This window comes from Lichenostomus cassidix, chromosome 10 (genome assembly GCF_008360975.1).
Source record: "Lichenostomus cassidix isolate B80296 chromosome 10, HeHo_3.0, whole genome shotgun sequence".
NCBI classification, from domain to species: Eukaryota; Metazoa; Chordata; class Aves; order Passeriformes; family Meliphagidae; genus Lichenostomus; species Lichenostomus cassidix.
The window spans coordinates 8,010,027-8,137,205 of NC_139491.1; the positions used below are offsets into that span (position 1 = coordinate 8,010,027).

At 42.7% G+C, this 127,179-nt stretch overlaps 3 protein-coding genes and 1 long non-coding RNA gene across 12 annotated transcripts; 3 read left to right on the top strand and 1 right to left on the bottom strand.

Annotated features, from left to right (window-relative positions):
• Positions 1 to 6,876: 6,876 nt before the first annotated feature.
• ZFAND6 (zinc finger AN1-type containing 6) lies at positions 6,877 to 43,214 on the top strand. Of its 8 annotated transcripts, none has more exons than XM_085070466.1 (8): positions 6,910 to 7,015; positions 8,593 to 8,635; positions 9,718 to 9,815; positions 31,909 to 32,070; positions 32,987 to 33,098; positions 35,209 to 35,309; positions 41,555 to 41,668; positions 42,258 to 43,214. In XM_085070466.1, the coding sequence occupies exons 4-8, from the start codon at positions 31,920 to 31,922 to the stop codon at positions 42,404 to 42,406; spliced, it is 627 nt and encodes a 208-aa protein (XP_084926592.1). In that variant the 5' UTR covers positions 6,910 to 7,015; positions 8,593 to 8,635; positions 9,718 to 9,815; positions 31,909 to 31,919; the 3' UTR covers positions 42,407 to 43,214. The 8 variants fall into 8 exon arrangements, with proteins under 8 accessions (XP_084926590.1, XP_084926588.1, XP_084926592.1 ...); XM_085070463.1 differs by having other exon boundaries at positions 6,911 to 7,015; positions 9,718 to 9,808; positions 31,901 to 32,070; XM_085070464.1 differs by lacking the exon at positions 8,593 to 8,635 and having other exon boundaries at positions 6,877 to 7,015.
• Positions 43,215 to 46,196: 2,982 nt separating this feature from the next.
• On the top strand, positions 46,197 to 62,999 carry FAH (fumarylacetoacetate hydrolase). The gene is made up of 14 exons (XM_085070475.1): positions 46,197 to 46,373; positions 48,611 to 48,721; positions 49,288 to 49,409; positions 50,615 to 50,664; positions 52,153 to 52,243; positions 52,773 to 52,870; positions 53,130 to 53,182; positions 54,577 to 54,676; positions 55,366 to 55,496; positions 56,277 to 56,352; positions 56,925 to 56,971; positions 57,940 to 58,041; positions 59,031 to 59,148; positions 62,780 to 62,999. Exons 1-14 carry the CDS (start codon positions 46,293 to 46,295, stop codon positions 62,857 to 62,859), a joined length of 1,260 nt encoding a protein of 419 aa, XP_084926601.1. The 5' UTR covers positions 46,197 to 46,292; the 3' UTR covers positions 62,860 to 62,999.
• A 6,058-nt stretch (positions 63,000 to 69,057) lies between these two features.
• CTXND1 (cortexin domain containing 1) lies at positions 69,058 to 103,295 on the bottom strand. Of its 2 annotated transcripts, XM_085070471.1 has the most exons (4): positions 102,854 to 103,295; positions 94,560 to 94,748; positions 76,559 to 76,733; positions 69,058 to 72,698 (listed from the first exon to the last, which is right to left on the bottom strand). In XM_085070471.1, exon 4 carries the CDS (start codon positions 72,642 to 72,644, stop codon positions 72,465 to 72,467), a length of 180 nt encoding a protein of 59 aa, XP_084926597.1. In that variant the 5' UTR covers positions 72,645 to 72,698; positions 76,559 to 76,733; positions 94,560 to 94,748; positions 102,854 to 103,295; the 3' UTR covers positions 69,058 to 72,464. The 2 variants fall into 2 exon arrangements, with proteins under 2 accessions (XP_084926597.1, XP_084926595.1); XM_085070469.1 differs by lacking the exon at positions 94,560 to 94,748.
• LOC146432659 (uncharacterized) lies at positions 71,074 to 119,951 on the top strand. The gene is made up of 2 exons (XR_014854270.1): positions 71,074 to 71,353; positions 117,702 to 119,951. It is a non-coding gene; the product is annotated as an uncharacterized LOC146432659 (long non-coding RNA).
• The last annotated feature ends 7,228 nt before the right edge of the window (positions 119,952 to 127,179 follow it).

Sequence of the window (127,179 nt, forward strand, 5' to 3'; positions counted from 1 at the left end):
TGCAGAACTTGTTCTCTATTGTGACAACTCTGATAATTAGCAATTTCCCACAGGAGGGAAAATTTTGCAAGTCTGTAAGATGTCCCCTTTCATTTAGAAGAAGAGAAGTAGAAAAGTAAAGCAGAAGCAGAGAGAAGCAAGCTGGGAGAGAGGTGTGATTTATTGCTCTTCAACTGTAGACCTGTCAGTGATCCAAATCCTCAATCTTGTTCTGTGTGTACTTGTGCTCAAGAAGTCCACTGGGCATTTCCTGCGTGTAACTCAGGTAAGTTGCTAATATGGCTTTTTAATATGTCCTGGGCAGTGCACAAGACATTCAAAGACAAGATAGGGAATCAGGCATCAGACTTTCTTCAGATTAAATTAAATTGAACTGCGTATCAACTGGACCAGATGTGCTTTTACAAAATGTATCAGGGATAGGGTAGGAATGAGGATGGACAGGCCTCTGCTCTTCCCTGATTCTCTGTCACTGTGGTCCTCATATCGGCTAGAGCTGTGCAGGAACTTCTCAAATGTGATACTACCCAAGGGATTTCCATCCATTACAGGAGAAGGGGAACAAGATACCTCTCCCTCTCTGGACCTTCCTTCTCCTTATGTAGAGTGCAGGGAGCATGGCCTGTAATCTGTGTTCACTAGCAATTCCCTGGGAAACTGCCAGCACAGAGGTGGGAGATGGATAGACTCTGTCCCTCCTGAGTGAGCAAAGTACACTGCAGAAAAGCAGAAAGGCAGTGCCCAATTTCTGGCTAGGAAGACTTGGGGATTTCTGTGATTGCTTTCAGTTCCCTGAATGATAGATACTACCCAAAGGCAGCCCAGCTATCAATCTTCTGAAAGGCTTCTTTTCTGAGGGAGGATATCAGGACAGCAGTCAGCCCATGTCAGCTTGATGTCCCCTGCCAAAGTTCATGAGAGAGCTCAAAGCTGATCATGACACAATACTTTGATACTGTGGGACAAAAATGTGTGCTGTAGGTATAGTAAAAGTCTCAGCTTCAAATTTCCTAAAGAAAGCATACAAAATCTCAAATGCATTTTGAGCAACTGGGAAGCTATAGAAATGCCCTGTTTTATAACTTTCTCCAGTAGAACATTTTATTTTTTTAAATCCATCAAAATCTGATGACATTTTGTTAGAGAAGATTAATTGTCTCACTTAAGGAAACACTGATCAAATCTGCTTTGCTGTAAAACTTTTTATCAGCTGCAAATTTCCAGCCATTCAAATATCCAAGACTGCTTTAGAAAAAGACTTCAGGCATTATAATTTTACAAGAAGTGAGTAACTGCTTGGAGAGTTTTGCAAAACAAATGGTTCGCTTCTAAGCAATCAAAGCAATGTTTTAGCTTCCCTAATGAGGTAGTTCCCTCAAGCTGGAGAACACTGACACCAGATACTCCCTCTGTTGTTGCAGCAGATTTCTCTGGCGTTGACAAATAGCCTCTCTGAGCTAGGAAGGTCAGATGGACAGGAACAGAACAAACAGGAGTGCCAAACCCGTAGTAGTCTGGTGCTCCTGGCATTCCTAAGCAGGTGGGGAAACGGATGAACAGACATCTTTGTCATTCGGAACATTTGTATCTAGATTCTTGACAGGCCCTTCAGGCGTATTGTTTGCTTTCTAGATACCAGGATGTGTCCAGGCACTGAGTTTATTCACACAGAACAACCCTCTAAATCCAAGAATCCAGTGACACAGTATGAGCTAAGAGCTCTGCTACATGCAGTGGAGACAACAAAAAGTTGCAAAAGCAAAAATTGGCTCAGAGTGCCTTCAGGGATGCACTAAATTCTGCTGGACTTAAAGGTCCCTGAAGGAGTGCTGCTATTAAAGGATCACCAAGCAGTACTGCCCTGACAATGGGATCTTTGCTTCCCTTATATTTCAAGGACTAGAGCAGAATCAGGTAGGGCCAGCTTTCTTGAGTACATGGAGACTTTTCAGTGGCCAAAGCTCTCCTGTTAGAGAATCTCTGGTCCCTGTGTCCTCACAATTTAGCACCTGGTCGCCAGAGTAGTTGGTAGCCTCTGAGCTTTCTGTACAGTGACCCTTTTGTGGAATGGTTTATGTATATGGTATCTGGCTACTTTAAAGTTACAGAATTTAGGAGTGCAGACTTTAATTCTAACTAGTAGTTAGTACTAAACCCCAGTAGCATATACAAAGCATAGACAGAGGGTTGTATTATGGGCAGGTCTGGGGAGGACAGAGAGGATCGCAGTGAGACTGGGGTTGCTGTGCTGATGACTAGACACGCACAGCGTGAGCCACTCCTGCCCTGAAAGACTTTACTATCTCCACACACAAAGCAGATGCGGGTGAAGAAAATGCACAGAGGTACAAAATAACTTCTTTGCCTAAAGTTACTCATCAGCCGACAATGGCACACTGTTCTCCGGAATACCAGGCCGTGCTCAATGAACTGTTTAACATGGATATTAAAAGCTTAAGAAGGGAGTCGTTAGGGCTTTAAAAGGCCCCAGCCCAGATTTCTAAACAAGGCTATCTAGAAGGAAGCTCCTAGGTTTGTAACCACATGGCAACACAATCTGTCTCATTTTGAAAGATGCTGAGCTGCCCAGTGGCTCTGACTCGAGCAGACCAGCACTGCCCTGGGGAATCCTTTCTCCCTTCACTGCCCCCTGCTCAGGAAAGACTCCGAGCAGTTGGTTTGCTCTCAGCTTGTGCAGCTCCAAGGGCATCCATGAGCTGCTGGCCCTGAAGCTGTGCCATCCTTCTGGGCAGGGCAGCACTGCTCTGGCTCCACTGCCCACTCAGTCGCTTTCGGCATCGCCCGACGTGCCTGCCTTGCATCTCACTTGCCTGTTTTCACAAGTTTCATCCATTAATTCTCAGCCTCTCCCTGTGTTTTACCTGTCATCCTTGGTGATCACTCAGTTTTCCCCAGATGATCTCTTCTGCCATCCTCTGAGAGGAAGAAAAACATTTCATTATTTTTAGGGATGGACTCATGTCTCTGATTGGGGAACCAGTATACAGGAAAAAAAAAGCAGAGTATTAAAGTTTTGAACAATATGAGGCTGTTTTATTCCAACCATTTTCACAACAGGCTTGATGAGTAAGGTTCCAGAATGCCATACATAAATGCCAAGAAATGGGATTTTCATTTCTGCTTTTTTTTTCTTTTTGATGAGAAATAGTCCCTGGGTTGTTTTAGAAAATGAATGCTGAAAGCTGGAAATCCTGATGGTAATTGATGTTTTTTCATTTCCATATGTGCATCTTTCTTGCAAACTATGTAGCATCAGCACAGTAAATATCCTTTATGTAATTTAAAAGTAAAATGCATCACAGAGCATGCTAATAGAGCTTGATGGTAATATCATATAAACAGAAGCATGAGGGAGTCTGAAAAAATCCTGGGCCAATTTCTGCTCTTGGCTAAAATCCTACAACCCCCTTGAAGTCAGTGGCATTGTGGGCTTGCAAATACAAGCAGAATTTGGACTCTAATTCTGCAGATCTCTGAATGTGGGCATTGCAATGGAAAGCTCGCATAGCTGCTCATGAAGGCCACTGCCAAATAACTGCTGGGCCCAATTTCCACTAGGCCTGGGTAGCTGAAACTCCAGCTCATCCTGTTAGGATAAGGCATAGAACAGAGGTCAAAGTATCTGTGGATAAAAAAAAATCCAGCGAGACTCAGAATCAAATAAAATAAAATTTAAGATTTACTCGTTCAAGAGAACCTTGTGCTTATTTCTTTGGATTTTTATAGGCTGTCTCCCAGGAAGCAGGGGCTGATTCTGCTCTCATTAAAGCCTACAGTGCAAATCTCAGCAGTGTCAGGAGCTGCACACTGGGCCCCAAACAACAAGATTAGAACTGAAATGATGTTAGCACTAAACACCAGATCCAAAGCCCACTGAAGTGAAGAAGAGACTTCCCATTTACCAGCTCTGAAGATAAATCTACCTCAAAATGAATACATTACTAAGATTCCTCTAGTGATTTCTAAAGCTTTAGCAAAAGAAATAACAAGCCACTATAGCAGAAGCAAACATAAAAGGAACCAAAGGAAAAGGTCCTCCGTGTTAGCAGATAGATTAAATGGATTTGGGAGAAGGGAGTAAAAATCAGAAGAAACTCCTTTTAGAAAAACTGTGCCCATATTTTCTAAAGAGGTGTATGAATAGATAGTCCTTCAAACCATGAAAATAAGTTCTGCTGGGAAATGAAGATGATGGGAGCATTATTATATGAAAGCAGATCTGAGTAATGCAGGTCAAGGAGAATAACCACTATTCAGTAGTGACATTATAGATGAGGAAGTAATGCTGATTACCATTCACCATTTGGCCATACATCATCAAATCATTGGCATAGCTAGGAAAACTTTCACCTCTCTCCTAGGTGTTTCACCTTGGACTGGGATCCCCTGCCACATTGTTTGGAGCTTCTTTGTCACAGCAAAATCATGCCTTGTAGAATGAAGTTGTTCCATGAAGATGAACATTCCACTGAATATCAGGCTCCCTGTGCTTCAGGCAGTCCTGTGCCTTGCTGAACATTTGTGCACTCTTAAAAATAAAAACTACTTGGATCAACTTAAGGTGGACCAATAGCCTCTATGTCCTTCACTGCAGTGGTGCACATAAAACAGGTTTCTGTTTTCAGCTGCTGGCTCAGAGTCACTTTTGACTTCTTCAGCTGATTTCAGAGCCAAGGATGCCCTTCTTTGAGTGGTTAACACCTTAGTAATTTCTCTGATTATACACTTCCCTCTTAATCCTTATCCTACTTGACTTCAGTAAGGTTTTTTAGCCTATCAGTCCCTAGATCCTCAAATCAGAAAACTGAACACTATTCCTTCAATATTATGCTTTCCATTCACAGTGGAACAACATGTAAATTAAATTTTTAAATGCATCCTTTATTCTACCCCAAGAATAAGCCTGGCCATCTTGTTTGGGAATTTTCTTCCTCAGCGACAGTTTGAATACTGGCTTTTTTTTTTTTTAATGCAAATAGCATAAAACTTTGTATTCCCTATTTTCAAAGAGGTTGTTTGCCTCTTCTGAACTATGGCAGCTTCTGACTGTACCAAACAAGAAGCCCACTTACTCCAGCATTATTGTAACTGAGTTTCCTCATTTCGGCACTTGAGAACTGATGAGCGTCATTCACAACTTGGGTAAGATCACATTTGAACATTCTGCTGCTCCCCCTTGACATCTGATGCCACAACTTAACATTTGTTGCACCATGTGTTGCTGGTCAGTAACTCCTGGCGGGAGGTGTCTGTCTTGTTCACTGTTTGCATTTCCCTTGTATTTACACTGCTGCTCTGCCAGCTGTTGTGCTGGTCACTCACAACTGCAGAACAATCAGTTGGCCTTTTCCTAACCACTGAGGATATTCTGCCTTACTATTCTGCATTTGTATTTCCAACGGTGAGATGAAACTTGACACACAGAAAGCAGTCCGAGAACAACCAGAGAGAGTTTAAGGTTTAAAAAAATCATATTAAAAAAAGATGATCATGGACAGGCTGGAAGGAATGTGATCATCACTCCCCACAGCTCCTTATGATTACTGCCAAGACCATGAAAGCGCTCCAAATAATGTTGTGGTGAATGCTGTGATACCCACATGCAATGCAGGTCATCTTCTGCTCATGCAACCTGGCATTTGGAAAACCTATTGCATCAGCAAAGACAGCCAAGACTGAATAATCTCTACCAAAATAGCTGAAAAGCTATGCTAGCACTTCCATGCTGGTTGCACCAGCATTTTCTAGTGTTGATCCAAGCTCAGATATTCAAAACAAACAAACAAACAAATTACGTTTTCTTCCCATTAAGTGCTTTTCCCAGGTTTATGGATCTACCTTCTCAGCTCACAACATGGGTCATAGCAAGCTCCTGGCAATGGGAAGTGTCTGCTTAGACTTTATCTTTGCTGAAATCTTTTATGTGTCCCCTTGCAATGCTTTCCTCTGCTCAAAAGAAGACATAAAATTTTAAATCTCTTCACAGCTCCCCTAGGAAATCAATAATCCTGATGGGTCCATTCCAGCTCAGTATATTCTGTGATTGTATTAAATGGAAACGTGTTTTACCCATCCTCAACTTCTCTGACTTCATAACTGCACACTTTTCCTTCCCTCCTCCAAAACTCTCTGCAAACTCCGCTCACCTCCTGGCAGCTCCTCTAGCCTTGGCCCTCTCCTCTCCTCTATCCAGATCAAATTCTGCTTTTATTTGGCTTGTTTCATCTCCCTGGAATCCTGTACTCCCTTCCTATCTGCTTCAAGCCATCAAGTCACTCACCATCCTTAAATCTCACCTTTAAAACCTGCCTGCATGGTATGGGCTACAGCCGGCTGTGACAAGTGGGGAGTGTATAAAAAAAAAAAAAAAAGCACATATATATTGGGTGCGAGGTGGAAATGGCGTGCATGTAACGAAGCCGTAGTGGATTGTCTCAGAGCCCCAAAAGGAGAGAAGAAATCACAACCAAGCAGGTGACATTATAGATAACAAGAGACTCCAAGCCCACCGCTGCCTTCCCACAGGGGGCTGTGAGGAACTGACCCCTCAGAGCGCCCTGAGCGCCCCAGGGAGACACCTTCCCCCTCACGGACCTCAAGGGCAGGGGGGCGGCAGCAGGCACATCCACAGGTATTTTACAGCAAAATGCATTTATTTGTGGGGCGGGAGGGCGAGCGCCGCCGTCCCCAGCAGCCGCTGCCCGCTCGCCCTCTCGCCGCCGCGCTCGCCTCAGGTCACCCCTGAGGGCGGGGGGGACACGGGGCGGGCCGCTGTCCCTTTAAATAGCATTCGGTGGTTCATGTCGCCGCCGTCGCTCTGTAATAATTACTCGCGGGCCGTGGCGCCGCCTCCCGCTCCCCGCGGCCTCCCTTCCTGCGCTCCGCCAATCAGCGCCCGCCCGCGTCACTCTGAGGGCAACGAAACACGGAGAAAGGGGAAAAAAAAGTTTGGTGAGGAGCGAGCGGGGCCGGCGGGCGCGGCGGGCCCGGGCAGGTGAGGCGGCGCGGCGGGGCCGGGGCGGCCGGGCCGGGGCTGCGACTGCGGCTCCGCACCGCGGCGGGGCGGGGGGACGGCGGCCGCCCGCCCACCGGCCCCGGGGAGCGGCGGAGGGGCTTTGGGGAGGGTCCCCCCTTCGTACGCCCGACGCCCGCACCCGGGGCCGAGGGGCTGCGGGGCTGCGGCGGGCGCGGGGCCCGCGGCTCTTTCTCTGCCTTTTTTGGTGGTTCCGTCCTCCTCTCCCCACCCCCGGCGGGCGGCTGCGTGCGCAGGAGCCATCCCGGGGCAGAGGTGTTTGTACTCGTGTCCTTGGGTGGAAGGGCGAGGCAGAGCCGGCCCGCCGCCAGCGCTGCGCCGGCCGGGCCCGGCTGCTCGCCCTCCGCACGGACCGGGGGCTTTGGGGACCCGGCTGCACCCGGCTGCACCCGGCGGCGGTGGCCTGTCGGCCCGAGGGTTCCCCGCTCCGGGCTGGGCCCCGCTGCCCCTCGGGTGAGCCCAGTGCAGCGCGTTTGGTCGCTGTGGGGACAGGTGTGCTCGGCAGTCAACGTGCGGTTCGTGTTGTGCCGCTCTTCTGGTTAAACCAAGGGTTAACGCGTACACGGTCCGTCGTACTTTGGCGTTTTGCTTTATGAAAAGTTATTGTTGTTGTTTTGGTGTTCGCCCAGGAGCCCTGTGAGATTTAACCCAACTTGCCTCCTAGGCTTTGCCAGAAGCCTGGAGTGATAGATAAGGGGTGTGAACATCCACTCGTGTTTCCCCAGGATGTTAGGATTGGGTAACCTTAGAAAATAAAAAGGGCGGTTATCTTACTGCTAATAACAACAGCAGGAACGACGAAATACAGAAGCTTCCACCATATGCGCTGATGTAATGTGGAGGCATTCTGCAAAACCGTGGTAGTTACTTCACCCTCTGCATGGACTGACTTCAAGTGCACCGTTGTGTTCTGAAGTCCATTCCCCGAGTGTTTGTCCAGGCTTGTCCTATAATAGGTGTCATTGCATAAGAGTTACAGGGAGCAAAGAGCGTGCCGAGTTTCTTTCACTCTTCTAAGGTTCTGTACTCACATCTTAACTGTGCCAAACTCTGCACTGAAAAGAGAAGGGCACAGCTTGGTAAGCTGCCCTGTGAACTTCAGGGGGAAAAAAAAAAAGAAGAAATTACTCTCTTCTTCCTCCTGCTTACAAGCAAATGGTTTTGTTTGTCTTGTGTCATCTTAAAGAATTTTTTGCACAGAATGCTAATCCTCATCTGAACTGTGGATGATGGTAAGTCAACAATTGAGGAAGTAAATATGTCAGTTGCTTCCTTTGTCTCTTTCTCATCTGTCCTGTACCTTATACAGCTTTACTCTTTGAATTTTGTCTGATTTGTTTTTGTAGTGCTGAGGTACCTATACTTGTTTCTTTATTATCACCTAACTTAGAACAAGGGGACTGGCTCTTTTCTGATCTGTCTTATATTGTTCAGGCCAAAACAAGTGTATATTAGGAGGCTGTTTGCTCCTTATGATGCTGAATAACAAAGTCTCTGACATGTCAGTGGCATAATTCCTTGGGTTTATTACTTTGCAGATAGAGCAGAAGATACTCTTTGCTACTGGAGAAACTGTCTCTTGTATGTATTTCATAGAATACCTCTTAAAATGTTTGTCTAAAAAATCTGTGAATCATGTTAAATTTATTTTAATCTGTTACTATTTTACTCCTTGACTAATCATGAATTTATGGCAAAAATTAACAACATTGTATATGACATAGTATACATACAGGAATGTGATTGAAGAATGTAAGTTTACATTTCAACTTCTTGTTACTTCATGGTCTCAGATGGCACATTCAAAATCTTACACAAATAGCTTGAAAGAGATAGTGGCAAGTTATCAGAGGGAGAGTAGCATTAACAAAACTACTGAAAAGTTGCTATGGTTACAGATAAAGGTAATCCCTGTTTCTGTGAAAGTGTGTCATTTTGTAACAGCTATATTAATCAGTCTGATTTCTGAGAGAATTGGAAGTATAACAAACTTCTAGATCCATTTTCTTGGCAGTTAATTGCTATGCAGCTTTTTATTTAATACTGAATGGGCTATGACTTGTGTTCAAGATATGTGATTTGAGCTACAAAGAGTATTATAGATCACATATAAATGCACTTGGACTATCCTGAATTCAGTGGAAACTGTAGTATACTAATTTTTGCTCCACCCAAGAGATACCTGGTATCAAGGAAACGTCTTTTAAAATGTCTAGATCCTTTTTCAAGGACTTTGACTGAAGCAAGCAATGTAGCCATCTATCACCAGAGGCCTTGGCTGTGCAGCTGTACAAGATACAATTCCATGTTCTGAATTTAAAAAAAAAAAGAAAAAACATCCAACCAAAATACACCCCCCCAAAAAAAAAACCCCAAAGCAAACCCATATGGCAGCTGCTGAGAGATTGAGATCTGTTATGGGTGTCCAGCTTTACGGGCCAGGGACAAATGCTTCTGTTAAGGGCTTATTCCCTATATGGAAAGAGTTAGGATTTAACATGCATGAACTTTAATAATATCTCAGGTCAGCTAAGGTTTGGGTGGTTCGAGATAGCTGCTAAAACGTCCAGGGGAATGTGTCTGTCTGGTGTATCTGTACTGCTGTCCAGACAGCTCAGCAGACCTCTCTGTATTTACCACGTGCACCTCTTTGTTGTTTCCAGATCTGATTATTGCAGTGCAGTAGTACATCTGGGATTGAAAGCAGCAAGAGGAATCTCAAAAGTTCAAGATTACTGAAATCTCATCAGTCTGGTATGTTGTTCTCTTCAAACTCCTGGAATAGCAAGTTGAATTCTTTGTGTGTGAGGGCCTCCTTAGTTACAGCTAAGGATAAGTTTCCTGCTAGGTTTCTAGGATCTTGGCTTTTCATCAGCAATTTCATTCTTGGGAAGTAATGTGCTACTAAGAACTACGAACTGCGTATTGTTGGGTTAGTGTGGAAGATTGTTTTTGGTAGTGGTGTTTGTAGCAGGACAATGAACCCATGCTCTGGGGACCTTCAGTCAACATACACTCTGAACTTGTTATCATCTTGCTTATCCAGCCTGGAAATTCCAGGTACTTTTGCAGACTTTCAAAAAAGTCAGGCTGGAAAGGAGCTATTCCTAGCAGACTTTGCAGAGACTGCATACTGATGTATTGAAAAATGCATAATGTGAAAAGGAATGTTTGTTTTTTCACATAGGGGATTTTTTTCCAACTGCCATTGTGTAGACATGCCCTCATGAAGTTAATGGTTCTTTTAGGTTTGATAAAAAATTTAATAATATCTCAGAGTCATTTCTCAAATGCCAAAATTCTGAAATTCCTATGTTAATGTGCTTTTAAAGTTGATACATTTTCAAAAATACACAGCAAGTTTGAGAACTATTGCTTATAAACAGGATTACAGCATCTGAGGGTGTGAAAGGCATGGGAAGCTAAATATTACTTTGAAAGTTGTCTCTAGTAATAAGAAAAGCTAAAAGTCAGGACTGTAATAACAATAAATAAAAATTCAGCACGTGCTGTAGTGCAGACATAATTGATAACCAGAGGGTAAAGTCCTTCTATCCAATGCTGTTTTAGTGTGTGTATGCAGCAGATCAGTTTCTTTGCCACTTATTAACATGTACAGAATCCAGGAGGTAAAATGGATTCAGGACTGAAAACTGGGTGCAAAATAGTGAAGAAAGCTCTTGTGATTCACACTGATCTGTTGGGAACTGGACACTGAGTAACCATCTCTTCATCTAATCCTTGAACAGCCATCACGTGTAGCTTTTGATCACTACTATTCTTGTCTCTGTTTGAACTGGTGACTTAAAGATGAAAGGCTCTGTTCCTGATCTCTTGAGCTGTCAAGTCTTCCAAACTTGCTGTCTTCTGCACGTGTAAGATTACAGAACAAATGCCCTTTTAGCTGTTCCATGATTGCAATGGTCAAATGAGAGTCAGGTGCTCCCTTACTGTCCTGGTGCAAAGTTGGGTGGCAGCAAACTGATTTTTTTTTTTTTTTTTTTTAATGCTGTGAAAGCTTCCCTGCTTAGTGCTCTTGTAGCTGTAATCTGGTATTTCGTTTTTTCTGCATTGCTACAGATATTGTAAGAGTAACAAAGGCTTAACTTGAGCCTGAACCTTAAAATGTGCTGTGCTATTTTTCCAAAATCTGTGTTTAGAGGGGAAAAATAGATGGCTGTTGTGCAGAAACTGAGGCTAAAAATTAGGCTTTTTAATGTCTGGTTTCACTACATTTCCTTCAGCATGGGATAATGACTTGAATAGCAATTTTTTAATGCATGGATTCCCAACATTTAGATACAGATGTGTTTACCCATGATTTCTAGTTCAGTGACCTAGGATCAACCATGAATCTCGTTTGGATACCCCACCATGATGTGGAGATCTTCACTTTTATGAGGATAGCAAATTACTCCCAGGGCTTTCTTAACATGACAGTTTTGTTGTGTGTGTGAGTGTTTGTTTTGTTTTTAAATGAGATGAGGTAAGCAAATCTGGGAGGCCAGTGCTGAACAGAGGAGAATCTGCTTTGCCATTCCCCTTCTGCTCTGGGTAAGCCACACTCTTGCTTATCTGAGGCTGCCCAAACTTCTGCCACCTCAGAGACTCAAGGCAGGTGGAAGGGGCTGATGAGCACCAGAGCAGGGTTTGGGGACTTGGCCAGACTGCAGGGCTGGGGGGGAAGAGGTGGGGAGGAAAAGGCATGGAACATCTCCCTGACAGTGATAAGAGCTGCTAGTTGCATGCACGATAGAAGCATGAGCTGAAGTGTGGCATGTTTGATGATAAAAATTATTTTTCATTGCCATTACAAGGTGGTGAGACTGCTGTGGTAACATACAGAGGTGGGAACTTTGGAGTTATATGTTTGGATTGGGTTTTTTTCCCCCCTTTCCTTTTGAAAACACCCAAACAACAACGCTGACTTCAGGGTTGTCATGTCTTCTAGCACTTGGCAGTTTGGTTGATATGATTTGTGACTTGTGCTGTTGTTTTTATGGGCCTAAAGTTAATGTGCTCTAAATTGAAGCTTTCCCAGATTGGTTACTGAGATACTTGAAGGACACTTTACTGGTCTGTTTTGTTTGCGTGAACTGTGTTCTTGGTTTTGATTGCTTAGATAAGGGTTGGTCAAAAAAAGTGTCATGCAACTATGAGTTATCCTCAGGGGACCCCAGATCAGCTTCCAGCAGTGCTGGCTCTCACAGGGCAGTGAATTCAGATGCAAGGATTAAGTAAGGTCTGGTTCTTTCAGCTTGTATATTAAATACTATGGGAGAAGTTATATGAATACTGTTAATTCTATTTTTGTAGTTTTTTATGCATACCAACTTAACAACCAATTGCTGCTTTTCAGTCCTACTTGGATTTGTGTCATGATAAGTTGCTCTAAAATAGGTAACACAAAATGTGCTATTTCATCGTTTTAGCAGAAGTTAATGTCTCTCCTGAAGGTGTTTTCTATGCTCTTTTTGGTGTATCACAGCTCAAGGGAGGACTAAGCTGTAAATACTTTCTTGATGTTGTGTGGTATTTGCAGTAAAGCAGTGTGCTAGTCTGCCTTGGGCTTTATTAATCTGTATTAGGGAAGTTAAAAAATCCCCATTTTGTGGTATTGGTAGTGGGTGAGGTAAGGGAAGGGAGGCAGTTTCCTCACTGGGAGAGGAAAGGTGGCAAGAACCAGAAACAAGTTTTTCCTCTCTGCCTTCGCACACGACAAAAACAACCCAAATGTACTTGTGCTGACAAGTGCTTTATCTTCCTCTAGCTTAATATTTTTAGTTATTTTACACTAAACACATGAAAATATTTTATGTAAGGCAACCTTGCTACCCAGATAAGTCTTGTGTAACTATGATGATACTTGTGGGTGCAGGAGGGAACACTGACTGTGTTCTGGCTCTTCCCTATGTTGCTTGTTAGGAATGGGGCAAGGTTTGTCTCGAACCAGGTGTATCTGGACTTGTGAAATATTTATTTAGCCTGGTTTCGTTTTTACTCATCTTTTCACTGGATAGGTGGGTAAGGAACCACATCTGGGTTTGCACGGAGGAAAAAGAAACACTTTTAATCTAAAGGACAGGTTTTTGCGTAGTGCTGAGAGGAAGCCGTGCCGTGAGAAACGCTGTTGTCACAACGTGACCAGAATCTCGCAAATTTGTTCAGTCAAGTGAAGCCTGAATAAGCACAAAAAGTTTCTGGCAGAAGCCGTGGTACCTTGTGGGATGGAGACAGTCACTTCCTGCGGAGCTCCTGCTGACTCATGCTTTAAATGGGTGGAAGTCTTTGGAACCGGCGACCCGATGTATTTTTAGCCGGGGTTACTAATTTATATCGTGTGCTCGGCCTCCCAGGGTAACTCCAGTCACCCTTAAAGCGCGGATGGGCTCCAAACCCACAGCTAATTTTATCCCGTAAGTGGAGCAAGCGGCAGTTGTGTAATTGCCGCGGGAGAAGCGTTCTCAGCCCGCGCGGGGGTTCTCCTCTCTTCCACCCCCGATCCCGGGGCCGGGAGCGAGGTGCCGGCGGGGATGGGCGCCCCGCAGAACCGGGGCTCAGTGCCGGGGCTCAGTCCCGGGGTCCGCCCGCCCGCGGCTCGGGTTTGTCTCGGCGGGAGCGGGGCACGGTCCCTTTAAGAGCGCGCGCCCGGGGTGCCCGAGCCCGCCCAGCCTAACCTGCTAGCGAGGAAAAGTTCTTTGCGTGACGGACAGGCCGCTCCACCAATCAGCGCGCGCAGCCCGGCCGGCGGGGCGGGCCTTCGCCACCTCGGCCAATCGGAGCGCGAGGGCGGGCCGCGTGCCCAGGGTAGGTTGCGCCGAAGTGCAGCTCCAAGTGAAGTTAATCTGGGGTGAAGCGAACAGAAAATTGTGGATATCGTGTTGGTAGGAATTTTGCGGTTCTAATCGCGTCGTGTGGCGTCGTTCCGCCCTCCGGGGCAGCGGAGTTCATGTGCGTGGGGCTTTCCTTCGTCGTTTCGCTTTCTAATGATGGCAGGATATTAACATTTATGCAGGGAAGCAGAACAAAAGGGCTCTTTAGACAGGAAATAAGGTGCTGAGAGGCTCAAACTTGACCGAGTTTCTTTTGTCATCTCTCGGCTTGCGCCGGGTGTTCTGGCGTGGAAGAATCGAGCGGTTCCACGTTATCTTCCGGAGAAATGTTAATTCTAAAATAGCGAGGATAATGCTGCTGTTTTGGAGTTACACAATGTTACAGGAAGAGAGCTCGATTTTAACTCTAACTTCCCTGATTCTGATGAGATTGGAGGTAACTAATTATGACAGCTGCTGTGGGATTATTCAGTGATAGCATTTGCTCCAAGTCGTTTGTCTTAAATTGTCCTTTGTTGTATCACTGAAGGCTGCTGTGCTGTTGTCTGTGTGTTTGTTCTTGATGAGAAGAATGTCTCGCAGGTCTTTAGCATTGAGAACAAAGATATGTAAAAACTATGTAAAACATGGCAATTTTTCTCTATTTTAATCAGTTTTGTAGGGTGTCTGGGTCTGTCAGAGCTCTGATTACAAGCAGGCAGGAAGAATTGTTGCTGCTCTGTGTTGAAGCTATCACCCTACCAGCCAAAGGAAAAAAAAGGGGGGGTGGAGGGATTTTTTTTTTTTCCCCTTTGAAATTGGTCAGAATCTCTTTGGAAACCTGTATTGCCTAACGCTAGCAGGTGTTTTATTTGAGGGAAGATTATTTTCCATTTCTGTACCAGTTATATCACATATGGTATTTTTAGTGACACTTTGTGCATCTGAAAGGGCTTCAGGAACAGGAAAAGTATGAATTGCCATGGGTGGCATGGGATAGGGTGAGAGGGAGGAGAGCAGGAAGTGGTGAGGCAGGAAACAGGGGGGTTCTAATGAGAATGAAGACTTTCTTTTAATTGTCACCCTTTCTCTATTAGGTGAGGCCACATTCAAAACAAGGCTTTCAGATTGGAAAATCTGTATTCTTACTTCCCTAAATATTTCCTGCTTTTTATGAAATCACTTGGGTTGATGTACAGCTGCTCCTGGGAATTGGAAAGAAATACTCATGTCCCTAATACTTGTTGAGTCTAAGAAGTTTGATGGGTTTTGTATGATTAGTCATGGTGATAGAGGAATGGATGTGAAAAATTGAGCAACAGTCTTTCAAATGACCGTGGAAAGCAATTGCTTAGACCTTTACTGAATGTAAACAAGTGTTATTTTGAAAGTATACCTCATTGTTTCAGTTTTATGTTGAGCCATTCTGTTTTCTTCCAAAATGCTGGGTATGGATTGCTTTTATATATATGTCTTGACACGCTGGTGTCTTGCCACGGGCCAGTGGCTTATAGATCTGAATTACTAATTCACTCTTGCTGTCTCTGTCTGTTTATAGCATTTTTAAATGTCCTGGATTGTGTTTAAACCCTGGAAATACTATTTTAGAGTGGGCAGTGACTATATGTGGTCTTTAGTCAAAAGTTGGGATAGGTTTCCTGTATTGGGTTTAAGACCAGGATATGTAAGTGTTTGAATACCTGGATATTAATTTCTTAACTTCCATGTGATGCTAGACCTAAGACTAAGAGCCCAGATCAGGTGTATGAGGCGAGGACAAGAATAATCATAGAGTTGCTGGAATTTCTCTAAACTTGAATATGTACATTAGAATTGCTGAAACTAAAGGAAGCCAACTAAAGTATTTGTGTGCTATTAAATATTACATTTAGCCAAAAGCTGGTTTTGCTTAGAACATGATAAATGCTGAATACATGGTGCAGCTTGGTTCGTATGGCTTGGTCACTAAGCAGCCATGTTTCTTGGGTCCCCCTGCCCCCCCAACTTAGTTAGGAAAGATGTATTATCTGGGACCAATTTCCCTGATTTATTCAACACAGGGGTGAAATGCTCAGCTCTCTCGCCACATGTATACAGTTCTAATGCAGGCTGTTTGTAGAAAGCAAATCTGCCCTAAAGGATAAACATACCACTTTGCTGGCACAGCTGTACAACTTCTGTATTCAGGCTACAGCAAATGTTTCTTGCCTGCATTCAAAGCCGTTGCTGGCAGGACCCGTGTTGTCCCTGCACGACGATTGGTTGTTCCAGCATTTCTTGTTCATAAAACCTTCTCTTGCACATGCTCCATCTGCAGATCTTAAACACTGTGAATGTGTTGTGTGCTGTGGGATTTATGTGTCTGCTTCTTGTGCCAGGATGGAATATACATCTCTGATGTGAATAAGAAATTCTTGAAATCTGCTGTAACCCTGTGTACAAAATGCAGGACCAAATTTCACATCCCCTCTTTATGAGACAAAGGACATCTGTGCCCTGCACTCCACTGGCTTCTGGTGGCACTGCCCAGCGTGAGGTGGGTGGTGACCCTGCACTCTGGTTCTGCTCAGTGCTGCTTGGAGCAAGCTGTGTACCTGCCATGGGTTGATCTCTGTACAATACCCCTGAGCCTTAGGGAGAGCAGCTGTCCACCCTGCAAACAGATGTGAGCTTTGGTTCCACCCCTGGCACATGTTGGGTGCTCTGTGCCCCACGCAGGGCACTCTGCACGCTCCCAGCAGAGTGGGTTCTGTGAGCACTGCAGGCAGAGTCAACTAGGCTGGCTCAAATTGTTCTGAACCAGTGGCTGGAGCCAACCCAACTGGCTCTTATCCCCTTCTCTTCCTCCCCCTGTTTCCCAAGTGGTTTAGTGATCATTTCTGCTAATTGCCCTGTGCCCAAGGCAGAAGGGAGGGGGAAGAACAATAATGTCATCCTAGAGAATGTCAGCAATATCCAAAAAGGGACCACCTGCCCATGGTTTTAGCTGTGAGGTTTGGCTTCCAACCGGTTTTGTTGCAGTTTCTAGGAAAGGGGTGAGCTGAGGAGGTGTGATCAGCACCGGGCTGCTGTTGCAGGGCAGATTGGTGCTGAGGAGCAGCCCTGTCCCACAGATACAAGGGCTCCTCAGGAGATAGTTGTGTGTCGTCCTGTGGTGTGGAGCTCACTCTGGGTGGGGCAGATCATCTGCCCAGTGATGTTTACACCGTAATAAGGTTTTGTGAAAATAAGCAGTTAATTACATATGACCTACAAAGGAATAAAAATAGTTGGGATCTGTTCTTGGTGTAAAATCCATTTAACAGAGGCATGAAACATGTTTGGGATTTTTAAACCTGCTTCGTTTTTTTTCACCCTTAGAAGTATCAGGAACATTAAGTCTTTCTTCCCTGCTCTTGTTGGATCTCTTAGATGTGTCATAAGCTTCTCAGCCCTTAATTGAAGGGGTGGGGTGATATATTTTTAACAGATCCCTTCTTCCAAGTGTGTTTATAGGGCTTTTGAGCTAAACAGAGATTAGCTAAAACAAAGCTTTGACAGTGCAAAAACTGTTTATCCTCAATTATGTTGGGTTTTTTTCTCATTTTCCAGTTGTTGAAAGAAACTGAGGGTTTTTTCATTTGAAAAGTAACTTTTTTTGCTACTAAATTATGCATTAAGAGATAAACTGAGTTAAATCCTAACCTGATCCATCTTCTGCTCCATTTAGATCAACTTAAGACAGTATTTTGAGTATTACTTAGACAAACGAGCACACTCGTTTGAGTATTTCCTAAAAATAGCTCCTTTCTAAGCAGCATTTTTATTAAACCCACAGTTCTTCTTTTAACTTAATGCTTCAGCAATCCTGCAGGAGCTCAGACTGTCTCTGTGCTGAAGACCACCCCTGCTCAGCTGTTCTGCCCTGCCAGGATGTGTTTGTGTCACAGGATTCTAACCTTCAGGATATGGTATTTGTCAGTCTGAAACGTAATAATCCTGTATCTGGAGAACTAAACTATAAACAGTGTGGCTGGCTTGGCAGGCCTTGGCAGCCACCCCAGCAGTCTAACTAGCCCAGGGTTTAAGACAGCACTGCACCAGTGTGTCCTGTAATTCATGATGCTAATGCATCTTTATCTATGTGAAGGATTAGGGAGACAAATATAAACTTAATAATCAAATTGGAATGGGAGCTTAAGAGAGGTATTTCTGAGATGGAAGTGAGGTGGTTTTGGCTCGTTGGAACATTTTGCATTGCAAGTGTTTTTTAAGCAAGGTGGGAACTTTTTACCGTTAGCTTGAACCAGGCAGAAGGCTGGATGGTTTTCATGTGTTAGCTGTGGAATATAATTGCACTGATAAAAGCAGAAGGTTGCATGAGGAAGGCAGGTATTTTTCACTTCAGGTTTTAAATTTTGTTTGGGGCAAGAGAACCACTGATTCTTCAGGCAAAAATGTAGCATTTTGTGCCTAAATTTGACATATTAATGCATTTTATACAAAAAACTATCTCTAGGTTGTTAGAAGAAAACATTCAAGGAGTTGTTAATCATGCTGGTTTCAATGATGAGGCAGCAGGAGAGATGAGACTGCAAAGGAGGATAAAATTTTCTCTACTACCCCCTGTATGAATTTTGTATGAATTTAGCATGTTTCTCTAAAATCATATGTAATCAAGGCCTTGATGCAATGCAATGTTGTCATGTGCCCCAATGTCTTCTGCAACAGGATGACCTTGCATTGGGATCTGCATCATTATCAAGGTAGGGGCAAAAGAAGTGGTTGTGAATGTTAATCTGAGGGGTTTTCCAATCTCATGTTGGTATTATGCTAGTATGACATGCTAGCATGCAAAATATCATGCTAGTATGACATGCTGTTGGATTTTTGGTGTCAAGTCTTTCAACAAAGTGATTTTGTAATCACTATTATTAATTAGAACTAGTTATCAAACAAATGTTGTTCTGTGGGTGAAAAGTGACAGGAAGAGTATTTTAGTGTTTTATGATACCAAAACGTTTAATTACTAACTTGCAAAGAAAGGGGAAAAAAATTGTGGCAACATGGAAGGACTTACCTGAAATGCTTTTTAAGGAAGAGACTTTAGAATTGCTCAGTAGAGTTGTTTTGAATATCAGCATAGTTTCATGGGGTTTGTTTAAAGTATCCTGGGAGAGGAGGAAGGCAGCATAGTAACAATAGGTCAAGGTAAGTGTATTATTATTAGTTACATAACAAACAAATTGTCAGCTGCATGTGACAAGCCGTGCAGGGCCTGAGACTAGTGCTGAGATAAAGGAGTGTTTGATTTGTTACAGAATGGTCTGACAGCTGGGCATGACTTTGCCTTCTTAATAAGTCCAGTCAAACTTGGTGCTTGGAGTGCATTTAAAAGTGGTTTAAAACTTCTGTGCATAGCAGTGGAGTAATTAGCTTTAATTATTTTTATTCCTGTAGTATAACAACAAAAAAAATCTAATTTCACACTCTGATCACTTGGTTGATTTTTGTTGCCTTCCTGCATTTGCTTTTCTCTTACTTGGTGTCTGTGAAACTTTTGGCTGTTGCCTCTGGTCTCTCTTTCTGCAGGAATTATCTCGTTATTCTGCCAAGTCATAATGTGACTGTGACCCATGGTCTTAAGTTCATACCTAGTCATTCTGTATATAAATAAATCCCTGATTAGTTGCTACCTACTTATCCTTCTGTCTTCAACCTCAGATCCCACACTGCACAATCAGAATGCTTGGAACATCAGTGTACTCTGGATAATACCTGTGTCCTTGCTGCAGCTCTGACACCTTAATTTCTCAGACTGTCAAGGCCTGAAATGAAGAATTTATTGAAACTTTTTTGTATGGCCTGGAAGCTTAGCCTGCTGAACTTACACAGGGTGGCATATGCAGTGTAAATCGTGCATTGCTGTGTTGCTGGGTTTCCTTGAGCAGCATCAAGTTAGTTATAAAATGGGACAGTTGGTTTTTGAAACCCGGGGTTATGGGTTAAAATAAGTGGTTTTTTTTTTTTTTTTTTTTTCAGTGTAAAGGGTACATGTATTCTTCTACAGTTGTGTGGGGATTTTTGTCCTCACAAAAAGGGTGTGAGAAAGAAGGGATTTCTGGGAGACAGTGTGAGGGCACTTGGCTTTTTCCCAAGCCACAGTGAGGTTGTGGTACTTGTGGAATCAGTGTAGCTGAAGCTGGTGTGCCTGGGACTGCATCCTTAGGCCAAGCTGAAGGGCCTTGTTCTTGCTGATAGGCCTCCTGGTCCTGACCTGGTAACCATAAGAAAAAGGAAAATATTTAGGTTTTTTTTCCATTGTTTGCTGATAGAAGTCCTGTTGGCTGTAGTTTGTGAATGGAAGGGAATGAGCATTGTGACAGAAGGCCACACTTTGTTGACAGTTGAAGCTCAATATCCTGTGTGCAGATCTTTTTCCCCCTTTTTATCCATTCTGAAATGTGATGCTGCCTTTAATATGCCAAGCAAAATAATTGGAGATCTGGCCTGAAATTTTCTGTGTTTGTCTACTTTTCCTTTATACTGTGAACTTTTCTTTCTCTAGAAAGTGCTGTTACTTTGTCATATGTCAATCTGTTCTCTGGCAGAGTACAATCACTATGGCAGGAGGATAAAAAGAGAAATCGGATCTACTTAAGGAGTTATTGCTCAAAATGCTTCTAAAAATGTAAATTTCTGTTTATGTGGCTTGAGGGAAAAGGGGAAGTCCCATGGCACTACTTAACAGCTTGGCCTTTTTGGTTATAAGTCCCTCCTGTAAAAGCATTTATGGCTTTATTTTTCCATGTAGAATTGTAGAAAAGGACTCTGCAAAGGTAGCATAGTAATAAGTGGGGAGACAGTGGCACCCAGTCATGCTATTTTCAGGCAATTGTGTTCTTAACTTGCTGATCTAAGTGTTCTGGGCAGTGAGTGGGGGAGACATTGTACTAGAAATGTGTGCTCACATAGTGGAATCTTGTCTGGAAACAGGATGAATAGCAGACTTGGTTATCAGGAGGGCAGTTTACAGAGTTGTAACTGGAGTATTAGTAGGTAAAAAGGATGCCCTAGTGATTAAAGCACAGCGTTTGCAATGCAGACTCTTACTCGAAAGCTGTCAGCTCTGGCTTTCTCCTCAGTTGAGAAACTGAAATATGTGCAGTCTGTTCTGTATGGGCTTAGGGAAGAAGTGTAAAAAACTATTTTCTGTTCCATGATGGCAGTGGGGGAAGAAATGCCAGTTGTCCTCAATCAAGTTGCTTCCAGTATTTTTTTAAGCTTTTCTTAAGCAGTGACCTCTCCATCTGAGCAAGTGGTGTACTTTTGGAAACCTTCAGAAAGGAAAGTGTCTCATTGCAAACGTCTGATAATTCCCTAGCCCCTTATCTATTAACTTGACACTTGGATAGTTAAAGCTGACACAAGGCAACTCTTGCTAATTCTCACTCTGACCTCCTTGTGATGTGTGCATTTTTCCTTGGCTTAAGCTGTAAGAGAGGTCATGCCTCAACTTTCAGTCCTGTTACTAACCTGGCGGGTTCACCTTCCTCCTGCAGTGCACTGTTAACTTTGACTCTTCTGGCACAGAGCTGCACCAGTAAACCGGATACAAGAGCCAATCCAAGCTTTTGAAGAATGAAGTCTTCAGGGTAAATCAGTTCCTGTCCCAACAATGCTGTGACAGAGGTATCTTGAGCCCCAAATTACCTGTGTCATGAAGCCATTGCATTAGTTGAATATAAATAGATATTGAATGCATGTGTATAGGTTGCAGTTGGATGCTTACACGTTCCATTGTTTCAGGCAGTGTAAAGTGACAGCTGAGAGGAAACTAAGGAAAAAAGCAAAACTTCAGAGTCTTGGTCTATTCATATCTTCAGTGAAACTTGACAGTACATTGAAGTGATGGATAAATACCAGTTGTCCAACGTGGCAGCTGCTGATCACCTAGGTGATATTTTCCTATGCTTTGTGCAGGGTGATAAGTTTTAGTTTGTAGACATCTACATGCTACATGTAATTTGTTTGGGATCATGTAAGCTGGCTTCCCCAGTGACTGAAATAATAATTAAGGGATAAAAAAAGCAGCAAAAAAGCCCCCTAGAATAGCATTGGGGTTAAAACAAAGTAATACCTTTGAGTCCCTTGACTAAATTTAAGTGTATTGCAAGAGATGAGGAATGCAGCTTTGCCACAGGGAACATTGTACTTACACCTCTTCTGCTGAAAACTTGTCCTTACATACCCTCTTTCTTTGGTCAGGCTTTAGCTTTAGGTTGAGTTCTCCATCAAACCACACTAAGAGTATTGTATAATTTTGCACACTTAAATTAGACATAGTGCATAATTCTAAATAGAACTACACATCATGCATGATAATCACAGTGTTCTTGGAAGTTAAGCTGAATTCAAGATGCCGTAGCCAGAAATGATCGTTTTATTTATTAACACATAGGAACCCTGATATTAGAGCAGGAGCTCCCTTAGCATTAGGCCCACATAGAACTGTGGCATTATGAGCTAATTAAAATTCTGCATAGTGCTGTTTATAAAAACAAATTATAACGTGTTTTGTGCTTACTGTCAGTTCTCAGCAACAGGTGTTTTGTTAACAAGAAGCTGTCTATTTTGGGAACTCGTGTTAAAGCGGCTTTTATCTCTTCTGGGTTTGATATGCTTAAAATAAGTGAAACTTATGCTGTATTGAGAGAAGATTACTTATTCACTGAAGCTCAAAAGAAGCGATTACTGAATCTATATCTATTCTTTCAGTAATTATGAGGGTAATCTTGTAAGTGTTTGAATCCTTCTTACAGATTATTTCTCATCAGTGTGTAAAGTCAAACCTGTTTTAAAATACAGCATCAAAGATAGTTTATGGAGTTGCTCTCCTGCATCCCTTTTGGTCCGGTATTTTAAAGGAATTTAGAGAATTCTAGAATCTCCTGACTGTAATTTTATACAACCTCTGATTTCTGCAATGGCCAGCTTCAACATCTGATACCAAGAAAGCAGAATGCAGCCCTCTCTGGTCTGTTTCAGAGTAGCTTTCGTACCTTTTATAGAGCATTTTAAAAGAAGGCATTTCTGTAATCGGACAGATTTCAAGTAAACCTTAAATTTATGAAGCTGGGTAGAAATATGAAGGGCAACTGAAGGATTCCTGCAGCACCTGAATGCCAAAACACAGGTATGAGATAGCACAAACTCCAGAGGAAAGAAAAGGGCTCCTCAGGCAGTGTCTGTGACTTGTGTGGCTTGACAGTTCAGCAGAGGATGGAAAGTGTGCAGGCTGATGTGGCCAACTGCTGATGTACAATTACTGACATGGTTCGATTTTTCTAATAGGTGCAACTCCTGAATTTTTATTCCTCTTGAGCAGAGATGTCAGAGCAAGCACTCTCTAAAAGGGTGCTCTTTTAAAAGTAGCTGCACATTCTGTCATAAGTGTAACTTCATTTAAGGTTTCTGTGGCAGTCTTGCCTCAGAGACAACTTCCAAAAATGGGCCTGCTTGGCCTGTCTGCCTTCAGTCTTGGGTGATCTGGGGAGGCTAAACTGAGTAAGTACAGCTTCACATTTGGGCGGGGAGAACACTCTTCTCGGGCTTGTGAATGGGCATAGAGTACTTTGGATAGGACAGCATGACCAGTGGGGTGGCTGGCCAGTATCCTCTCTGTCTTCCTCAGATAGTCCTCTTGAACTGGTCTCACTGTGCCTTCCCCAGGGATACCACATCAAAACCAGCTCCCTGAAACACTGCTCTTTTCTCATGTTCACTTTTCTTTGTGTTTAACTCACTTAAAAATCTTTACTTTGTACAGAATAACTACAGTTACTGTGTTGCTCTCAGTGCTTTTAAATGTTTAACTACCTGTCTTTATTGAAGGTCCCTGTCATGGCTTGCTGTAAACAAGTGTGTCCAGCTCCAAGGGTTATTTGATGTTTTTTCTCTTGAACCCAAGAAGTGACTTTTGTGGTGTGTGTGGGTTTTGTTTTGGTGTTTTCACTTGCATTCAGGTTGACCTCTCCAAAAAGGCAGCTTTGTCTGCTTAGATTTTCTGATAGTCATCACTGAAGAGACAGAAACTTAGAACATGCTAGTGGTGCTCATTCTGAAAGCATTTCTGTGCTTCTCTGGATTGGAGTTTGCTGGATGAACTGGGGTTGCCTACAAATGTATTGTGCTACTGGGGAATGAGAGGCTTTTAGGTTTTCTAAATCAGAGGAAAAAATTATGTTCCTTTGAATCTCATGAAGTTTGGATACTGTCTACATGCAAGGGTCTAATTCTACTGGTGCTGCAGTGTTAGTTCAGAACAACTAGGAAGTCCCAATGTACAGGCTTACATGTACAAACAGTGATAATCTTTGGCATTTTGACTTGTATTTTGCTGCTTAGGCTCCAATTGAAATGCATGATAAACAGGAGTGTTGGAGGCTTTATAAGGAGTGCTGCACTAAATCTTTTATATGTCTCAGCAGTTAGCAGATGCTCTGGCATAAAGTAGTGGTCAGTCCTGCAAAAAACCCACAATCACACCAAAGCTCTGTGTTGCAGCTGTCTGGAATTCTAACACTTTCATGAAAATCCTTTTGTCTGTACTCTGTCTCTTCAAAATCCAGAATAAATAAAATGAGTGTTCCTACTAGGTAATAAAATGTACCTCTTACATTGCTTGTTAATTTTTGGGGTTTTTTTAAGAATTAATCTTCAGTAGAGTAGTGAACTTCATGGAACTGGCCCTTTATTTGGTGTGGTGACTATACTAGAAAGCTTGGAAATTAAATAAGAAAGATTTGCTTACACTTCATGTTTTTGTTTGTCTACGTTAAGTGGTCACTGCAAGCAATTAGATGTATTTGCATGAGGTGAATGAGAGTCTGAGGTACCACCACCTCTTTTCCAGCAGTTAATCTTTGGGTCTAGTAATCCGTGCTTTGCAAAGGTTAAGCGTGGTCACAAGCAGTAATTACAGTTCCAAAGTAACATCTATTAATAGTGTATGTAGACAAGCATGGAAAGCTGAGTCCTTATCAGTGATCTCCTTGATACCAGTATAGAATCTGTGCATCTTTGTTCTTGCTTCGTAAGAGTGAAGAGGTTGTAGTGAAATGTTCTCTTGTTCGAGGTGTAACCTTGAGTGCAAGAGCAGTCAGCTGTACTTAGCAATATCCATGCTTTAACACTGGAGGCTTTGTCTGTACCAGGTGTTCCTGGGTTTATGATAGTCTGGCTCAGATTAGTTATGAAAGTTGCTAATGTTCCTTCCCTTTCTAAGTCCTGAACTCTCTCTTTTCTGTCCATCTGCCACTTCTGAGTTTGCACTTTCTCTTGTGTGTGGCTCTTTTCCACTAGTGTGATTTTTTTTTTTTTTTTTTTTTTTGCAGTCTTTCTGACATCTTGAATCTGGGATATAGCTTTCTTAAGAGTCTAAATTTAATTTATATTTTAGTTTTTGTACATAAGGATTTAAACTTGCTAACTACTTAAAACTGGAAGTGAAGAAAAGACTTTTGTAATGCTTTCCATCTTTTTGTAAAGTTTCTGTTAGGAGTGTCTAGTATAGGTACTTGATCTTAGCCTAAAATAAGTCTGTGCATGAAACAAAAATAAAAAGCTGTTCAACAGGAATAGACAGGAATACAGCAGATATTGAATTACTTGTCAAGGTTTTTGTTAAGAGTTAAGAGAATATCTTATGTAAGTGTTTGGTCACTAGTGTGATATTTTGTTTTTGTTATGAAGTCATTATATAAATTCTTCTTCAAATTACAATTTAGAACTTTAGGTTGTTGTGAGCAGGAAGAAAACTGGAGGCTCAGTGGAATGAGTGGGAAGCTTTAAAATGTATGGATTCTCTTGGTGCTGAGGAAGTTGGAACTCCTGTGTTTTGAAAAATGCAGCAGCTGTGTGTTCCGCTGCTACAGGAACAAAGAGGTCGCTGCCCTTACAGATCTGCTTGCATTGCTGGTCCTTAACTATATTCACTTTTTTTAACTCAAAGCATTCTGATGAAACTGGGTCAGAGTGTAACTACACATGTAGCTGTGCTGGTAAATGTGAACCAGCTGCAGTGCTTTATCCAGGGTGAGCTGTAAAATGAAATGACATGTCTGACTGCAACCAGCAAGCTGGGCTGAGCTGTAATGACTGAGGCCCCTATTCAAATCTGCCAGTTCTTCTTGGCTCCACAGCAAGTTGCTGGGACATGATAATGCCTTAAAGCAGCTACAAATGACTGCTCAGTGAATGTAAATTGGAGCCTTTTGGGAGACAGCAATGGAGTAAAAGAAAACAGGGCTGTTCTGTAACTTGCTATTAATTTGTGAATCTAGTGCTTTACACCAGTAGTGTCATGCTTCCAGCAGGACACCTGAGCAGCAAATTCCACTGTGAAGCGGTGTCCTCGATCACAGCCAGTGCTTTGGGAACTTCTGCAGCAAGATTCAACAGAGCTCTGCTCTTGGGCCTTTATTTGCCCTTTGTTTTGAAAGGCCTGTAGAGAAATGCATTTCCTATTTACTGCTTTCTGCACCAGCATGCCTTTTCATACAGTGGTACAGGTGGTGTTGGATATCTGTGCCAGTACATGCTCTAAAGTCAAGTGTATTTTTGCATGCCTGACTTTGTGTCTTGCTTTGTTTGTGCCTGGAATGAAGGTTTGTATGTTTAAACAGCACAAATTACCACTTCTGCAGTTTCTTCCTTGCTTCATTAGCACAAAGAGAAAATGACCATTAGTACTGGTGCTGCTGCAATCAGTGCTGAACTGCTTCATTATAAAGGTGATTATGACATAGGAGGGAATATTTTAATCACTTGTTAAAATTGGATTTATCATTTGAGGTGAGTGTCAGGTAAAACTGTCAATGTGCTGATTTTGACAGTGAAGAGTAGCTCACACTAAGTGCTCTGCTTTCTCTTTGAGAAGCAGTTTCAAAGCTGGCATTGGAATGGTTCAAACTGTGTCTGCTGTGGTGCTGAGGCACAATGCTGTTTGGGTGGTCTCCTCAGCGTTAGCTTTTGGGAGGGATCCTTCCCATACCAGTCACAGATTTTAAGAGTGTTTGCAGAACACAAGACTGTACTGCAGGATGTGAGGATCTGCTTGTTTTCTTTACCACAACTTGAAGTATGATGATAACTGATATTCAGGAGACCTTTTTCTTTGGGGAAGACAGATGAAGAGAAGGCTGGCTTCTGTGCTGGTTTTTTTTTGCCTTGTCTAGAATGGGAGGGAGTGAAAGAGATTATTCTAAACCTTGTGTGTTTAATCCTGCTAAATGCTGCTCTCTCTGATCTTACTGATTAACATTTGAAGCCTATAAAGCTAGGGTATCAGTTATTTGAAACTAGTGGCAAATAAACATTTTAATTAAAAGGAAGAGAAGAAAGGGGGGTGGGGAGGAAGACTGGTATCACAGTGCCCACTCTTCAGGGAAGGGATGTCCACAAGTGTTTTGTTACTCACTTTACAGAGTATTGAAATATGTCTTTCTCCAGAGAGGGTGATGTCCAGAAGACTTGTCTTGCTTTAGTGTTTCCACAGCTTCAGCTCTATACATTTGCCAGGAATGTCCTTTATGTATTTTTGGCTTGGGACAGAGAGGAATTTACTCTGAGGATGTGCTATGGTGAGGGAGGAAAAGTAGGACTTGCAGCAGCAGCAGGAGTAAGAGGGCATTATTTTAAATGCATGAAGTTGTGTACTACAGGAGTAACAGGAACAGGTAGACTTTAGGTACCTTATTTGTAGGAGAAGAGGGATTTAGTGCACAGAAGTGTATGCTGCCATGCTTCTAGTGGCAATAAATATCTTTAAGAAAAGAATTAGAGGTAATTTCAGCTGAAATTTAACAGTTTTTAGCTAATACAAAAAGAGGCTGTTTATTCCATAATCTTCAACGTAGTGGATGTTCTGGGGCTGCCTTGAGAGGAGCTGTTTAAGGCTCTTGCACTTCCCTTGTCTGCTTCCTTCTCATTAGTGCTTGTACAACTGGTTATACAACTATACTGTAACTCAAAGCAGGGAATGTGCTTAAAATATTGTAAAGAGCTCTGTTTTGTTTTTTTTTCCCTTTAAGATGAATCAATTCTGCATTCAGAATAACCTTCAGAATTCATGGCATTACCCTGTGAATGCTGTGCAGGCACAGCTTTGGGGGAACAGGCAGAGCCTGGAGGCATTTCCAGGAGCTTGACAAGCTCCACGTTTATTTTGTGACACCTCAAACTGAGTGGGACATATATGTAGTCATGTTGATCCCAAGACCTTGTCACTTCAGCTATGAAGCTGCTTCAAGTTTCATACTGAAGCCAAACTAGGAGACCATTTTTGAAATTACGGATGGTGTATGCACTTGGGATTTATTTTACAGTAGGTTTGATGCCCCTAAAAAGGGTTGTCCTATTTTTAGCCATGTCACTTCCTGTGCAGTGTATGTCAGTTCTCTGGAGCTGATCTTCTATCAGATCAGCAAGCTCTCCAGTGCACCAGAACAAATATTCATGTTGTTACCATCAGATGGCTGAGCTGATGTGGCTGGAGGCAGGGGTGGAGGTGCAGCGCTGGGCAGAGCTATGGGAGCAGGCTTGCCCCTCTCACAGTCTTTTGGCCTTTACTTCAGCCTTCACCTCGCCTGCTTTATGGGATGTTTGATAGCTCAGTGATACTGTGGGAAATTATGGACAGTTTTGGAACAAAAACCCTCTGAAGCTGAGCCAAGAGCTGGGCTGATGGGAGGTCCTTCCCTCCCCCAAACACATCTGTTCCATGATCTGTTGCTGTTGGTGTTGGCTGCGCTGGGGCAGAGTCCGGCTGCTCTGCTGGCACTGTTGATGCTGCCGAGGCGGTGAGGAGGAGCAGTGCTGTGTCATCCCAGCACTTGCTCTCCTGCAGGACTGCGTGTGCGCAGCAGAGGCATGGCTGAGCTGCAGGGGCAGGAACTGCCAGTACTTGGGTCTATTTCGTTCTTGTTCAATGCCTGGGTTTGGCTAGTGGTTCTCTTAATTCTTTAAGCCTTCTCTGCTGCTGAAACAGGCATTTCCACATGTGTCTGCAGCGAGACCCTCTCTCCTGCCCAAACGGCACACATGTGACAAATGAGCTCAGAAACCAATCTGTGTTGAAGATAATTGGCAGAAGGTGGAGCAGTTTTTTTTTTTTTTTTAAGTTTGGTCACTTCCTTGTTTCATTTTGGTGCATGTGGGCACTGAAAGGAAGGGCAAAGCATAGGAGAAGTTGTTATATTGATTTGGCATTCTGTGGCTTTAACCCCAGCAGTTTACAGGCTGCTAAAACTTGTGTTATCCCACCTGGTCACATGTCCTTCCTCGCATCAATTGCAGAGGCTCTCCTGTGTGTTGTGCTTTCAACTTGTGGTTTTGCATGTGAGCTGATTTAGCTCACTGAGCTGTCAGAAAACTTTGTGTTGTTGATGGTTCATTTTTTTCCTGATGGGTTTCTTCATCAGCTCACGGTGCTAATTGTGTGGGTGAGGGGGATTGTACACAATTTCCCCCTTCAAACCCAACAAGCTGTTGTCTTGGTGCACCTTCTTTCTCATTTGACATCATAACATTGCATCAGTTTGATCCTATCTGTTGTTCATTGTATTTCTCAAATATTAGCAACCAATGAAAGATCTTCCGCTTCCTGTGGCCCATATTGAAACTGTGCAGAAGAATCCCTGGCACTTCCCCTTGGAGACTGAAATGTTCTGGAGCCTCATGCCAGTGGCTTGTGCTTTGACTGGTGACAGGATCCACTGGTTAATGAACTTGGGAACTGGCTTAGCTGGAACTCAGGCCAGCTTTTCTTGTTTTTCGTCTGGGCATCTTTGTGCACCTTTCACAGTTTGTTTATTGAATAGGAGCTGAACTTTTTTTTTTTTTTACATCCAGGTTAGAGATTGTTTTTCCATGTTTGCATTAGTACCTGGTTTCTTCAGCAGTGTTGTGATGGGCAATATTAGCAGTGGCTGGTGCTGTTACTGAGTTCCTGTGTGCTGCTTGAAGCTAATGTTGAACATAAGGGCAATCATGGTACATTCTGAAACTTAGGGTAGGGTTCTTTAATATGCTGCTGCCTAAAGTTAAAAGGGTTAATACTTGTATTGTGACATAGAATCTCTATTAGCTCTTGAAATATTCAGTTGAAAGTGTTTTTAATTAGTCTTTCAATCTTAAACATTCTATGCCAAGAGTGACTTGCATAAGGTTTCAGCTTTAAATTGGTTCTGGTTACCAAAGCACAGAAAACTCGTGTTCATTTGTGCTCCCCTGAAATGGCTTCTCTGAATGTTGGGCGCAGCATAAGAATTAAATTCCACATGCACTACTTGCAGTTTCATTCTGAAAGACTGTCTGGAGAAAGGCAGGAATGAAAGTGCTCTTTCAGCTATGAGTACAGTACTTCAGCAAAAATCAAATTTAGCTGTCGTGTGAGGTCAATGGGGGCTTTGTATGTCGAAAGCAAGTGCTTTTCTACTGGGGTGGGGGAGTGCAGTCAACAGCTGAAATAAGCTTAATTGCAGGTTGAAGCTGAAAAAGATACTATCAGATTTTGGTTGTCTTCCTGCCTGTACATCTTCCTTGTCTTATATTCTGAATACTTCCTCATCCATAGAGTTGCTGTAAGCAGAAGGCTTGACTTGTTTCTGTGTTGCTGTTGGCTTTGCAACCCAGAGGTTTGCTCTTGGTATCAATTTCATATGTTTTGGGGAAATAAAATCAAAGTGGTGTGGATGTGGGTGTGAGAGGAGATGAGGAGATTTCTCTGGAAACAAAATAATGGGAAAGTTGTTTGTGTTTGGCTTCAAATACATCTTATGTAAAAGGAAATCTTTTTTACTGAGGTACTTCTTTCTGTGGTTTAATCTAGTTTTATAACATGGCAATTGGTGAAGCTTTCAAGTATCTTGAAACCTCTTTCTGACTGGAGTTTTTAAATTTTGTTTAAAATGTATACTGATATTACTTGCAAGATTGATTTTTTTTTTTTTTCAGTAATGTTGCTTATCTTTGGCTTGACTTGCAAGAATTAAAATTGTCTATGTTTCAGCTTATTTTTTAATCAGGAAATGGTAGACTTAAGTTGATGTTGAATTATATAATTGATGCCTTGATATATGTAGTTTCTTAGTGAGAAGCTGTTTTTTCTTTCAAAATTGGTAAACAAAAAAGGGCAATTATATTTTGGAGGGGTGTAAAATGGAAAATTATTTTATCTCACCATGTGACATGTCAAAAATGATCTACAAGTTAGACCACTTGATAATAGTTAGGAGCTTCAAAACACTGATGGAAATGGTCTATAAGTATCTGTAAACTTATTTAATACTAGCTGGGGAAAATTATAGAGCTTTTATGAAAACCAAAATTAAGGATGTTAAATAACAAGGTGACTTATATGTCTCTTCCTTCTCGTTTTTAGTATATTTTCCCCTAAAATGTGTAAATAGGAGGTTATGTGTACCTAGTCTAATACTTTTGACTGAAAGGGTGATTTTCTTAGTTTGTGAAAAATCATAATACGGGGTTTGTGGTAAGCAGTTGTGTCATCTTTCACTAATGACGCAGTGACTAAACAGTGACATGAGAATTCATGTGACTGTTGTTAATTATAATTACTATGCAGCAAGTAAGCCTGTGTTATCATGCTTGTCTCTTATTTTACAGTTCTCATGCACAGTATCAGGTGTTGAGGTTTCAGCATAAGTGTCCCCTCCCCCTGCTCCCCTTATCTGACTGCCAGAAGCAGGAATACTTCCAATATTTGCTAAAATTCCTTTTCTTTGTGGGGTATATATAAAAAATAAATTGGTATTGCTGGGAGGTGGGTCATGCAAAGCCTACATATGACTGTATTTGTGTTATTGGGCTGACTTTATAGACTTGTTGGGAAAGGGCACCGAGTTACCCACAAGGCATTTTTTCTGGATGGTCTTTTTGCTGAGCTATAGGAAATTCCAGATTTTCAAATGTCAGTTGTAAAAGAAGGCATTTCTCAGGCCTCTAAATACTGGGTTGTGTGTATCAATTTCAGGTTTATAGAAGAAGGGAAAATGGCTCAAGAAACTAACCGTAGCCAAGTGCCTATGCTTTGTTCCACTGGCTGCGGATTTTACGGGAATCCTCGCACAAATGGCATGTGTTCAGTGTGCTACAAAGAACACCTTCAAAGGCAGAACAGTAATGGTAGAATTAGCCCTCCTGGTAAGTAACATCATTGTGTGTGTGTGAACAGCTCAACCTGATGGGCAGCAGCTTCCTGGCCATGTCCAGGTACTGATTGTTGGAGCATTAGTGCAAACCATTTCATTCCAGCGTTTTACGTTATGGAATGCTCATAATGTAATTGTGCTGCCACTAATCTGCTCAGAGGTGGACTCTCGCTAATACCTTTTGTATTCATTTGAGTGTTTCTGATTTGAAAATAAAAAAATGCAGAAAAAACACTATGCTGACATATTTTTCCTGAAATTACTGACAGTAGAAATAGGATTGAGCTTGGGGAATGTTTGTGAAAAGCATTGAAAGTACAGGTATTTGATCTCTGCAGCCTCATGCTGAAGGATTAACCTGGGAGCACTTGATAGTTTCTCCTTAACTTCAGATAGTTTCTGTTATTTTTGGCCCAGTGCCCTGTGTACTGTCACCTTCTGTACAACTTGACCTTTTAAACTGAGCAATAGCTTCTGTTGAAATCTGGGGATCTAGGTTCTACACCTTCAAAATGCATCTGGAGTTGGCACTGGGATGTTACACTGGTGTTCTCAGAGACTCATCATGGTTTTTTAAACAAAACACAAGCTTCTCATGTCAGAATGCTACAGTTTGTGCTGAGACAGCTGCTTGTACATGCTTTAATTAGCAAAAAATAGCAACTATTTTAAATCTCCAGCTTCAAAATTTTCTGCAGTGTAAATTCTGGGGCCCCGGGGCTGGAATGAGATCAAAATATGGCCAAACGTAATTACTTTTTTGCAAAATTACGTTTCATTCTGGTGTAGGCAGAGATTCAATTACTTTCCTGGTTGGTGTCGTAGGGGTCGAAGAGTAATTGCAATGTGTAACTTCTGTAATCCCAGGAAGTAGCATAACACATTTTCCATGGGTGTGTGTCTTGCAGCAGCCTCTGTCAGTAGTATCACCGAGTCCTTACCGGTCCAGTGCACAGAGGGCAGTGCCCAAGAAACTCAGTCCACTTTAGATTCTACATCGACTCCATCTATGCAGCCAAGGTAAGGTGCTTCAGTCTGCCCTGTGTCTTTACAGAAAAATCTGCATCAAAATCATTAAATGAAGTGTAGTGATCCTGCATGATTCAGTGCTGGAGCCAGGATTAGGGAAAGGTGTAAGATTTCAGTGCTGGTTTTAAAGCATGGGATCTCAGGGTGAATACAAGCAGATCTCTGCGCTTCATCTGGCATTCAAATGGAAATTTGTCTTTAGAATTTAGCCTCAAATAGAAGTTGCCAGCTTCTGTTCTACAGAGATTTGTCTGGCTGCTCTTCTGATTTCACAACTTGCAGTTGTACATTTAGCAAAGGAGGATTCTTTTAATCTTAGAAATTTTTGAGGATTTTGTAAAATGGCAGAGAGCTGTTTACTAGAGCTCTCATAAATAAATGTATGATAATGTGTTAACAAGCCACTTGCTTTGCACAGAGTGGAGAGTACTAGAACAGGGGAAAGATATGAGTCTTGGTACAACTTGTGCTGCTGAACTGATCTCTTATTAAACAAGTAATTTCCATCTGGATTATTCAAGGATACATAATGTCCTCTTGTAAATCACTCAGACTCACTAAGTGTTCTCCATTTGTAAAAGCTAAATATTTGTTTATATTTAGTGGCTTCATTTCAGTTTAGAGTGACACAACCACCCGCAACTTAAATGCTTTGGAAATTTTTTGAGTGAAAAGTGTTAGTGTGTTATATACTATGAAAGCTAACTTGCAATAATACTCATTCCAACTTTTCTTTCAAAAACTGAGTGTAGTAAAACACAGGCTGAGGGTGATTTCATCAGTTACTGCTGACTGATTGTGCTCAGACTGTTTTCTGCTCCCTAGCTTTTTATAGGAGGTGTTATCTCATGCTTGGATCTTGCATATGAACTGAGAGCTAGGTGCCATGCTTGATGCTATATTTAGCCTTTCCATTCTGAGGCTTCCAGCTGGGGTAGAAAATACATATTTTACCCTGAAACGACTCTTCTGGTATGTGTAAAAAAAAAAAGTTCATCCAGGTCAATGCACAGATGTGAACCAATTACAGTGCCTTGCCTTTGTTCTCTCACAACTTCAGTAAAGTCGTGAAAGAATAGAAGTACCTCACTGATCACTGGCTTGATTATTGGCTGCAGGAGAAACGAGTGGATGGTTGTTGCTCTTGGACTTGCACTTCAAAACAATCAGTGTCACTTGCTTGGGGTTTTTTTCCAAAATAGAAAAAAGCAGGAATTGAGCTTCAGTCTCTGGAAATACCTCACTTAGGATACTCTGAGGACAGATATATTAAATTGACAGTGCCTTTTGTAGGTGGCCAGATGTGCAGCTCAAGACCTACATGCAGTTCTTGACAATTAAAATTGTGACTCCAGTGCTCTGGTTTTGCCATGGAGTGCTGGTTCATGGGCTGCTGGGTAATTTCATTTTTGCCTTCAGAGTGAATCCCTAAGTGGAAAGAAAGAAAAAAATGCCAATGAGATAGTGCTACCTCTTGCCTGGGACTTGAGCTCTGTCTTGGTCCATAGGAGAGCTGCTGGATGAGCAGCTTGGCTGGGAGTGACCACTAGTGTTGAGTTGCTCTCAACTGTTCAAGGTGTTCACTGCTGAGTGTTCAGCCATGCTGTGGTTTAGCAGTATGGCTAAAAGGCTGGGAAGTTTGGCCAGCACCACTTTACACTGTGAAAATCCAGGAGGTTCTGTGTGCAGCTGCTGCAGCTTTATTACTGGAAACATTGACATACTGCAATTTTCTCGTTCATATAACCAGAACACTGAAAGTAGCTCCTCTGCAATTATCTTGCTGCCTTATGTTATAAAGATCCTTGCATCTTGAGTGTTGTATTGTTGCTTCTGTGTGGAATGATGGTGTGCCAAACCACCCAAAGTATTTTTCCTTTTTTATAGTGGAACTGTTTTATTGCATTCAATATGAATGCAAAAAAATGTTTACCTTTTGTATCACTTCAGATTGTGGCAGTTTTAATTGGTTATAGAAACGACTTCAGACTGAAAAGTTCTGGCATGCTTTTTCAGCAAGAGGTGACCTAATGTATCTCTTACAGGAAAAGAACGTGGAAATACATCATAAAAACCATAACTTTCTCCTTTTGCCCCTCAGCCCTGTGTCAAGTCAGTCACTTTTAACAGAATCTGTAGCATCATCCCAACCGGATAGTACGGCTGTGGACAAAACAGTACCTGAGACAGAAGAGTTGCAAGGTTGGTGCCTAGATTTGAGACAGAACTTATGAGTAATGTTCTTGAAACTTGAACTGTTAGTACACTCCTGTTGGAGAGATCACTGGTTCTCAAACACAGATACTCTGTGAAATCAGAAGGCAAAATAAGGATAAAGTTTATTTCCTTAAAAGGCAAGTCAAACTGAAACCTTATGTTTAATTGGTAATGTCAGTGTCTGCCACAACAAGTGTAGAAAGTAGAGTTTTAAGTATCTGTTTCTTCTCAGAGTAACCATTTGCAGCACATATCAGAAGTTTATGAGCATATTTGTGATACAGGGTGTTTGACATAGCCATTGCAAGAACAGGGTCAGTATCTTTTATAAACAGGAAACACCTTTCACCTATGAACTGTAGTGGTATAATATTTTGAACTACTGAAATTCACTTTCTCAGGTATAAAATTGCCAAACCACAGGTTATGTTTCCTTGAAGGAAGGTGGCTGAGTGGGTTTTATTAACGATACTGGCCTAAAATCCTTCTTGCTGGTACAATGTAAAGTTTTTGTCCTTTTTTCTTTTTATGTGCAGACTTTCAGAGTTTAAGACTAAAGAAAATTTAATAGTGTTTCTTAGGAAATGCAAAAATGCCAGATAATACAAAGTTTCAGACTTTTAGCCTTTGTAGACATTTTAAAAGGTGTTTAAAGGTAAGTGACTAAGTATTCTGCCTTCTGCTAAGACAGTGGATAGTTATTTTTCTGTTGACTAGTCTAAACATAGAAGTTTGGGTTTTTCAGAGATACAACTTTTAATTCCACTTAAACACTCTAAATACTAGTTCTTTCACTGTACCTTGGGTCTCAAAGTTTTGCTTCTCAGATACTTCTCTAAACCTGACCTATCCCTTTTTGTAGGGTGGAACGTGAGAGTCTTTATTCAGCTACTGTGCTGAGTAAGGCCATCTCCTTGGTTACCTAAACTTGGGAGAAAAGATTTTAATTCTGTTTTTTACTAACATTTGAGGTGTCAATTATTAGAAACATATTTACTCTTGAAAAGATACATGCTAGAGATGTACTCTAATGCCTGCTAGGAAGTTTGTGTTCTGGAGCTGAGAGCTTTTGTCTGAGTTTGACAATGCATCTACTGGCTTTTCACTGGGAGGCAGGGGGAGTGCTTTACTTTAAAATATCTTTTGACTCTTGCACTGTGAGGGGACTTGAGTTTGTGAAAAGACTTTTCTGAGCAAGTTCTCAGAGGCTCATCTTTCTCCTAACCATTTGGATAAATTTGTGCTCCTTTTAATTCTCTACCTCTCAAGTGCATTCTCCTTATGAGAAGATAAGAGGTTTCCCAACTGGGAGCTTTGAATTAAGGGATGTATCTGCATTTTATAGGATGTTTTTCAAGGGTCAGCCTATATCAGGTGTTTAGATTACTCAGCTGTGTCTTGTGTCCTTTTCTTTGTACCCTAGTTTCTAAAGTAAGAACATCACCAGCATGTAGTTGCAGTTCTAAATTACAATCCCTATTTATAACTGTGGCAGGGTCAGCCTTACTTCCTTAAGAGTTCCTTCTGTGTTGTCCCTTAGCTGAAAATCATGGGAAATGAAGTGTTTCCAGTTTTAAAGTATTTTGATTTGAAAAATGTAAGTTTGGAAGGAAAGCAGCTTAGCAAGGATGCTGAGAGAATTTCATTGAATTGCTGTTGCAATAGTGTATCCTAAAGTTTGCTTTTTTTGGAATTTGAATTTTAGGTTGCTGACAGGAATGTAATAAAAATATGAATCAAAGTGGGTTTTTTGTTTTGCCTAAGTTCCTAGCATTTAGAAAAAGATAAAGTCACAGCAATGTGCTAGTTGGTCCCAGAGTGAAGAGTGTCTAATGCTACTTCTGTTGATGTAGGGGAACAAAAGGAGAAATAATGTCAGTATTTATTTTGATAAAATCTTGCCTTGTGGGAATGTCTGTTCTGGCGCAAATTGTTCTATGCTGCTGGTGTGAGTTAATGTGTTGTGTTTAGTTCAGGTCCCCTAACTTGCCATTTAACAAAAATTACCAGGCTACAGCAACATTGAATGAAAGACTGGGTGAATAATTAAGCTTTCTTAGATTACTATTATTACTTTTCTAAACCAGACAGATAAATGGGACTTGACCTGTGTGCAACATGGTCCTTGCTTTTTGCAGTCAAGCTGAAACTACAAAGGGATAAAATTCCCAAAGAGCACTTCAGATTTGTCTTTGTTGGATTTATGCATTGCAGAAGAAATAGAGGAAAACTCTAGAATATCTTAAGTCTAGAGTTTAGAGTTGGTGTTTGTGTGATGATGCATGTGGAGTACTGCAAAAAGCCCAGATGCTCTAAGATATGGACTAATAATAGATTTTTTTTTTTTTAATGTTCATAAATACCATGAACATACCATTAAAGGTGACCTAAAATGAAACTCATTAAGTACAGTCCAGCTTTTCCAGCACCTTTCTTCTATTCTGAGCATCTCTCCAAGTAATTTTAATTAGCTCCTGGGCTATTGTGCCTTTTGCTCAACATGATGGCCTTGTTAAGATTAGCCAGTCAGGGTTCCTCATTTGTTAGCCAGAGGATTAGCAAAGCTGCCTCCAGGCAAGCACTTCACTTCCCTGGGATAAATGAGTTAAAACCATCCAGGTTAGGATTCATGCTTTGTATTTCAGGGAGGTTTGTAAAGGTAAATGGAACTTGTCATGGAAGGCAGGAGCACTTCACCACATACTTTATGGAGCTCCTGCAACTGAAGAACATTGGGCTAAAAGAATAAATCCAACTAACAGGTTTGCTCTCAGCCCCTCTGAGGCTGAGAGCTTCTGAGAAACAAAACAGCTTCTGTGGTTTTCAAGCTTGTTGTGAATTGGAGAGGAGCATGTATTATTAGCATTGCAGACTTCTATCACTTGTCACGAGGTGTGGTTACTATTTGAAAAATCAAAGTGCAAACTAAGATTTGATTAGCTGTCTAAAATGTATGTGGCTGTTTTGAATTAAATCACCTGATTTTGTGCATAACTGGATTTTAGTGAGGTAAAACAGTTCAATTCAGTTGTTAATAGCTAAGTTTAAAAAACTTGATATTAAAATAATTAAGTTGCTACAGAATTTTTTGTGGAGGTAACCTGGACCTAAGGTGAATGCAGTTGAAGTAATGGCTTCAACTTCAGTGGACCTTATCAGGGTTGGCTCAATAGACAGTACTGGAAAGGAATTGATGGATACTGCTCACTTTTGTGGTAGTACCAGGGACTCAGAGGTAGAGTATGATTATGATACAAGTGTAGAAAATAATACAGAATATCCTGATACATGGGTAAATGCTCCAGTGAGAATGGAAACATTCAGCTGACGGATTTAAAACTAAATTGTGGGGGTGAGTGTGCTCTTACTAATTTGCCTCCTCCTAAATTGAAACAGTCCATTTTAGGCTGATGACTTCAGTTTAAAATGTTCAGAAGTAGTGATCTTCTGCTTTGGATTAACTTCCCATTTCACTCCTCTGGAGGAGTGGGGATTCTTCTTCCTAGGCCTAGTGAGATGCCTTTGAGAAGTAAATGTAGCTGTTTGTGCTCTTCCTGTAGGAATGAGGAACCTTTTTCTTTTAAACTCTCTGCCCAGTAATGCAGGGGTGATGAATGTAAAATGTCCAGAGAGAACAGATGAGGTGTTGAGTGTCTTGTTGCACACAGAGAGCTGTGTTGTGCCTGCAGGGGTGCAGAGGCTGGAGGCACTTTATCTTGTGCTGGTTTTGGGGTCAGTCAGAGCACACTGAAGCTCAGGCAGAGTTGGCACAAGCAAAGCAATAGGAAAAGCTGGTGTCTTTAGGAGGAAATCTAGGCTCTGCTTGTTTTGTTCAGCTAGGAACATGTTCTGTAAATCAGGGAAGTTCTAGTGGCCAGCCCAGCATTTCAGCTCCAGAAAAAGGAGTGTGTTCATGCCTTGCTCCTTTTTGGTTAGTTGGCAGCTTGAACTGGTTCTGCCAGTGCTTCTATTCTTTGGCTACAGGCAGAGCTGGGGCTGGGGGAAGGGGGAGCTTGGGTTCAAGGAAAGCAGGCAGCAGCATCCTGGAATCCAGCTGGGAGTGGCTGCAATGTATTTCCCACAAGCTCCAAGCTGGGCAGTATTGCATTTTACTTGACTTTGTTCTGTTGTGGTCATCACAGGTAGCTTATAGACTGAGCACTGGCACTTGGTCATCTAGAAGTGGCTTAGTGGTTGGGATATTTGTGATTAGCATAGAGGATTTTGGTTCAGATCTCTGGCTTCTATTCAAAAGCAAATTGAGACCTAAAATTTAGGGTTACTACAGTAGATACAAAGTAACTGATGGTGCAGTGGAAGAATCTTCCCACTCAGTTCTACACTGAGCTGCAGCTCTTAAATATTTTTAAACCTTTTTAATGTGAGAGCCATACGCACAAAGAAGATGTAAGTAGGGATGTATGAGAGCCTTGTTATGCAGGGAAGAGTGCCAGTTTTTCCTAAATTTAGCTAATAGTTACAGAGGCTCTTATTGAAACTTACATTGAGGTAACTGGATTTTGCTACAACGGGAAATGCAAGCTGGAGAATGTTAGCTCATGGCATGAAGATGTCTTAATTATTAAACACTGCAGTGCCTGTTTTGTATAAAACTGCAGAATTTAATTTGAGTAAGTCTTACCCCTTTCTGGTACTTTTCTTACCTCTTTTAATCCTTGCTGCTTTTGATTCTTATCTTGCAATCCTTTTGATATTATGTCCACTCAGAAATGTGCCCTTTAATTGACATTTAAAGCTATTGAACGTAGGGTTTTTTGGGTTTTTTTTGCAAACTATGAATTGTTACAAATGTCAGGACAAAGAAAAGCTCTGCTTTTAACATAGGTAGTGACTTAGAAGGGTTTAATAAACCATGTGTAATAGTATCTTTTCTATATCAACCTGTGGAATATACTATCCCCTCAGGCAAAGTCTTTGCTGGTGATCAGGTACCTTGCTATCCATAGATGTTGCTCAGTACAGTGTTTTGATACATAGCAAAAGCGATGAGTGTCTTTTTCTTTCAAAAAAAAAAATCAGAATAGCAGCACATGAAAAACCCCACTGGATTTGTCATGCAGAAGAGCTGTCAACTGATGTAGAACTAGCCCAGAACTGCATCTGACAGTCTCTGACAAACAAAAGTCCAGCTGCACAGAGATGCCTGCAGCTTTTCCCCTGACAAATGTCTGAGCTTGCTGTTGTATTCCCTTTCTTACAGCACTGGTTCTAGCTCTGCTTCCATTGACACTCCTCCCAGCTGGAGCTTGCTTTTGTTCTTTGCTGCAGATAATCCTAACTTCTGTGTATCTTACTCACTGGAGACTTGTGCTGCTGTGGTCTAGCTATGTCTGCTAGGCAGAGGTTGGCTCTTAGCCCTTCTTGAAATGAAATTGGGGTTTTTCTTGTTTCTATTTCTGTTTTGTAATGTAAGGAATGTGCAAATACTTGAGGAAAACCAGCCAACTTCTATTTTTACCTGAGTCAGGCAAATACTACCATTACTTGTTTGTACTCTCCCACACAACCTGTAACCTGTTTCTTTTAGATGTGAGAGAGCACTAAAGTAGGTTGAAAGTTGCCTTAGGAAAAATGTGTTTAAATTTAGGTTTTTATCTGCTTCTTTCTGGGTTCCAAGACAGTGTAGCTCCACCCTCTAAGTCTGGGTCCCTTGAGCTGGTGTTTCTCACACCAGGTAGTGATTAGCTCTTGTGTAAGCTTTTTCCAAGTGTTCAAGAGCAGCAGCATCACAGTGGTAGAGATTGTTCTGAAATGCTGTGTTTTGTGTGGCTTCCATGTTGCAGCCTTCAGCAGAAATAATGTTGATTCAGGATTTAAAAGAGGGTGTTTGGCTCAACCGATTGTGTTACATACAGTGCTTCTTACGAGCAGATTTTGGGAACTGGGCGAATAACACTGTGGGGAAACACTTGGCTGTTGGCTTTTCTTCTCAGGTCTGACAGTGCTGACTCTTGCTGTTAAACCTAATGTTTATTACTGTGGTTTTTTATGGTTTTCTCAAGCATTTGGTGAGTTCTCTCCTTAACTTATATTGAAGGTCTAGAAGGAGGGAGTTCCAGTCACTGTGAAGAGACCAGTACACTTCAGACATGGAAGCTGCAGCAAAATGGGCAAATGTACAACATGGGCTTTAGATTATTGAAGGACTTAAAAGGGGAGAGAGAGCATCTTTTTTCCTCCATTGTTCTTACTAACTTTTTTAATGTCAGCTTCAGTGTCAGAGAATGCAGAGCCTACACCTGAAGAACAGGACAAGTCGCTTGACAAACCAAAACAGAAAAAGAATCGTTGTTTCATGTGCAGGAAGAAGGTTGGACTTACTGGTAAGAAATACTGATTTCAGTTTCCTTAGGCTTGTTTAGGCTTTGGAGCTTTGAAATATTATCTTAAAGGGAAAACAGGCATGGTCATCTGATGTTGATTTGAAATAACAGTCAAAGGTACTTTCAGCTGACTCTTAATAGTTTAGTCATTGATGTATCATTTTGTTTTTCAGCCTCCTGTCTTTAAGTGAAGTTCATAATTCCAAATACTTCCTTTTGGAAGTCTGCTTAGCTGAGGAATTGGGTAGTTTGCTGCCTTTCACTAGTCACCTTTGCAGTGGTCCAGTCAAAGGGCCTGAGTTCTGCAGGGTGAAGATTCATAAGCATAGCAAAAGATCAGGAGTTCTCTAGGAATGTTCTGTGCTAGAGTGTCATGCAAAGAGAAGGAATGGTCAAGTCAAATCTTGCTGTAATCATTTAAAAATGTATTATTTGTGATTCTTATGCTTTCTGCAGCAGAGGCTCTTTGGCTGATTGATTGACACTGGTGGCTGAGATTTATTGCTAGTGAGTGAACACATTCAGGATTTAAAACAAACCAGTGTAATTAAGAATGTTGAAATGTCTGAGCTGCTGTTTCTGTCCACAGGGTTCGAATGTCGGTGTGGGAACGTTTACTGTGGAATGCACCGTTACTCAGATGTACACAGTTGCTCTTACAATTACAAAGCTGATGCTGCTGAGAAAATCAGAAAAGAGAATCCTGTAGTTGTTGGGGAAAAGATCCAGAAGATCTGAACTGCTGCTTCTGCTGGAATACAAAAATCTTCTGACCATCTGCAGATTAAATTGACTTGAGCTTTTTTCCTTAGTCATCAGGAACGTAGAGCAGTGTACCTTGCCTAGACCTTTTAATCATGCATGTCATCAGATGAATAGATTTTTTGTTTTCGTTTTTTTTGTTTTGAAAATGACTCTGAACATTATTTTCATTGCAGTTTTCTGTGGCTGAAGACTTAAGTAAACTTTACAAGTATTATCCTTTAAGATCATTTTAATTTTAGTTGAGTGCAGAGGGCTTTTATAACAAACGTGGAGAAAATATTGGAGGGCTGTGCTTTTCCAGGATAAAACATGCATGCGTTAACTTTGCAGTTTATTTTCTTGTTGTATATAGCTTTTCTCTGCAGCACAATTTCCTTTTTTTTTTTTTTGATAATGCCTTCTATGGCACAACTAGTTATCAGTAACTGAATGTATTTTAATCATTATGGCTGCTTCTTTTTTTTTCCCATTAACGAGAGGTTATACATGTTCGCATATTAGCTTGTTTGCACCCTCTACCTATTTATGTATGAATCATTTGTAATGAGAGTGTGTGCTGAGATTGTGTGGGTTTTTTGTTGTTTTCTTTTTTTTTTTAATTGGGGTTTGTTTTGTGTGTGTGGGGGGAAGGCTGTATGCACTTCATTGACTGCAGTTTTCATTGGGATTACATCCATCAGTTTGTCTGTACACAAATATGAAGAATGATCTGAAGTACTTGTGCTGTATTTATGTTTATCCACGTCTTAACTTTGATTAAATAAAATTTAAAAAAATCTGAGCCCCTGTGGCTGTCACTGGCATATGTAATTTGGATTACTCTTGCTTTATTTGAATGGGGACCTTCCATTGGTGGTTTCTTTACTTAAAGTGTATTTATTCACAGCATCCATGTGTATCCCAATGCCAGCTAAATTCTAATGGTTTTTTTGTCTTTTAACCTGTAACTACCACAGACACTGCAGTTTCCAAACCTCGCCTGTTGATTCTGCTCAGGGAGTTCTCCATGCTTCCCGTGCAGCACATCACTCGTGTGCAGGAGTTTGTGACATTGTGACAATCTACTTCAGTTGGGCCAGACCTAAATGTAAAATAGATTTTACAGTGACTAGGCTGTGGAGCTATGTGTGTGATTCTGGTTCTAGGAAATAATGGATCCCAAATCCTACAGCACCATCTGACAGCAGTGTTGGAGGAATTGTTCTTTTCTTGTCTTGTGAGGGTACTCAGTAAGTTTCTTTCTTCAAGGGTGCCTGTCTTGAGATCAAAGTCTCTGCCTCAGCTCTGGTCATCTCCATAACTTAAAGGTGGTTGGTTTATGTAGTGCCATGGAAACTTCAGCCAGTGCTGCTTGTCACCAGACCTAACAGGACACCAATAAAGTAGCACCAGCTCCTCTCCATATGGCCCTGATCTGCAGTTGAAATCTCACTGGGTGACTTGCTGCTGCTTTGGAGCATTTGTGAAACAAATGTGATTGCACAGCTTTATTTAAAACATTAAATTTTTAATCAAAGCTGGCTATATTCTTTAAAATTCGGAATGCTCTTTAAAAGCTATAGCTGGCAATTAGTAGATAAAGCACTACATTTAGGATATAAACTGTGCAGCAGAAGGAGCTTCCTCTGGTAGTTACAGAAAGTAATCTACAAGACTGAATAATAAATGAAGTAGCTTGTGCTTGCAAAAATGGCATAACCACAATCTACCAAGCACAGGGTTTATAGTAAAGGAAGGAAGGAAAAAATTACTCTTACTGGCAAGTTTCAGTATTGGTCTGCCTTATCACGGGTCAAAGATCCTGTATTTCCTCAGAGCATTTACTAAACTTCCTCTTACACAGCACAGAGCATGGAAGAGCAGCAGTGTCACCTTTGGTGGGTGTTTCTCTTTGCTTTCCTCTTTGCTGCTACTTCCTTGTTCCCTAATTCTTCTCACTTTGATTCCTCCCTCTTCCCTATTTCTGGTCTCTCTCTTTTCCTTGGCATGTCCTTTTCTCTCTCCTGTGTGCCCTCCTGACAAACCTTTCACCTGACTGACACTTCTGAGCCAGGCAGGCAGGGGACACCATAGATTTCACAAGGAGGGGAGGAACTTGCTATGTTTGTGTTTTCTGGTGTCTGAAAGAAGAAAAGGTACAAGGAAAGTATTCACATAACTCACTTTACCACTACCTGTTATGAAGCAACTGCTCCTCTGGCTGTCGATTACAGGATAGGATCTTTGCCTGGCAGTGCCCCTGCTGTGGCAGAGCCACGTTGAGGAGTTTTGCTTCCTCACCTGTCCTCCTCCAAGCAATCTAATAAACCTCCTTTGGCCTGGCATGTGCAGGGGGCCCAGAGTTAATATTGAAGGAGTTCATGGTCCTGTTGTATAAGCTTACCTTTATATTGGAAATCCACCTTTCCGTGACACCTGAGAATTATGTGTCATGTTTGTTTGCTTTGGCAGTGGCTCTGAATTATCCTGGTGGTTGATCTGTTCTTCAATCTGTATTTTCTGTCATCAGCTTGAGGTTAGCAGATTAACATTTTAATTAACACCAGCACATTCACAGCACAATAAAACACTTGAATAAATCTGTCTCCTCATGCTGGACACTGTATTGGAACAGGCTTTCAACGTGGTCTGGTTTCAGTTTTGGAATAAGCAGGTTCTATAACCCAGATAATCTGGCCATGAAACATCTTCACTGTATTTAAAACATTTCCAACAGGGGAAATATTACAGGAAGTCTTCCACAAGTTTGTGCTAGGCATTGTTTCGTTTAAATAAGATCCCTTTTCAAACAGCACCTTGTCTGTTTGTGTCTCAGCGAGTGAGTGGCTGTCACAGATGATGCTGTTATGTCATCTTGCACTCAATTTCTGGCTGTACAATTTTGTGCATTTCTTCTAATGACTCCTGCAAAAAAAGAAAAAACTGAGCAGCAAACCAATTCTTTAGCTTGGCAATCTCATGCATCTTCCTGTTTTTATTGGAAAGAGGTGGTCTTTGCTATTTAATTCTAATTTCAAGGATGTTCCTTCATTGGTTTCTACTTCTGAAAATGAGTGGATTTTGACCTGCTGGGTTTTTTTCCTGGTGGGAAAAAGCTGGGGCTGGGAGCAGAAGGACTGGCCTCCCTGCTCTTTGTGGTTGGCTGTGTTTCTCTGGTTTTAAGGTGGTGGAACTGTGTGGAGAAAATGGAAGGACTTGATGAGGTGCAGCAGCACTGCAAAACCAAAAACCACACAAAGTGCAGTTTCAGGTGTAAATTGTGCAATTTCCCAAGGGCTGCCAAGCTCCTGCTGGGAGAACTCAGTGTGAACATAATTTCACCAGGGTCCTGCCATGGAAGTGACCTCTCCAAAGGTAAATGAGAGGGCAATTAGAGCTGTTGGATCCTTCACCTGCAGTGAGGTACCTGTTACAGGAAAGCCTTGGTTTCATGTGAGGATTTGTAAAATGGAAGTGTGAAAGTTAGAAAAGATCTGTAAGAACATCAGTCACAACTGCTAACCCAGCACTGCCAAGTCTGTTCCTACATTAAGTGCCACATCTAGGAATCTTCTAAATTCCTCCAGGAAAAGGTGACTGTGAGCAGGAAGACCCCATTTCTCCAGGGTCGCTGCCTGGCTGGGAGCAATTAACAGCTGCTGACTCAGGCAAACCTCTGGCACTGATTAACCTCTGCCATGGACCAGGCAGAGGGGTGGGATGGGGACAGAGCAGCGATTGGTTTGTGTCTGAGCACGGAGGGTGGGATTTGGTGCTTCTCTGCTCTGGGTTACACCACCTGGAGAGGATCTTCCTCCTGGGAAGAGGAGCACCTGGGAGGTGGGAGCTGTGTGTAAGCAGGGACTGCTCAGGGTTCAGCATGTCTTTCATCCAGGTAGACAAGGACTCCGATTTTCCTCTCCAAAATCTCCCCTATGGAGTTTTCTCCACAAAGGAAGAGGTGAGTAATAGCAAACTTTGTTCTTGGGGAGCTGTAATTGTTCCAGGGCTATGAGAGAGCAGAATTTCCCAGCAATGTGGGCTAAAGGAAGACTTCCCAGCCTGAGACACTCACAGGCTTCCTGACTTGACGGCAAAGCTGTAGCTGCCACATTGTGTTTCCTTAGTGTGGTTATTTTGATGACAGCTTCTTTGAAACTGCACAAAAGAAATCAGAAGTGTTAATACTGATGAGAAGTACTTTGGCTAACATGTACACTCGTTCCTGTGTGATTTTGACCATTTTTCCGTCATCATTAAATCTGTATTTGGCTCTTTCACTCTGTACATAGAGGCAAGGTGCATTTCACACTCACCTTTTTTTTTTTTAACTCAGTCCCTCCTTTTCTTTGACTGTAGTCACATCATGACCCTTGAGAAGCCACATTAACTACTGCTCTTGCTGAGTTTTGTCAGTGGCTGCCAAAGCATTAAACCAGGGCACCAAATGCGTGTTTCACCTGTTTTTGCAGCTGACCTGTTGTATTTTATTGGATATATGTTTATGCAGTGCTGCATTAAACGTGTGAAAATTGTCATGTTTAAATCTGTGCCCAAAGCCTGCAGGTTGAGCCAGCTCCAGGCCTTCTATTTTATGATCACGTAAAAAAATGTGGCTCAACCTTTCTGCCAAGGAGGTAGCTCCCAATTCCCAATTTTTGTGAGAAATTACCCCAGCTAGGCTGAACCTCACACCTCTGAGTGTCTGATGGAATGGAGCTCAAGAGATGTGTCCTGGAGAAAGGGAAACAAGCCAAGAGCTGCTTCTCAGAAGGAAAAAGTGGAGAATTTATTTGTCATTGCTTACGGAAACTTCATGATTATCTCCTGGTTTCTGCTGCTTATCTGTGTAGGCTAAAAAAAAAAAAATGGACTGGAAGATTGTGCTTTCTGATGTGGTGTTTTCCAAAGATAAAACTGAGATGGTGCATTTAATCTATTCCTAGATGTGTGTGCTGTTATCTGGCAAGTTTAGATTATTTTTCAGCCTTCCTCAGTAACTGTTCTCTGAAAAAAGCATCTTCACTGAAACCCTATGAAATGACAGGCAAGACTTAAATTATTTAGGAGAACAATGTTCTGATAGTAGCTGAATGTTTTAATCATTTCAGGCTAAAACAATTGGTGTCACTCCTGACTATCCCAGTTACAAATTAACCTGACATGACCTTTAGTTTTTTTCTGCAGGAATGTTTGCTGAATAAATACTTACCCCCACTTTTGGAATCTTGCTTGGAAATTAAAGGTTAAAAAATAGGTTTAATAGCATGGATCCCTGAAGGTGGTTATTTTGGTGAGCTGCTCTTCAGAGTGGCTGTAATAGTTTGTCTCTGCTTGCCCAAAGGCACAAATAATGGAGGCTGTGGTGTTTTTTTGCCCTGTGCAGCTGCCGTGGGTCTGTCGGTGCTGCTGCCCCGCCGTCGCCGCCGGCTCCGCGTGAGCCCAGGGGATGAACAGGAGCTTTGTCTCTTGGGCTGCATCTGCCAGGGGCTGCAGCCACAATCCCCTGGGCATGTGGGATGCTGTTCCTGCAGCAAGGGTACATGGAGGATGCAGGCAGGGCTTGGCATGCAGGTCCTGGCTCTTTGCATGGTGTGAGGATGGTGATGTAGGGCAGCCTCATCCAGCGTGGCACACAAATCATGGGTCTGAGCATGATGAGCCTTCCTGATACCATCAGAGGAGCCCAGAGCACCCTCAGTCCTCTGGGGAGGAGCAGGCGTGCAGAAATGCCTGGTTCTCCAATGGCATGCCTATGGGGATGGGATCCATCCTGCCCATAGCCTCTCTGTGCTTTGGTCTCCCACTTGTACAAGGTGCATTTTCCTACCTCACAGCATTTCCCAGCTGAATGGGCTTATTCTGCAATGCTTGTCATTAATGAGGGGTGGGCAAATACTTTTGGGGGAAAGCTGGCAGGGAGAGACACCTCTGCTTGTTGTGCAATCCTTTCCCTAAAAGATTGGGGATTAGGCTCTTTTCCACCTCTCAAGGTCTATAGGGAGTCTGCAATGATGCTCTGCCCATAGGTCTGCCAGGCTCATAGACTGGCTCTTGGTTATCCACTGCTGTGGCACCAGACCTTTGTCCTGGATGGGTTAAACTCTGTGGTCACTGTCTTCCCCTATGCCCTCTCTGGGGCATTTTTGGGTACAAGCATAAACTCTTCTCTTCCCCCCTCTTCTTGCTGCTTTGCAGCCTCGGCACAGGCTTGGGGTAGCAATTGGAGACCAGATTTTGGATCTCAGCGTCATTAAACACCTTTTCAATGGACCAGCTCTGGCCAAACACCAGCACGTCTTTGACCAGGTATTTATCAGAGTCTGTTGTTCTGATTTCCACATGCAGTTTAGATATATTCCACGAGGGACTTTAGCAACTTGTGGTGAGATAATGAACATGATCTGGAAATATGTTGTCAGGTGGATTCTGGCACAGGGAAAACCATCACAGGTGGGATTGTGAGGGGGTCCAAAGGTCATTTTCCAGGAAAGTGTCATCAGCCTTTGGCAATGCAGGCATCTGACACGAAGCCTAAATGTTAATTCTCTCCCACTTGTGCCTTCAGCACTGCACGGATGGGATACTAATGACAGGGAGGTTGTGTTGAGGGTAAAGGTAAATCCAAATGACCTCTGGCTGCAGCTGGTTGAGATATCAAAGCCAGCAAGGCTGCAGTGGTGTGTTAGGGTGGAGCAGTGCAAACCTGCAGCAGGTGTGTGGATGTGGATGGGGATGCAGGTGATCTGGGCAGCCACCCCATAACCCCAGCCACGGGCATCTGACACCGGGATGAAAGCATGGGACATCTTCCTGCATGTGAAGGATAAGCCAAAGTGGTGTTTTCTGTGTTCCCCCACCTGTATCACTGTCAGCCCACCCTGAACGCCTTCATGGGGCTGGGCCGGCCGGCGTGGGCCGAGGCCAGGGCTGTCCTGCAGAGGCTGCTGTCAGCTGGAGAGCCAACCCTGAGGGACAACGCCGAGCTGCGGAGGAGGTGAGGGACAGGAGGGTGGCTGCAGGCACGGGGAGATGTCAGCTGTGCCCTGGGTCACCTGAGTGACAGGACACCAAAACCCACAGTCTGACGTGGTCACCTGCCTCCTACGTGGGAATTAACTGGGGTTTGTGCACACCGAGTGCTTCCTCCTCTTAATTATGTAGAGATTAATCTCTGATTAATCCCGTGACTGCCCGCAGATCTGGGGTGTTTCCTCCACCTGGAAACTGCGAGCTCTGCCCTGGGGTGTGTCTGGACCTGCTGCCTCTCTCTGGACCCTGAGTGGGGCTGGCGTGGGCTGGGCTGGGCTGGGCTGGTCCTCTGACCACCATGGAAACACATGGCCTGCCATGGAAACACAGCCTCAAGGGTCTCCACCTCTCCCACCTCCCCCAGTGCCTCCCTGCCTGCCTGTCACACCTGGAGCAGGCATGGAGAGAGCCCCCAGTTTGTTCTCAGCAGCCACTTGACTTTGCTAAAACTCAGGATGTGGTCACAGATTGGCTTCAGCTTTGGGGCAGGGCAGTGATGCAGGGGCAGGAGGGGAGGGCTGTGCTCTGCTCTGAGCTGTGCTGATGGAACACTTGAGTGTACATTATTCCCACAGCTCTCCTTTGTCCAGAGTGATGCTTTAACCACCACAGGGGATCATTCCTCCCTGTCCTGCCAGGGGCATTGGGAGGATTTAGGCTCCCCTGTGCAGCAGAGAGGTTGAACTGCTGCTTGCCATGTGGATCTTCCCTGAGCAGTGCCAACAGTTCCAATCAGACACCCCAAGAGCCACATGCCATGACCTCACCCTTTCCATGCAGCAGAGGCAGTGCTGTCCTGGGCAGGGCAGGGGGGTTTCTCTGTGCCCCTTGGGAATCCAGCTAGCCCCAGATGTGCTGCCTCCCCACCCACACCCTGACAGCAGCTCCTTTTGCTGTAAGCACCCCAGGAACAGCTCATTTTGCTGTAAGCACCCCAGGAACAGCTTCTTTTGCTGTAAGCACCCATTTTGCTGTAAGCACCCTTTCACTGCAACCATCCCAGGAACAGCAGCCTGGGCAGCTTTTCCGCAAGGTTTCTTTTCTGCAAGACTGCAAACTAAATTAAGGAATTGAGGAAGAAGCTGGGAGAGCAGCTCAGCCTCTTCCATACTTCTCATGGGTGTGAGCTGCAAGTTTTCCTAGATCTGAAGGCATCATCTTTCATTTCAGAGCATTTGTACCTCAAGCTGCTGCGATGATGCACCTGCCTGCCCACATTGGTGAGTTCCCTGCAGCCAAAGGCTCCTCAGTGCTGCCCTTTGCTCCCACACGGAGCTGCTGCTCTATTTCCAGCTTGCTCAGACAGACAGATCATCCCTGTGACAGGGAATGGGTTTTGCAGCAGCCAGGAGTAGATGATTGTACATAATAAAAGGTAGGTGCTGTCTGTGGCACAAGAATAAAAGCCTGGAGAAGCTCAATAGCAGTCAGAACACTCCTGAATGCAATTTCCAGTAAATCAGGGGTGTCTGGTGGTAAATAACTCCTGTCATCAGGTTGGCATTACCAAAGGTCTTTGTGATTAGAGCCAGGAAAGAAACACTTGTACAGTTTCCAGCAATTTTCCCTTTTGCCATCAGAAAATAATTCAGGTGTTGCAAAGTTTCCAAGGCAGATCCTCTGGCACAGCCTCATAAACAGGCTATTTCCTGGGAGTTTCCACTCCCAGACCATTACTCTGGCCAGGATCTTACCTCCACTCCCATGGGGCTGTGGACTACTTTGGGATTAGCATATTGATACAGAGATATAAGCATTTCCTGTTTTTAGCAGGAGTTTGTATTTGGACCCAAACCAACTTGATCAAAGTCACTGAGGGCATGACCTTCATAGGAACAGGGATGTGAACTCTCCCATTTTCCATCCAAACTCTGTTCTGAGTTGGCTTTTGGCTTCCATGGGGCACAGCCCTGATTTGGGACAAAGTCTAGCCTGTCCCAAATTGTTGTCCTAGAGGAAACACGAGGTGTTCCCATAGGTGTGATACCTTCCTGAAAATAGTTTCAGGTTGAATATGTCTTGCCAGAAAATTGCTGGCTGCTGGCTCCTGTGAGTGCTGGGAACAGAGCAGTGCCCTGGACAGAGATGGATCACACAAACACAAGGAAAGCTGTTAGGATTCCACAGCACTGAGGTGCAGCTCTGTCCTGTGTGTGGATCGTGCTTGTCCTGAGTGTCTGCATCCTCCTCTGGGAGGCTGGAGCTGCAGGGGAGAGAGAGCTTCCTGCAGGATCCTCCCGGAGCAGCTGGATAACCCACCCAGCTCGCTAACAACAATGCAAACCCAATTTGGGTTTTTCCCGGGGAGGCGGAGGGCGGGAGCTGTTTGCAGGGATGGCAGCAGAGGGCAGCAGATGTCCTGAGTATTGCCGAGTCCCCATCGGTACCTCCGGAGAGAGGAAAAGCAGCGCCCATTGCCTTGGCTCCGGAAAGGAAAGGGGGCTCTGCTTTATGTCCTGCGATTTGCCTCCTATTCTCTTCTGGAGACTAAAAAAAAATAAATAAATAAAAAGAAGCCACTTTTGTATGCATAGTTTATAGGTGAGCTGTTAATCACCCCTTTATGCTAATAATGACATCCCCGAGCTCTCTCACTGTCTCCTGTCCTGCTCTTTTCGTTGCCATCAGCCTGTGATGTGCTTTAGCCCCCACAGATCAGGGACTTTCCTGCCACTAATCCCTATTTTCTGGCTTTTTTCCTCGTGCAGGAGATTACACTGACTTCTATTCTTCACGCCAACACGCCACAAACGTTGGGATCATGTTCAGGGGGAAGGAGAATGCTCTGATGCCCAACTGGTGGGTAACTTGGGGTTTTCCTCTAGCACAGCATGGTTTTGCAGGCTTATCTGTACATATATGTGATATTTTAAAGGTGTGAGTAGTTTTTCAGGATCACACTGATGTCAGTTCATAGCAGATGGGAATCAGTGCTGTCCAGAGTTCAACACCATAACCAAGCCCCACCTGCCTCCAGCCTCAGCTGAGTCTGCACTGCCCTTCATTGCAGTGCCCACAGCAGTTACCTGCAGCCCCCCAGCTCAAAGAAAGATCTGCCTAAGAACCTGGGCTCTGCTGAGGGCCAGGGAAGCAGGAAAACTCATTCTAAGATCTGAGGAATTAATGGGAGCAGTGGCACAGGAATGCATTCAGACTTCCCCATGGCTTTGGGTTATAGTTTGCTCCTGCTTTTATATCAGAGTAAGACAAGATGTCCATGCCCATCTGTGCAGAGCTCCCTCTCCTTGTACCTCACACTCCTGGGGTGCTCCCACCCCAAAAAGCTGCTCTCACAGCTAACCCACGCCCTGTGGTGCTCTTTCTCCAGGCTGCACTTACCTGTGGGTTATCATGGCAGAGCATCATCTGTGGTGGTGTCTGGGACACCCATCCGGAGACCTGTGGGACAAATGAAACCTGACAATGGTGAGTCCAGGGGAGGATTTTTTAAAAAATTACTTATTTTGTGTTTTCATTTTACTCCACATCATAGATTAGTGAAGTGGAAAGGTCTGGGATGCCTTGCCTAAAGCCCAGCTTGGGGTCAGGACAAGAGAAAGCCCTGGTTTAAGTCCATCCTCTGTTTCCATATCAGGCAGCACCAGCTGATATTGTTTCTTCTGGCCATTATTTCTATTTTCCTACCTGCCTCCCTGAAGTGAAATATTATTTCCTCTACCCACAGATAAACCTCCAGTGTTTGGTGCTTGTAAACGTCTGGATATCGAGCTAGAAATGGTGAGGTTTTTTCCTTCCTTGTGACTTGAAAAACATTTAAATAGAAACAGGGAAGAAAAGGTGGGGTTAGCATCTTCTAAACTGAATGTCCCATAAGGTCCATTCCTGTGTTCCTCTCTGAGCTGTCTGTGCTACAGGCAATGAAGATTTCTGTGGAGTAAACCTCCCCTTTGGATGAGGAGCAGGATGCCTTAGCTCCTTGGGAGGTTTGCTCATGCAGCTCTCAGGCTGGAAAAAGCTCACCTGGCCAAAGCTGAGCACCAGTGGTACTGTCTGGCAGCAGAATTCTGTTTATCATCCACCAGAGCATGTCTCCTGGTTAGCAGTTACCTCTGCACTGCAGGCAGGATCCATCAATGGACACTGGGGTTTGGGATGTTCAGGCTGTCTGCACCTTGAGCTAGAGCAGAGGAAGCCCTGAGTTCTTGGCAGTGGGGTTTGAACTCCTCATTCCCCTGCCTGGGAAGTTGAAACCTGTACTGTGGGTTTTGTAAAAAGACATGCTTGGAAAACACATAATCTTGTGGCTTAGTGTGGTCCAGAAGGGAGAGTTTCATAGGATTGTATTAAGATTTATATCATTTTAATGGCATATATAGTTTTTGTATGATTTATTCCCAATCTTTCCACATTTAAAAAAAAAAAAAAAGTAAGAAGTGTAGTATTGATGGAAATGGTTATAAAAATGTAGTGAAAGAAGTCTTTAATGCTGCATGCTTTGCCAGTCAGTGCTATAAGAGGAGTGCAATCCCATAAATTGGGGTATCTGTGGTGCTGCCATAGCTCTGCTTTGCAGCCTCAGTTCTACTGCTGGCTGCTGCCAGAGCAGAAGGAAAAACCTCCATATTATTGACAGAGACAACTGAGATTCCCAGTGGAATCTTCTGCCACGTGCAAGCTGTAGATTCCTCAGGGAGCCAGTGCAGGCACCAGGATCATGGCCTGCTGTACTCAGTGGGCACATTTCTCCAGCTGCCAGCTCTTCCCACAGCCAGGTCAGGCTCCAGCTCCTTCATCCTTCATCCTTCATCCCCTTGGATGACTCCAAACTCCTTCCTGTTCTCTGCCTGCAGCAAACAGTCCCTTCAGCAGGCAAACCTGTTCTACATCCAGGCTGTAATTAGGAGGGACCATTTTCCCTCCTGCATTTTGGCAACATCCTGCCCTTGTTTAATGCCTGTCTCTAAGCAACACAGAGCTCTTAAGTAATTCAAGCCTGCCAGCTTCATGGAGGGGAAGAAAGGGGGAGTAGACCATGGGTTTTGTCCAAATGTCTATGGGAAATGATGCAAAATTCATCCTGCCCAGCCTCTGTTGCTGCTGTCCCTAACTCTCTGTGCAGCAAAGATTTTTAGCTTCAGAAACTTGACCAGCATGTTGCTTTCCAATTCCAGGCATTCTTTGTAGGTCCTGGAAACAAGCATGGGGAGCCAATTCCCATCAGCAGAGCCCAGGAGCACATCTTTGGGATGGTCCTCATGAATGACTGGAGTGGTAACTGTGGGAATCTGCCTGGAGATGGTCATAGCATCAGGGAAACCCTAGAGAGGGATAAATTACATATTTTAATAGTAGAATGCTAATCCCTGAAACCACTGGGTATAATTGAAAGGGATGAAAAGGAAGTGTTGCTTGTATTTTTCAGTGTCTGTATCAATCCATCTTTGATCAATTAGTAGAACCAGAAATTGTTGCCTAATGAAGATTTATTTACTTCTGAAAGAGGAAATATCAGTCTGGTTTCTTCTGGGCAAGGATGGAGCAGTCCTAAAAATGGTGATACCAAAGTTGGTGATTGATTTCAGTGCCAGGAAAAGGAAAAGGATTTGGCAATCACAAATCCCTCAGTCTCTGCAAAGATTTAACTAGTTGAAATTCACCCTACAACTGACAAAGACCATTAGCTGGGTATAAAAGCATTAATTAAACTGGGGGTAAAAAGGATCTTTATATGGGGATGGCCTGATTTGTTTTACTTACTGCTGATTTATTTTCCTAATCTAGCTGGTCTGAGAAAATTGGGTTGAAAGTTCAAAATGGATTTCTTTAAATTAGGATCTGGGCACAACATCTAGAAAAGAGTGGGAATAATATTTTCAATTCCTGTTAGTCTCTCACGGGTCTGAGGGATGGCAATTCCTAAGATATGTTTAACCACATTTCTTTGAATTTTCTCTTTGCAGCCCGTGACATCCAGAAATGGGAATATGTTCCTCTGGGTCCTTTCCTGAGCAAGAGCCTTGGCACAACCATCTCTCCCTGGGTTGTTACCATGGAAGCTCTCATGCCATTTGTGCTGCCAAACCCTGTCCAGGTTAGCAAGAGGAAGGGCTGAAATAAAGGAAAAGCACTGCTAGAAAAATGTCAGCAGAGCTGGAAGATCCCATCAGTAGAAATCACTGAGCTGTATCCATGCCAAGGATTGTCTCCATGGAGTTTACAGCTGTGATTCTATTTCAGAGCAGATGAAGGCACCCAGGGCCCTCTGAGTTCAAGTGCTCATTGATGTCACTGGCCCAGGCACATGATGTGCTGTCATCCTGCTTGAGCAGGGCAGAAAAACCAGCTTTAGACACCTGGAAAACAAACAAATCAGAGCTTCTTCTGGGTCTTTGGTAGCACTTAGCATCTAGCAAGTGGTGGAGAGAAGGTGGACTGAAGCCAAAATACTTTGTTCAAACATTTCCAGTTGTCTGCATTATGTAGGTGGTTAAAACTGGAAAAGACAACAGAGAGTCTTGCAGAGACCTCAACATTTTCTTCATGCAGGCACAGAGCAAAGATGTGCTGATAGTCTATTTGTGTTGGATTACCAGCCATGCTGAAATGAAGGAAACAGCTTCTGGAAACCTTGTGCAGGAAAGGGAATAGGATTATATGGATATCACATCTGTTCAGAAAGATCTTTAAAAAGGTGTGCATGAGGCCATGTAAAGTGATCAGTAGTAAGAACTGAGCAGCAAGAATGGTGAATGGGTTGTGCAGCACAGCCTGGGTGTACAAAAAGTCACTGGAATGGCTTGTGGATTTAAAATTTGTTGTTGTTGTTGTTGTTGTTGTTGTTTAGACTATGATGTGTTTTATGTGCTTTTAGGATCCCAAGCCACTGCCCTACCTTCAGGATAAAGAGCCCTACACTTTTGACATCAAACTCTTTGTTGCTATTAAAGGTATGGCAAAGCTGAGTGGGTTGCTAAACTGAAATTGCCAATTAAATATTGTGGCACCGCCACATCTCTCAGGCACTTTGCTCTGGGCTCCATGCTCCTCTTCTTCCCTCTTTGCCCAGATTGCCTCTGTCAGAGGAAGAGGCAGAACTCCTCAAGCTCCCCACTGGCTGTGCAGCAATGTGCCAATTCCCCAACGCCTCCCAAATGGTCAGCTTCCCTTCAGAATGGTCCCTGAGGGCTCTCCTTGCACAGGCAGAGGTCACTGGGGCATGGAAAGAACAGATGTGTGTGGGATCCAGATGTTAACCCAGCTCAGCCCCCACCTTATGGCCCTGATGACCACCAGGTCCAGCAGAGAAATGGGCAGCTTGATGCTGCTCCAGTGCAACCCACACGCTTGTTTTCTGTGAAATCCTGGCTTGGTAGCAATAGAAAATGTTATTACTGGTTTCTCGCTAGGGATTACAGCGATAAAAGAAGTCTCCATCCATCTGTAAAATAAAAAGACTCCAACATCATTCATCCAACACAAACAAATTGCCTCTCTTTTTCTTGTTCTTTATTTCCTGCAGGAGAAGGAATGAGCACGCCAACTACTATATGCAGATCCAATTTCAAGGTGAGACTCCAGTACCTTTTGTTTGTTTGCAATCTTGCTGATGCCATCAGCTCCAGCTCTGGGCAATTTCAAACACTGCTTTTTGCATTAGACTCATAAAACAGAATCACAGAAACACTAAGCTTGGAACAGACCTCCAAGATCATCAACTCCAAATGTTATCCCAGCACTGCCAAGTCCTCAACCAAGCCATGTCCCTCACATCCCCACACCTCTTGAACACTTCCAGGGATGGTGAATCCAACATTTCCCTGGGCAGCCTGTTCCAGTGCAGCTGAAGGTCAGATCTCAGTGTCTGAACAGGAGACAGAAGGGAAAAGTTGGAAGATGGTGATAGTTCCCCCTGTGAAGTGGAATCACCTGACGGCTTGGTGAAGGGAACAGCTCTCTGCTGCTCAGTTTGGGGTGCCCAGAGCATCCTAAGCTGCTTGCCCATTTGGCAGGGAGCCATGAGATCAGAGGACTACAGGAAGGGAGAATTGCCTCTTGCAATGCAGCCCTGCAGCCACAGCTCTAATTTAGATGCCACTCACTGCTGCCAGCCCAGGGCTGCCCCAGCCCCTCTGGGGGCAGTGTGGTGGCTCTGCCTCCACCCACTGCTTGGAGCCAGGGGATTTATGTGCCAGCTGCAGCAATCCTCAATCAATTTCATATTCACATTTGGCTCTTTGCGTAGCAATTATCTTAATCAGTAAATCAGTAGTCAGCAAATCAGTAATAAGTAGATTTTTCTATAAAGCTGTTAAAATACTGGGTATAATCACAGAGCCTGGGTCAGCAGTACTGGTCTTAGAGAGGAAGAAGAGGAAAAATGACATCCAGCTGAAATAAGAAGAATTTTAAGCAACTAAATTGCACATTAAAGTGTGGGGATTATGAATGCCACATGACTATATTCTGCATAGCCAGTGGCCCAACAGAGAGGTTTGTCCTTCATCTCTTCAGCCTCCTCTTCCTCCTCCCTGCAGCACATGTATTGGACCATGAAGCAGCAGCTGGCTCATCATTCCATCAATGGCTGCAACCTCAGGCCTGGAGACCTGCTGGCCTCTGGCACCATCAGTGGACCTGTAAGTGTTGAAACAGTGACAGTCACTGCCCAGCAGCTCAGAACTGACCCAGCAGGGCTTGGCTCTGAGCACATGAAACCATCTGCAGTTCTTTCCCAGACACTCCAGGCTGCTGCTTTGGCAGCCCCAAAATCACACTAAGAAATGGTTTGGTTTGAGTCAGTTTTTGTTTGGCTATTTTTTTATGTTGTTGGGTTTTGGTTTTTTGATCTCTCCTGTACTTCTTTCCCCTAAAAACTATTTTACAACAGATCCAAATTAATGTCTGTGTGGGAGCATCCACACAGTCCATTTACCCTCTATGAAATGCAGCTTTTTATTTCTGAAAAGGATGTAAAAGGTGCCTGGGAATAACTTTTCATTTCTCCAAAGAAGTTGGAACCAACTTCACAACTGCTATTCCCCTTGAGCTGCCACATGGACAGTGGCTGCAGTATATGGGCAGCTCTCACTTTCTGAAACACCAAATACAAACCCTGTCACAAAGACAGCCTCAGGTAAGGTGTTTCCAAGCTGGGATGCCTGTACTTCCCTTCTGAGCATTTCTGAGGTGCTTTTTGAATCTTCCAATTATTGTACTGCAGAATGATATTAAAGACTCACAAGCATTCACCAGCTTTGCTCTTCTGAAGAACAAAATGTAATTAAAAATCTGAAATGTGACTACATAAAAGCACTGGATTTGTAGAAGTCTCTTCTACAAAAAGTAATTTGTTTCCATTCTTGCTGTGCCAGACCCAAACTGCTTTACCAGGTTAAACATTATGTTAAATTCACCAGATAACAGCTGTAAGCATTGCTGCTGATAGCCAGCAAGCAATTAAAATGCAAAGGCAGTAGAAGGACCCAATGTATCAATGAATTAAATCCACAGCAAAACTCTGTTCTGCAGAGGTAACATACTTGAGTGTCTTCTCCCAGCAGCAGGAAGCTGAACAGCAGGAAAGACACTAAAATATTGTTTATTTGTTTATGAACTCTTGCTGCAGGAGCCAGAGAGCTTTGGCTCCATGCTGGAGCTGTCCTGGAATGGAACAAAGGAAATCCCTCTTGGCAGTGGGCAGTCCCGTAAATTCCTGCAGGATGGAGATGAAATAATTTTGACAGGTAATGGCTGGCTAGCTGCTCTACACTGCAGCAAGGACACATTGCCATGGGTGGATCCCAGCAGGACAAGCACCTTGTGTGGAGCTGGGCTATTCCATACATACCTGCCATGCAAGCACTGTTGTTTCCATCCTACCTGTCAGGAGGCCAGATGAGGTGGATGGAAATTTCCCTGCCATAAATGCTTTCTAGATTAAGTTATTTGCTTTGCTAAGTCCTTAATGCTCTTGCTTTGCCACTGTGTGAGCACCAAGGGGATGATGGAGGTAGGTTTGCCTTTATGGGCAAAAACACCCTGGGACTAGAAGCAGTTAGTGAGTTGTTTCCACCACGGTCCAAGTTTGCATGTGGAGCAGAGCTTGGCAAATGCTGAAAAAAGTTATTTTGCAAAATATTTAATTTGTAACCTAGGCATATTCAATGAAGTGTGTTGCAAATCAAATATGTGGGAAACAGTATGAAGCCTGTTAGAACAGCTGACCATCTCCCCTCTGAAAAGGGCTCTGCTTGAGAGTTGTTTCATGCTGAGGCATGGTTTTAGTTTTCATCTTGATAATCTAAGGATTTTATGAATTAAAATCTACCATGGTGTTTTTGATCTAAATCCCACTCCTACTTCTTTTTAACCGAAAGCCTAATGCAAAACAAATCTATTTTTTCCTTTCCTCTCATCTTGTCAACCCCTTTGTGGCTCTGGGGTGGCAAATATTTGGCAAGAACAGCCATGAGAAACTTTTGGCTCAAGTCTGGAATATCTCTGCTATGTCATCCACTGAGATTTTAGGGAATGTCCTGTGGGATGTTGTGTGTCACCAGCTGAGTGCCAGCTTGTGCCACACCTGGCTCTGAGCAGCTCCATCCTGCTGATGAGATCACAGATATCTGCCCTGGAACAAATGGCTCAAGCCATGGGGAAACACTTCCCAGGTGTGACTGAGGGCAGAGAAAATGTGACAAACACCTGGGCAGCTGCCTCAAGGTGTGATGCTAATCTGTGCCTGTGTAGTTGGACCTGCTCAATCCAGACAGGAATTTTGGGATTTTTGACAGAACAGTTTAAAATTATCATTTTTTCTTTTCAGAAAAATTTTTAACAAAAGCCAAGAAATTTTCTGTGATGAAAATAAAATAAAGGGGTAATGTAGGTATTCCATTGCCCCACTGGTGGCTCCATACTGGTTTTGGTGGTGCTGCAGCCAGAGCCCCACTGGCTCCTGCCTGGCAGCCCATCCAATAGCCTTGAAAATTGTGTTTCTGTGAGGTGCTGCCAGTTTGAGAGAGGAAGATGCTGAGACAGCTGGAGGTTGAGATGTGCTGGAGAGAGCCACAGGTGATGAACCTGAGGAGTCCCCAGTGCCTGTGACATCCTGCAGCTTCCCAACAGTGCAGAAACTGCTCATGCTGCAATGGGGAGGCATCTGGCACTGCTCTCTACAGCTCCCCATATATCCAGGGACTCACCCCATATATCCAGGGACATCCCCTGCAATTCACAGTGCCACACTGCCCTCCAGAGTTGCCAATCTCCCTCCAGTAACTATGTCAGGAGCCTTAAATTAGGTCACAGTTAGGAATGATGACCATCCCTGTGGAGTTACACTGATATCTCTGCTGGGGAGGAGCAGCTGGGGAGCTGCTGGCATGGGCAGCCAGCTCAGGGACAAATGGGACTGACCCATCAGCCACGTTGTTCTGCACGCCCAGGACAAGCTGTGCTAATTAGTTAAATACTTTGAATCCGGAATGTCTTTGATCTCTAAAGATGACATGATGGCATTGCTGCTGAGCTGGGTGAGGGCAGTGGGACATCCCCGTGTGAATCCATCTGCTGGGCTGTTTTACACTGGCAGTTTGTGGCTGAGGAGATCAGGGCATTGCAGAGAGCCAGGTGCTGCTGGGGCTCTGCTGGGACAGTTTGGGAGCTGCTCCTGTTTAGTGATGTATGGCAGGTCCAGAGCCTTAAGGCACCCTTGGGGCAGAGCTAGTGCTATTCCATCCTCTCCCCAGGCACTGCCATTAGCTCTTGCCAAGTGCTCAACCCATCATTTCTAGTTTCCTGTTTCAGCTTTGTATTCTTACTCCCCATGTGGGACCTATTTCAGAGACCTAACGCATAAAATGAGAGAAATATATTTCTCCCAAGAAGTGTGTCTCAGGGAGGGAAGATTGCAGGGGAAGGGCTGCTGGTGATGTTGGCAACAAAACCCCCTCAGCAGCTCCTTGGCACACACAGAGCTCAGGCCAGGGCTGGCAGCACAGGGCTTGCTTTGTTCAGTGTGCTGCTCCTTGGTGCTACCCTAAATTGTGCCTGACAGCAGGGATAACTAAACTGGACTGGAATAATCAGCTGCTGCTCAAAGGAAAGCTGGCAATGAAGCCTAATGAGGCAAATGGAAGCTGAGGGAGCCTTGCAGTGCCTTACTCCAGTATTGCCTGTGGATGAGGATTACCTGGTGGATCCCAGGATGATGTCTGTGGCTTTACACAAGCATTATAGACACCACTGTCCTTGGAAAACTTCATTTCAGCCTGGCTGTGAGGGCTGCACTGTGGGTTAGAGCTGGCAGGGTCTCTGTGCTGCAGTAACAGAAAGCCTGAGCCCACCCTTTCTCTTCCTCACAGGAGGTTTCCACTGCCTTGTGCTAAGGGTGGGAATTACAGTTAGGGTCTGCTCTGTCGAGCTCCTTCACAGCTTCTGGAAGGTGGCTGGTTTTTTTCACATGCAGGTGATGTATTCCACCAGGAAAATCCATCTCTAGCCACAAAATCAGTCCTTAAAATGCAGCATATGCCCCTTGTCCTTCCCATGATCAGCTGCTGTAGCAGAAGGCTTCAGTAGGTTTCCTCAGCTGTTTCTTCCCAGAATAGATTCCCAGATGGGCCAGAAGGCCCTGGCTGTGTCCCCTGCCCTGCCCTGCTCTGCCTGCAGCCTTGCTGGTGGCTGCATGTGGCAGCAAGAGGAGCTGCAGCATCGCTGTGCCAATGTCATCCCCTCCATCCCGCAGGAGCAGGGAGAGGCAGAGCTGTCCCGTAGTCAGAGATGCTGTCACTGCCCCGTGAGCTCTGCAGCAGCCAGCAGACCTTCCACGCCCTCTTATGTAACAGGGGATTAATGAGAGCTTGGAGTGAGATGCCAAATTTCTCATGGAGCTAAACCACTTGACTTTAGCAAGCGGAACAGCCTCTGCAAGGGTAGGTGCTGCTGCTGGAGGGGTTTAATGACTGCTTTTCTGGCTCTCCTGATATCCCAAGAGCAGTCCTGATGCTGCAGAAAGAGAATCCAGATTTACTTGATTAATTGCAGGGCTGGGCTAGGCAGTGAATCAGTTTGCCAGGTAGATTGATGGTGCTGCAGGTTAGGTTTGAAAACAGAAATATTGCTGGCACATCTTGTTTGTTCTTTGATCAATTCACTGGACTTGCATATTGCTGTGTTTAACAGTTTGTGCTTCTTTATTCCTCATATTCCTGGGCTACATGAGCTCTTCCAGGTGTTCTTATTTTTACCCCTCATTGCATTTCCAAAATGTTTTCACTTGGTTTTGGCCTCTTTATGCCTTTATTCACTTTCACTCCTGGTGAAATCCTGCTGTCCTTACAGAACAAGCTGTGTGTTGTTTTCTGCCCCTAGGTTACTGCCAGGGCAATGGCTTCCGTGTGGGATTTGGCCAATGCTCAGGAAAAATCCTTCCAGCCCTGTCGAATCCATGAGGACTGGAGTAGTGTGACATCCAAGGATGAACCCTCCTCCCACCTCTACCAGTCATTCTGCTTTATTCGGATTTATTATTTTTATATGAGTGATTGGAATCTTATTGTTTTTAATTATCAATAAATATCTTAAAGGGGAACGTGGCTCTTTGGTGTGATAAGAAGAAGGATTTCAATGCCAGCTTAAAATTCTCAGAATATGAATAAGATGATTGAAATGGAAAGTGAGGTTCTTAACTCTTCTGCCATATTAATGTTTTTTTCATAATTATAAAAAGAGGCTTTCAAGTAAGCTTAAATATTCAGAGTACTAGGCTGATGATAAGAGCTGAGATTCCATGCTGACTTCCTTTTTTCCACAGTGTTAATATGCTGGAGGTGAAATCCTGAAGGCGAGTTGCATATGGATGTTAAAACTTGTAGACCTTCCTGAGTAAGATTTACGTGGCTGTGCCCTAAAATAATTCACAACAAAGCAATTTGGAAATGTGGAAATTGACACAAGTGAAGGCAATGGGTGGGATGTGCCTGCTCCTCCTGCCTTACACAGCCAGAGGTGACTCTCCTGCCCCAGAGCAGAGGTTGATCCCAGCCCAGAGATGGGAGCCTGTGCTGGCTCACCCCTCAAAAGAGCATGGACAGCCCTCGTGCCTCCTGCCCTGGTGTAGAGAAGGGAATTCCCTATTTCTCTCTCACCCTGCTCACCAGCTTCCCTGGAATCACAGAGGGAGGGGGATTCCACCCCTGGAGTCATCCCAGCCACTCACTGGTGACAGTCACACCTTGTCACCCAACAGGGGCTGTGGATAGAGGACACCAAGGAGGAAAACTCCCTTCCTGCACCCCTAAAAGGCATCTCATGCCATGGCATCCCTTGCAGCAGCCGGTAAACAAAGCCACATGCCACTTTTCTCAAGTGTAAAGGGCATCTGCTGTCTCCTGCTGGCCTACAAATCAATTTAACTCCGTGGCCAAGTGCCAAATCACATCAATTAGAGGATATTACTGACTGAAGGAGCTCGGGAGACCGGATAATGAACTCTGGTGTAGTGCAAGGGGAACTTGTTAAATATTTGCTTGGTCCTCTCAGTGAAGAACCCGAGGAGGCTGCCAGCTCATGTGGTGACAGCAGGATGAGCCCAGGCTGCTGCTTTTCCAGGCTGTCCCATGGCTGCTCCCAGGGTCTACCAGGTGGTTGTGCTGATGTGGGCCATGAGGGTGCTTGATGTCATCCTAAGGAGCACCTGGGGCTGACCAGGAATGTGAACCTTATGGCCATGCAGAACGAGGAAAATTAATTTGAAATGAAAATTAAAGAAAAAATGTGGCAGCGCAGATAAATCATTGCTAATGGGGCATGTGCACTGTAGTGGGCTCTCTTCTAGTGTGCAACAATAATAGTCCTTTAAAGAATGATACTTGGATAATCATCCCCAAATCAAGGATGACCTGGCCCAGAAAACATTGGCTCATTGTTGTTTATCAAGGAAAAGCTATTTTGCCTTCAGGCTCTTGGAGCTGAACTAATAGGCAGATATTTATTTAATGTACTCTGACTTGGTCATCAATTTATAGATGCTTTGTGCTCTCTTTGACCTCAAAGGACCATTGTGAGTTGACACCTTCCCTCTCAGATTTAGAAATAACCCATCCTGTTCCTCTGAGCACAGCCTGGCTTTGCTCCTGGCAGCAGCAGGAGGACACACAAAGCATTTATCCAGGAGAGAAATTTCCCTGCAGAAGCAACACCCACGGTGCACCTTGGCATATCTGATGCTCTGGAAATGCAAAATCTGAGGAGAGGGAGGCAGACAGACAGGGGCTGATGTTGGGGCAATGTGTCTTTGGCCATCAGCTGTGACCTTGATGCAACACACTTTGCAGCCAAGAAGGACTGTGGTGTCAAGACTTTCTGGGTGCAGGAATACTCAGGGGAACTGTGAATCCATAGTGCTCTTGCTGAGCTTTGGGCTAGGCAAAGGCAAGTCCTGTACACAGGTGATGAATTCCTCTCCCAAAAAGCCAAGTGGATGCTGCAATTCTGGCCAGCAAGTGGGAATTGGGCTCTTTCCCTGCTCTGGCAGAAGGTCAGTGCTGCTGAGACCCCAAATCCAGCCAGGTGGAGGCACACAGATCCTTCCCAGCTGGCTCCTGCCCCAGAGCTAACTGGCCATGCCCATCCCTGAGGGAGGAGGGTGGCTTTGCAGTGGCCACTCTGTTCATCCCCTGGCCCAGCACTGCTGCACCACTCTGGGGACAGCTGGCAGGTGGGAAGGACCCCCTATGGCCCCAAGGTGACTGAGCTGAGCTTCTCTAGCCCAGGGACATCTGGAGAAATCCCAGATTCCCAGAAGGTGGAGAATTTCTGGAAAGGACCCCAGGCACAGCAGGTTTCAGAGGTGAGCTGGACAAAGTCCAAAACCTCTCTCAGGACAGAGCTCAGAGTCATCTGCCTCCTGCTACAACATGGATGGAGGCCAAAATGCCAGGAGATGATAAAAGAGGAGACAAACTCTTTTGTGTGCCCAAGGCCACTTTCTTTTCACCCCAGGAGAAGGCAGTGGGCTCTGTTTGGGTGGGCACTGTGCAGAAGGGGAGCCCGTGGCCACACTGCCTTCACCCAACCCAGTGAGCCCAGAGCCACCAGCACTGCTGGTTCTCATCCCTGCCAGGGTGTTCTGTGCCAGGGGGACACTGAAGGGCACAGCTGTGCTGCAATGTGCAGTGCTGCCCACAAAATAGCTTTGGCCTGCAACCAGCAGCACCCACTGCCTGGGGGAGAAGCAGCCTCTGACCTAAATTTTGGGAAACACACAGGTGTTCTGGGCACCTCCTGCTTGCTCTGCCTGCCCTAGGGCAGCTGGGACCACTTTGCACCCTTGTCCTTTAAATTGAAGGTCATGGAGCTTTCTTTTTGGGGGAAGATGAGCAGGGGTGAAAAGAGGAGGCTCTTGGAGTAAGTGGGTCCTTCAGCCTGGGTGCTCTCAGTCCAACAGCCTGGAATCAGGCTGACTGGCTGCTTAGAAAACTTTATTTTTGAAGAGCTAGTTTCATTTGGGTTGATTGCTTCAACAAAGAGCTTCTCATCCACCTCTAGAAGCTTCTGTTGTAGTTTAATTTGAGCGTGGCTCTCTCTGCTCCTGGAGTTTATTAATTTTCATTTGATGTGTCTTTCTTAGTTTGCTTGTAATCTGGCTTCCAACAAAAGCAGAAAAAACCCACAAACAAACCCAGAGCTCCTTTCTCACTGCCCTGTCACAGCACCAGGTTTGTGGGTTTGTAACCTGTGTGTAGAACAAGAAAATCCTTCCAAGGTCTTTCAAAGCCTGGAGGAAAACATAAAACCTTTCTGCTGCATCAGCCACCTGAGAGACCTCATTCAGCATCATGCAACCTCCTGTGGGGAGACAAACCCTGTGCTCCTGACCTGAGGAAATGGAAATGGGTGTCCAAGTGGAAACTACAGCTCTTGTGATGGCCTGGAGCATCCTTCTCCTGCCTGGTGTTCCCCACTCAGCAGAGGTCAGCAGCTCCAGCAGCAATCCAGGGGTGAGCATTGCTGGGCTGTTGGGTGGGAGGTCCTGGAGGGGTGCAGGAGCTGCTCCTGGGTTGGTGTAGAGGTAGGGTGGGTGTAGAGGCAATAAATCATCCTGCCTGAGAATATTCCAGCTGATTTCATTGTTTTGCTGGCAGCAAAACGGAGGGCAGCCACTGTTTGGTACTTTGAGATGCATTTTCTTACAGATCAAAGCGTTGCCTGGTCGGTGCGTAACGAAAAGGCTGGTGTAATTTATAACAGTGCTGTTGGTATAATTAAATGTCAAAAAAAAGGGATGGAATAAACCCCTAAAATGTATTTCAGAATTTAAAGGAGCCAATGGCTTTTTGGTGTGAAATGCAGGCACTCTTCACCTAAAGTAGTTTTCTGCAGAGGTTCTAATTAGGAATGGATGCGATATCGTGGAAAAAAATTAGTTTTGATGTAGGCGTTTGGGTCAGCAATATTCATAATTCTTTCATTACCCAGACAGTAATAACTCAAAGTAAAACACTCTCTCAGTAGCTGTTCAGGGTCAAGGTAGTGACTTTGTGAAGAGGGACAGAGCTGCTAGGTGATATTCACATGGCTTTTGGCTCTAAGCAGTGAGGCAGGAGACCATTTCTCAGGTTTGATTGCTGCTTCTGTTCAGAATGCCCACACTGTTGCTGCTTAGTGAGAGAGAAGGAGATCATTTCTGGGATTTTAAAATTGATTGAAGGCTTTGGAAGTACGTGAGGGACATGCTGAGGTACTGGCACCATGCTGCTCCATACAAATCTGCTGTGAGCTGTTCCTCTTCTTCCCTCATTCCCAAGAACTTCTTCACCTCAGCTCTTTCTCTGTTGCACAGGTGTTTGGTTTTCCATGAAGTTTTAACTGCAGACTTGTGCTTTCTGATTTTTACTCTTTGCTCCATATTGTTTGCTCCAAAAGCAGCTGAAACAGGGCTGGGGTTAACACAGTTAATGAAAATCTAAGGGAAATGCTGGGGGAGCAGAATCCCTGGTGGCAGCTGGGCATCCCTTGGGTCAGCCTTGAGGATCACCACCTTTGTCCATGAATTCTGAGGGACTGGTTGGGAGCTGCAAGCACAGGGAGGGTTTCTGTCCTGCTCCTCACTGTGCACTGGATCCAGGGCAGATGGCTCAGGGCTCAGCACTCACAGCCAGCACCTCCTCTGCCCTGCAGAGCAGTGCATGCCCTGGAGCTGTCATGTCCTGGGACACTGCTGGGGACACTCTGGGATGTGCTGCAGGGACTGAAGGGTTCCCAGCTTTGCTGCCTGCTCACCCCTACCAGCTACTCCCTTTGATCTGCAGAGGCAAGGCTGCTGCTGCTGGAGAAATCCAATTAATCTTAAATATAAAACAAGTTTTGAAAAACTTTGCATTCCTTATGGCTTCGGCACACTTAATGCAATTTTAATACGTTTTTGATTTCTGATTTCCCTGTGTGGGCTGCCTGGCCAGGTTCCAGCACAAAACATGGAGCTCTGTAACTAAGAACTCTATCACACAATGTTTCTTAATGCCATTGTGGATTGAATTGAACTCTGAGAACAAATACAAGCAGGAATTTCAAACTGTTGATTGCTTTAAACATATGTGTGAGAGCAGCATTTTCCTCCTGGTTAGCAAGGAGGAGTAGTGGCCAAGGGGTATTGACCATTTTTAATGAAAATGTTTTTAATTAAAATGGTTTTAAAAAATACAAAGTGCCAAGGAGATGGCTGGAATCTGAGCACAGCATTTCCCCACCCAGCTGAAGCAATCTGGGCTGAGGCTGCCTGCAGAGCCTGTAATGACCCAGCAGGCTGGGGACACCTTTGGCTGCAGCAGCATCACTCCTGTGGGGCTCTGGCTTGCCATCAGTCCCTGCCTCTCTCAGAAAACATGTCCAGGGTGTCTGTTCAAATTCAGCTGCTGCTGGCTTCAGTTCAGCTCTGCTCTCACCTTAGCCAGAGCAGCAGTGCTGAAAAGACTCTGCTTGTGACTAGGAGAGAGGGAATGATTTACCAGTGGGGTTTAGTCTTTGTGGCAAACTGAGTTCCAGGCACAGAGATCCTTCTGCCAGAGGACTTGCTGCAGGGACAAGCTTTCAGGCAACAGAGCCCTTTTTCAAGATGAAAGAATTAGCAATTCATCTCTTCATCCTTTTCAAGAGGAGGAGTTCCCTGGGTGCTTTTTACCCTGCGTATATCCCATATGAAGAAAATGTGGCTTCTTCAAAGAGACCCCCACAGATGCTCCATGCTCTTCATTTTCAGCTGCCAGCAGGAGGGATTCTGGTCTCAGTGGCCCTGTTTCTTTTGGTATGCAATTTGTTACTGATAATGAAATGCTGAAATACAGATGCTGCAGTTCCCCCATGGAGCTGAAGCTCAGCTCAGTGCTCTTCCTGACCAAGGGAGTGACCTGAAATAACCCCTTTGGAAAAGCTGACCTTCTGCAGAGCCACAGGAGCACCTGGAGCTCCATCAGGTCTGTCCTGAGCTCCTGAGAACCTGTAGTGGTGCAGCTACACAGGGAGTTGTTCTCTGCTCTCATCTCCAAGCAGGGCTGTCAGGAATTCATGCCCTCTTTATAAATCATCCTATGTTGTGAGCATTTTTTAAGATGTCCTGGCAACTAGAAGAAAACCACAACAGAGACAGCAGGGAGGTTTTCCATGTTGAAGCTGTTTATTATGTTAGATAAATACACTTGCAACAAGTTTGAGTTACATCCTCTGAGTGCAGTTGCTGGTCATATGGCACAATGATTAAAAAAAGAACCAAAACTAGCAGAGGCACTTGTTGCATGCAGCTGGAATTACTACCAAGCCCAGTGAGGCAGCTCCTGCTAAAAGAGCCTTCCCTGGCCATGAATTGCTGTCAGGGTTGGCACCAGCAGAGCTGCAGAGATGCACCTTGGGTGGGAGAGTCCTGACTCCTGGGGAAGGAGCACAGAATGTCTGGCTTAGGCATGATGTTCAGTATTGCTTTTGGTTGAAGAGTAGTGAGGTTGTGTGATTGGGACCAGTGGGGAAAGGCAGAAATTAGAATGAATCAGAGAATATGCTGAGTTGGAAGGGACCCATCAGGATCAGTGAGTCCAACTCCTGGCCTGGCACAGGACATCCCAGGAATGCCACTGTGTGCCTGAGAGTGTTGTCCAAAGGCTATTCAGAGAGGCTCGAGTCCTGCCACTGATCACAAGAGTGAAGAGATCAATAGATTTGTGTTATCTCTATAAAAAACAATCTCATTGACTTGTCATGTATGTGAATATCCAGATTTTATGAAGACCTTTTTTGTCAACAGAAGGATGGATTTGACAGGCTATGCCAGGAAGACAACTGCCTTTCTATTAGAAAACAGAGGGGTCTTTCAATTAGGTCTTTCAATTAGGATTTTCAGGAAAATCCATCAAATGGTTTGTTCAGCTGGACAAAGAATGAAAAAAGTGGCAAAACTTCTTTTAAAGCAAATTTGTCAATTTGCTTCCTCAGCATTTGTAACCCTCCATTCTCAGACAGGCTTTGCTCCTGCAAGGACTGTGTGTTGCTGTCCCTGCCCTGCCAGGGACATGGCACAGGAGTGCCCCTGCTCTCTGTAGCTCAGAGGCTTACATTGAAGCACCTGAAGAAGTCCTTAGCTGAACAGGAGCTTATCAGTGACATGTGACAATGCCAGAGTTCTGCATGCAGATGTTAAACACCAAGTGGAGTATTGGCACTGGGAGGAGTGAGGACAAGCTCTGTCCTTGTTCTGCATCAGCTGTGAACACAGCCAGGTGGCCTGAAAACTGAGAGCGTCCCTCGCCTGGACATTATTTTGTTTTGTTAGCCCCACTAGTGGGATACAAGATTTAGTGACAAAAATCAGGTTCTAAACTTTAGCCCAGGGAACAGAAGTGTTCTTTGAGCTAGGACATCCATTCCTATGGTACAGGTAGACTCAGCCACAAATAAGAGAGAACAGTGGGTTTGCTTCAAGAATGGTGAAGATTTAACATTCAAGCCTGAAAAAGTGCTCTGTTCCTGATCATTATCTGGTTAGCAGAAGCTGAGGCTGAATAACAGCCTGAGGAGCAATCTGCAGAGGGTGAGGGAAGCTGTGGAGGTCTCTTGCTAGAGGATGAAAGCTAATCTTTGACTTTTCTGCCTCGTGAAGGGGATCTCCTACAACAGAGATCACAAAAATTGTGTGGCTCAAAAGATCCATGCAAAAACCTCTATATGCCTCATAGCCTGCTGTTTTGGGATCTCTGTATTCACAGCGTTGAGCACCTTACATCCTCAGAAATCAGTGGGCTGTGTAAAAAAGCCAAGTGCCACTTGGCTTGGCTCAAAATACTGCAGTGAGACAGTAAATGGGGATCTGGACAAATCCTCTGCCTGGGGAGAACTTCCCCTGCAGTAGAACAACATCCAGACCTTCCCTGTTGGTTTCAGCAGGAAGAATTGTAAATAAGAACCTTATTTCTGTGTCCCTGTCTAAGGCTCTCCAGGTGCTTTCTGGCATTATTAGACAGACAAAATGAGGTGTGACAAGATAATATTGTTACACCCATTTCACTGATGAGTAGACTGAGGCACATAAAGAATTGACTTGTGTGATCATCAGACAAATCTGTCAGAGCTAGAACAGTGCCTTACAAAATCTGTGTCCCATTCCTTGTCACAACCTTTTCTGCCACCTTTCTAACCCATTGGGTGTTTCTCATGGGAAGAGCCTGGGGGGTCAGGGAGGATGGTCAGGGGGAGAAATGGAGAAATGCCCCTCTTGAAGTTTTGTGCTTTCAAGCCTTGTCTGTTCATGGTGCTTGCTGTGGTTGCTGTGCCTGCTCTGTATTGTTTCCTTTCCATCCCATAAGGTGAATATGCAGCCATGAAAGAAAAGGTAGCCATGAGCAAACCTTGGAATCTGAGGAATAGAGGACTTTGGAATGCTGCAGTCCCCACTCTTCAAAGGTAAATAATACATTTCCAGAGCTCCCATGTTCACTTACTTGTGCCTTCTTGCATAATGGCTGTTCTAATGAATTGAGAGAAGGAAATGTACCTTGCAAATTTGTGGGAAAAAAATCTTCCTTTGAAGGAGCTGAATTTCTCCGAGGTAGAATGCTTATTATTGTGTGTTACTGCAAATGTTATGCTGAGGAGTCTGAGTGACAAAGCTAAGAGAAAAGTCTCTTGGTTTATTGTCCTCATCATTCTAGTCCTGTCTCATCCCACTGAAGTTCACCTGAAACAAAAGATGGGTGAAATTGCACGTGGAATCCCTCTTTGAAAATCACAGCAAGTTCTGTGTGGTTGACACCAGCAGTGTCCAGGCTCTGCTCCAGGGATTTTTGGTGCCTACCAAGCTCATAGTAAGTGTCCTGACTAATCCAAGGGCCCAGGGCAGAGGATGTGCCTGGTTTTGGCGTGAGTAGGGCAGAGCAAGGTGGTGCTGTGGGGTCAACAGCAGTCCAGGACCCCCTAAGTCTGAGTGCTTCTGTATCCTAGTCACTGGAAATATGGCTGCAGTGGGGCAGGGAGTGCATGTGCAGAATCAAGGGAGTCAAGAATAAATCTGCTCCTATAATCCTATTTAACCAGAGGTACTTCAGCACTTCTACTGTGTGGTGCTCTGGTATATAAAATCTGGGCCTTTCCTAAAATGCAACTGTAATGACTGAGGAAGCAATCAATATTTGAAGCAATCTGTTTCCAGGAAAGACAGAATATTCCTGTTGCTTTTTCATGGTATTGATGGTTACCCTGGGTTTGTGGCTCATATTGATGGTGGGACAAACTGTGCTAGACCAAGAATTATATCAGGAAAAGTCTGGAGAATCTTGTGCTACTTGAGTTACAATGACAAATGTGAAATAAGAATTGCTGCATAGTAGTAAACTCTGCTGCCAGAATGGCTTGCTGATATCTTGACCTGTCGAGCAAAAATAATTTACACTATGTGCTCTTGGAGATATTGCCTTTGCCCTGCATATCTGAAAATGGCTGTGTGTTCATCAGCCTTCCTGATGGGAAAAGTCCTCCTGGACCACAGCATTCCATGGCTCTGTCTGGGGAATCCCTGTCAGTCATCGAGGTGCTGCTCCTCCCACGTGGACGTGGGGATGGCACTGTAAGGGTCCATGATGACTTTTGCACAGCGGATAATCATCACAATCAGGAAGAGGCAGAGGAAGACAAAACATGCCAACGTCAGTCCCTTGTCCACGTCGACGTACACAGGCTCTGGGGTTGGTCCTTCCATGGCTCAGGCCGCTCTTCATCTGGGTTTGAGTTTACTGCTAACATCATCAACCACCTGCAAGACAAACAGGGTGTCAGGGGTGAGGGGTTGCTGCTCCTGGGCATGGGGAAATCAGGGCTTAGGCTGGACCAACCAACTACAGACACATGTCAGAGCTCTGATGTATTCTGGAGGGGAAATAAACCCAATGGAAATGTTGTGGCTCAGGGAACTGAGAGCTGTGAGAAGAAGAAATTCCATCTCCACCTTAATTTAGCCCACAAATGCTTCTTGCTAAAATATTAGACTGTAAAAAGAGATGTTAACAAAGAAAAGAGAAGCAGTGGGGAATGAGCAGTATCCGCTTGAAATATCATCTCTTAAAAGAGGCACAGACACTGTTCTTGTCTCAGCATTTCCTAATCATAAAAATATTTCCATTCCTCTGCAAGTGTGAAAGATCAGACAAATGGCAGAGCAGACTGTTTCTATCCCAATTTTCCTCTCTGTCCAAATATTCTCTGTCTCTCACTGGCACAAAGCAAAGTGAAAATTATGCATACTTATTTTCCATAATCTTTTAATCTCCGGTACTCAAGGTTCTCCAGGCAGTAGAAGATTTTTTAGGAGCAATATCAATTTATGAGTGGATGTTTTATCACCCAGAGAGGTACAGGTGATTATGTGATTAGAACAAGGATTATCTTATTCACTGCAGATGTCTGCATAGCTGAAGGTCTCCTCTGGCCTCCTCACCTGAATCCATAACCAAAATGGTTCAGCAGTGATTGAATCCCTCAGCAAGTTTGATTTTGGATAGTTCATCAGCTGATAACACAAACTGCTCTGCACAGTTGTGCTGAAGGAGAGGAACTGACCTTACATGGAATTGAGTCACTGCCCAGGGATGGGAAACCTTTCCTGACATCCACGCTTGGCCAAGGTGGGAGGGAGAAATGATGAGGATTACAGTGTAGAAGATCAGGAATAAGGAATGCCTCTTTAAAGCAAACAAAACAACAAAGTTGTTCACATCAAATGCAATAATCAATCTGAGAACCAGTCCCTTTCTTGGAGAGATATTGTGCCACAGGGAGGATTGGGTGAAACTGGAGTATCAGATAACCCAACTGCTCTCCATAGCCACATTAATGAAGTGAGGAAATCCCAGACCCAGGTTTTATTACACAGACAAGTCTGCCTGGTTATGTTTGCAGTGAGCTGATGCTGCTGGCAGGGCTCTTGCAGCTGTGGTTCACATCTGGCTGCAGCACCATGTTCCTGCAGCACTGAGCTGTGCCAGCTGCCAGGGGCTGTCCCAGACACTCCTGAACTCCTGTGCCCTGTGAATCTTCCTCGGGGTGAACTGAGGACCTTTTATTTTAAAAGTTCACAGTTCTTCCCCGTCTCATAATTTGCTCCTTTTCAAGTGGCTTTCCAGCCTCACAACCTCCCAGATCCCACAAGGCAAGTGCAAATCAGCTGGGCTCTTGAGTCTATTTTAAGCACAAGGATGTCAGATTATTTTTTTTTTAATTTCCTGAAAGCACAGAAATTACTGCGACAGCCGGTCCTGCAGCAGGGAAATGAAAGAAGCTGATGACACAAAGTGAATGAAACCAACATCTCACGAGCTCATGTATTTACCAGTCACATCCTTAGGAGCTCATGAAGAAATCTCTGAGGAGTGAGGTCAGCCTTGTAATGCTCACCTTGCCTGGTCAGAGGTCTAACATTCCCAAGAGACTCTTCTACCACTTTATTTCAGCAGCCAAGAGACCTTACATTGCAGTTTATAACTTCATTTGATGAAAAAAAGGTTCGTCAGCAAGGCTGAGTATTAACTATGAATACTTTATGAATGCAAAAGAAAAAAATGTTATCAAAACTGCTAATGTATCCCAGTCTTTTCCTGCAGTGTTCTTGTGAAGGTCCAACAAGGATGAGGGTGATTTATTTTATTTTTTTTCCCCCCCTGACTTCTGGCTGTTGTACCATGTGGTGTTGTTTCTTCCTAAGTTACCTCCTGCAGAATATCAGAACTACCTGGTGATTTCCATCAGTACTGATCTTGGAGGCTAAACTGCATTTTCACTCAAATGCACTTTCTTTGGAACGATGAATAATTTACTCAGAAAATGATCAGAGGTTTCAAGTAGAGATCCATCCCTTGGAGATTGTTCTCTTCAAAATGGCATCACTCAATTTCATGGCAGTCTGGTTTAAATGCTGCATCCCTCAGCTTCCCTCTGCCCCCAGGGCTGTGCCTGGAGGGTGTTTCCTAGAGAAACTACCATGCAGCCTCTGTCCTGCTGGAAGGGAAAAGCATGTTATGGAAAGGATAGTCCAGGCAGAAGGCTTTACCCAGAGAGCAGAGTGAAAGGCTGTGGCATCTGAGCTGTAGTTTGTACAGTAAATTATGGTGACAGCTTGAACCTAATGATTTCAGGTTTGTATCGATCTGTTTTGACAGAAAGGCATTTTCAGTGAGACTAGAAATATTTTTTCCCCCAAAAAAGCTGTATTCTTGAGGTTTTATAAATCACATGTTTCCCCTCCTTCTGGTCTCCCCATAAACTTGGGAAGGTTTTGCTGCTGAGAACTATTCTGCATTAAGTCCCTGGTGCCCAGCAGTACAGCCAGGCTTGCAGTGAGCTCTGGAAGTGTCTCACAGGCTGAAGCAGATTTGGTCCCTGCTGGAGGAGGCTCTGCCTCCACTCTGCCCTCCCTCCCAGCCCTGGGGGATGTGCTGTGCAGGTGAGCAGAAGGGTTCTGCTGTCAGTTTTTCTCGGTCTGGCTGATGAAATCCATCAGTGCTGCTGTAATTAACTCTGTCCAGCTACAGACTGGATGTTTTGCTCTCGTTTGCTAGCATGGCTGATGTTGACAGCATTGTGTGCGTGGGAAAAAAAAAAAAAAAAGATCAGCAGAAACAATTATAAAGTTTCACAGTTGAATGATCAAGTTTTCTCTGAATAGCTGAATTGCAGAAAATTACTTTTTTTTTCCAGCTTGACAGCAATGAGCTGTAGAATTGTATTTTTTGAATTTTCTTTTGATTTGTTGAAAATGTAATTTGGTCTAAAGACAGGGAAAAGATGAAGAAGGACAATCCCTGGTTTAAATTAGGCAGTTTGGCAGTGCTGAGTGTAAATCCCTGAGTGTTTCAGTGCAGTTTCTCTCCCTCTAACTCCCGCAGGGATGGAGCTGTGCTGGCTGAGTAATTCAGCACCAAAAGTGGCTCTGTGAGGGTTGCAGAGGGCAGGACCAGGCAGCAGCTGTCTTGTCAGAAGGGTTGGCATCCTCGAGTTTTGGTCCCCTGGCTGGTTTTTGCATCTGTTCTGGCAGCCAGGAGAGCCCAGAGCTGGGTCAGAGACACAGCCCAGGGCTCAAGAACCTTGCTGCCTCACTGAACTCTCCATCCTGAGCATTTAGCCTTGGCTGGTTGTTTTGTTTCCCAGTGCCCTTTTCATGAGGGATTGCCACAGAAGAGAGATTATATTCCATTTTTATGACCTTATGTACACATTCAGGCAGATGTTGGCAGCCTCATGAGTGTGCCAGCCTTGTTCCAGGCTCTCTGTAACTCCTGTGCTCATCAGTGTGCCTCAGTTTTGCAGTCAGCCCTGCCTGTGCATGATACTTCAAAAGATAAGGGTTTATTTTTCTTCCTGACCTGACAATCTTGGCACTGTCACTTTAAATATAAACTAATATTGTGCCACATACATTGCAGAGAGCTTGTTCCTGTGTTGATTAATCATGTTTCAACTCATCTCAACCTATAGGATTTATTTCAAAACATTCTCTGGTTTTTTTTTTGTTTGTTTTGGGTTTTTTTTTTTCCTTCTATATTCCTTTCCCAAAACAACAGACATACAGGGAGGGAAGGGAAGGGAAATGATGAGATTTCATGTATGCAAGCAGATCCATACCTTCCAGACCTGGATAGCAAGCCTGTCACATCCCAGCATAGCAGCATTGTGGAGACAAAATCCTCCCTGCAGTCATATTTTAAAAGTTTTGTCAGTCAGAGGAGCTTTAACGGCGTCAGGGCTCCGCTCAGGTTCACCTCCACCCAGACCTGGAAGCAGTTCTCACCGGGGTGTTCTGAAAAAAAAAATAATAATTGACAATTGCTCCTGAGGCAGGATGTGGGCGTAGCAGCCTCGTTAGGCTTGGGAATCACTCCAGCGGCAGCCTGAGGCAAAGGATACACTCTCACACACAGGATGGATTTATTTATCAGACATTCCCTGGAAGAACTTCTATGATACCAAGAGCAATGTTCAAGCCTAAAGTCATATCAGTATTTCTTCTTAAACGAGCAAAAAATGCTGTTTTTAAATCGTAGCGAAAGATCAGCCAGGTTTGAACTGATCCTGCTCAGGCGTCTGCAGCTGTAGTTAGGGCTTGGATTGTTTGTTTAAACAAAACTACCTGATTGATCTGAAGTGATACACCGGGACTTAAAAACTATTAATTATTTGCAATTTTTTTCCCCATCTGATTTGGTATAATATTCTTTTTTACATGCACACAAAATAATTTCAACCAGAAAAACTCTTAAAACTTGCTGGTTTTTTCCACACTGGTGTGGACAGGAGTTCTAAGAAGTAGGATGGGACAGCCAAGAAGAACAAACCAAAAGATGAGCTCCAACCCCTTTTGAGGGGACCCAGCAGGACAGGGTGTTGCTCAGGCAAAGGATTAGAGTGAGTGGCCAGGAAGGAAGGTGAAGTGTTGCTCCAGGTGTGTTTTGTGTGTTTTTATCAAACAAAGTCACGTTCAATTTGAAGTTCAAATCTATAAAGGAATAGCCTGGACACTTGATGATACTCTAACATTCTTAACAATCTAGTTTTGATTAAAAACTCACTGCCTTTGAGCACAGGAGTCAAATGCTATAGATAGAAACAGACAGATGAGCTTCTTGCTACACCCAGAGAGCAATAATATGACTGTTAGCTTAGTCTAAAAATTAATTGTCCCTTCATACTTACAATTCTTTCAGCAGAAAATCAATACTTCATTTCAGTGACTCTGCATTCCTACAAGCATGATTTCTCCTGTGTATCTGAAGGGAGGTTTAATCTTTGTTTTTATCTCACCGTTTGGTATTTTGTTTTGGTTCTTGGGTTGGTTTTTTTCTTGCTTTACCTAATGACTTTAAATCTTCATGCTCAGTTTAGTCCATGCAAACTCCTTTATTCAATCAAGCCCTCAGTTATGGTCAAGAGACAAATAATCTTCCCTCCACACGCTTGCTTTTAGCGAGTTGTAAATCACTGGATGCCAGCATTCCATCAGGAGACTAAAATCATCATTTACAAGTGCCCAAAAGTTGAAAACAAATAAACGCATAAATCAATCTGGGGAAAGTTTTAAAAATTGCTGTTGCACAAGTGTTTCCTTCCTACATAACCCCAGGGCAAGAATAACATCAATCTTCATCGAGGAAAAGATGCAACATACACTCAAAATAACTATGGGCTGCTTATAATTTGCGAGCATCCTAAATCAAATAACCATTTCTCACTCACTTTAAGGAGCGTGTGGAATCACTTGTTAACAAAAGATTAAAAAATCAGATGGTTGTGCTTGGGATCAAGTCACTGCTCAGAACTATTGAGGGAGCTGCTGGGATCAGGAGTAAAAAGTGCTTCTAGCCTCCCAAAGCTCAGCTTGAGTGGAAAATCCTAGATTAAACCTTGCTGAGGGGAGAACATCTGGTAGTCTTTCTCAGGGGTTGAAAGTGGTGGTTCAGAGGTAAAAAAGAACCTCTGAACAACCACTGAGTAGGATCAGGATGGACTTCATGGGTTGCTGGCTGGGCACAAGAGTGGGAAGAGACTGAATTCAAGCAACATGAGCAAGGGCAGGTAATCCAGGCTGAGGCTGTGATGATGCCTTTGTATGTTTTGTTTTACACCCAAAGGGAAGCAGGAGAAGAAAGGACACCCAGTGCTCCCTCTGACCCCAGCTGAGGGGTTTTGCCACCCCTCCCTCATCCTGTCCTGGGCTGGCCAGGCTCAGCCTGGGGAAGGGAGCTCCAAGGATCCTGGCTGTGCTGCAGGGACATCCCTTGGCTGCCTGTTGGTGTTTCTGCTGTGGTGTGAGAGCTGCAGGGATTGTACAATGTGGTTCAACCATCCTCCTCGCAGTCCTGGCTTCCCCCTGGGGCTGTTGGGAACATTGATTCATCCTTTGGCAGATAATGCCCAGCAAATGCAAAGCAATACCTGAGATATGCAGAGTTGAGATGAGAAGGAACATTTGTGTGCAGCAGGACCATCCTTCATTCAGAGTGTATTTTGATAAGGGGGCTGAAGCTGCTTTCCTTATCTCTGATATGATGCACTGTGTGCATCTCTTTCTATGCAGGCAAGTGGCAAATGTAAAGGAGTCTTAGAGAAACAAATGCATTAGGCTTTTAAGCCAAGGCTTGTAAGGTCTGAAAAGATATGATATAAACTCATTTTAATGGAGTATCTGCTTTTTAAACTCTCTGCTATTTAAATCCTCTGAAAGGAGACAAACATGCCTGTTGGTCCTGGCAGTTATTTTATAAATTAAACAGTGACTGTTAGCCAGGAGAATTATAAGCAAAGCTATGGAGAAATTTTTCACTGCAAGAAAGCTGACAAGGAGGTAAAAAGACCCATATTTTTCTGTACTGCTCTGATTTTTTTAATTATTATTATTTCTTTTTCACAGAAACAAAAGGCTCATTTCAAGGTAGAACATTTATTCCAAATGAAAAGTTAAATTCTTGCTAATAAAGGTAGCTCCTAGTCAAGAAAGTTTTAATTAAACAAGTCAGAGGCAAAACAACAAAAAATAGTTACAGGTGGCTTTGCCATTTTACTAGCTGTAGTACTCATTAATCCATACTGATAACTACTTCATACACTTTTAAAATACAGACTTTTCTCAGATACTTCAGAAATTTGTGGGGAGAGAGATTTGATCAATTAAACATAAGCAAAAACAAAGCTCGAAGTCCAGAGTGTGTTTTGGCTCAAAACAAGACAAACTGACACAGATTCTACTCAGGGCTCCCACCAAAGGCACTGCTCCTGTCTGCTCCTTTTCTGAGCAGTTTGGTCTGCAGAGGATGGAGAGGATGGATGTTTGTGCTGAAAACCTCCTGTGCTATTGCTCTGAACCTTTGTGGTGATCTAACCAGGGTTGTGATGGCAGCTGAACCACAGCCTACCTTAAACTGAGAAAAAACCTTGCAAAGGAGTCTTAAAGACTGGATGAATAAACCTGAGATGGAGTAGACATATAGACCTGACTGCAAAGCAAGATGTGATGTTAAATGCTGTAGCATCTGTTGCCAGGTCAGTGGGCAAAAATGGACCCTCAGAGCCCAGAAATATGGCTGGGTAAGGATGAGAAACCCTTAGGAAAAATAGCAAAACCAGCCCTAGTTAAATAGATTTCTCTCTCCTCGCTGGTATGAGGAGTAGGAGGAAAGAATAATTGAAGGTCTGAAGTGAAAAGTTAGTGGCCCCAGGTGATCCAAATGAGTTTGGGTTAGGGCTGTTTCAGGGAGCAGAGCTTTGTGCTACATGGGACACCCACAGCAGCTCTCTGCTCCTCTCCCTCTCCAGCTGGAAAGCCAGAATTGTTGCAGCATGTTATCTAATTTCAGCTATAATTTGCCAACAGGAGAAGCAGAAATATCATTACTAGTTTTTCCCTGTTTTCTTTTCTCAAGAGAACAGTTTTTCTCTTGCTACTATAAGAACAGGGAGAATGGAAGTTGGCCTCTTTTCAGAGGCACTGAGTGCCTCCAGCACCATCTGGAACCAGTGTGAGCAGCCAAACAGCTCAACAGCACAGAAAATCTTCCTGTTTTCAGACCCCCTTTCTGTACAGCTCTGCACGTGAATGCTGCACAAAAGATTCTTTCTGATGAGGATCCAGTTGGCAACCACATAAACTCTATTTTCCACTGTCTCCCAGCAGGGATGGATTGCATCTTCCTTCAGAGAGAGGCCAGATGATTTTTATTACAAATGAACCAAAACCTTGAGTCAGGACATGCATTACATTTTCCATGACAGCGCTGGCTGGAGTGAAGGATCCTGATAAGAATTCGAGGATAATTGAGCTCTGGTCTCTGGCTCTGTAGGTAGATAACAAATATAGCAGCCTCCAAATTTGGCATGTCACCAAGGAGGTTGGGTGAAAGGATAAATGGCCATTGCTGGGATGAGTGAGGATCAGTCAGGATGCTGAGCCTGAGCCACAGCTGCTCATGGTCTCTGTCTCTTGTCCTTCCCAGGACATGTGGGCAATGTCTATTGCAGTAAATCAAACATGTCCAAGGCTGGTTTTTGGCATCAAAGCTGGATGGTAAAGAGCTGCCTGTTCTAATGGGGACAAAATTTTTAACAGGGCTTGTTGTGTTAGGCTAAGGGGTTATGGTTTTAAACTAAAAGAGGGTCTATTTAGATTGGATATAAAGAAAATTTTTACAATAAGGGTGTTAAAACATGGTCACAGGTTAACCAGAGAGGGTAGTGGATGCCTCATCTCTGGAAATAATCAAGGTAAGGTTGAACAGGGCTCTGAGCAACTTTATCTAGTTAAAGATGTCCCAACTCACTGCAGGGGGCTTGGAACTTGATGACACATAAAAGTCTCTTCTAACCCAAACCATTTTGTGGTTCTATAAAATCCTGCTAAACTTGGCCTCTGTGATAAGTTGTTATGATGTGGTTTTACAGAGGGATGACAAAGTAAACTTGCAAACTTTGAGCACCTCTTAGTTACAGAATGTATTTATTAGAAGTGCCAGATGGATGGGTATAAAATTCAGTTTGTGTTTAATCCAAGGCACAGAACAGTCAGAAATGATCTCTGAGAATGGTGAAGCAATGGGCTTTGGTGGCAGGAGCGCAGAACACCAATTTAGTGACCACCAGCACAGCCTGACACTGAAGACTGTCCAAGGAGTGAAAAGCCACCCAGTGACTATTGCTCTGATTGTCATTCCCATTTCTGGGGCATGTTCCCTGGGTCACCTTTAGGTGAATCCTCACACACCCACACCCTGGGGGCTGCTCTAGGCCAGGCTCCAATGCAGCATCCCTGCAGCAGCTCTAATCCCTGCTAGTGATAGCTTTGGCCACAGTTTGTTTGTGCTTGGGGTTTTGGGGGTGACTGATGCCTTTTGATTCCCTCCTTCCCTCTCCGCCCAGTCTGTATTGATGATATCCCCAAACATAACCCCCAGCCTGAGTGTTACCTGTGTTTCTACAGTTTTTTTTCTGTTCATGCACTCATGTACACACTCTAAGTGTATGTGCAGCCTTTTCATCACATCAAGAAAGGTCCTCTCCTCAGCTGGAAGCTCATTGACTTTTCTATAAAACTTGTAGTCAAAGACTCTTTAATTAAGACTGCACTGAAAAGAGCTTTGATTCCAGACGTGTGTTACAGCCTGATGTTGTTTTCTCTGTCACTGCAGTAGATTACTGGAAGTGTAGTCCTTGATTAAAAAGATTGTGGGCAATTACATTCCATCTCCACATCTTCAGCTAGATCAGTAGCTTGTCAGTGGGTCACTGGGAATCAGACTGCCAGAACCTTTGTGCATGTTCAATTTATAAAAGACTGTTTTTGGCACAGCAGCCAACAGTCCCAGACAGCCAATACCTTATTAATGCACCATTAGCCACAAGGAACATTTTTAAGTTCACCTAATGCACAGGGAGCCACGAGGGCTTGCCTGGACTGACTCAGCACTTTGGAAGGTCTTTTCTCCCTTGCAGGGATCACACTGACTTCTGAATGAGCCCAGATGTCCCAAGCCTAAGAGCTGTTTTCCCCCTTATAGCCACCTTTATTATTTTGGTTTCTGATGGACTGGGATCGCTGTGGTTTGCTGAGCAATAGATACCTGCCAGAAAGGAGTTCTCTTTAGGATAACTAAAATGGTGAAAGGGATGATTAGCTGCTTCATAAGTGTCTGAAGAAGATGGGAAAAAGGTGGCTGAGGAATCATGTTTGAGCTATGCAAAAATCACAGATCAGGTGAGAGGAAAATTGTTTCTTCCCAATAAAAAAAAAAATCAACAGTTTTCAAAATAGGTCAACTTTCAGCATTCGATGAACTAGTAGACAACCATCCTGAAAAAAGGACTTTATTCAGCAGGTAGTGACTTCCCAAAACTTGCTACTTCAGAGGACTGGAGACAGTACCAGGCTTTTTGAATTGGATGAGTTTTAGACAAGAGGTCCAGAAACAATTTCCTAATACAGTATCAGTGGCTGTGGGAGGATGGGCTGAAAATGTGGCCAGGCTAACACAAGGTCCCTAATGAGCATCTCTCTCAGACCACTGGGCTCACCAAGAAACAGGTTTCTTATCTTCTTATTTCTTGGATTGCCAATGCTTTTGGGCTGCCTCTGGAAAGTCTCCTTAAGAGAAGAGATTTAAGATCTGATCCAATTTCAGCTTCAATCTCTATTCATATCTCTAAGTAATATAGCTCTAATACTTTTAAAACCAGGCACTGATCTTTGCTTCTAGTTTAACCGTGTCTTTTTATATTTACTGAATATATTTATATTCAGTGCAATAATGAGATTCCTCAAAAGCCTTTCATGCATGAAAGGAAACTAAACTCAAACAGCTCAGTCCTATGAATAATAAGGTGAGATGTGTCCCTGTGGGTCTCTGCCTGTCCATGGCTGGTATTTCTTTATTGTCACAGGCTCATTTTACGCCCATGCTCTTGGAAGTTTAATTAATTGCAAATGCAGGCGATGGAGAGTTGCTTTACAGTATAGTTGACTTTGGGCCAGAAGAAAGTACACATCTAACATATAGGAATTACAGCCCCACATCTGGGGGTGCTGAGAAAGAGACAATTACCTTTGAGCAGCACCTTGTCAGACACGGAGCTCGACAGAGCATGCAGCCAATGATCTTTAAAACTGTGCAGGGAGCATGACACCATGACACCATTAGGATTAACTATATTTTCCTACCTCATTTGGTGTACTTCTGTGTGAAGATTTATGTTAGGATAGGAACTACCAGGACTGCAGTCATGACTCAATACAGAACTAGCCTTTTCTAAGGCAATTTTTTATATATGTGCAAAAGCACATCTGAAACTTTTTTTTTTTAAACTAAATGTTCTTTCTTTCCCCTTGGACTGTTTTCCCCTCAAGGTCTTCTAGACAATCCTATTGCTGAGCCTTATGGTACAGAATGACTCCAGAGCTCCCACAGGTTCAGTGTGCTGCAGCTGAGTCTGGAGCATCTGGAAGGACAGGACACTGAGCTCAAAAGCAGCTCTTGCTTTTCTGTTGCTCAGCTGCAGTCCTGCCTGGTGCTGTTCCATCAGTGCTGTGCTCAGAAGCTGCTCCTGCTCGTGTGCCAGCAACAGTCTGACTTCTTAAAACAGGGGTTGGGTTGAGGAAGGGGAGAGGGAAGTGGCAGAAGGAGATTTATAACTCCACCGTGGTTCAGCACAGGTCTTCTCTTGGAAAGCACACAAGGGCAACTGGTTTTCCCCAGTTCTGCAGCATTTCTGATTCTCAGAAATAAGAAAGCTTCAGATCTTCTCCCATGTCATGCAGATTAACACAAGAATTATCAGGGTGCAGTGGCTGGGGGAAATGGTTCCCTCTGTACTAAAAACCCCTGACATTCTCTTTTGGGTGGAAGGGTCTGTCAGGTACAGCCTGGCATGCTGGGGTGTGTGAGACACTCAGGGTTTGTGCAGGGACAGCCAACACACTCACAGGGATCATCTATGGCAGGACAAGGGAAGGAGCCATGTTTTGTTTCAGGTTGGATGTTTAGAGCAGGATTAGTCAAGTCACCTGTAACAGGGAAGCACAGACCTCAATTTTAGCTGAGTTTGGGAGTTAACACTTCCAAAGAACAGCAAAATCCTATGACCTCATCCATTTCTCTGAATTAGCTGAAACTAATTATTAACTGAGAATAACATGTTCAGCAAAGATGCAAGGAAGCTCTTTTAACAGCAGAAACCTCCAACACTGCCTCACAGTCTGTAAGACAGGGCTTTTCTGACAGGGCTGTGTGTTCTCTTGGTCTGCTCTGCAAACTGAACTTTGCAGATGGAGATTCCCTCCAGCATGTCACTGGCCCAGCTGCACCCACAGCTCTGACAGAGGGCAGCAATGGAGAGAAGCCTGAGATTGCTATAAAATTTAGTTCCTGTAACATGCCAAGCCTCCAGTAGGAAAGTCATGTATTGGCTGATGGCTGAATTAGAGTGAGTGTGGGAGGAGGCAGCAGAGCTGCTCACACCCAGCCTGATGCATGCCATGGCACCAAGGTCAGCCAGCCTGGAGTAAATCATGGGCTGCATGAGCAGGGCTGCCTCAGGCACCTTCCTGCAGCCACAAACCATCCAAAAGCAGTGAGATATACAGCACTCAGCTAGAAAATAGCTCTTTATGGGCATGCTGAAATATGGTCTGCACATGGCTGGGTACCTCTCTTTGAATGACTTTCCCCTAGCAGTGAAAAATGTCTGGCTTCTATTTAGATGGCTGTGGGCACCCTTGAACTAAATTAGCTTTGTAAATGTTGGACTGGCAGTGGGAGGGTTGATTTCTGGAGAAATTCTTTTAATAATAAAACGCCTCATGAAAACTGCATTGACTTCAACCAGGCAGACTGTGGGCAGCTAGAAACTTCTGACTGCTTCAGTTTAACTCAGTGCTTTGGGGCTAACTAGAATACAATGTGTTGTCGTTGTGGTAAATGTCCCTCAGGAGCAGGAAAATCAAGGGCAGCATTATTTCCATGGACATCTGGTGGGTCAGGGCTGAGGAGAGGGAAACCCAAGGTGATACTCAGTGAGGAAACTTTGTGCTGCCAAGACACCTCTGTGAGATCAGTGGGATGTATAGGCTGGCAGCCTCCACTTGGCATTTCCCACATTGTGCAGAGGTATGACAAACACAAACATCAGACCTCCTCCCCCTCAGCCTTATTTATTCCATGCACTGACTCACTCCTGACAGTGCAGGGAGAAAGGCAGTGGGGTCTGTGCATTGCTGGGTGGGTTCACATGTCTGAAGGAACCATCTCCACATCTTCCAAGGCCTCCATAAAATCAGGTCTGAGTGCTAAACAGTTTCAGGAAACTCTGCTGAACTTTGTCTCTGAGGAAAGCCTTCCTGCCAGAAAGGATGCTCTGATGGGAACACTGCATTCCCAAGCCAAATTGCCCTTGGTATCACTTCCCCTTCTCTGCCAGCTAATAAAACCCTAATTTTCTCAAAGGGAAGTTCAAGCAGAGTTTTGACTTTGAAAAATAAGTGCCAGCAATTATCTGCCTTTTGATATAGCCAGTTCTATTGATATGCAATATTTAATAGGAAGTGTTTAAATATTATAGTGGCAGCATAAAAAACTACACTTGACCACAGAGAACGGTGTCCAAATTATTCCTTTGGCATCTAATGAAGGTTCAGTTTAAAGTAAGTCTTCCAGAAGTCTGACAGGCTATCTTGCCCCAACTTAAAATCCTCCTATGAAGTAGTTTCCTGAATGCTGCCCTTGGATGGGTTAGTTTGATTTTATTTTTTTCCTTTCCCCTTGGTGACCTACTGCAGTGGACACCAATTAAAGCATTTGGCAGGTTTCTTATGAATATAACCTTGAAACTGTGGAGCAATCTACTGGTGAAATGTGGCCAGCCTGTGCATATCTGTCCATCAAATGACACTATAAATGCTGTGGTCAGGAATGAGAGAATTTTAAGAAATTGAGGGTATCCTCCCTGCACACCACCCTGGTACTTGGCCCTGTCAGTTTATGCTGCAGGGACTCCTCTCCACCCCCTTCTATTTCAGGTCTTCTGACAAAGCTAATTATGGTAGCAAGTGACTTGCATCAATGACATTCAGGGAACACAAGCATTTGTGGGCTTGGGAGCTCTTGAGCATTGCCCTGTCTGTGAATTTTTCTTCTTCCAGTGAAAGTGTGATGGTTTGCTATTTATTTATGTTTAGGAAAATGCCTCTGCTATACATTCACCTTTTCTACTCTGCCAGTTTTGGATAATTAACAGCCTCAGACACCTGCTCAATTAAAGGCAGAGACTCCAAAAACTACATTCCCTTCTGGTTTGTTTTTTTTTTAAGCTTGAGAAGCAACGTAGCTTTTCTAACCCTAAAAGCATAGCCTGGGAACTGGATCTAGGTTCTTTGCTACCTCATGAATCACCACCCAGGCACTGATTCCACCCTGGAACTTGGAACAGCCTAATAACTCAGGAGCCAGGAGCCATCCCAGCTCCCCCACACACCCTGGCCTTGCATATGGCATTGCTGCATTGCTACTGGATATAAAAAGCCTACAGGATCTGTTTCAGTCAGGAAGCAGCTGGGACTGTGAATGCAGATGAGAACCAGACTTAATTCACTCAAGGAAAACGAGGCCAATAGAAAACGAACATTATTTTCCTGTCTATAATTGCATTTTAAGTGCATAATAAGTAGACGATGGTAACTATGTGCTAAAGGGTCCAAATGTTCTTAATTGATTAAAATAGCTTCTGAAGGCTGCTCTGGTGTGGATTTAACCCAACATGATATTATACCACTGCACCAGGATGAGTTTGTAGTTAACTACGTGTCTCTTCTCTGGGTCAGAGGGTTAATATGGTTTTCCACAGTTCAGAGAGCTGAAAAACTTGGTGCTGACAGTCCCCTGCCTCTGTCCCACTGACCTCAATAGAGGGACAACTGCAATATTTCAGCACCAAAACCCTGCTGTCTCCCATGCAAGCTGCAAGAGTCTTTTCCAGTGGTTAATAGAAAGTTCACCTTCTAGAAAGAAGCAGAAATTGGTGGTCAGACATGCTGAGCTGGGGGCACTGTGCCCAGCTGTTCTATTCTTTGTTTCCTTCTCTCTGCCCCAAATCTCTGGTATAAAACTCTGGTGTTTCACCTCAGTTTGAAGGTGTTAATAAACTGCACCTCAATAACCCAGAGCAGGTCTGGGAGTGAGCACAGGGTGAGCCAGGCTGGCAAACTGCAGGGAGGGGAGAGGCTTGGGATTGACAGGGGAAAATCATTTATCCCAGGACAGCAGGGTGAGGGGGACCATGCCTGGCTCTGTCCTGGTGAATATTGCATTGAGTTATAGCAGTGTGGTGAGATAGGAATTGAGTTTCTCCTCTGTGGCAACTTCAGGCCTGGGACTCCATCTATTCTGGGTTTATATTTCATATTTCAGAGATGGGAGAAAAAAAGTGAGTGTTTTCGTTGTGGGATAAGGTAGGAAAATCAAGAGTCTCTTTTCTCTGTGCAAGGAAGATACTAGGAAAAATTGTTTACTGTAGAGTCCTAGAATGTAAACATTATTAATCCTACCAAGACTTTTGCTTTCCAGCCAGAGAATGAGTGCACTTCTGAAGTGTCTTAAAGTTGGCTGCAGTACAGGTTGCTCAACATTAATTAAAAAAAAAACAAAACAGTAGCATAATCGTTATGGCCAGCCCAGTGTTTTAGCCCAGCTTCTTTAAACAGTCTAAATAAATCACTGACTTAATAAATAATTTTCCATGAAGTAGCATGGCAACTGCTCCAGTTCACTGCAGGTGTGCAGACAGCAGAACCTGAGCACTGACATTTGAAAGGCAGCATCTCTGGGTCTTGTCTTTTAATTGCAGAGCATTAAATCATAAAGCCCATCTTGCTCCAGGCTCTGCCTCAGCTGTGTCTTATGTTAACCTGTTGTCAAAATAAATTTGATTTGCAAATATACAAGAGCTGGGCTGATACTTTAATTTTAGCTCAATTATCTGAATGCAATTTTCACGCAAGGATTTAAGCACATGCCTGGCTTTAAATAGGTACTAAGGGCAGTCCTGAGAACGAAGCAGTGAGGACAGGATGTATAACTGCATTTAGGTTCTTAATTTCTTGTAGACTTGTGTAGCACTTCACAGATTCACAGGATGTTCTGAGCTGGAAGAGACCCATGAGGATTGCTGAATTCAGCTCTTAAATTGTCCATATGGGGATTGAACCCACAAGATTGGTATCATCAGCTCCCTGCTCCAACTGAGCTAAGACTTGAACGGAGCAGAGGTTTCAAGGAAGGATTCAAGAACCAATTTATTCCTATGCCTTTAACCTTTAACCTCAGTCCAGCCAATACTGTCAGATTTACAGTGAGTGCTTGATTTGCTGGATGGCACCTGGAATTGCCTTACATTGCAGTCTCTGCACTGGACATGGCACTTCTCCCAGTCTCCACCTTTATTATGGAATGTTGAGGCAGAAAATTGAAGCATTGCTAATTAAAGTATGGAGGAACTTTTTAACTTTAAAAATTAGTGCATTTATCTGAACTCTTCTTTGGCATTCAGATGGTTTCCTCATATCTCAAGAAACAGCAACTGTTTCTTTCCTGTAGGTTAATGTGTATGAATTAATTTAAATCCATGTGATAAGTGATATGAGATTGAGCTGAAAAAAAAATTACAAATCTGTGCTGACCATGCATATTATTTTTTAAAAAAAGCTCAAAATAACTTGCTTAGTAAATGAATACAAAGCCTTTGACATCATAGGTGCTTCAGACTAACATCCACACAGCTGGTAAAATGGAAGTTTGTCATCCTGAGTATTAAATGGGAGGAAGGTCAGAGAAATTAATTAAGCAAATATATGGCAAGCCTGACCTAGCAGTCATTAGAAACTCCAATCAATGAGTATTTGTTTTGCAGGACAAAACCATTACTGCTTACAGAAACATTAAAGAACCATGGACTTGGACCAAGAAGATAGAAATCTATTTTGGAAGGCTTTTCTTCCTAGCACAGGACATTTTTCAAGAGCATTTAATTGCACTTTTTCATTTTGGAACCGAATGGTAAATCCTATCCCACACTGACTGAGACCAGAGCCTCATATAACCCCTTCAGCAGCATTTGCCTTAAACAGCAGCAAATTTGGCAATGCCTGACTTTATTAATATGAAAGAAAGTGTTTGTTTAGCATAAAGAGAACTCCCTGTGATAAGTCTTTGGCCAAGGCTGGATTTTAGGTTTCAAATCCAGTGATGCTAGCAAATGACCAAACCAGCCTTGGCTTCTGGGATGTGCTGAGGTTCATGAATGGCAATTCTGTCACTGTCAGAACCCACAGACAGCCCAGGCCAGACCTCTGGGAAACATCCTCTGGATCTCTGGAGTTCCATGTTCTTATTTGGGAGACTTGCAGTAAAAAACACCAATACCAATGGACTTGCATATTCATTTTCAGCCTTATTTTGTGTTTTGGTGAGGGGTTGCTGGCAGTTTCAGCCATGTAGGATCATGTCTCCAGAGTCTCTGAACCCTTTTCCAGAATGGCAGCAATCATCTCCAGGCTGCAGAAAGGGCTGAGTGCTCCAGTTTTATTGCTCATTGTACCACAGGTGCTCTTAGGTCTGTGAAGGGTTTCTCTCTTTGTATTTCACAGGACACAACATTGGTAACTGCTGTTAGATGCTTCAAGGGCTAATCTTTTAAGAAGAAAAACTATTTAGCTTTCAGATTAATTTGCCTATGGCTTAAATGTTACCAGAATAATTGTAGATGTAGTTCACCAAATGCTGGACTTGGTGACAATAATATAATCTGGGAGTGTTTCCCTGGAAGCTCTGAGCAGTGACTGGGAATAAAACTTCTCCCTGGCTGAGGTGGTTCAGCTATAGATAAATAAGGACTATATGCTTTGGTACATTCCCTCTGCATTCTGCTTCAGTGCTTCACTTCCCCTTATTTTGATTTATTTATTTTTTTTCCTGGCATAAACTTAACACAAGACAGAGCTGTGCAAACTTGATAACCTCAAGGAATGATTTGGGACACAGTGATCTCAGCATAATGCTCTCCTCATTTATCCCCATAAACAACAAAGTCCATAAATCACCTTCCATCTGCTCTGGCATGCAGTGGCACTCAGGAAATGCTATGCAGAGCTCTCCATCATGCAAATATAGGCTGAGACCCTGTGGCCAGTGAAGCCAGCAAAGTGCAGACTTGCTTCCAAACATCGAACAAAGAAAACCACAAAATGAAATCTTGATTCCTCATTTCTTTTCTGGTGTTGTTTTGTTGGTTTTTTTGTTTGTTTGTTTGTTTGTTTGTTTGTTTTTAATATAAAAGAAAAAACGAAGTCAGACAAAATGATGTACACACATACTAAAGCACCTAGTTATTGATCTGCCTTTACCTTAAAGACATCCTTTTTCTCATTTGACACCCTCTGAGCTTGGTGAGTTTCATAAATCTGGTTTTTAAATATGGGAGAACTGAGCTGTGTAAAATTCCAGCTTTTTTTTTGAGGGAGGATGGGTGGGTGGGATGTGTTTTCTAAGAGAAAATCTTCTTTTTAAGGGTTTGACTCCAGATACCTCAAGTGATTCTCCATTCTGCCTGAAAATGTGCACTCAGAAAGTTTAAACTACAAACTGTGATATTCAGTTGTTAAGGCAGCAAATTATGTGAGCAGGGTGTTGTACTGCTGTGATTTGAACACCTTGGAAATGCTGAGGCACATTAAAATATTTTGAAGGCATTTAATGAATAATAAATGTATTTATTATTGCAATGCCACTCAAGCAGGGAAAACAACATCAGCTTGCATGAAAATACGTCGGCGACTGCTCTGCAGCAAACAGAAGTTGATTATATACAAATCTTTCCTGTGGCTGGGGCAGAAGTATTTTCTTGAATGCCTTTTACTCATCATCCCTTCCTTTTTACAAAGGAGAATTGTGGTTTCCCCTCTTTGCATGCACTTGCACTTCCTCGCCTTTTTTAGCTCCAGCAACTGGAAACTCTTTCTGCATCCTCCTTTTTTGTAACCTGGTGAAAAAGTGCTTTTATTCCTTCACCAATTCCTTTTCTAAAGAGTAGCCAGAAAGGACTTTAAGGGGCAGTGATTTTCACAGCACCCTTTCAGCATCCCTGGAGTTGTTCTGCTGTACAAGAAAATGCAGCATATTTTTGAGAAGGATTGAAAGTAAATGACTCCAGATTTTCTGCTCTGTACTCACACCAGTGTTTTAAGCACAGCTCCTCAGAAAGTTACTGAGATCTAAAAATATATGTGAAAAAAGAGGTATATAGAATCACTTTTGCTATTTTGATGTGGTTATTATTAATTCAGACACATTCTTGCTTGCCAAATGTATTTTACAAGACCTTTAGTAGTTACTGAACACCCTGCATGTCAATTTGTTCATTACCCAATGGGCAACATGTTAGTGCAAGTTTATATTACCAAGAGCTGAGTGGGGGGAAAAAAAGTGCTAATACAATGAGAAGAAACAATAAGAACAGAAATCAGAAAATTTTGCTGAGTAAATCTGTTTAGAAATAGAATTCATCTTTGTATTTAGTTCTTTAAAAAAATGGGGAGGAAACTCCTTGAGATAACCTAACAAAGAGATCAAGTGGGGAAGAAACAGCAATAGTTAGCCCATGTTATATGATAAAAGAAAAAATATTGTAGAAATTTGATTGTCCCTCTCCTTTTCCCTCTGACATAAATTGTATTTGGAACATTTACTTATTTTTATTTCACAATAACACAAATATGGGAAAGAAGACAGGAAGTACTGGACCAGATCCCACTTTCCTCACCTCTACATGTTTGGTCTTCTAATTTTATTCCTTATTTTGAAATTCTCTTTGATTTGGCTTTCAAGGTGAGGAATATTCCTGACAGCAGCAGTGACATGGCACAGCAGCAGGACTGGCACAGCCAACTGAAGCCTTTTTTGCAGCTGCTTTTGCTTTTCCTCTCTCTTACAGTAGCATTTCACAAAAATCCATTCTTTTAGAGAATAATGCTTTAATAATGGAGAAAAAACAGAAGTTTAGAATAGACTGTTGTTTGCTGCTATGAAGTAAGGTGGGAGATTAAATAATAAATCATGTAGAGGAAAGGTTGAAAATTAGTCTAATCACTCAAAAATTCTGAGGGAACAGCTATTCTTATTTTTCCCCTGCTGGTTACTACTCTGTTTTATGGTTTAAACTGCTTTTAAAAATGCTGACTTTTTCTATGCCATAGAACTTCAAAATATTTCAGAGAAGTGCTATTGGGCAGTTGTGTAATAAAATTACTATCTGCTTGCAATCATATATTCTGCTGCTGTCCAAAGATCATCTTCTCTCAGGACACCCACAGAATTTAATAGGGCTGGGGGAGAAATTTTTCTTTTCCTGATCAACCTTATCATGTGTTCCAGGCAGTCAGTGGGTGAGACACTTTGTTGGATTGTGTGATGAAGAGGGGGAAAAGCAAGGAAAATGTCCTAGCCAAGGGTTTGGGGCTCTAGTTTGGTGTTCTATAATTATTCCTTCCACAAGTCCCTTCCTCCCCAAAAAACAGAGCACCTTGGTGGTAATGCTCTAGTTCCAGGTGAGGCAATCCTGGTTTTCTCACAGAAAATAGATTTGAAGTTCTGTATCAGCTGCATTGGTTATTGACCATGATCTTTGCTCAGAGAAACACTGATAGCAATGTTCTTTGAAAGGTTCCCTGAGCTCCTCTGCCTCTTCTCCCCCCATTTCTGGCAAGGGGTGACCTGGAATTACCTGCTGTGGGATTTTTGAGTTAGGGTTTTGGGACACCACACACCTTGCACTTGGAGAAGATGCTTTCAGCTGATGCTGAGCCGTTTTGGGGAGCTCTGTGTGTCCCCAAGCAAGGTCACCTGGCCCACCTCAAACCTTGCCACTTCGCTACCCTGGCTGTGCTCAGACTCTCAGTGTTCTCCAGCCGTGCAGCTCCCGTGCTTGCCACTGATTAATATCCATTATTATCTCCTTAGAACAGACCCAACCCTGGTGCAAACTATTTTGCATATCACGAACTTTGTGTGAGCAAATGGAATTGCAAATGGAGGCAGAAAGATGTTGTTGCAGGAAACATTGGTTTTCCTTTTTCTTTTTTTTTCTTTCTTTTTTTTTTTCTTTTTTTAAAGGAATAAAAAGTAGGTGAGGCAGCACAGATTCCTGTTGTTCACTGTTTTCCTCTCATTGTGGGGTGACTTGTTCCACTGCCTCCTGTTATGTTTACTAATGTGTAGCTTAAATTGTCAGTTAAGCTACCTCTCAATTTAGCCAAAGGTTTTAATGTAGGAACATAAGGAGATTACAGGAACAAATTGTCAGGAGAAAAGGAAGCTAAAGACAACGGTTCTGATCCCTACACAAATAAGGCAACAAGACTCTTTGCACAGAGTATCTCATTCTTACCAAATCCAACAGATAAAATTCTGCTAGACTGCCAGTGTTATTTCCTTCTCTGCTATTAATTTCAAAAAACTGCTGCAGGCATGAATGTTTTGCAGATACTTGCTTTAAGATACAAAGAGTTGTCCAAATGCAGACAGGAAAATACAATATTTTTTTTTCCTGGGAGATGGAAAATCACTTGGAAAATTCTTCTGCACTATGTCCAAAATATCAGCAAAGCATTTGTGCACTTCAGTGTCCCAAGGCAATGTTCTGAGAATGATGCCAACTGCCATTGATTTCCATTTCGGAATGATTCCTTTAAAAAAGTGTTTTGGTTTGAACAACCAAAAGCAGGCATAAATTATTCCCTTTCTCAACATTCCCATGCTCATTCTCTGACAACTATCCACATAAAAACTTTATCTTTGGTGGGTGGGTAGTAGGGAATGCAGAAAATCCCAGGTTAGTACAAAAAGGATGGGGTGTTTATTTTGGGTGTGTTTGTTTTCTGACAGTGTCTAACACTCCCCTACCCACCAGGTTGTCACTGAAGCATCCCTTCAGCCCTACACCTGAGAAGAGTGGGCTTCAAGACCACAACCAGCTCAGCTGGCTCAGAGTTAGCCCTGGGATTACCCCTCTGTGACATTAAAATGTCAATAATGTATGCACCAACCTTGCCAAATCTCTCCGTGTCCTCTGCTTAGAAAGCGTTGACTCCACAAAACCTCCTTTTAGATGCCAAATTCATTTATTTCAATTCCTGTGCTGGAGTCAGCTTCCAAACAGACTCCACAGAAGTTTGCTACAGCTCCTGCTTCCAGTTGGCCGAGCTTCGAAGTGCACTAGAAAGGCTCATCTGTTCCTGGAGATGAAAAGTTTCTCTTTACTTCATTCACCTGAAAAAATGGCTTGCAAAGCTGTGTTAGAGCTATTTCCAGCAAAGTTCACATTGCTGTGTTTCAGTTATTGCTGTGGCATAGCACATAACGTGGCTATAACTGCAGATGGGGTAGGGAACTTTCGTAGAAAGTATTACCTCCAATGTGGTAGGGTTATTATTGTGTTTCCAGGGCAGCAAGAAACCAAGGTCATGCATCTTTAGAAGTTACCTCTTGTCAGCCAAGACAGAGTAATAGACTGCCTATGAGCTCTAGACCATCTCAGAAAACCAAATAAGTTTAAATCACTAAATCAGAGTTCATAAAAAAGCTCAGCCCAGGTTGGTTGCTGCTGTGATTCCTTCACACAGCTGCTCTGTCCCTTTCAGTGTTAAACTATAACTCCTGTGAATTTTAACTAAGAAGAATTCAATGTGCTCCTTTGCTGCCAAACTGGCCAGTGAAGTCACTGGAGCACACAGAAATGGTTTGAGGGCAGCAGGTTTACATACACACTTTGTATTTGAATAGATGGGGCTGAGTTGCCACGCCAGCCATGGTAACTGCAGTGTGGATAAAGGGTGAGGCTGATCTCTTGTGTTTGCAGTGTGTGAGGTGAGAAGTTTCACCTGCAACATATGCAGCATGGCCAGGCATTTGAAACCCAGGCAGGGATCACTGAAGGGTTTGTTCCATGCTCAGTACACAGATATTTCAGTGCTAACCAAAAGGAGAAAAGAGCCTAGGAGTCAGCTGAGGTGTTTTCTCAGGGATGGTGACTGATTAAACACCACCTGGAAACATAACACCACTTTTAAAGCAAGTTCCCAGGTTCAGGGGAACCAGAGGGCTGTTCTGTCAATCAGACAGCACATGTAACTCAATCTGTGCTGTATTTAATTTGTGCCTCCATTGCCCATGGGCAGGGATAGAGAGCAGTGCTCACAAGATGCTATTCCTGCAGGACTACAAGCTCAAGGAAAGGAGCTCCGAGTGCTGCAAACAGAAAGGAGGAATAGAAAACTTCTGAGCTTTCTTTGTGTCATGAAAAACTTAGTATATTCCTTTCATAATGTGGACAAATGCTACAAAAAGTTTGTGGTTTTTGTGGGCTCCAGTGGCTCTCAAGCCCTTCTTGGCAGCCCTTTTAGTGGGCAGCTGGTGGAAACCCCAAAGATGAACCCTAGGGCTTTCACCTTTTGTGTTTACATGTACACAACTATAAATTCAATGCCCTCTCTGTATTTCACTGCTGTTCAACCTCTTGCTCTTACAGACAGTGATGGTTTCTGTACAGACTGTGCTCCCTAACAGCTAGGTAGTGTCCTTTTAAATCAATCACAGTGTCATGGGGTAGTTTTGGAGACAAACACTGATGTCAGCCATTCCCTGACAGGTTGCTGTACAAGTCTGTCCAGTGAGCTCAAAATGAAGCAGCACATGGAAATACCCCAATTTTGGCTGCTGAAATGTTCAGCTGCTTTGTCAAGACAGACAGGTGAATCCAGCTGGGACTGCTGCTTTGCTCTTGCCTTAGAGACAGAAAGTGCCTTAGCACTAAATATTGCTTAAGGAAACTTATAGAGGAATGTATGCTGCTTGCATTTCTTTCCGGATCTTGATTTGATGGGGATTTTTTGGGGGTTTTGGTTTTTTCAGAGAATCTGCTTCGTTTGTATGCACTTGTTATTTCTCATCAAAATCTCAGTTTTACGGGGATTATATGAAAGAAATGCTTTAAATATAAAAAAAAAGACACATCCCCTTGCTGGTTTTCTCTACGTTTTGAGATCTAAGGATGTCCAAATGGCTTTTTAAATCAAATCCTGAGCTATGGAGTATAATACAAAACACTCTCCCTAGGCACAGTATTTCCTCATAAAAAAAGTTACTCCATCTACTTAAATTCTGTCTGTAACCAAATTTTATTTGTGCCTGTATTATGCTTTCACTCCTCTTCTAAAATATTCTTTCCTTTGTTCCACACATAATTTAAATCAAAGCAATATTAGAAAACAAGAGGATGGCACAAAACTTCATTGCCTGTACCAGTCCAGCTATGAATGTTTAATGTGTGTGGGACTGAGGCAAATAAAAGCCCTGAGGAGAGCTGGGTGTTTGCACAGGAGGGGCTGCTCACCCCAGCTGGGGTTTGCAAGGTCATGATCTCCTGAATTTCCTTTTTTCTGCACCATAAGCATCACCAAAAATACTCCCCATATAACTTCCACAGAAGTCAGTAGGAGTCTCCTCACTGCCTTCCATGGATTTGGGATCAAGACCCAAAAGCAGAAGGCAGCTGGGGAAAAACTCCTTCACAGATGCAGTTCTGAGTTTGTTTTGGCTTTTTTTTTTTTTCTTCACTTGCTATTACCAACCTGTTCCCCTTCTCCAGGCAATTCTTAAAAGAGCTCATTACTAAGATCTGGCAGAAGGAAAATGATATGGAGTGAAAGCAGGTGTTTCCAAACAGGAGAATCTGCTTCTTGCCAGAAAATACCCATAGTGAACATGGAGATGAGAACTGTCAATGCTGCACTGGTGTGACAGAGTCTGAATGGGAGAGAATAGAATGCCACTCATCTTCAGTGTGCTGACCAAATATAGCACATGAAAAGAGTAAGGAGAGATATTTCTGAATACTTGTGCGGCTGAACAAGAATTGGATCAGCTTTACTTGGGTATTTCCTTTCTGGCTGCCTTTTGCTTGCAACTTGCAAAACTGCAGTGATGATATAGTGAACTCAGAGGCAGAATATAATCCAGAAAACACCATTTTCTGGTGGTTTGCTGATGCAGATGGTAGAAAATCTCGCAGTTTTTCTTCCTGGGAAACATTTCTGCTGGCTGTAAGACACAAAGATGGTCATGTAAAGTTGTTTAAAAAAAAAAAAAGCAAGTAATGAAGTAATGTTGCAAAATTGTGATTCTAAATATGGGGATTATCTAAAATTCAACTTTGCGTGATTTGCATATGTGGTGATCCTTTTGAAGCTCTGCTGAGGTTACTGTCCAAAGATATAAAATTCTTTATTCTAAAATGCTTTCATATGCTTGAAGATGAAAGCTTTGAAGCACAAATCCTAAAGAATACCAAAAAATCGAAGACAAAATGAATGCAATGTTTATTTTTTCAGAGTTCACTTTTTTTTTTTTTAGTTTCTTTGAGTTTCATGACTTTGAGTAATTCTGATTTGCCATTATTTGGCCTTCTAATGGGAGACACTCTACTGACAAGATCTTACTGACAAAAATTGGCTCTTTCTATGTTGAGAGCTGAGGTTTCCTCTTCTTTTCAGTCCTACTATTTTTCATAGCCTCTAACGTGGCTTTTGGCTCACAGGTCTCACCAGGATTTTTAAAAATCACATCCCTGGAAGTTCTAGGAGAGGTTGGATGGAGCTCTGAGCATCCTGGTCCAGTGGAAGATTTCTTGCCCATGGCAGGGAATTGGAAGGAGATGAGCTTTAAGTCCCTTCCAACCCAAACCATTCTGTGATCCTATAATTGATCTCCTCCCAGCTGGATTAGACTCAGACTGAGGGCAGAACTCTAAAGTGGTGAAAATCCAAAACAATTCTGCAACATATGGTGTGATATGGTTATTTGGTAAGAAGTTATAGATATATTGGTGATGCTGACACAGGGAGTGGGAGCTTGAATTTGAATATGGAAACAAAATTGGATGGGTGACATCAGCTGCCTTGGATGGGTTTATAAGACAAACTAAATGTGTGAAGCAGCAAATTCTCCAGTAATCATGAGATCAATCAGATGGGGCAGGGAGAGAAATTCTTTTCCACCAGGTAGTTTAGATTTGCTTGGGCATGTGGCTCTTTGCATCCATCAGTGCTGATTGAAAATCTAGTGCAAAGCCTGGAAGGAAAACCTGTGATTTATGATAAAAGGAAATAAATCATTCCCTGTTTCTAGCAGAAGAAATGTGAACATCTGTGTTTTCAGCAACCTTCTGTCTCATTTGCTCATCTTTCCCTCTGAACAAAGTCCTGACTGACACTGGGGATAAAATGTTCTTCCCATCTAGGAATCTCTCTGGATAACTACTATAAATTCTGAGTATCCCTGGATAGGATCCCCAGAGGCTTAGTCTCCCCAGGGCTGGATGAAATAAATTTGAAACTCAGATGCTAAAATAATGCTGAGAAGAGGTGTGTGTCTCCACAGCCATTGCTCAAGCAACCCTTGTTTAGTTCATGTGCTGTTTCCTTTGTATTTGGGTCCAAAAGGAATGAAAATATCATGAAAGGTTCCATGAACTCATGAAGATTCAGAGCTGAGCACACGGCATTTGGAGTTTCTTCCAGATGTTCCAGCGAAAATCAGGTGCTGATCTGCAGTTTGTGGCTCATGATCAAGTTTAATAGAACACAAACTTCCACAGCCTTCTTTTAAAACTCAATGCCTTGAATTACCTTCCAAAAAGCCAGAATTCTTGCCTAAAGCCTTCAGGAATAGAAGCAGAAGGTGACAGAACTGTGGACCAGTTCTTCTGAGCCTTGTGAAGGTCGCCCTGCTTTACCAGGTGCACTTTGAAGATACTTTGCCAAACATAGCGTGTGATCTTTCTAATTCTGCGTGGTTTTTGTGTGCATATCTCCACCTTTGGAAGAACACTTGGGAAAGGCAGGGACATTATTTTTGCTCCTGTTTTGAACAGCAGCTCAGGCAGCAGGCTTTAGGAAGTACTCTGTCTTAGTCCTTTAATCCTCCTTGAATGCTACTGCACTGCTGCTTTACTCACAGTGGGTTCTGGGGTTTGTGTGGGTGAGGAAAGTGAAGAGAGTCATTGTGGCAAATGAAGTATCCTGAATTGTAGCTATTACAGAGTATTAAGTAATTGTCCTTGGTAAGAAGTGATAGCAGAAAATAATAGCATATTCATTTTGTTGTTGAAAATGGACTGTCTAAGCATATATCTGAAAATCCCAATTAAATTCAATCTTGATGCTCACAGCAGATAAGTATAATGAAGATTCTAAGAGATTTTATTCCATACATATGAATAAAATAATTACTATGCAGCATATCTAAGTAGTTGACGCCATGAGAAACTCTACCCTTGAAAAACAAGAAAGAAAAAAATGTCCTTTCTTTTGTAGTCAGAAAGAAAGTATTGACTATGTATGCGGCACATTCCGGATGTCACTAGCTGTAAGATACATCTCTTTATAAACATGACAGTTCTACTAAGCATGGTACAAAAATTCCCTGCTCTTGTATGAAAGCAGCTAAACCTCCCTCTTTGAGAACGTGCTGAATGTCGTGTCTTTTACTGTGACATCGTCTGCGCCATTGGTTCCTGGTGCAACTATGACACACACTTTCCCTGGGCTTTGAAATGATGCAGCATGTTTATCCACCCACTGCATATTCTTTTATACAGTTTTGCACTGGAAGTTTTGTCTCTGGTACTTAAATGACAGTTGTATTCTTACTGCCAAGGAATGCTGCCTGTGCTTCTGCACGTCAAAAACTGGTAGAAGTACAGTGATGCAAATTGAAGTAGTTCAGGGGACTACAAATGTTGAGCAGCTACTCTTCATTAATTAAATTGACTTGCAACTCATTACTGGCTGTGTAGGACAAAATTAGTAAACTTCCCTTTGTGTGTTTCTCTGTCAGGTTGCAATGCAATGAAGTGAGTTTGACTTCTGAGGCAAAGCTCCTGCCAGTGTTACTTACTGACAAGATGAGGTGAAAAATATTTGTTTGCTAATATACTTATTCCAGACTGAGAAATTAGATTTTATACCTAATGTTCTCCATTTTACATTTGACATGAACAATAATAATTGGCAAATAATTCTGAGGTTCCAGTTCAGGAAACACATTTTGATTAGAGACTCAGAATTGCATGAAGGCATAAAACCCGACATAATCTTTCTTTTTGTCTTGTGATTCTCGTTATGAATCCAGTGTCTTTCCAACATCCAACTCTTTATTTGCATTTCTTTCCCTCCCCTGTTTCGTTCCTCAGAGAAAATAATTTGAAAACAGTAGCTTGTTAAATTGCCAGAATTAGTTTACCTGAAAATATCCAATGATCATTCAATCAAAACTGTGCGTTCTGAGCACGTTCTAATTACAGGTAAAATCCCTGCTCTTTCCTCATGACAGATATGGCAACAGTAGCTTCATAATGCTCAGGGATATCTTATAATAAATCCTCATATGTTACAAGTTCGCTACTGGCTTTGCTGGAAATCTAGATGGAGAAAACAGGGATGGATGAGACACACAGATTGTGAATCTGTGACTGGAAAAATTGCACTGATCTTAGGTTCAAGTCCTTAAATGAGAGCAACTATAGCACCTATCAAGTGCTTATAAACAGACGGGGAGAAGCCAGGATTGGAGAGAAAGGGAGGAGAGGAGCAGATCAGATTCAGATGTGATCCACCCTCCTTCTAAATTTGTCCATCTTCAAAAGTTGTACAGCTAATGAAGAATAATTATGTTATTAATTTTGCATTATCTTGGAAATTGCAAGTCAATAGCACCATATGTCACAAGGCTGCTCTTTGATAAAAAGGAGAAAATTCTCTTGACTGCAGTGTCAGAGGAAATAACTCTTTTCAGCACCTGAGCATCAATCTCAAGGAGAAAACTCTCCAAGACATGCATGTTGCACAGGAGTGAAAAGGTAACAAAACTTCCAGGGTATTTCTCGGTGTCATCAGCTGTGTCTGGGACTAAACATTACACAGATTTTCAGCAGCATCTCTGCAAAAACTCTTTTGGAAGAAACTGAATTTCATTTGTGTGATTTTTGAGAATTATCCCTTCAAATATAGTGACACTACAAATTTTGCTCAAAACTAAAATGACAGCTAAATCAGAGGAATTTTTCTTTCTTCATTATGTGAAGACTTCCAACATGCTTCCCAATATTTTACAATAATGAAATAACCCCCAACTTGTAAACAAAGTGGGAAAACCACAGAATACTTTCATTAGTGCTCCTTTACAAGAAACTAATGGGTATTTATTTTTGACATTTGACTGAGCAGCAAAAACAAAATCGCTAACTTTTGGTAGTTGCATGTACTGTTCTCTTAAAAATTTAGCATACATTGCCTTAAAGAGTTAAACATGTCTGAAGCCCAAAATGGCAGTGAGGCTCAAGGCAGGCAGTTATCCTAAAGCCAGAGCTCGTAAGTCACTGAGGAAGCTGAACCAAAAAACCAGAGAAATGAATCTTGGTATTAGTTCCTAAGTAAGAGAACAAAACCTGGATGGTTAAATTTGCTTTAAATGCTGCACAGATCTTTCCAAAGGCCTGCAATTACTGCCCAAATGCTAATTTTGCCAACACTTTCAAACTATGCAAAAATCCCTCTTCCTATAAAGCAAACTTTAACTCATGCTTTCCCTCTCCTACTCAGTACAAACAGAAAGCTGCTACTGCAGAGTACAGAAACAGAACATCTGAATCTGAAGAAAGCCACAGCAATGCTATGATAAAGTACTGCTTACAAACATTTCTCTACAAAAAAAAAGCATCTGCAATTTCAGACCACAGTGAAGAATTCACCACAAACTAGAAATTAGCCAAATCTGCTGAAGTGAAATAGGAGTATTACCCACCATCAGGGCACTCATTCACATAGTTTCAATCTACAATTTACCATTACCCAAAGGCACAGCCCCTGTAAATCCAGCATCAGAGTACCCAGTACTAGTACAGAAAATAGTTTGCACCTGAGCACAGGAAACATGCTGCATGATGAAGGAGAACACAAATGCCTGCTGACATTAAGTTATTAAGCACCATCTCTGTCCAAACAGTGTCAAAGATGACCACAGAAATCCCCCCAGAGCGAGCAGTCCTAGTTCAGCACAGGACATACAGCCAGCACTGCCCTGCAACACCCACACAGCACACAAAGCAAACCATACAGTCCCTGCAAATCCACTCCATCCCTTCACTTCGCTTAGAAACAACAACAAAAATCATGCAGCCCTGCTCCCGGACTGGAGGTTGCCTCTCTCCCAGCAGAAGCTGCAAAGGCTTCAGCTCCTGCTCAGCCCAGGGAAGCAGTGCCTGCTGCAATATCCCAGCACTTACTGCATTGCTTTTCAGCGGAGCGAAAGTGGCTGCTCTTCCCGGGCACACATGGCTCGCTCAGCCGGAGGGTTCTCTATTCAGCACAATCCAGCTCCAAAGTCTCTGCATGTGGAGGGGAATTGCCTCTGCTCTCTACTGGGGGTTTCTGGCTGCAGTGGCTGCTCACCCTATCCATTGCCTCTGGTGTATGCTAAGTAAGCAATCCCCTGGGTCTTCATAACGAAAGGATGAGGAGTCACAGCTTTCGAGAGCAGATAAGGTGTTCTGCCGAGAGCCTCTGTGCTTCCATGGCATTTTAAAGGCAAAGGGGCTGGGGATGCTTCATCTTGCCTTACAGTTCTGCATCGTGCAAGTTGTCGTATTCTGCAACTTGCAGGGGAATTCTCAGCCAAACACTAATTTATTTGTTTCCGAGGGAGCTCAAGTTAACAATAGAAATTCGAGCCAATGCATTTTTTAAATGATGAGAAGGCACTCTGTCAGTTGAACTGAACCTTCTGTTTTTCAGAAGTACAAGTGAAGGGGAGGGGTTTCCTAGCTCTGAAATGCACTGTACCAACCCTGCTGGATACAGTCAGAAAGTCGTAGCCTAAAACTTCATGGATTAACATCTCAGATTTAACAGGCTCCAAGCACTGCTCTAGTCTCAAAGGAGGAGCTGTCACCCCTGTCCTTTGTCTGCAGAGTGTCTGTCACTTATGGGGTCCTGCATGCAGACAGGGTAAAATTAATGAGCAGTAATAATAAAGAGGCAGAATGACCAAGAGCCACAGTGCCACTAATTTCTCGTTAGGAACCTTAATTTTTTCACTGCACTGAGATGTTTGACTCTGTGCCTTTGGGAAGCCGTGGGGGAATTGCTCTCCCCATAACCAGCCTGAGTGAGGTGGAAGGCGAGTGGATTTGTGAGGCTGAACCACCAACCCTGACCTTCAAAGGGACTCTCAGGAGAAAAGCCCATTCTGGGGCTGTGCTTACCTGTTACCCAGGCCTCCTGTAAATGCTAATTGTGCCTAACCATGTGTGGCAAATCCGTGAAAACAAATACATTGCAGTCCTGCGGGCAAAAATGGGGATATTTTTTCCACATAGGCAACCCAATAGATAACACAGCAATTATTGATAAAATTTCTATGACCAGGTGCTGTGTAAAATGTCCATTCACTCATCACCCAGGGCTCTTGGGCAGGGGAGATTTTCTCTGCCACTGTTTGGGGCATTAGGATATCATGAGAACAGCAGCAGCTTTGTGCTGGTGAGGGAAGGTTTTGACCCCCTTAGCAAAGGCTTTGAGCATCCCCAGGGGCTGATTATCCTTTCAGATAGCACAGGGAAATCCCAGCCACCAAAACAGTGTGGCTAATAAATTTTTCAGGATTATTAATTGGATTCTTTAGAAAAAGGGCACTCAAGGACAGGCATCTAGAAGCAGCCCATTTCCCCTTTGAAAAGTGTTTTATTAGATGGGCTTCAGTTTTTTTCTGAAATTTCTAAACAAATGCAGCTTTCTGTGATACCTGTCAGCATCATTGGTCCTATACCTATTGTTTTCTGTGCTATAATTTCTGCCTGTGAAAATGCCAAAAATACTCAGTCTTCCTGGCTGACAGATGTTGCTGGAAAGGTGCTGCTTTGCACTTTCACAAAAATAACACCTTGGAGGAGAGGGGAAACAGCACATATCGGTGTCAACACCAGTGGGTTCCTCTGAAAAGAGAAGCAATTCCTATGGTAGCAAAGCTGACCTTTTTTTCTCACTCTTGTGCTCACAGCTGTGTTTAGCACCTCAAGGTAACAAATTTGTTGAGTCATAGAAAGCAAGAACCAACAAAGCTGCCTGGAATTTTAAGCTTGTTTTATATGTAATTATGTATTATGTGTGCGTCTTAACTTTTAAAATGCAGACAAGGCACAGTCCCTGTCCCAGGGAATATCCAGTCAAGTCAGAGAAAATGATGCAGACATGAAACAACCAGGATTGCCAGGTGATAGCCTTGTTGCAAGCAAAGCAAGAAAACCTGGATGGATTTGGGAGCTGCAGTGTTGGTAGCAGAAACAATTCACTCACCCTGAAGGTTCTCAGCTTTTATAGGACCCTGTAGAAAGGCACTGCAATTTTCCTCTTTATTCCTGCCTCACCCTTTTGGAGTATATTGATCCTTTGAATAAGTCCATTTACTTTCTTTGGTTGGGGCTAAGCTATAATGGATTTCTTTAAAGTATGAGTTGGACAAAAATAATCGAGCCAGCACCGTTATTAGGTGTGGATCTTTTTAATATTCCAGGAAACACCAGCCCTGGCCATGGGCAGATAAGTAGTTATTCTAACAAGCATAACAATCTCATGTTCTGGAGCTGTGGTGAGGGAAGGATTATAGATTTCAGTGGATCATTCTCCTTTGGTTTTCTGGGCTCCTTGCCTCAGTTCAATAGCACAGGAACTCTGCCATGCTAACACATCACTTTACTTTCTGTTGGTAACAGTATTTTAAACCCTGAAAACAAAGAAACAGGCAACTGATTTACTGGGGAGAGGCACAAAGGATGACAGCATGGTCTCAAAGCCTCTAGGAGACACTGAAAACCGAAAAGCACAGTTGTGTGCTCACCCAAAGACCCCACAAAACAAAAAGGAACCTGAAAGTGCAAATGTCTTTGCAGTCATCTCAATAAAAATCAAGTCTGTTTTAAAATAACTCTCCCATTGAAGGACAGACCAATAAACTGCCTGGAAGTGTGGGGCTGTCAGGTTGTTGTTTTGCAGGGAGCTACCAGTGACTAAGAAGCAGTGTTGCACAAGATGATTTAACTGAGGAGCTTTTCCAAGCCAGCTGGAGAGTGTATTGTATTTGCAAACTGCAATAAAGAAGAATTGAATTTTAACCTTCCTGCTAGAGAAGTGTAAAGGGTTTATAATTGACTCTGGGCATGTAATATTGAAGAGAGCCATATAGTGCAGAGTGCTTGTCTGTGAGAAAAGTAAACCAGTTTAGGTACGAATTTATGTTTGTTGTAAATTTATTTATTTGTTTGTCATAAAAATACAAAGTTTTATGCAGTAACACCATAGCTGTTTCAAGAACAGACTCCATACGTTTTAAAAAAATAGGGAGCAGCCTGAATTAGTGTTTCAGGTTAATTGGGGTTGCATTGAACAGCCCAAAGGGTAGCCTGGGTTAACTTGTGGTAGTTACTGTCCAGCAGGTGAAGAGCTTGGCCTGCACAGTGGGAAGCTGAGCTGGAGGCCAATGTCTGCAGGAAGATCACCTTGGCACTCCTCTTTCAGCTGGGGAGAGAAAAATGAGGAGCAAGACACTGAGCAAAGGCTGCTCAAGGCATTTGAGCCTCCAGTGGACTCGGAGAGCAAAACTTCAGGTTACAAAAGGCCAAGGATGTTCTGTGCCTCCTTCCAAAGTGAGGCAAAAGATCATCTTTTTTCCTTAGATACTTAAATAAACTGTGTAATTAAAAATTGAATTATTCTCTTGCTTCACCATCTTTCAGCTGGCTCTGTGGTCAGCTGCTGACTGCAACCTATAGAAATCAAGGACTAGAAAAAATCCTTACTACACATCATCTCGTGATGGTAATCAGAGGAAACTCTACCTGATATTGACTAGAAGAAAAATGGTTATAAAAAGTAGACATTTGCACATTAAGAGTTCGGACAATAATAGTTTGTCTGATGTGTAAGATCAGATTAGCCTCCACGCTGAATTAACTTGTCACAGTTAAATTGTGTTTAATGTGTGAAAGGGACACCAATTCCCACCTTTAGTGCTGATGATCTCTATGGTGTTATTCCAGAATAATTTAACCTAAAATGACTGACAAACACCTTAATTTTCAGCATAAGCATAGAGCTACAGAGTAATAATTTAGGTATCGACTTATTTCAGATGAATTTTCCTGAGTATGTCTACACAGTCAGACCCTGTAAAAGTGGATGCACGGGAATTGTGCTTGTTTCCTCTGGGAGGACATTCCCAAATCTTTCTTAAACTGATTTCATTTTATTGCATTTGAGATATTACAGTTTGTGAAGATGAGGAGAAAAAGGAACTGAGTATTTAGCCAGGAACACATCTCATTTGAATTAGAGCTGTGCTTTCTAATTTAATGGGACACTTAACTGTGGGGATCAATATCTTAATTAGCTTATATTTTTCTCTTAGATTAGCAGACTCCATATGCTTATATAACCTGTTTCAGCTTCTCTTCTTTAGTTTCTCTGGATGCTCTAACTGTACAAATAAAATGCATTATTTAATTCACAACTTTTCATCCATGAAGTTTCCCAGTTAAACCCATGAGTTCAACTTTATTTTCCTCACTCTTTCCATACAGTTGTTCTCTCTCAGGTCAAGAATGAGGGGAAATCATCCTGTCACACAAATCCAGGGATGTCCCCAGTAAAACCGAAAGTGGGATCATGGAATTTGAACTTGATCTAATAGAATATTTAAGATCAATTTACACAAATTGTAGTCTCTATGCCCAAAAGGGCATTAGGCCCTTCACAGTGGATGAGAGGACTAGCCCAGCCCTAAAAAAATCCTTTAGTTTGGCAAAGATCCGTGCTGTGAGAGGATGTGCTATGGAGCCATGGGAAGCTTTGGTTTTGTATTTCAGGATGAGAGGAAAAAGAGCAGAATGTTACTGAGGAAAGCAGATGATGTGAACAGAGAGGTATGCAGACAGCCCTGCTTGTCCATGAGATCAGGGAATGTCTTTTCTCCAAACATATTTTGCATTTGGATCTCGCCACTGGAATTCCTGGGGAGCTGACTCTGAAGGTTCATGTGCTCATTTTGGAGGTGGGTTTGACTTGAAAATAAATAGTCATGGGCTGGAGGGGAGGTTATGTGGTGAAGCCTTGATTTTGCCAGCAAGGGGATGAGAACTTGAGGTGGTTGTGGCACAAGACTGGAGTCACTGAGAGCCCTGAACAGCAGCTGAGGGGAAGACTGGGGGTGTAGAATAGAGAGTGGGTTAGCTGCCTCTTGGATATGCTGAGATAAAAAGGAAAGTGAGGCCTGGAGATTGTGAACAAACCCCAGCTGTCCCAGACTATGCCAGCAGAGAGGCTGGGAATCCACAGTGCTCTTCCAGGCCATGGGATGAAGCCAGGACAGGCCACTGGCCTCTCACTGCTCTTTTGTGATAGTTATCTATTGCACAGCAGTGAGAGAAAATGAATTTCCTCTCCCATTTGGACAGTATTAATTTTACCTATCAAACTTCCTTTGGTATTGAAAATTCAGAGGAATAAAACAAATTATTTTATGTAGCCAGTTCCCAAAAGCCTCCAAGAGCATAAAAATTGAATGGGATTTTCTGAGAAATACTTTTTTTTTCTCTTTCTCCTGTGTCTTTTGGGAAATGTATGAACTGATGAGCTCCTTATCTGTACATCTTTATTCTTATTCTCCTCTGAGCTGAAGTCAAACAGTCAAAAGGCTGGGTCAAAAGAATTGCAATAGCAGAGAAAGCAATCTGGCTGAAAATGAAGAAGTTAGCAAAATGGGTCTTTTATGCAGCCAACTTCTACAAAAGAAAGGCAAGTGCAGTGCCTGTGCTGTCCCATTAATGTTCTCCTGACTTAATTTAGTCAGGAGCTGGGATGAGAGAGGAATTCAGCTCTGAGGGTCCACAGTGCTCTCTGAGGTTGTCTGACATGGCTGATGATGCTCTCGTGGCATCAACGCTTTAAAGAATCAACTAAGAAATGTTTAGAATCAACACCTGTGAGTTACATTTACAGCAAAATGTTGATCCAGGGGAGAGCTGGACTGCTCCTGCCTTTCCAGTCTGTGAGTGGAGGGGCTGGGAGTGCTGAGCAGGAGGTAATGAGCCCTGATGGAAGCAGAGAGATCCTGCTGCTCTGCAGACACTGTGCTTGGTCTCTCAGTGGAACTGAGTCCAAAGCAGTGTGGTTCCTCCTTTGGGAGGTTGGTGACCTGGGATTTGCTTGATGTTACAGTGATGGGAAGGACTCATCTGTCATCTCAGATGGCGTCTGTGGGCAGACACAGACTGTTAGGGTTTGTTTCAACACATGAATTTCAGCTTATTAGCTAATGTCTGAATACATCAAGTGGTTAATAGCTGGGTGTGAATCTGTTTTTAATGCTTTGTATTAAGCAACAACTTAAAACTGGTGAATTAAGATGTCTAGGGAACAAAACTAAATCAAAAAATAATTACAGCAAGTTAGACCTTCTTAAGAGATGGGAAGAATCTCAAAGCACAAATAGGTAATTAAAGGATGGATCATAAGACTGTGGGTAATAGGGTCATACATTCCACCAGGCTCCCTTCAAGTGTTTACCATTGTCCATGGCATGTATCCCTTGGAACAGCATGCAGGTAAAAAATGCATCCTATCTGGAATGTGTAAGTCATAGATGAGGAATAACAGCTCTGAACGACCTCATTCAGCTGGGCATAACTTTCAGATTATGTTGCTGTTACTCAGCATCACAAGACATTTATGACCAGGAGAACCAAAATGAAAATACGGACTTGGAACACAAAGTGGTTCATTATGCCAAGTGAAAGTTGTTTGTTTTTTGGTGTTTTCTAGAGAGCAAATCATGCATTCCTGCCATGGATGCTTTGGGGTTTCTGTGCAAGAAGCAGGCATCTTGCTGCAGTTCAGAGAACTGCAGGGAAAATATCTTCAAACAGAAAACTTCCAGTGTGTCCTATTGCCAAAGGGAATATATATAGGCATGTTGAGTTGAGAAATGGTCTGAAAGCATTTTTGAAAAAAAAAAATCCTAAAAGTCAGACTGTTGCTCTCTTTAGCTTAGCATGAAGTGAGGAAGGAAAAAAGTTATTTGCTAGGATGTGAGTTAAGAAAATGTCGAAAATGTCTGAGAGATGCTACAATTCCCTTTCACACATAGATAACATTGCTTAAGCAGGGGTGAGAATGTGACATTAAACTGATGTTTGGAAAATTTTTTTCTGTCTCTATTCAAACTTGCCTTCAAAAAAGAATTGTGCTCGAGTGGGACAATGTCGTGGTTTGTACACACCTTGTTTTCTTTATCACAAGGGAGAAGAAAGTCTCACCTGTACACAGTCTCCTTTTGGGATTTTGGGTTGTGCTTAGAAGCAAATATTAAATGATAACCAGCCCTCAGGTGCCCAGATTTCCTTTGCTCATGTGAAAAACATACCTAGGATCCAAATGGAGAAACCATAAACCCCAAAGTGACTGGCTGTTTTGGAAAGCCCTTCAGTGGATCTGATGCTCCTGTGGAAGTGGAACGAAGCCAGGAACTGACCTGGAGTTAATGAGCTGAGAGGTGATGGACTTTGGGTGGATATGTCTCTGTTTTGCTGTCATAGCCCTGTTTCTCCTGCAGACCATTTTTTGTTCCTATAAAAAGCAGCACTTACATGCTCCCAGCTTTTTTCATTAGACAAAATCATTTTCCAGGCTCATCCTCTGTGATTTCCAAGGGGTGCTGTAAAACAGGATGCCAAGCCCAATTTAGATAAGAACTATTATCTCTGAGGTTTTCTAGTTGATGTGCTTGGTAAGATACTTAAATTACACCTGTGGGCTTATTACCCAGCCACACCACAAACCTCACTGTGGGCCTGAGATGAAGCTGCATGAACAGGATTTTTATTTCACCCTTGTACCTATTATCTATTAGTCTGTTCTATAAGTCAGGGCTTGATTTGGCACAAATGATCAGCTCTGATTAGAGTGGAGATGTAGAGGGAAGAGCAAAGTTACCTCTATATCTTGATTTACCTACTACATGTACCTCCTTATAAAACACTGCAGCCTTAAAAATTACCAGGTAGTGTAGGGAAAAGCTGCATTAAGATAATGAGGAGTTTTCTGAGAAATTAAGCTTATTCATTAGGACTTCACTCATTGCACTGTCATAGCAAAAGATGCAAGAAAACTTTCAGTTATTTGTTCAAATAAAATCAGCTCAGCTTGGGGACAAAATAAATCTACCTCAGGCCTCAGGCATATGATGAACAACAATTCCAGTTGAGACCTCCATTTCCTTCTGATGAGACTGTCAAACATTATTAAAAAATCATGAGCACAATTTTTTTTCTGTAAACAAAGAAGACTTCATTATAATATCTGCCAGCTGATCTTCTATGCCAGCGTATATCAGCAATGAAAATTAAATGTCTTTCCTTGGAAAATAAAACAGAAAATAAAATTAAGTGAATGTAGGTTTTTCACATACTTAGAAGGTCCTGGTTATATTGCCTGTATATTTATTCTGCTGCAACCATCTTTTTTAATCAAAATAAATCTCCATCTCTCAGCTGTTTTAGAAAAAACTCTACTCCAGTAAAATTGAGCTCAATTATAACAGTTCATTACAGCAAACAAAAAGCTCAGTTCCCCAGAGAAAAATAACATTAAGAATGAAGAGTTGTTTGCTGTTTTATGACCAAGTGTCTATGAATGGCTCAGTACTGAACAAATTTCTTTTAATTTTTGTTCACATTGGAATTATCTATCCTATAATAAAATAGCTTTTAGATCTCTGCCACAAGTTGAACGACCAGAAAACAATCCTAGACCTCAGCCTTGCTATTGTAATACAATGTTTTTCAGGCTTTTGAGCTTTTAGTTTTTTTAGTGACCTGCAGCTTTCTTTCACATTTGAAAATATAAGAAACATTTGTTATTTATTTAGTGCTACTAAATATTTCAGTATAATAAAAACACAGAATAAAATCTGAGTCCTATCTCAGCTGAGTGTGAGCCTGTCTACACCAGAGTAGCCATCCCAATGGGACTGATGGAAATCTTCATGGGAATCCCTCAAGGACTTTCTCATTCACTATTCAGCTAAAAAGGGAATCATAGCTTGTTCTGACCTTTCCTGAGGAGCCTTTCACATTGATAATAACAACTTTTCTTTCTTTCTGCTACTCATCCCTCACCAATGGATTTTTTTTCATCATCTGCCAGGGAAAAGAAAATTAATTTCTCCAATGAGTCCCATTGTCTAGGATAATCTGAAGATATAGGGCAGACTAAAGGGCATCCCAAAAGCTGTTTCCACATCCTATCCCAAATATTTCTCTAGGGAAAGCCTTCAAGGGCTGGAAAAGGACTGTCCCCTGCCATAGCATCTGTGCACAGAAATGGTCCTGAAACTCAGCAAGTGCTGCAGCTCTCATCCATTTCTTCTGTTCACCAAACACCTGAGGCTTCCAACTGTGCCAGTGCCAGGGGTTCAACTGCTGGGGGCCAGGAGATGAGCAAGCCCTGGCAGCTGGCTCTGTGGAGAGCCAGATTTCAGTCCTTCTCCACCAGGAGAGCCAGGCTTCATCCCTCCAAACGCGCCGCGCTCACACGTTCACACCGCGTCTCACACTCACCCACTCGCTCTGGGTGGATTAACACAAACATTCCTCTTGGGAACAATGTGTTCTCCACAAGCTCGTGGCTCTGATGTGTGGCTCTTTACAAACACCAGCAGCTGAATTATTTTCCTGCATTGCAAAGGAATATTTCCCAATTCTGCGATGGGACAACTGCGTTTCATCTAGCAGTTGGATGTTTGGCTGGGGGGATTTTGCAGTGACTCAAAAAATTTCTTACAAAGTACCCCAAAACTCTTGCTGCAATTCCACCTCAGTGCTAAACTCGGAGAAAAGTGTTACCCTTGCACCAAGCATGAAGAGAGCCCCAGGCCTTAGCAGAACTTGACTCCAGATGGATCCAGGCTGCTTTGGGAAGGCTTTCTCTCAGTGTCACTGTGTTAGCAGTGACTGGGGACACAGGCAGAATCAAGGTTTCCAAACACACAAAAGATCTGAAGACAGTGCTGTGTGGACCTGGGCAGGATGGAATCAATGACAGTTGGTGCAGCCTGATCTCCTCTCTTGTTCCCACTTTCTGCAGCCTCATGTCAGAGGTGCTTGCCCTACAACCTGGCTGTGGGACATGATAGCTGATAAATAGGACTTAAACACTGATTGAAGCTACATTTTTCCAGAAAACTGGAAATAGATTTGTAAGTTTTTTTTCTTCTTCCAGGTATTTATGCTCATTTCCTTAGGTTTTAAGTGTATGCTAACTTAATTGTAACTAGCAGAAGTGGGGAATTAGGCAAACAAGTAAGAGGCAGTGTTTTCTGTTTTCAGTGCATTGCTCTACCTGCAAACAGTATATTTTAGGAAGTCTTGAAAAATATTTTCCATTTTCTCCTAGGAGTTCCCACCAGTTTTTAAAGGGAATACAAACAAATTAAGAAACTTCAGGCTATATTGCAAAAACATTTTTTGTATAAAATGGTTTATAAAAAAAAGTGGTATGAAAAGATGAGTTGGAGTGGAGGAGAAAAGAAAGATAAGGAAACAGAAGTGTTGGAAAACTTGGAAATACTAAACAAAGGGACAATTTTAACAAGTGAATGTACAAAGCATAAAAGCTCTGCTTGCTAGGAATTTTTGGAAGGAAGATACTTGTTCATACAATACCTCAGGTGGCAACTCACCTCCCTATTCATGTGAATAGCTGAGAAAACCTACAAAGGAAAGCAAGTTCAGGAGTTGGAGACTCTGTGGCACAGAAGCCTTTTCTACCATGGACCTAGCCTATAAATCTGGGAATTGTTAGCATAACGTTCTAGATAGCTAATCCTAACTCCTGTGGTTTGGAGAACCAGGGGAATTAGGTATACTGCTTTCATGAAGAGTTTGTGTGCTTCAGCCTGTGCATGTGAAGATTATTTATAGAGTTAAGTCCAAAAAAACTGTTTAGTCTGGGGGAAGATGGAAACCAATGGGCAACAAAACAGTGATCGAGACATGATACCTGGGGTAAACAACTTCAAGGGAGCTAAAATAACAATAACTCAATAATCAGTTGGGAAAATGCTGTTTTCCAGGCCCCGGGCAGTTACACAGCTGGCTTGCCAAGTCTGAGAGCCTGGAGATCAAAAGGAATGTGAATCTTAAAAGGACTGTGTTGGAACAAGAAAGGGAGGAGTGAGCTGTGAGCAGCTGCCGGGGGATGAGAGGAAGAGTCTGAAAAAGGAGGGGAATGCAGCCAAGCCCAAAGATGGAGATAACCGAACAGAGTGGGAAAATGGGGCTGAAACCTCACTCCTGCACAGAACTTATCTCAGCAGCAGGTGGAAGTAAGTCCTAGTGCACTGGGCATACAGTAACTAAAAATACCTGATCACCACAGGCATTTGCACTGTGGTAATCACAGGGGTTTGATGGAGTTTGGTTTTCAGAGAAAAAGGAAAAATTAAAACTGGATTTTGGAGTTGAAATTCCCTTGTAGTTTGGAATTCACCCATTTTGTGCTATTATTTCCCTGAATTAGAGAGACTGCTCTTTCTACACGGTGGAGAAATTTCCTTTCAACTCTACTGAAAAGGATCTGTAGAGTGCTAGTATCTTTGTTCATCAAGTAATGTTCATCAACCAACACGTGTTGGCTGAGCTGCAGTAATAGCTGGTGTTTCTAGCCATTACTGGAAAAACAAAAGTCTTCAAGATACACTTAAATTCTAAGTAAAATAATATCTTTCACTGAAACTCTCTAGGAAGTAAGTGCCTTCCGGTTGAATTTCTGAGCAAAACATATTTTGTTTTCCCCTCCCTCTTTCCTCTTTTTCCTTCTTTCCTTCCTCTAACATTGCTCCTAAGCCATTCAGGTGAGGATGAGCCATACTCAGCCCTTTGGTAAACTGTGATCATCCACATGCAGCATTTCCCTGCAGTCAATGTCATGTCTCCAAATTCATATCCTGGCAATTACATTCAGAAACAATAAGGTTTTCTACTGAAAACAAAAGCTTGTTGAGACAACAGCATGTAAGTACAAGCACTGTCTGTGTGGGATGAGAGTTTATGTTTGGGATGACTCTTTTATCTTTGAAGCCTTGAAAACCTTAATAAATATTTTGGAAGCTGTTTCCCTGACTGGGGTTTGTTTGGGATTTTTTTTGAAATCTCATCGTGCCTGCCTCCCACCCCATCCCACAGATTTGTGTTGTCTATCTGCTATGGCTTGCCAGCCAAGCTTCAGGCTCCATGGATTGTCATTATCTTCATGTTTCAATGAGCTGGCCACCACATGCTACAAAAATATTTGCTATAAAACAATAACAACAGCTCATCCGTGTGGTATTCACTTAAGTATTGAGTTATTGCTTTTGAATTTGGAATTTCTTGCTCAGATCTTCAGGAAAATATTACGTTTTCTGAGAGGAAATTCCTCTGCAGTAAACAGCCATAGCCCACAGCAGAACGGGGACTATTAGATAGCAACTTCCACGTTGTGGTGTTGGGAAATAAAACTATAAATATGCTGCTAAACTGTGTCAAATGATCAGCATTTTATATTGAATATTTGATGATTATTGGAATAAATATTGTGTTTTTATGGGTGCTTAAAATTCTGCCAGTACCAATAACCCAATTTGCTGTGCAGTTCCTTACAGGCCCTTTTGGTGTGGCTGAGTCCATTTCCTCTCTCCTCAATGAAATGGATGTTGTTTTGGAGCCAAATTTCTGCCCCACTTTGTGCCACTGTGGTCTCCTTTTCCAGGTCCACCCAAGGATTAATGTCAGCGTGAAATGTTGAGCAGTTCAGGAGTTTGGGTTTTTCCATCTCTGTGGAGAACCAGCCTAGTGCTTCCATTGAAAATAAAACTATGCAGCTCATGCAGCAGGGGATTATCAAGTCCATCAGAAATCCTGTGCCACTGAGTTTTCAGAGTGATGCACTACCCTTGTTCATCTGTCTCCTCAAAATTAACATCCACCTGAGCAAGTCTGCATCTTGGCTAAGGGCCAGCCATGTTCTCAGCCCAAGGCAGGGGAAAGGAAGGCTCAGAGACTGCTCCCAAGAAGCTGCCATCACAGTGGAGGCACTGACAGCCTCCTGAAACCCACGGGAAGGAGAGGTCTGAAATCATCACAGAGTTGCAGCTTTGATTTGTTACTCAATGAGATCCTCGCTGGAAGAAACGTGGACTTGGAAGAAGTGAGCCTTGAAGTGTGACTGAAAGAAAGAGATGGCATTAATGGTCCTGGCTCTGCACAGAGCTCAGGCAGAGCCTTCTCTTTCACCTGCCCAGGGTGTCCAGGGAGTGGGCAGGGCTGGGGAGTCACCTCTGGCTTTGGGAGTTTAATACTCAAACACCCTGAAGCAGCCATGGGGCTCAGTGACCTTTCCCCAGGAAACAGACATTTCTGCAGGGGCTGCAAACACAGCAAGGTCCTCTGCAGCCCCAGGGGATGTCAGCTCAGGCTGTGGGAACTGGGAGCAGCACATCTGGGTCCAGGGAAGTTCATTGTGTTCTATCAATAGTGATTTTCAGGATTTCTGATGCAATTTTGCTTTGGCTCCAGCTCTTAACCCTTTCCCATGATTTCTCTCACATTTTGCCCCCTACTTTTATTCAGTATAACAGGATCAAACACTGTGTTTCATATCCAAATGTAATGAATTGTTCAAATTCACTGCCTTCTTCCTAGGGAAAAAAGGGATTGATTACAAATAAACATTCTTAATCCTCAAAAATGCTCAGCAACTCTGATTGAAGCTATTAGGAGTCTTCCAAATTGATGCTGGTGTCATTTATAGCTGGATAAAGGACAGGATATGCATATTATACATAATGGTGAAATATACTATGTTTTAAAATCTGTGCCTTGTTGAAAAGTGACATAGACCATGGGAGACAGAGATAAGGCTTAAATAATTATCTGAATAGCTAAATTAATGGTAATGTGCTTAAATTGGTAGGATGAGTTATTGGGAACTTCAAAACAGCTTGCTGAAGATCCTTAAGACTCTCAATCCACTCATAAATTTAATTTTAGATTTTGAAAAGAGGAAAAATATATTGTCCAGGTGAGAGTACATGATCAGGAGGGTCTGCTTTTTGGTTTCTTTACCTCACTAAAAATAGCACTTTGAAATGTATGAAACAAAAATTTCGTCATTTTGATCTCCAATTTTACTGCAGGATAGAGGGAAGGCTGCCCTACAGAAGGCTGCTCCAATGAAATTCTAAAATATCGTTTCACACAGTTATCTAATACTGTTCTCACTCACTGAATATCAAGGTAAAATTGCACTTGCTCTGTCCCCTAACATTCTCATAGAACTCACAGAAAGCAATTGTTTTCATCCACTTACACTACTTTGGCAATCTGGCTCCCTGTTTTATCCCCAGATTGTTCTAACATGATCCGTGGGATAGAATCATGGTCTCTCTGTATCTGTCCTTGCCTTTTCCTCTCCTACCACATATTCCAGCAATCTTGTGTGATAACTAAATAAATCCAACAACATATTATTGCCTCTTGCTGTGTCTGCTATCCAACATTACTTCATAACCCACTGAGTTTATTAGTGGATTTTTAGAAGGCATTTCTGGAAATGCTTGTCAGATGTAATTCCTCTGGACAGAAAAAAAATATTTTTTTACTTTGTGGAATTCTTTGTCAAAGCCAAATTCCTGCCTGGGTAGACACTATTTCTCTATTTTTCCAGATAAGGCAGTGATACAACAATACCACTGTCTCTGCATTCCTCATATTTAGGGATCAGTGGTTCAGAAAGCTCTTACTAAGAGGCTGTTATTTGTCTCTAAGAAGCATGTGAGAGGTGACATAACCAATGCCAGAATTTACTTTTGTGGATCCAAACCTCTTTCTCATTACAAATATGGATTTGTGATCAGTCAGAAATCCTTGCACTGGGACCATATTTATCTTTGCATCCTAGTTGTTTTACTTGCCTTGTATTCACCCTTTGTACCAAGGATACAAAAATTGATGTAATATTATCTGTGGAATAATTTGTTTTTCTCAGAACTCTTGGAGGTCCCAAGGAACTGATCCTGCTGACCTGCTTGGTCACATCAGTGAAGGACTTGGAGTCTGTCTAGTGCTTCTGTGATCTCCATTTCCATCCTGCTGCCACAGGTAAATGTGAATTTTGGGAAGGCCATTCCCCAGCCTGTCATGTACAGTTTGGCATTTCATCCTCACCTTTCCTTTTTAATGAGGGCATTTCAAGGCATGGGATTCTGCAAGTGCTTGCATTAACCTGCCTTAAATCTGACCTATGAAGTCTTCTTTGTTAGCCCTTTAAAATAACAAATCTAAGCAATTTTCTGGGACCCAATTCTTCTCCTTAAGCATTTACACCTTGTATTCAGAGTAATACCTTGTGCCCAGCTGATGGGCTAATAAACAGCCCAACCTGCTCAAGGAAAGCAGTATCTGGGCATTCATTTACATCTGTGTGACATTTGTATAATTTAAATAACCTCCCATGACCCTTGTGTGAATGCTAGAGTTCATGTAATTACCAACAAAAATGATCTTGCCCCTAAACAGGGTGAACAGTGTATAAATCTTTGATGTCAGGGATAGGATTCTGAAATGTAAGTTATACATAGAAGGAAATAACATGCAGAAGAAATTACTCTTGCCAGAGAAAAGATTGATTCACTGAGTTCTATTTAGCTTTTAATTTATAACAAATTTGCCTAATCTCAGTTTCTTTAGCTTCTGTTAAAATATTAAATAGCATTATATCAAATACATCCCCTGTGACATTAAAGGGAATGGAAAGCTTAGGCACACATTAATTGCATTCCAAAATGTGGCATAGACCTTAATAAACCTAATTTAAAGAACCTGAGAACAATGACATTTATGCTTTAATTAGAGCAAATGAAAGCTGTGCTGCACAATTTAAACAAATAATTTTTCTGGTGGGACTTGGCCTTTCTGACAAGGTACACATTTCCCTGAAGTTTGCCACGTGTCAGTCTTGTTCCAGAGGCAAAACTTGCTTCCTGCAGATGGATATTGCCAAACCAAAACACAAGAATAACAAGCATTATGAGAACCAAGCAGACAGCATAAGTAAGTCTTTCTCAAGAGCAGGTTGGACTATCTCAGGAAAATGAAGTAATTTATTTCTCTTTAAGGAGAACACACTAAAATGGCAGGATATGTACCAAACCCAACAATAACAGTTTAAGATGATAAATGTTATTTTAATGATCCCTATCACTCTGGTATTCCAATCACAGCACATACGTTTAAAATGGAAAACATCCAAATCTGCAAAGAAACATTTGACATAAGATAAAAAACCCATCCAAAATCAGATAGATTAATAGATCTAATTTACTTCAGAAGTATTCACAAACTGTTATAAAAACCAGATTGGTCATAAGACTCAAAGTTGTTACCATATGCATCTCACAGGTTCTGTGTTATGTTCCTTATGCTGGCAAACTCACTAATGAGTTCAAGACTGCTCCCCAGACAAGAACATGACAATTTGTGTGCTGTGCATTAGAGCACTTTGTGCTCTGCAGCAGAATGAAACATAAATTTCGCGGAAGAATTTAGATGTTCTTTCACAATCTGCTAAAAAGGAAATCGTGCAGTAGCTTAATGTATATTTAAAACTGAGAATCTCACAGAACGCAGATGGATGATGTAATATGCATACTGCACTTGTATTTACTTTCATTTTACTTTAATATTTTACTGCTATAGCCATGATCTCAGCATTTCATTATCGTGCAGGTTTTTGTATCAATAATTTCTGTAGACCCTTTGGCTGCTGTCTCAGGTATGTCTGCTGTTTTTCTGCAATTAGACAGAGTTGGGAGGCACTTGGAACCATTGGATGCACAGAGCAGCCAGGTAGACCTGTTGAAAATGACAGCAATTTAATTATTTACTCTGAAATCTAATGGCACTAATTAAAACTGTCAATATTGTCAACAATTCAACAACACTATCAATTCCAAACACGGGCATTTAGAAAGGTAGCCAAAACATTATTTTTAAAAAGCTGATCATAAAATAAAATTTCAGTTTCTTAGGGCATTGTAGCATCTCTAGGAATTTTTTTCCATATCAGTTTAAAACCCCAAACTTTTAGCTGAGGGGCTGGTGTGGCAACAATGCTTTCAAGCTCAGAAAGCTGTGGTGACTTGCTTCATTTAACAGGACAGAAGTATTTGATGCTGACTTTTAAAATTAATGGTTTTGATATGAATGAAATAAAATTTGTAAGTAAAAAATGCTTCCACCTTTTTTGCAAAAACCTTTTGTTTGGGAGGAAAAAAAAAAAGGCTGTGTGTTCCAAAGGAGCACTTTGATGAAACTGCAGATTCTGGAAAAAGCTGTTGCACTGAAGAAATGTCATCAACCTCTATCTTGGGGCTCATTCAGGCAATTTAATGAATACAAAAGCTAACACTTGTAATCAAGAAGGACTAGGGATACATTTTTTTAAAGGGAAATTAATTTTGGAAAACACTAGAACTCTAACACTGCAGGATGTCTGTGGCATCACGCCAAGTACTTGTTATTAGCTGCTAATTGGCATTCAAATTCTTACAAAAGCAAATGAATGTGAAAAGTGATGAACCCAGGACAGCTCTGTGCAGGACTGGATGCCAATGGAGTCCCTTAAAACTGTTCCTATAAATGGTCACACCTCACTAGCAGGAGGCTCATGTCTAACATCCCAATCCTGGCAGAACAGAAGCTCAGAGTTCATTTATCTCAGACTGTTCCAGCCCCAAGCATTAGCAGAAAGCCCAGGTGGGTAGACAACATGTTCCTGTGCTCCTCTGGACAAAAATGATGATGCTGATGAGCTATGCAATGGATGTCAGGCAATTTGGGAGTGAAGTTCCAACCCCATGTGGTCCCATGGTGAAGGAAAGACAGAAATTTTATAAGTATTATTTCTGCTGCCTGGCAGAGAAGACAGCAATAAATGAGCAGTTACTGATTAGCTCTTCTCCTCTATTTAAATCCTGTGACATGACCCACAGGATAACACTTAAGAATTTAAAAACACTGAATCATGCCAGTTAATTGTGGGTACTTAAACCTTCATTTGACCATGGCAGAGTTTTGTTTCTGAAGATACAACACAGAAAACCAGAAAATTTAATCTGGAGATAAAAACTTGGGGTGCATATAGTGTGAATGCCAGAAAAATCATTGGTATTTTAAAAAATTGTTTTTCTTCCCTGTTACCTCCATGCTGTTGTAGCACAACTCAGCAGAGTCGCCTTGCACGTGCAGCTTTGTGATCCAAGTGATCCTTTAGATGATTAGTAATACAACATGACCTTGAATTCCATCACCCACAGACTGGTAATCACACAGCTTATTTCTATTTTGCTTTTGCTTTGGGCAGGAGAAAATAGAAGGATTTGCCTTCTTTGTGAATACCTTAACAGCAGGGCTAATCTGATTCCATATGGTAGTAATAGAAGTTCATTTCTTTTTTTAAAGTATTTGAAAAATGTCTCAGAACAGCACTTGATATTAGTCATGGTAGTATGAAAACATTGTGTCAATATTTTTTCCATGGAAAACACTGCAGGAAAAGATTAATTTTGTGGATTCAGGTCTTCAGGACACATTCCTACTATTCAGCCACCTGTGCTCAGGGGTGAGGCAGTGAGAGGTACAACAAATATGCCAAACACATAGTGAAGAATGGGTTGATTTGGAATGAGACACAGAGTATTCCACCCTAATTTTAATTACTACATTTCATTTCAGCAGGAGATTCTCAAAGACCTGATTTGCTCAGGCCTTTTGAAGATTGCAAATTCAGTAAGGTGGCTGAGGGTAAATAGGGGATGCAGAACTTACCCAATCCACACTTTGGCTTTGGAAAATGTCTAAACTGTGTACATATTTCTCATTCCCAGACCTTGACCGTTCCAGAGATGACTCTACCCATGTGCCTCTGTAACATTCAGCAGCTTTTGGGCATCCAGATAATGACTGGGAAGTCTTACTGTTCTCCATGGAAATAATCTGTTTCAGGCAACAGGAGCAGCAGAAGGAAACATTAGACTGATGCTGAGTATGATTGAAGGCAAATTTAGACAAGGACCAGCTGTGTTCAGCACCATTCCAGGAAGCACTGGGGGAAGTACTTTCCTGTGATCCCATATTATTGCTCATGCCCTGACTAACCACATTTCACACAGCTCCTGCCTGCACTCGCTCAGTCTGCTCTGCTCTGCTCTGCTCTGACTCCATCAAGCACAGTCACTGCCATGGACTCTGCCCATGTCATTTTAACGTGGGGGAAAATGTGTAGCCCTGTCCAGACAGAGCTGCAGAGCCTTAACATCTTCCCTCCTGGGGCTTGGGAATTAGCATAATCTCTATGGTCCTCTGTAGCTCCAATGCACCAAGGGCATTTCTGGAAAATCCTGTTCTCTGATTTTGCCTTCCATCACCGTTCAATACTCTAATTGATAGATGGTAACTTTGAGGTGAAGCACAACGTGCTTGGAATGGGAAATCCCTGACAAAACCTGTAAACATCACATTACAAAAGGAGAGCTTGGGCTCTGAAGAATCAGCCCTCAGCCCACCATTCTTCTGGTCTTTCTGGCTTTGTCTTTCTGCCTCACACTAATGGGCAGAACAAAATACATCATGAAAGAGGCAGTATGGAAAAAACTGTGTCCTGCTTACCCCCTACCAACAAAGCTTTAAAATGATGTCTTTTCCAACTTAGCTGTGAGCATGCAGCCCTGGAGTGAAATCCATGTGCACTCAGGGAAAAACCTTGCTCTGGAGTGGCACTAAGTGGCTCTTCAAGAAGTGTGAATTGTCTCATGAGCCAAACAGGAGAAGCCCAACATAACATCCAAGCCCTCATTACATTCCATTTTGCAGTAGAGTGACAATTGTGAAGCAGCTAACTACTTTTTATTCTTGTTTTCTTAGACCAGTATGAGTGGGAAAAGAAGATGCTGATTTTCCAGCTTCCAAACATTCATCATTCATTTGCCTACTATTTTCTGGGAGCCTTACCCTCAGCCAAACTCTGTGGATGTGAATGCTCAGACATCGTGAATTCAGATGAGATAAACACAGTAAAAATGCATTTCAACCTCTGGATACCCAGGATATTTAGCAACAAATTTCCTCACTGTTTTGTCCAGTTCAAAGCACACACCTCAGGCATTGCTATTCCACAGGCTTTTCTTTTATAAGCATTCATCTCAGTTGCCTTGCAGTGCTATTTGCACTGTACCATTACTTCCTACCCCAAAACATGCAGCTACCAGACAGGAATTTGTGTGCCAACTCCATCACTCCCCTGTTTAAGATCCTGACACTCAGCCTCCTGTTTGAGGGGAATCAATATATGATCCAGCCTGGATGGATAGAAATTAATCGATGTGGCATTTTACAACAAATTCAGAGCACAGGGCTAATGTGGATTCATTTTGCAAATGAGTGGATTTATTTTGCAAATGAAAGAGTGGATTTATTTTGTAAATGAAGCCTCCTACTGCATGAATTCTTGTAGTTGCAGTTTGCTGGAAGCTGCAAGAGTACAGCAGAGGGAAGTATAGCTCAGTGTTTGCCTTGTCTCTACCTTCTTTCCTCAATTGTTGCAGAATTAGTGGACATTGTCAGAAACAAAATGCTCAGCCAGGTGGATCTTTGGACTGATAAGTTATATTTTGGCAACTGTTTTTAATATAAGTCCATACTAATACAACCTCATTTTTATATGTTAGCAGATATAGTAAAAGAATTTTATTATATTCAAGGTGATCTGGAAGAATGGATAAGAAAGAAAAATTATCTATGGCTATATATCCAGCTATTCAGTATTGTTCCTTCTTGTTAATGCAAATGCAAGAACCATAAAGCATATGGTAAGCGATGCTCCATCACTTTTAAAGCACATTTTAGCTAATGTAGAAATGAATTATGTTGCATTGCATAATTCAGGGATTAGATTTTTGACCATAATTAAGCAGGTACTGCCTGATCTTTGAGATACAGGTACATGTGTTCAGTTTGTCTGTTTCAGAAATAAAATCAAGTAGCAAGCTACCAAAGATATTTTGTGCAAGCTCTTTAAATAAAGAGGTCTGCTGAAAATTTGCATAATATCTTACTTGTGAAATTTAAAAACTGCCATAAATCATAATTCAATTTATAAGACAATTAAATGCATGTGTTTCTGTTCTCTTTTATGATTCTTGGAAATCATTATCCGGTGTAGCTGGAGAAAGAGGGGCTAAAGAAAGCACAGAAGAATTAGAATAGAATTAGCATTAGAACAGAGGGCAAATATCAGACAGTCACTTCCTTCACGTATTTGTTTTTTCTGGCTGTCCTGAGCTCAACTGAAATAGCACAGCATGCTCCACATTCCTCAGAATTTCTTATTTTCCTTAGGACAGAGGTTGCCTTCTGCATCTCATGGGACTCAGATGGTTTTGCTGCAATTGTCTGTGAGAGATTTTCTGCCATTTTAGTCTCTTTGCAGCTTATGATACTCAGTAAATCTCTCTGATGAGGTAAAGAAAACTCTATAAAGAGGATGGAATGTTGTTTATAAAACTTACCTAAACACTCTTCATAAATTCTCATTTCAAACAAGGCAAAGGCATCCCTTAAGTTAGCAGCAGGATTTTTTAGCATACCATGCTCTTAAAGAATGCTTTTCAGACTGCATTGCCATAAGTGTAAATGTGTCCTGGTCCTACTACTGGTTTTATTGTATGTCAGAACACATCAATCTTTTGTTGGTTACTATGGGTCAGTCCCAGAAATATTGTAAAACTAGAAATCATGAACCAAGAAATTAAATACTTTTTTCAAGATGCATAATGTGGATGCTGCATTGCTTGAATCTTTCTATTTTACTGCATCCATAGACTTTGCAATAGAGCAGATGGGGCAGCAGGAATGTGGGAAAATGGCAATTTGGTCCCACACTGAGCAGTGAGAGAAAAAGGCCATTTTCCCTGCAAAAGACCAGCTCTGGTTTTACTGCTCATTTTTACTAAACTGACTAATATTTTCCTAGTGAGTAGGGTGATGTCACACAGTGGAAAAATTGTTGAAGAGAAAGCTTTCACCTTATTGGAGATACTAGTGATGTGTGTGTTTGTTTCTGCAGAATTTAGTTTCTTATTTCTGAAGGTCAAAAGAGATAAAGATATTCAGGACTCTCTACTGATGTAGAACTCCATTTCTGTGTTTCCAACCCAACAGGTCTCACACATGTCGTGCTTTAAATCGTTATACCCCAATTAAAATGTACCAGCAACACATCCCTTCAGAAGAAAAAGCTTTTCGTTGAAAATGAGATATATGGCATTTGGGGGAAAAAGGCTTGACTTTTTTTTGGAGTTCTGATCTCAGTTGCTGATTCAGTGCTGTTTCTGGGATATATCTTTTTGCTCATGCCTTGGGTTTATGTAAGTAGACCAGTACTGCTTATACCATTTTGGATTTTCATCCATTTGCTTCATGGAAAGGTTTCAGGGATATAATTAGGTATGCACTGTGAAAACTCTATTCCCAGCTGCTTTGTGGTCAGTTCTGCCTGAGGTAACCATCAACAGCCTCTATCAGCTTAATGATGTCTGCTGTTGGCAGTGCTTCTGCCAGAGAGTGAGGTTAATGTCAGGAAATAAAATAAAATCTGCTTAGTAAACACTGTAAAGAAAACAGGTTATGTGTTAATGTGCTTGCACCAGCTATTCACCTCTCAGGCTTTATTTTCAAGTTTCACTGTTCAAATTTTGGTTGTTCATACGTGGTTAAATTTATACAAACTTTGAAGAAGCTTGAAATGACAGAGCTGAAGTTAGAGGATGTCTGTCAGGTGTTTGGCTCCTAGTCCATGGTTCTACCTGCACAGGAACACTTGTCTGATCTCAGTTACATTTCTTAGGTAAGAGACATCTGCCACACACATTTCACCTTTAGAAGGGTTTCTCTAATACTCAATGTCATTTTTCCCAAAGGAAAACCACTGCAAAATTTAACAGAAATAGCTGTAGAGAACATCATAGAAATTACATTTCTATACCTCCAGGACCGAATAGAGATTAATATAACTTACACATTACTATCAAGGTGTTTTATTGCATTTTATAGGAAGAATACAATTTTCTCTTAAATTATATGGGATAGTTTAAAGAACAAGGTTGTAATTTCCTCCACAAATGCTTTTAAAACCTTCCTATGATAGTTCATGTTTTAAATTTCATCATTTTCTCTATAGCTTATTTAGGCAAGTGTGGTCACCCATACGTGACGAAACAAATTAAAAAGGGCACATAATGTTCCAGTTTCAAGTACTTGGGTGGATGGGGTTGCTTAATATACATATATCATACCCTTCCCAACTATCAAAGACCTTTGGATGAATTGGGTGCAATATATTAACTCAATTACAATGGAAACACAGATCAAAGAATGTAGCTGGGAGGTCTTATTAAAGTATGAGACTTCATTAAAATGTCACTGGTTTTGATTATACTGGATTAAAGTGTCTGAAATTTCACTTAACTTCGTGTCCTCAGAAAAGAAAATTCTACTTGGTAACTGTAAGTTCAAGGTTTCAGACTTTGTTTTTCAGTGTTGTTATTAAAGTGGACTTTTCATAAATTGGTAAAAAACACCAAAGATATTTTTTATCCATTTTTGACACTGAATATATAATCTCATTTGCTTCAATTTATTTCTTTTTTCTTTTGTGATTTTTGTCTCTGCCTTTTACTCGTTCACATTCACATTGGAAAGACTCCAGTTTTTCAAATAATAATAATAATAATAATAAATAATAATAATAATAACTGCTTTTCCTCTATTTAAAAGAAATAAAATAATTTATAAATTATTAGTATATATCATGGGATAAGCACATTGAAAGGTACCAAGTCCAGTTTTTAACTGTCAGAGCAGTGCTGAGCTTTCCAAGAAAAGGAGTTAATGGGGAGCAATCTCAATGTGCTGCAGTGCTCAGCTGATCTATTTCTGCCTCTCCAGCCAAGACGCAGAATACACATGTATGCTGAGCACCGCTATCAGTGGTAATAGCCCTCTAAATTGGAAACAATCATTGTAAAGACACCTAACAGACATTGTCTGGTACATAACAAGAAGATTGAGGTAAAAATCACTTTTCTTAATTCGTTTACTTTCCTGTTGCTACACATCATGTCAACACTTGTTTGTAATTATATTAAAATGGTGACGTGCCCCCCGTTGTGACACAGGAACGGTGAAAAGTTTGCATATTGCTATCTTGGAAAGCCATAGTGTTTTGCGCTTGGCATTGATACAGACCTGTTAAATCTCTCTGCAAGTGCAAGGGTAGAGTCCAGCACTGTCCCTGCTCTTGTTGTGAGGAGTCTCATTGCACAGGAACAAGGCTTTCAAGATACTCAGCTCAGCACGAACTTAGCAAAACATGAATTCAGTAACTAAATTGATTTCCTGCTCTACTGTGT

What these genes read in the sequence shown, in the direction of transcription:
- CTXND1 (XM_085070469.1), bottom strand. Translation starts at nt 72,644, where the DNA reads ATGGAAGGACCAACCCCAGAGCCTGTGTACGTCGACGTGGACAAGGGA.
- FAH (XM_085070475.1), top strand. Translation starts at nt 46,293, where the DNA reads ATGTCTTTCATCCAGGTAGACAAGGACTCCGATTTTCCTCTCCAAAAT. An exon ending in ACTCTTTGTTGCTATTAAAG is followed by an intron (nt 56,353 to 56,924) that starts GTATGGCAAAGC and finishes TATTTCCTGCAG; the next exon opens with GAGAAGGAATGAGCACGCCA. An exon ending in AGATGAAATAATTTTGACAG is followed by an intron (nt 59,149 to 62,779) that starts GTAATGGCTGGC and finishes TTCTGCCCCTAG; the next exon opens with GTTACTGCCAGGGCAATGGC.
- ZFAND6 (XM_085070461.1), top strand. An exon ending in ACTCCATCTATGCAGCCAAG is followed by an intron (nt 33,099 to 35,208) that starts GTAAGGTGCTTC and finishes TTTGCCCCTCAG; the next exon opens with CCCTGTGTCAAGTCAGTCAC. An exon ending in TGAGACAGAAGAGTTGCAAG is followed by an intron (nt 35,310 to 41,554) that starts GTTGGTGCCTAG and finishes TTTTAATGTCAG; the next exon opens with CTTCAGTGTCAGAGAATGCA.